Here is a 119,955-nt window from a genome sequence, read left to right on the forward strand (position 1 = left end):
GCACAGCCAGCGTTGGTCTTGTCACCAGTGTCACCCAGCTGCTAGGCAGGACAGGCAGGAGGAGATAGGGCAGAGGATGCTATGGGGACATCTGGTCTGCCTCAGTCCTGCTGCTTTCTGTTTGGGAGCATTGCAAGCGAGAAAGCCCAGAGGAAATGCACCGTCTGCATCCACCTGCAGCTGCATCAAAAAATCCTCTGCCCTTCTCTCCCTGAGCACAGGTCCCTACCAATGTGCATGGCATTTCCAGCAGCACCCAGCTCACCACTGCGGCTGTACTGGGGAGCTCCCATCACCATGGATTAGACCCACCTGTACCCCCCATGCAGCCAGCAGCCCCTTGGGAGGAGCTGGGCAATGCACCAGAATATGCACAGGGAGGGATCACTGTCAAGCTCCTGGCAGTGTGCTTTGACTGAAAATCCTTTGGACCCAGGTCCCTGGGGAGGAAGGGAATTCCCCTCTGCATCCTCTGTACGTGCCAGCGAGACAGCAGGAAAAGCAATGAGACCTGTGCCAGAGAGGCAGTATTTCCATGCTGGTTCTTCCCACGTCACCTGCTTCCCCAGGGCTAAAGCAGCCTGGAGATGGAGGGGTTCATTTTCTCTGGCTGGGGACTTACCGCAGCTCAGGACTCGCTTCTGTGGGACCTTCTCCTGGGGTGAGCCCAATAGGTCTGGTGCTGGGAACATGGACAAAGGATACGCTCAAGGACCCAGTTTTGCATTAGAAATGTCCATTGTGGCATGTCACAGCAGCAGCACCACTGCAGGGCAGGCAGCCGTTCAGCTCCTTTTGCATCTGGCAGGTCTGGCTTATTCCATCTTCTCTCAAAACGGGTTTTGGGGCCAGTCACTCTTGGACCGATCCCAAAGAAGTATCCACCACTCCCTGACATCCCCAGGGACGGGATCCAGAGTGGCTCCCCGGGAGTCATCAGCATTACGGGGACAGCCTTGCTCCATGCAGAAATTCTTCGGTCCGCTACGAGATGGAGACAGGGCGGAAGTAAGGTCTCGCCTACAGCACACCCCTTGCACACCTAAATGTCTTTTTAACATTTTCTTGGCACCTTCTCAAGGAGACTGGGTGATCAGGGTCTGAATACAGAACAGTTTGGTACTCAGGAGTCATGCAAGACCTTTTCAAGGGATGATTCAAACCAGTCTAATAAGAACTACCACAACTTTGAAAACCCTAGAATAGGGAGGGTTATTTCACTAGCCTGGCCCAGGTGTGGGAAGCTGTAATCCCAGCAGGATGCAGCAATCACATCAAATCCAGAGGAGAAAATACCCCGGGCTGAGCAGATCCACCTGCAGGAGCTCTGCCCATGGACAGGTGCTGCTCACCGTCCTCATCTCCCCTGCAGAGAAGCAGCAGTATTTCAGGCAGGAAAGAGAGTCAATACCTTTCTGGTCCCTACCATAAAATAAATATATACACATGTCTACAGAAAAATAAACCGTCCTCACACTGCTGAAGGTCAACAGATGCGTGAATACACTCTGTGCTTTTTTCTGTGGCATGATTTATATAAACTCAGCTCCTCACCTGGACCAAGGCACCCACCAGCCGCAGGGAGGGGTTGGTCAGGGCCAGAGCTGTCTCGCACCAGTTGATGCCCTCCAGTATTTTCTTCCTGAAGACACAGGGATGCCTTTTTCCTGCTCTGGAGTCTCACCATGAACACGCCTTGGCTTGCGTGGCCAGGGTGCACCAGGAGCAATCCCCAGTGCTCTCCCGCCCTCCCCAAAGGGGAATCGTGTGGCATCAGGTCCCGCTGTGCTGAGAGGGCATAAGGGGAGCCAGTCCTGGGCTGGCATGGTGGAGGCAGCTGCAGCTGACACCAGGAAGCCTTTGGAACAGCTGGGGTGGAAGCTGTCCCTTCTGCCTGGCTGCAGCACGTCACCCTGGTTGTGCACCACACCAGCTCCTTGTGTGGTGGGGATGGCAGGGGATGGGACTGTGGAAGAGGGATGCCAGAGCAGCCCTCTGCAATTTCTCTCCTTCCTGAAGCGCTGCCAAGCCTCGCAAGCTGCTTGTGGTGAAGCCCTTCGATCTGGCGCAGAAACAGCTCTGCGTGCCCCGTGACAGCCAAGAGGCAGCAGAGCTGTGCTGAGCCGCTCAGCTCCATCCTCCCCCTCATGCACCGGGAATCCTCACCAGGCTGCTCTCTGCTGCAGCCGCACAAGGTTGCGCACCCAGGAAGCCTGTCAGACGCTGGTAGGGCTTCCCTGAGCTAGGGAACCTGAAGGAAAGGAAGGCAAAAAAAGGCACTGGCAGCACCTTGTAGCTGGGGAAGATCCCTGCGTGCCAACAGTCCCTCATCCCCCTGCAGAAAGAGAGCAGAGGAGATGGGAACCTCATTCCTCTGCAGTAAAACACACTGCATGAAGGCATGCGAGAGCTGGGCAGTGGTGCAGGCAGTGGTGCAGGCAGTGGTGCAGGCAGCGGTGCGGGCAGCGGTGCCGGGGCCCCTCTCCAACACCCCAAGGTCTCAGCCCCAGCCCCACAGCCCCTCAGCCAGGCTGGTGTCTGTATTCAGCCAGGCAGCCGGGACGTTACCCAAATAACAGCCCTGGCAAAGCACTTGAAGTCTCACACAAAGCAGTTTGCAAAGGGGAAAGCCCCAGCAGGGAGCAAAACACATCCCATAGGCACCTGCCCTGCAACAGCCCCTGCTCGCATGCTGAAATGCAGCACAGACCCCACCTCACAGCCCACGCACCTGCTCTGGGCAAGCTCAGGGTCATAAACTCATCATCACTCCCAAATCCAACAGCACAGGCACCAGGGCACCTGCACACCACCTCCCAAATGGGTCTGCTCACTTGCAGAGAGACCCTGCCAGCTAAGCCCAGTGCCTCCCCATAGCACAGCACTGGGGAAGAAGAGAGTGGGCTATTTATGCTGTGGGGCAGCAAAACCACCAAGCTCCTGCCCCAGCTCCAGCTGCAGAGGGGAAGCTGGTTTCCCAGCTCCTTCGGGTCCCAGCAGCATCGCACGGGGGAATTCCTGCCCCTTCAGCCCTGTCTGTGCTAAGGCGCACGCAGATGCTCCTTTCCCTGACAACTATGTAGGTTAATAACATGCAATGTGATTGCAAGACACAGGGAGCCACAAAGCTATGTCAATATTTAGCTTTTACACATTTGGCTAATTAGAGAGCAACCTGTGATTCCTTCCGAAGGAGGCAGGGCTGCTTCGCCCCTCTCCCTCCCCTTCTGTATCTTCCTGGTTCAGATGGGATAAACGTCAGCTCATTATTTCTGGAATTCGCTGGTCGCAAACGGTCTGTCCCAAAATGCTATTCCCAGGCACTGGATGTCAGAAATCATTATACTAAATAAAGCTCCATGAATGATTCATGAAGCTGAGTTTCACATTAATCAGGGAGAGATAGGCAAAAGCAGCCCAGCATCGCAGACCGCTGTGTCGTGTTCTTGCACAGACAGGCAAACGGAGAGGTTTGGACCTTCAAGGCACAAACCAGAGGTACAGTGCAAATCAGAGAAACACCCCGGTCCCAACACGATCAGAGCCTGACCAAGCAGACACCAAAAGCAGGCAATGGGCTGTCGCCCAAATACCTTTCTGCTTCAGGAGCTTCTGCGCCTCAATCATGTTAATGAGCCCAGGGCAGACGGCTGCTGCTCCAAGCATCCTCCAAGATGCACGACTGCTTTTCACATTAGCCCTGGTCTCCAGCACAGGGCTGGGCCAGTGCTCAGGACTCACAGACTGACTCCCTGGCTCCATGCACTATGACCATTAAAAATAGAACAACATTTTTCTGAAATGTCATTGGGAGGATCCATCCAGGGCTCGGGCAAACGGGGCTTCTGTGTCCCAGCATAGGCTGCCCACCGACGGGTATTTTCTTGGGGTGCAAATGCTTCTTCCTCTGCTCCAAGACTTTGGAAAGAAGGTAGATGTGTTCTTTCTTAGTACCTGAAGCTACTTAAGAAGGCAAGCCCTGGACCCTGTAGATCAAAGAGTGAGGGATGCCGTCAACATGGCAATGCTGGTGGCAGGAGGCAGTGAAGCGTGGGATCCTGTGCGCATTTTGCAGGAGTGAACGCCTGTGCCTCTCCCAGCCAGCCAGCCAGTAAGCTCTCATCCTCGGGTCTGCCTCTGCGTCCCTGGCTGCTCCTCTGCTGCTTGTTCTAAGATTGCTGGTAAAAAACCCTAAAACTACAAATATATGGCAACGAGCAGCTAAGCCAGCTGTACGGCAGGAAAATTCCATAGCTGATGTTGTAAAATCTGGGCTCTGACATGAAGACAGCAGCGAATCTCCATGCAGCAGCACAGGAATATCTATCAGGAGGCCAAGGAGCCATCAGACACCCCTGCTCCCCCCATGGCGGCTCTGCAGCCTTCCTGGGGCCATCAGAGAGCCACCAACCCCAAACCACGGCAGGGCTGATCTGTCACCAAGAGCACCCACCTGTGGGGAGCGAGCGGGTCCCATGCCAGCCTGGTCCTCCAGATCCACGCCCTCCCCAAGGCTCCAGCATCTCACAGGGCGGATCGCCGACGCTGCAGCTCCATCAGCCCCTTGGTCTGAGGTGTCCTGCCCACGCAGGGATGATGTCTGTGGGAGGGAAAGGCAAAGATGGGATGAAGGAAGACAGAAAGTCCTCCAGCATCCTCCAGAGCCCTGAGACCCAAAGACCCTCTGCCACCAGAGCCCCTATCACCACCCCCCACATTGCCAATACCTCCCGCGGGGACCCCAAAAGACTGCATCCTTCCAGAGATGAGTGAGCTTCTCCCCCACAGCCCATGCCCCGTTAATCTTCAGCTGTAATTGCTTATGCTCTCACCCCTTGCCAGTGCAGAGGTAGCTGGAGGCAAGCCAGCAACAGGGACTGGGTGTTTGCTGAAAGCCTCAAACCACCCGGGCACTTCAACCTGCGAAATAACAAGAGTAGTGACAATTCACCACCAGTTTATACTTTTGCCTTGAAATTTCTGAATCTGTCATCATAGCTGGGCAGGGACTGAAGAGGCACAAGCCCATCTCCCGTTATCCCGACTCCCTTATTTAAGGGAGAGACTGATTTTCAACTTGTCTCCTTGTGCCACCACTAAGTACTAATTTATAAGGCAGTGCCATGTCCAGGGCAGCACAGGGGAAGGAGACAGATGTCCCTGTTCTATTCTACCTGGCCATGGGTGCACAGCGATCAAAAGCAAAATACAGGGCAAACGTCTGCACTGCCTGAGCCTGTGGAGAGCCAAAGACTCAGCTGTGCTCTTGGTTACTTGGATGGTTTGGCCTGCAGTATTGTAAGATTTAATTACAATGAAATTTGTGCTTCCATCTTTACCCATTTCTCTCCCGGTGGAGAAAGCAAGTGGTGAGCCTGCACTGCCTGCACAAGCTCGGGTATGATGATCAGTTGCTGTGGCTTTGTCTGTACTAGTAAATGAAATGTGCCCGGGCTGATTCTGGCATCAAATCCAGGTGGCAGAGAACAGACCAAGTCCTTGCTATGAAACCCTCCCCTAATACCATGCTACCTGCCCTTCTGGCAGCATCCCTGCCCTGCTGGCAGAATCCCTGCCCTGCTGGCAGAATCCTTGCCCACCGGTGGCTCCCAGCCCTGCTGGGACTGGTCTGGAGGGGGCTGCCTGGCCCATAGGAAGCCCTGGCCTGAGATGCTCCAACAGATTAACAAGGAACTTGCGAATGGCCTTTGGCTTTATTGAATTCGATTTTGGGGATGTGTTCCGGGCATTGTAGAGCATGGAAACAACCTGGGGCAGAGACAGAGCAGAGGGAGCGGATGCAGCACAGGGGAGGTTGCAAGTTGCTGTAAGATGGAGGCAACGTATGTCCTCGGGGCATGTGGAAGCCCTCCAAACAGTAAATCGTTGCTCCGGAGTGCCTGACCTTACACTGCAACCCTCCCTCTCCAGAGGCTCACCATCTATATGAAAAATAGCACCTGCTGCGTTAAGACTCTCCAAATTTTCTCATGTTTCTGGTTACAGCTTCTGAGCCCAACTGCAAGCCAAGGTCTCCAGCAAGTTCAGTGAATGTTCATTAATCTTTCCTTGCCTGGGCACCCCGTGGGCTCAGTAAAACTCCAAGCCAAACAAGTTTCAGGCTGTCAGAGCGATGGGCTGTAGCCAGGCAATACACCAAGAGCCTGTCCCCTGCTCACCGCAGACAGATGGCAACACAGTCACCTTACTGGGGGAGGCTGGATGCTGTGGGTGCATCGAAGGGCTCGAGAGTCTGAAGGAGGTTGGTTAAATAATTTCCAGCATGGAGCAGGCTGAGATCCCCCTGTCAGCAATACCTACAGACACCTTGGGGCTCTGGGGGGAAGATGGGGTTGTGGGGATGGGACTCCCAGAGCTGGTGGTCCCCACTCCCCTCCTCCTGCTCGGAGGATGCTCCCATGGCAGCTCGGCTTTCCCTCTCTGACACCCCCTGGGCTGGCTCTGGGGAGACACAAGGCTGCATGGGGACAGCTGATGGCACAGGAACGGAGACAGCTGATGGCATGGGAAGGAGAAGCCCAACCCCCCCCAGCCAGAGCAATCCCCTTCCAGAGCTTGTGGGAGGCCGGGGGTGACAAACACACCAGCAAGCGCAGAAACCACCAGCAAAAAAGAGCATTAAGGAAAGGCCAAACATCTCTGCCACTGGGAAACGCAAGAGCAGGCTTTTGCATCTGCCCCAATTTAGCTCTTTCGCTCTGGAAAGGACTATTCGTTAAATGCTTTGTGTTCGTGTCCCCAGCATTAAGCAGCCCCCGTTGGCAGCCAGCTCCACGGACCCCTCTGTGCTTGCAGGTGCTCTATCCCACCCTCCCAAGTGGCAGATACCCAGCAGCTCTGGCCTTTCACAACAGATGTCCAAGGGGCTGAAAAGTGCTTGAAGATTTTTCTTTTAATTAAAGGAGCTCTGCAGACATGCTATATTCATATGTATTTTCTCCCATTTTTTTTAATTTATTGCTACATCAGCTATTAAAGAAAAAAAAAAAAAGCAGAAAGAAGAAAGGAAGGGAGCTGCCACAAGCTGAGCGCCTTTTGGGATGAGTCACTGCAGTACTGAAATGGCTGCTGGCTTCAGACTCACCCTGCCTCTGCGATTTGCTTCCAGACTGCAGAAGAGACCACGGCAAGAGATGTCACCCCCCATCCCCGCCTGGAGAATTTGCCATGTGGTTATTGACATAGTGCCCGCCCCGGGCTTCTGTGGGAGGAGACCATCCTTCCCCATGAGAGGAGGATGGAGGGAGACATGAAAAGAAGAGATGGCAAGGCATTTCCAGCTGACCTGATTTTCTGCCTGTTCGTGTCTCCACTTCACTGCCAGTTAGTTCAGGAGTGGAGGTGGAGGCGCAGGGCTGGCCCATGTCCTGGGGAACTGCATCCTCCCACCATGGCTGCAAACCCAGCTGTACTGAGTAAGTGTCCTTGTACGTCAATTTACTGAGAAAGAACCTTAAAATGGGAATGTCCCTTTCCTGCCACTGCTTGCCAGTGTCAGTGTGAAGTCAGGCCAGCAATCTCTGGTGGGCTAATAGGAGAGTCAGGCCTTTTGCATCTGAGTTTGTGCAGCAAAGGGACAGTTCACCTCGGGTACCATTGATGCTGCAGCCAAGTCCCCTCTGAAGGATTTTGCGATGCCAGCACAAGCATAAATGGGGCATCTGCACCCTGGGAGGTGAACTTTGCTCTCCTGCAGCTGCTTCCAGCCAGGGCTTTGAGCTGCAGCAGAAGCCATGGAGGTGTCTCCCTTCCCTGTGTCCCCAGCCCCTTCCCAGGGTGACCCCTCCAGCCTAGGAACGTTACGGGCAGAGCCCCAGCTCTGAATCGCCTCCCACTCCCACTTCAGCTCCTCCACACAGCCCAGGGAACACTCACCAAACCTTCCAGTGCTGGAAGGGGTGGTTTGTGGGGGGGACAAGGCTCAGGTCTCTCCTGTGGCAGTGCATAAATGAGGCTCTGGTGCAGAGATGAAGTGCTGGACGGAGTGGGTGCCCTCGCAGTGTGATGTGCAGCATCTTCCTGGAAAAATGGCTGGCTGAGAAATATTTTCAGAAGGGAAAAGAAAATTCACCCTGATCACCGTATGTCAGTGACAAGCAGAGAAAACCCCATGCAGGAGCCAGCCCTTCTCCCACCCCGTAGGCTGCACCCCACTGGGGCTCAGCACCCGCTGCGAGCTGGGCTTGCAAGTGCCCAGAGCAGACAAAGCTGGGCGTGTTTATCTTGCAGCTTCCAGGGATGCTCAGCCATCCCTAATTGCCATAAAAATAAATGCTTTTCACTTCATATCACAGAACAGAGGAATTTCCCTCAGGTTTTTTTTTCTCCTCTTTTTTTTTTTTTCTTTTCTGAGGCCTCCCTCAAAGTCATCCCTCCCCCCTCCCTCCGCTGCCTCCTTCCCATCTAAACAAGCACACGGCACACGCAGTCTGACACACCACACACATGGAAACACACTGATGGCCCCGCAGCGGCGAGCGCTGCCTGGCACAGGGATGGGGCTGGCAGCACAGGCGGCCGCGGGAGGCAGGCGCGCAGGCAGGGGGAAGGATGCTTGCCACCAAAAAGAGCTCTCAGCCAGCCACATGCAAACCTGAAGGATGGTGAGCACCCGCAGGCTCCAGCCCCTTGGGCTGGAATCAGCAAGCTGAGGGATCCGGTGCAGAGGGTGGTGTGAAGTCTCGCCCTGTGCGAGCTGCCTGTCTGGCACAGCCACTCTGTGCCGGCTGCTGGAGCAATGAGGCATTGCTGTGCGGACATACAGCCCTTGCCGTCACCTCAGGAAGGTCTCCCATCCTTTTTTTCCTGTCTCTCTGCTCTGGCAGTTGACTTCTGGGGAAACTGGTGCACTTGCAGCAGTCCCAAGGCCACATGGGGGTGGCCCTGGGTGGCAGTGGCAGCTTGCTGACCTGAAACACAGTGTGTGTCGTGCCGGGGACTTTCTGCCTTCGCCCACCAACCAACAAGGCTTTAAAGAGACAGTGGGAAGCTCAACGAGCCAGGGCGGCTCTTCCCTGGGGGGGGCTGTCCTGGTGCCCTACACAGCCCTGGTCCCAAGGAGGAAGATGGAGCTGGATCACATGGAGGGAGACTGCAAGGGCAGAGCTGCATCACCTGGCTGGTGCAGGGCAGCATGGCTGCTGGGGCCCTGAACACCCACAGCACAGGACAGCACGCTGCACCCCACACAGCTCCAGGGGCTCAGCCCCCCAAGGGCAGCACTCACTGCTTGGGCAGCTTTGCAAAGACCTGGAGTAGGCAAGGGCTGGACGAAGCCCATACCCCACTGCAGCTCCCGACAGCCATCCCGCAGGCTCGCCCAGCTGCTACGGGCACTTCCAGCAGGTAAGGTGGGCAGGGTAGGGGCACCTACACCTGTCCCAGGGTTCCTGTCCCGCTGCCAGCCCCTGCTCGGCCCCCAAGGAAACCACCTGCCTTGCACTGGAGCTACACCGACCCGCCAGCCAGTTTTGTTAAAATCTGGTCTCCCGTGTTGTGGTCCCGGCAGGCTTGCCCGTGGGACTGGGCGGGCTCCCCCGGGCATCCCCAGCCCTCCCCAGCCCTCTCTCCTGCACAGAGCTCGGGGAACGCCCCAGGGTACCGGGCGGGGGGACGGACGCACCGCTGCGCTCCTGCCCCATCGCAGCCGCCGGAGACCGGCCTCGCCTCCCCGCTCCCACCCCGCGGCTGCGGGCGGACCGGAGGGCGGCACCCCGGGAGGGGCGGCGGGCGGGACCCCCCTCCGGCCCCGCGGAGCTTCTGCCGCCGCCGCCGGCCCCGCAGGGCTCCGCGGCTCCGCGCCGGGCGCGCACGCTGCGGCGGGGGCGGCGCCGAGGCAGGTGAGCGGCGGGGCCGGGCTCCGGCACCCGGGGTGCGGCGGGGACCCGGGGCACCGGCACCCAGGGCGCTGCGGGCACCGGCATCGCGGGGCGGGGACTCGGGCAGCGGCATCTCGGGGTGCTGCAGGCGCCGGCATCCCGGGGCACCGGCATCACGGGGCGCGGCGAGGACCGTGGGATCGGCAAACCAGAGAACAGCAGGGAACGGGGCGCCGGCATCCCGGGAAGCCAGGGTATCGGCATCCCCGGGCATTGCAGGGATCAGCACCCTGGGGCGCGGCAGGCACCAAGGGCACCGGCATCCCCGGGTGAGAGGTCAACAGGAGCAGCGGCATGCGGGGGTGAGCAGGGATGAGGGCAGCGGCACACCGGGACGAGCGGGGAAGCGAGGTACAGACATCCCGGGACGAGCAGGGAGCCGCCGTGCCAGCACTCGCATCCCGGGATGCTGTTGGGATCCGGGGCACAGGGATACTCCTCCCGGTCCCTCAGGAGGGGGGTGTAGGAGAAACCCTTTCCCCGAAGCCTTCCTCCTGCGGGGGCTGCATCTCCTCCTCTCCCCCAGGGTGCAGGGCAGGGCGCGGGGGTTCCCTCCGGAGAGCTGCGCAGCCACAGCGTGGGACCCTGGAGCAGAGGCTGGCACAGGGCAGGGCATTATCTGCAGCAGGCGCTGGGCTGCCCCCTCGTAGTAGAGACCCGAGCTATCGGTAATCACCCCCTCCTGCACCCCGAATTGAGCAGGGAGTCCCCCTGTCATCTGCATCCCCAGCCCCGGGCATTTCGGTGGCTCTCACCACACAACATCAGCTGATGCTCTGCCTGCAGGGAGCAGCCAGCAGTGGAATCCCCCCTCTATGCTCCCCCCCGCCCGCCTGGCAAACACCCTCCACCATCAAGGGAAGGGTTTGGTCCTGAGCATTGTCAGGCCGACGGGTACAGGTACGCTTACAGTGATGGGGACAGGGCTCTGCAGGGACACTTCTGGGTGACCAGAAAGCAGGTGTCTCCCCAGTCCTGCCCAAGCACATCACTGATGGGGACACCATCCTGCAGGAGCTGGAAGGTCACCCAGCCACATTCCCCCTGCCAGGTACCCGGCGGGGCGCCCCCAGCTCTACCCCAGCCCCATGGGCAAACCACACAGCATTTCCTCAGTGATTTGCAGCCACCACCCCTGTGCACCTGGGACGCGCAGGGTCGCAAGCCCAGGGTGACAGGGCATTTAGGACTGGGCTACAGGCAAAGGATGAAGGGTTTCCTCCTTCTCTGCGTGTTTCTAATGGCTCCTTTGAGACAAGCCACACGACTCCCTGTTGGGAAGCCTCACTGAGCTGTAAGTACAGGGCTTTTTATTTGGACTGTTAATCTAAATCCATTGTACCTGGTTGGAAAAGTCCCTGTGTGCAATACTCACTGCACTTGCTGCATCCTCACTTGAATGTCTATTAGCAGCTTCCTTCCCACTCCCCTGGGTCCCCTCCGCCAGTTCGAATAAACATACATAACTTCCATTTGAAAGCCTTTAAGCAAAAAATATGTTGTCAAGGGAAACTCTTCTAACATTTCTTACAGATATGCTTGATCTGGGTTTATATTTTTTACTGTCATAAATTCATATGTCAGAGATTTTTTTTCCCACAAGATACATATTCATTTGAATGCCCAACACCCAGCTCACACTGGGCTTGTGTAATTCTGATGATTGTCTCATTAAAATAGCTTGCAATATATTCCAAAATTTATCAAAAAGAGACTGGCTTTATCTGTTCTATTTTTCTGACCATTTATGGAAATTTTGGGTTAACTAAAGGAAAATTTTGCAAATTCATATTATTCCAGTCAGAGACATTTGTATTCTCTGTCCATTGCACTTTAAAACAAAAAGACACCCCACTCTCTGCAAGTAAGCTTCTGTTTCCCAGCAGATACCCTGGCAAACGTGAGACAGGCTCACGCTTTGATGAGCCAACAGGGGAGATCAGGCCAGGTCTTAGTTCAAACCTCACCTTTGTTCTAAAGCTGAGCTTAGCTAGTCGTGAAATGAGTAGGGAAAAGAGTTATAAAACTATTAATTGCTGCTTCAGATTCCTAGATGAAAGCTGTATGCGGGCGGAAATAATTGGCTCTATTCAGAAGCAAACATCAGAAAGGAGCATCTCAGACAGTTCACGACCCTTTCCTTGCTCTGCTTCCTGCACGGGAGGGATTCCCTGGGGTACAAAGTCTTGCAGGGTCCCCACACCCACTTTTCTCTTTTTTTTTTTTTTTTTGAGCTGGGAGAGTGGTGGGAGCTCCCTCCCCACTCTCAGGTTTTGGCACATCTTACCCAGAGCCACAGCCACGCGCTGGGGACAGTCCTGCGGAGCTGCAGCATCTCTTTGGGCTTGTCCCACCATCCCAGTAGCCACCTGCGCTGCCCTGTGCCCACCCCAACCCCAAAACCACCTCACCTTTGATTTTGGTGACACCTGGCCTGGCCTCCCAGAGCAGATGCTGCACAGGGAGGGTGCAGAGAGAGGCTGAGGATGAGGGTGGGATGAGCTGGATCCTGCAGACCCACCCCCATGGCCCCTGTGTGTGTGTTTGTAGCCTGAACGCATGAGCATCCTTCTGGAAGGAACCTGGATTAGTCATCCCCACCCCACAGATGGGCTGTGTGATGTCTTCCCTAGAAAAGCTAATCTATCACAGAAATTCCAATTTATCTCGGAAAAGGGGCGTTTACACTCCCTTTTCTCTCTTGCTTTTATCTTAAGCATTAAAAAAATGATCCTTTTTTTTTCCCCTCCCCTTTGGAAGGCAAGACAGTGAGTCCATTAAGCTCTGAGGCTCATCACAAGCCAGTTTTCTCCTCCAGACGTGGTGTAATGGGAAGCGCTGGCTCTGTGGTGCAAAGCCTGTGTCTTTAAGGAGCCCTGGCTGGGAGATGCAGTGGAGTTAGCAGATGCCTTTGCCAGGCTACTTCACACAAATCTGGCATTTGCTGCACCCACAGCCTTGCTCAGCTTAAAAACACCCCTCTGGGGTTTATTTCTAACCACCACTCTGGTACCAGTCCCCCTCCAGCTCTGCTCTGACCTCCAGATTTAGTTGCGAAAATGTTCCCCAGGTCCCTCCTGGTCCGACAAACCTTTTAACGCTGCGTTTCTCAGACATGGGAAGACACGCGGAGCTTTAGTGCTTGCCCCATAAACCCCAGGAGATGTCAGTGAGCAACACAGGGCTGGGCTGCAAAGGTGTCTGCAGGGGAACCGGGGTTCCCCAGGACAGGGGGGACCCGCCTCGTGTCACTGATCTGCCCTTGGCCCTCGGTGGCTGCTGTGGGACCGGACTGTCCCGTGCGGGGTCTGGTGGCACCTGCAGCCTTTTCCCTCGGCTCCTGCTGCTTGTCTGTGGCCTCTGTCCCTGGGTTACCTGAAAGTTCAAAAACTTCAGTGGGTGGCACAAGACAGAGAAGGTGAGAGATTTTTCTAATAACAGCTGGCTGGTGAAAACCAGGGAGGAAAGGCTCTGAGGTGGGAGACAGCCCAGCCTGGAGGTCACAGATTCCTCAGCGAGCGCTGCAGCAAAAGCATCAGCGGCTGCAGAAGTTGCGTCAGTACCAGCAATGACCCTGGAAGTGTGGGCAGAGCTCAGGAGCAAGTCACACCTGATAGTGGGATTTTTCCAAAGTAGCTGATGTATGGGGAAAAATACAATTCCTCAACCAATAGGACAAATCCAGTGTCCTTTCTGAGGACACCCAACACCCCGTGCCAGGAGTGGGGGGAACTGTGTGGCTGCTCAATGCACTCCCAGGTGTTTTGATGAATAAGATCTGTGGACAAGCCTGATTTCCAGGTGACACAGAAAGATCACAAACCTTTCTATTTGCCTTTTTATTCTAAGCTTCTGGTCAAGACGGGTTGAAGGCGTGGGAATGCTTGTATTTGTTAGACACTTTAACTGCTGCTCATTAGAAAATGGAATTTCTGCTGGATGGAAAAGCTCAGCTCCCTGAAACTTTTAAAATCTTGAAACACAATAGAAATCAAAACTTTGGTTTTTATTTCCCTACCAACACAAAGGTTTTTAACTCAGTCGTCAATAATTCTGAATCATGTTTTTCTTATGTTTCAATATATAAAAATAATCTTAATATTTTACATGACAGAACACACAAGAGGAAACAAAGCAGGCAGATTGTTTTGACACTTCTTTGACTGAAATTCTCCCTAAAACTGACACCTTTGTGAAAATACTTGGAGTTTGTCAAAACTGCCTTTGCAGATTGCACCATCTAAGCACTTTTTGACCAGGTTTAATTAGCAACATAGGTAGCCGGGCTATAAAGCTCTTGGGCAGAATCGCTGCATCTGTTTTGTCCACGGGGGAGGCTCTTCCCGGTGTAAATCCTCTCTTCAGTGACTAATTACCTGTTTGAACAAGGAAAGCCCCAGGGATGAGCTGCTGGAGGGGCAGTAAACTGCCTTCCTCATGTCATTCACGATCTGCAAAGGGAAAAACTTTAAGAGGTAAAAAAAAGATAAGGAAAAGTTTCACGTGGAAAAATCATCCGCTTTTTTTTTTTTTACCCCTTCCATACCAGCAAAGCCAAAAGCTGCTTCTTTCCCCTCCTCTCTCCCTGGTTCTTTCTCACTTTTCAAAATGCGAGCATCCCCCCTCCCGCCCCAGGGTCCTTCTGCCCCCGCCTCCTCACCCAGGAGCACCCGGATCCGGGGGGAGCCCCGTGTCCCCTCCAGCCCCGCTGTGTCTCGCCCGCAGGTGGAACCAGCTCCTGCTCTGCTGATCATGGTCAACAAGACCTTTAATTACTGGGGTCCCAGTTTTGAGGAGGACGTTATCAACATCAACGTGGGGGGTCTGAGAAGGCGGCTCAGTTCCAGCGCCCTCTCCAAGTTCCCCGACACCCGCCTGGGACGCCTGCTCTTCTGCGACTCGGAGGAGTCCATCCTCCAGCTCTGCGATGACTACGACGTGAGCGCCAGGGAGTTCTACTTCGACCGAAACCCCGGCTTCTTCCTCTATGTGCTTCACTTCTACCAGACGGGGAAGCTGCACGTCATGGAGGAGCTGTGCGTCTTCTCTTTCTGCCAGGAGATTGAGTACTGGGGCATCAACGAGTTCTTCCTGGACTCCTGCTGCAGCTACCGCTACCATGAGCGCAAACTGGAGAGCCGGCACCACAACTGGGATGAGGAGAGCGAGGTCAGCAGTGTGGACACATCCCCCGATGAGATCTCCGACATCAACCATGACCTGCTGCACTACAGCACGCTGCGCTGCGGCAACGTGCGCAAACGCCTCTGGCTCACCATGGAGAACCCCGGCTACTCCATCCCCAGCAAACTCTTCAGCTTCGTGTCCATCAGCGTGGTGCTGGTTTCCATAGCCACCATGTGCATCCACAGCATGCCCGAGTACCAAGAGGTAGATGAGAATGGCAACGTGCTCGACGAACCTGTCCTGCACAAGCTGGAGTATTTCTGCATCTCCTGGTTCACCTTCGAAGTGTCTTCCCGCCTGCTGCTCTCTCCCAACCCCAGGAAGTTCTTCAAGCACCCGCTGAACCTGATTGACATTGTCTCAGTGTTGCCCTTCTACTTCACCCTCTTGGTGGATGTGACCATGGGCAGTGACTCAGAGCTGGGCAACCTGGGCAAGGTCGTGCAGGTGTTTCGGCTCATGAGGATATTCCGGGTGCTGAAGCTGGCTCGGCACTCCACCGGACTGAGGTCGCTGGGGGCCACCTTGAAGGTAAACTGGTTCTCTGTCTCCATATCTACTCCTGTAGTCTCTGGGTGAGGAGGAGACCTCTGGTACAGCCAGGGGATGCAGAAATTCCCATTCCCAGTGAGCTATGTGCTCTGGGTGGTGTGTGGAGAGTGTCCTTGGGGTGGTGAGCTCGTTTGTTGGTTTGTGTGCCTGCCAAAGCAACCAAGTGTGAGGAGCACTACACAAGTCCTCTTTGTAAGGCAAATAGCAGTTCACCCCATTGCTTGCAGACTTTGCTTCATGCAGAGCTGGTTCTTCCAGGGATTCAGCCACCCCTTCCCCACCATGGTGTGCAAGCCCTGTTGCACAGTGTTGGAACAGACTCAGCCATGCACGGGTGGATGGTGATGTCCCACCAGAAGTGGTCAGTGCCCAGCAGGGCTGCAAGTGACCTGCTGAGCAGGGACCAGGCCAGCCAGCAGCTGCTGGGTATGGGAGCTTGGAGCTTGGAGCTGCTCCAGTCGGGGAGAAGCAGGAGCCTCCTAAGGACATGATGGCAGCTGGCCAAAGGTGACTCCAACCCTTGGTGTCTACCCATCTAGGCAGACATAGAGATCCCAGTCCAGCTGAGCTGACATTTGCATCCTCTATGACATGATGAGGTTGAGACTGGCACACGGTTAACCACAGGTGGCACAAAGCAGCAGTAGAAAAGCAAAGGGTTAACTGCAGGAACTGAGACAACCAGCCCAAGGCAGGGTCCCTGACCCCTGCAGAGCCCGAGTTACCAGCAGCCACCCCTCAGGGTGCTGGAAAAGCTCAGGGCAAGCAAGGTGTTCAGGCCTGGGGGAAGCTGGCCCCAGGACCTCATGGTCCTCCAGAGGATGAGGATGATGCAGAGACAGTGAAGGACCAGGGTTCAGGCATGCCAAGAGGTAGCACCCCTGCAGATTCGGTGAGAGGATGTCCTCATCCTCTGTGGCGTGCCCCAAGGCTGTGTCTCTCCTCCCCATCCCCAGCCTCCTTAGACAGACCAAGATCAGCTGTGACAAAAGCCAAAGCATGAAGCCATCAGGAAATCCTCACCAGCCTGGTGCTGTGGTCCAGAGCTCTGTCGCCGCAGCACGGCTGCGCAGCATGGACCAGCCATGGTGCCCCGCAAAGCTCAGCTCTCCCCCACTGTCCCTCCCTCCTCCGTCCCCCTGGTGCTGAGGGCCATGTGCCCAAATCTGGGGAGGGCGAAACTGTCCCCTCACCTCCTGCGCTTACACAGAAAATCCAGCCTGATGCATAAGCAAATTAAACTCAGCCTTTAATGGTCTCTGATTCTTGACAACCAGATCAAGAGAAATACTAAAGTGAATCCTTGAGCCTGCCAAGATGCAGAGTGACACACACTCCCCATGTCCCACCATGCACAGGGCTTGTGCTGGGCACAGGGAGGGGATCACCATGACAAACATCTCCTCTCCTCGTGGGACATCCTCTGGTCCCCACATTTAAACCAGAAGATTGTTTTTCAAGCACTGCTCATGAAATATCCCTGTATTTTTTTCCTCCTTCTAACAAAGGCTATGCCAAATGGCCAAAGAAAGCAATCTTCATAACAGAGTTTGAAATTCAACCAAAGGGATGCTTTCCTCCCACGCAGTGCCTGGCAGGGGCCAGAGCCGCAGCTCCTGATGCTGCTCCCTCTGAAGGGCCATCGCAAGGACGGAGCGGGCACAGCCACGGCTGGGGACACCCTGTTTGTCACTGCTGCAGCTGTGGCGAGGCCAGCAGGAGATGTCCTGGCATCGGCAGGACTCAGCTGCCAGGTTGGAGCCATCCCCATGGGTGAGCCCCGGAGAAAAGCAACCCCCAGTGTGGCTGGGGATGAGCAGCAGGAAAGGTCTTCTGCCAGCTTCTGCTGTGAAGCAGGACCAGCCCAGCACTAGTCCTGCAAAGCCCACAGAGCATCAGAAGAAGCGAGGGGGGAAAAACTCCTGGCATCCTCAAAGCCTGCTGAAAGCAGGGTCCAGGGAGGATCGTTTGAAATGAAGACACCTGAAGTGCTACCTGCACCATACTTACTGACACAGACTCACCTTGGAAGAGCAATTAGCAAGTGACAGACCCATGTAACACTGCTTGCAAAATTTAAATAAAGTTGTACACATGGGAAGGGCTCTCTGATCCCTTTCTGTGCTCCATTTCATCGTGAACAACATGTTGCAGCAAAGCAGGGACTGATGGGCTCATCTGCATGTTATTAAGCAGCAGACAAGATCTGGGGAGCCAGCAGCATCCCGGCTCCAGCCTCTGCTGAGCCGCCGATTCACTGAGTGATGCGCTGGAAAGTGCTGCTTCCCGGGGACTCCGGAGCCAGCTGTAAATGGGGATGAGCGAAGACACAAATCTGACGCAACCACTTGGCATTGTGATTTACTGGGCACATAAATTACAACGTCTTGTTAATCATAATTTACTTCCTATTGCAAGAGCATAAAGCAGCGGCAGAGGAGTAAAGGCTGTTAACAGCCAGGAAGTGGGAGCGATGGCTCTGGCAAGCCGAGTAATTGTTCCCCTGCCACAAAAGTGCTAGCAGAGGGATTTCTGCCTTTTGCGCATCATAAACCCTTAATGGTCTACAGATTGCTTGGGGCCTGATTCAGGGTCTTTTTAACTTGAGGAGAGGCTTCCCACACATCCCTGCCCTTCCTCCCCACCACGCACAACATCCCTTACCGTTATTGCAGCTCCCCGGGTGCGGGTTTGGTGCCTGTCCCCCACTGGCAGCCAATAGCTGTTAGGCACTGAGTAATTTAGGGATCTACAGGAGTGGCTGTCTGTCCCCTGAGGGGCCTAAATACACAAACAGGTTGGAAGAGCTGGGGCTGCACACCCCCAGACTGCGGATGCATCACCCTGCTGTGGTTACTGCAGGCCATCTCCGTGCTCCGTCCCCACGCTGGTATATCCAGACAGGCTCAAACTGGGCTCTTCCATTTCATTTGTCTTCTGCTGTACTGGAGGAAAGATGTGCATTCAGCAGAGGAAGGAGTCCATGGCTGTCCCAAGGGCAGATAGACCTCCTGCCAAGGCAGCAGCCCGAAGACAGGTGAGCAAACCACACATTTTGAGGATAGAAGGCTGCAAATAGGTGGCAGCTGGTGCCTGAGAATCAGCTGGGAGATTCCTGGAGCCTCCCTTGTGCCACAAGCCCTGAGCAGTAGGAGCTACCTGGCTTCCCCCTCACCCTCCAACACATCCCAGGGCCATAACTGATACTCTTTAAAAATGCATAAGGTTATTCATCTCTGCTGCTCCCCAGCTGGGACGTACAGATGTGCTGCTGAGCTCCAGCCAGGAGTGAGCCTTTCATGGCCAAGTGATGATACATCCTTGAAACGTGGTGGCTCTGAGCTGTTTGTCCTTCCCAAGGAGCTCCTTCGAGCTGCTATAGGGCATTTGCAGTCTGAGGCGACAGTGGAGGAGGAGATTATTTCCCCTCGGTATTACTGGCACTAGCTGAGCAGCTTTTGCCAGCAGTCTAAGCAAAGTCTTCTCACTCCCTGCCGTGAATCTACCTCCTTTATGTCTCATCTTGACCATGGAAGCTCTTTTCCCGTATCTTCTGCTGTTTGCTTTGCTCAAATGTTGTTTCATTTAGTCATTATGTGGTTTCCAGTTAAGCATTCTCTGGCTGTTAGGAGATGGGAAAAAACCCCAGGATCAGAGCTCTGCCTTCCTTTCCCCAAAAGATGAAGAACAAGGTGGCAGAGCAGTGGGCAGAAGCACTCAAGAAATTTGCTTGTGACAATCAAAAAGCGAGTAGACCAGCCGTGCTGGCAGGATGGCAGTGGCTTTGGCGGGTGCTTACCCTGGCCCTGCCAGAAAACAGGGGCTCTGCGGTCCCCCCATGTCCCCTGACCACCGCTCTGCTTTGCTTTCCAGCACAGCTACCGGGAGGTGGGGATCCTGCTGCTCTACCTGGCCGTGGGGGTCTCTGTCTTCTCCGGCGTGGCCTACACCGCCGAGAAGGAGGAAGACGTTGGCTTCGACACCATCCCGGCGTGCTGGTGGTGGGGCACGGTCAGCATGACCACTGTGGGCTACGGCGACGTGGTGCCCGTCACCGTGGCGGGCAAGCTGGCTGCCTCGGGCTGCATCCTGGGAGGCATCCTGGTCGTGGCGCTGCCCATCACCATCATCTTCAACAAGTTCTCCCACTTCTACCGCAAGCAGAAGGCGCTGGAGGCGGCCGTGAGGAACAGCGGGAAGAAAGACCCCGAGGACGTGGAAAGTATCTCCAGCCGCGACCGAGACTCAGAGGCTCTGAGCGAGACCTCCCTGGGCAGGGGCAGCCCCGACCGCCGCGGTCTGACCCCCAGCTCCCACCCCACACCCTGACCCCCCGCGCCGCAGCACCGGGGCACGCACGGGACCCACTTGCTCACTGCAAGCACGGCACGGCTGTTGCACCGGGACACAGTGGAGCAGCCAGGCTCTCCCCATCTCGCACTGTGCCTGGCATCCCCCCTGCCCCGCGGAGGACAGGAGGGGTTGGAGGAGATGCCCAGTGGGTATCGGCTGCTTCCAGCTCCGGGATGCAGCAGCTGGGTCCACCCGGACATGTCTCAACCCTCACTCAGTGACAGCCCTGCTCCCCCAAGGCTGCGGCGCTGGTCATACCCCTGCCAGAAAGGGAGTGAGAAAAAAAAAGAAATACAGGTGACCCCTGATCAGGCACTGCCCTGTGAAGGGGGGTTTTTCTCTGCCCGAGGTTTTGTGTTGTCGAGGGTGAGGCAGCCTCCTGTGCCAGATCGGCATCAACTCCCACCCCAGCCTTGTCCTACCCCCAGCTGGGAACAGCCTCGGCTCAGCAGCCCTGCTGGCCATGGGGGAAAGGGACCTGGAAATGAGTCTGTATGGGACGAGAGGTGGTGTCCAGCTCAAGGTGAGCCCCACTGTCCCCAGCCCCTGGGGTGGCATTGACTGGACCTCACCTTCCTTCCATCACAACCGGGGTTCAGCTGCTCCCCTGTGCTGCCATCGCTGGGAGCCCCCAGGGCTGGGGCTGTGCTGGGAGCCCGGCACGGCCGGGAGCACTGTCCGGGGACACCCGCCGGGGAGGATCAGGCAAAACGGACACTGTCCTCTGAGCCAGGAGCAGCCTGAGGGGATCGAGCTTGGGGAACCGAGGGCCACCCCCAGTGGGGTCTCCCCCGCAAGCCCTTCACTCCATGGGGCTCCCATGCCATGGGACATTTGTTTCAGAGGGGTGGCTGCTCCCTGTGGGTGCTGGCACCCAGACCCCGGGGCAGAGGGGAGGCAGAGCCTGCCAGGGGCTGTCAGGGAGCAGATGTGGGGGGATGCTCCTGGGCACAGAGAAGCCGCCTCTGCCATTGCCATACGCTCACGACTTCCACTGTGGAAGAGCTGCCAGGGAGCCCAGGGGCTGCAGCAGCCTGTGATGGGGTGGAGGAGGTGACCCAAGACAGCCGGGTCCGTACATGCCCGGTCCCCTCGCCACAGCCCCCAGCCTGGCTTCACTCTGCTGCCTCGTCTCTCCCTGCCATGGGGCCTGGCAGGGGCAGGAGGGGACACAGCGCCCTGGCGTCACCTCTGTCCCCACAGGGAGCCCAGCTCCCCGGGTGCCGTTGCACTCACCTTCCCTCTGCAGTGGGGAGCACCCCTATGGCCAGGGACAGCTAGAACATGGGGGACCTTGCACAGCTCCTCGTCACCACCACCTCTGAGCACCTCACAGCCGGGCAGGGCGGTCCGACCGAGAGCTGGGATCCCTTCCCATCCGGACCCCCCGCCTGGCTGAGCACATTCGGGGCTGCTCCCAGCACAGCGTTAATTCCCTACAGAGTTTTTCCTTGACCCACAGTTCTCTGTTTGGAAACGGTGCAGCTCCTTTGTGCACAGAGGAAAACACCCAGCAATGCCTGTGCACCCTGCAGTTACCTAATCGGCTCAAAAATGTGTTGATAGCTGCAGGATGGCCCCAGACACCTGGGTCGTGGCGTTTGCCACCAGTTGTCCTGGCGTTTGCCACCAGTTGTCCTGGCTGCCTTTGGGCACAGCAGTGGTTGCTGGTGCTGGCTCTGCCTGTACCCATCTGCTGATCGCGGGGAAGAAAAGACAAACCAACGCGAGCGCAGGTCCAGCCTTTCTGAACCCAGGGAACAGCGGTGTGGGATGGGAGAGTGCTCACGCTCCTGGCGTCACCAAGTCTTCCAGTATCGACGGTTTGCGGTCTCTGCGCTCATCCTTGCTGCCAGCTGGGACTGCTGGGCTGCACCGGCTGCCCCGGCCAGCTCCCGCTGCGCTGTTACTTGAATAACGGAAGGAGTTTCCCCTTCTCTCCATAAATATTCCAGTAGCAAAATGTATTAAAATGTGAAGACTAAATTACACATATTAATTAAAAAGCATTATGCAAATAATTATTAAAAGAGCATGTAAACTAATTTTCTATCTATGCATGGGATGCATACTGTATATTTTATTAAAGACCTAAGTGACCCGCTTTGGACGCTGGTTTTCTGTTCCGCAGCAGCTCGGAGGGCTGTGCTCCTGCAGCCACCAGCTGAGCCGGGCCAGGTCAGGGGGTCGGTGAGAGCCCCGGGGAGCAGGAGCAGCCCCCAATTAGCGGCTATTTCCCCTGACACCACCCTTGTTTTAAGAAACAAATTTTAACCCCAGGCTCATGGGTCACGTTTTGGACTAAAAGTAGAAAAGGCTCCATTTTAAAAGAAAATATAGCAGGTGTTTGTTGTTTAACTTGCTTAAACAACGTTTTAAGCACACCTTTACCGGCAGAAGGCTGCAGGATGTGTGTGCATGTTCCCTGTCGGCTTCCCAGCCGTTCTGCTCGTGGCTGTCAGCAAGGGCAGGGGAGCAGTGCCCGGGGCGGAGAGGGGACACTGCCCATTGCAGCTCTGGAGACCCCGGAGGAGCTGGTCCCTAACACCAACAGCTGTGTTCATCCCATTCATCCCTGTTACTTCCATTAGCTCCAAGTATTAAAGCCAGTATTAAAGCCCACCCAGACAAATTCAGGCTAGCTTGTGCAGGCCAGCAGCTGCTTAAATCCCGTCTCCTGGCATGGAGAACGTCCCCTCAGCTTTAGTGGCCGCAATCACATCCAGCTGCCTTCCTCGCTGCAAAGGCAAAACTCAAGACCAGCTTCCAGCACCCAGGCTACAAACTGCCCGTGATAGGGATTGTGCTCATTAGCAGATGAGAGCTAGCACTAATTAAGCTACACCACCACAAGCTGCCTCTGGCCAGCACCGCTTGTAGCCTTCAGAAAGTTCAGTAGCCTGTTGGGAGGTCTAAAAGAGCCCTAAGGACAGAAGCGCACAGGACCAGGCTGCCTCTGCACCTGCGGGGGGTTTTAAGCCCCTGAGCAGGGGCTGAGCACACAAGGAGCCACATCCTGAGCCAACCTCAGTGAGCCTGGCACCAGCTTTCTGTCCAGAGAGGAGGTGTCCCCCCCCAGCACATCCAGCTTGAAGCGGGTGGCTGCTCTTTGGGAACTGGCTCTCCTGCTTTTCAGAGGGTGTAGTTTGTGTTCTGATGCTGCCCGGGCTTTATCCTCCTATATCCTGAAGGCAGCACAAGAGGCTGAGCTCGTTCCGACACTGTAAGTGGCCTCTCTGATGCTCTGAAATGACCGAGGTGTCTCTGGGCTGCAGGGGGCTGGCTGGAGGGGGCAGGACGAACTGCTGCTCTCCCTGCACTGAGTGCGTTCCTCTGCTAGATGTGATAGGAGGGGAGGAATAAAAATAGAGTTTACTCTTTATTCCTTTGAGAATTTTCCATTAAAAAAATCCCCACATGCTGCTAATCTTTCTGAGGCAAAAGCTCCCCTAACGTGGGGTTAAAAGCGAGGCAGGACCCCCGTGAGCCCCTCTGCAAACAGCAGCTGCCCTCGGAGCGGGGCTGGTGTGCCCAAGCTCCAGGCTGGGGTTTGGGAAAGCCACGAAAGGCGTTTTCTTTTTTTAGCCTCCTGCTCTCTGTGAAGACACTGGGATTTGCCTGGCTATGAGTAACTGCACTGGGAAAATCCTCCCACTGCCGTGCAGGCGGCTCCGGCAGAGCTCGAGCTCTGCAGAGCCGGGAACCGGGTGCAGGAAGGTGCCCAGCACCAGCAGTGGGTGATCACAGCCCACGTTCACCTCAGCAAGACACTTCTGTGCAGCCATGGGTTGCAAGGACTGGTTTGACTTACTGTTTCTAAGGCAAGTAGGAAATTCTTGTACTTTTGCTAATCCCTAATCAGTTTTCCCAAGAGTGACTGCATTTTCATTGGGTACAGTGGGTAAATCAATTAAGCACTTTATCAGGCTATTTCTACAAAAGCTGCTCTCCACACTCACGAAATGATTGATGAAAGAGTGACTCTTGCCTCCAGGGAATGGTGATTAAGGAGTGACCTTATTAAGCTATTTCATGCAGCAGGGAATTAGAAAACTCTGCTCCACAAGGTAAACTCCATTACTTTTGTTTAAAACTTCCAAGTTCCAGAACCACAATGACCCTGAGCAGGGTCTGTGCACTGGGCTGGTTATTGGAAAACCAGGAGATTTTGCAGGGCTCGATGTGTGGGAAGGACAGACTCCTCGGGAGCAGCGTGCCTGAGATCTCTCCAGCTTGTTGGCTCCTACAGCCCAGCTGATCTTGGTTCAAGAAGTCACAAACCAGAGCTGACTGCTTGAGGAGGTACCTGTTAAATGAGCATGCCATGTAATTCCTGTATTTGCTGAACTATGTATGAAAACCAGTAAAGGCAAACAGTGCAGTATTTTTTTTTTATTATTTTTTTTTTAAACAAAATTAAAATACCTTGTCCTGGTAGTATGAAAGCCCTCAGGTCTGCAGATACTCATGGGTTTGCTTTAGCCTTTATCTGAACCATAGCTATTAACTTAGTTGTAAAAACCATATAAACTCAAGGCTTTAATTCAAAGCATTTGAGATAGCTAAATAAATAGCTTTGAAAGGGTGGAATTAAGTTAACCAAATATGCCTAGACAGGTCACACAACTTCAGGAGAAGAAAAACACAGGTCAGGTGTGCAAGGAAGCAAAGCACCAGCAGGGCACAGTCACAACCAGACGGGGAAAACCGCCCTGCGCCGTCATTTCAAGATCATCCCCTCTATGGTCAATGAGTGATAGTCCAGAGCTTGTGAACTTCTCGAGGTGAGGAAAGGCTGCCCCACAGCTCAGCCATCTGCTGATGGTGCAGAGCTATAGCTATGAGTATAGATATACATATATACTCTTTTACATATATATATATATATATATATATATATATATATATATATTCATTCTCTGCTGCTGCAACCACCCTGGATGGGATTCAGGGACTCTGGGCTCTCTCCACTTCCAGCACTGTATTGATTTTAACAGCAATAACATAGAGGGGAGCAGAACAGACTGTGCTTCGTAGATGGAATTGAATTGTTTTAAAGTTTTTTGAACAACTTGGCTGTCTTCCTGGACTCTTAAATTAAATGACAATTAAGTCACTTCCAGTCTGGAAAGAGCTGATGGGTGTTTCCTGGTTTGACTCTTTAAAATTTTGCCAGAGTGATCAACGCAACGAAAAATCATCAACTCTCAAGTCGGGGCTGTCAGCCAACACTCAAAGCATTTATCTAAGCACATGCTCAGGCTCTTCTGGCCTGTGGACAGGAGGAAATGGGACAAAATGAGGGTGTAGGGAAGAGGAGCTGGGCATAAAGGACACCGGCACAGCAACATCTGTATCTTGGTGCTGACCATCACTACAGGAGAAGAAAAACTGCTGGTGCTGCAGCTTCATGGGAACTTGGCTTTTCCCCCACGGCGGAGAAGAACCTGGCTGAACATCAGCCCCAGCTACCGCTCAGTTGTTGGTTTTGTTAAGTCAGATGCAATTCATATTTATGTGGCTGCAGCGCCGCTGCGCTGGGAACACGACTCTCCCTCCATGCTGGGCTCCACAATACCCCAGTAACACTGCTGAGAACACGCAAGAGCTCCAGGCTTTCCCAGTTACTAGAAATGCCTGCGGTGTCCTTCCCTTTGATTTCCACGCTCCTTCCAAACATTCAGAAGCTCAGATCTATTTTGTCTCTTCCGCGATTGCTAACCAAAGCTGACTCCTGAATGAATTCTGTCTCTGCCTCGGTTAGTCATCCCTTCAGGACAGATTTAGTAACTGCTCAGGGAAACCACGTAGAAGCCAACAGTTCACCCTTGGAAGGCAGCACCCACTCACTGTCAGCTTCAGCTTTTTGCAAGCTAGAAAGCTGAAAGTGCAGCAAGTCAGCCAGAATTAGGCGAGCGAGCCTCTAGCCTCACCTGTTGTGTAGGAAGGTGGATAAATCGATACATACCCAGTCCCAAGCCTGACTACAATCACTGCAGTGTGAAATACCAGAGCGAGATGTACAGCACAGTCACCCTCCCCATCTGCCAGAGCAGCCCGCAGGGCAAACGAACCTCCTGGGTGATTGCAGCCCCAGGAAGAGCTGCCAACGCTCCCTGGTGTGGGGAAACTGCCTGGAAACCGCCTGGGCTTCACCGCGTCCTCCTGAACCGCCTGGGCTTCACCGCGTCCTCCTGAACGGCCTCAGAGCACACGGAGCTGCCCCTGAGCTGCAGCAACTCTCCTCAAGCTGCAGAATTAGTAACATTTTAAGGGTAAAGAGCCACCTGTTCAAAAACGTATTTGACATGTTTACTGCTTGTGTTTATTAAAGCTTGCATGTTCCTCCAGAATTTTGCATAACGTTGTTTGACTACGGGCATGTCACGTTAAAACTTGTCCTGATAAGCAATAACACACCAGAGTATTTTAACGCATAAATTAGTCACGACACTGATGCTTTCATGTAAGGACAGTTTATTTGCCCCTTTGAACAAGTAAGGCAACATATTTGAGAAAGATCAAACAAAATCTCCTGTATCAAACTCAGAGGAATGCAATAAAAGTTACTATTTCATACATATACAAACTAATGACCCAATGCTATTATATACAAACAGCCAGATCTTACAAAATAGCATTTCAAGTCAGCACTTTATGCCAGTGTTGCTAATTTCTTTGTTACAAAAAAGTTAAAGCTACAAACTTCACATTTTTAAGTCTCACATTGACTGACGTCATCAGTATCTCTGAGTTTTAGCAGAACAGATAAGGGTTTGTCCAGAACACTTTCAGCAATGCAGATGGACTCGAGGAGCACACAAATGCAGCTTCACAATTAAGCAAGCTTTTTGCTTAAAAACTTGGTCAAACAGCTTTCCTCTATGGCACATGCCTTAGCCTCATGAAGGACTCTAAGAAGTGAGCGGGTACTGTGCTCCCAGAGACTCTACACAGGAACCAAAAATGGAATTATTTTCCCTAACACATTGAAAAATCAGTGAAGGAGAAAATAATTCCCCTGCGTTAGCGCTCCAAGTGCAAGAAACATAATCAAGTCTCAGCCATTGCAAGCATTTAAGAAATGTTCAAAGACAGTTAAGCCATTGGACCAGTTTTACTTATTTTGGTTCATTTGCTGTATTTTAAGACAATCACCTCAGCAGAGTATTTCAAGAGTGCTTACATTCAGTTACAGCAGTCACAGGTTGCATATTCTGTAAATAGACACCACCCTGTGGTGTTTCACCTAAAACTTGGGTTTTCTAATGCCCTCCGATCACTAGAAAGTCACCTACACAGTGCAGAGGTAAAACTACTCCCGGCAGGATCTGCTTGCTCCACAACACACAAGCAGTGCAGCGTTTGCCACGTCACAGCCGTGTCTGTCACACCACATGTCGGGCCAGATCTATCCCAGGGACTACTACAGGATCCAACACTTGACCATGGAACTCCCTCCTGAGTTGTGGGAGTTTTTTTGATGCAAAGGACGCTCACCAATATTGCTCATAATAAATGCACGTTTAGGGCAAAACGTATTGCACAGATTTCAGATGAGCCCCGATGTTCACACAACACTTCTCTAGACCTCATTAGAGCCCAGACTAAGGGATTTTAATCCATTAACAACAACGACAAAACTTTTAATTACTTGGTTTTCCTAATTCAAGACTTTCCCAACACGTGAGGCTATCAAATAGCTGGTTATCCCGGGATGTGCTCTGACTTCCGCACACTAATACACTGCCCGCTGCCTCCCTTTTCCCAGTGGGACAGCTGCTTTGCTGATGTCCCACATGCACTGGTATCGAACCGAGACAAACCGATGCAACCAGACCTGCAGAGGGGGTAGGGATGGCTTGGTTCCTTTCCCAGCAATGGAGTTTACCTGTTAAGAGCGGCCAAGGGTCAGCTCCAAGGGGAAATCAGAGCCTACGGAGGCGTGAAATGAACACTTCACCTCTCTACCAGCATTCGATTCAGGAGACGCTGCTATTTAGTTTAATCATGGAGGTGACGTACCAAGGCCTGTTTCAGTAGAACGACATGGAAACTGTTCCCTCTATCAGAGTAAAATAAAGACAAATCGGCAGAAACACATGCTCTATCCAAGCCTTTCATCATACGCTAGATACAACTAAAACTACATAACTCTGCCGTCACAGCCCGTAGGGCAGAGGCAACACTTGGTCTCTGCCCCGCAACTGGGCTCTTTGCTTCTTCTGTTTGACTCTCCACTCTACCGGTGTGAGCTCATTGCACCGTCCTCACAGCGATTGTACACGCTGGGGCATTTCCCTCGATTGAGCTATGCAGGGCAGGAATGGCAGGGGAATGTAAAGAAAGAACACAAGAGCATCCAGAGGAACTGGGAGAGACTGAATCTCTTCCAGTAGGACATCAGTAATTGTCTTCTCATCCATATCAACTCCGCCTTTGCTTCATCACCATAAACGCACATCTGTGTTAATTCATCAAAGCCTTCACTTTCAGTTCAACTTTTCTGATGTGCCAACCCTTGCAGAAATGTGAAGGATTGTGAAATTAAGTTTTATTCAAGCATTAAAGATCTGAAATGAAGCCTATAAAATATCTCACAAACTGTGGAGATTATTTTAAGTCCTTTCACATGCAGCAGAAGTACCTAATTCCTGAGAGAGGTTCACACAACTTCTACCCATTGAAATCCTGCTGCCTTTTCCCAGCACTCCATTGTCAGCAGGGTCTCCCTGAAGGACATTCCCAAACAGACGGACAAAGGGGAATCAGACCATTGATTGGCTTTTGGTTTTAAGTCAGTGTGGATTTTAAGTTACAGAATGTAATTTCTGATGGAGGCACAACATGCTTTATCTACTCGTATTCATTCACAAAGAACACAAAAAGAGGATAAAACTGAGGTTTTGAAGAAACCGCATTTGCTTAAAGCACACAGTGTAAGGCATGGGGCTTATTACAGGCTTTTTAAAAAATGAGATTTAAGTTTCTTTCAAAAGGCTGGAACGGTTTGTATATGTTCTTACCTGCTATCTTCAGTGACCTAAAACTCATCAGTACCTTAACAGTAGAAAGAAACAGTTACCAGCTTCCAATTGAGTCTGTGCATTCACAAAGAAAAACAAAACACATAAAAGATGCAGCCGTTAAATACCACAATCCATATTAATTTACAACAAAATGGGACTACTGAAAGTTCAGTTGAAAAGCGAGTAAGCCAGCTTTCACCAGTCTATTTCTACCTGTTCCTCTGATTTAAAAACAATTCCCCTAAAAACAGTAACAAAACTCCTTCGTAATAATGTTTTAAATATATGTCTAACATTAAAACATACCATCAGGATTTTCCACTTAATGGCATTCCTGAGTTCACAAAGGTGCTGTGGAAAAATAAATGAGCAGAAGTATTGCCCTCTATTTTGCTAGCATATTTCAATAGAAATCAATCTGTTTAGTAGTCATAAAAGCAAGGAGCTGATTGTTTGAAGATGGAAGAATATTCTGCTGGTGGCTCAGAAGTTCTGCTGCCGCCGCTTCTTGGCTTCGATGGCATCGAGGATCGGCTGTCGCTTGGACTGGTACTTCTGGCGGATTTCTTCAATCTCCTGCTCCATCATAGGGTCCAGAGCCGAGAGCCTCCTCTGCAGCTCGTCCACACTCCAAGTCTTTAGCTAGCAGGGAGATAAAGAACAGACATCGGCATCAGTACAGCCACCAGCCACATGTCTACAGGGATTTTGCTGCCCATCTGACAGTCACAAGGCGTCTTCTGGCAGGAGAAGGTGGAAACGTTCTGCTCAGGCTGCTGCTCTCAATGAGACCGGCGTGACGCACAGGACACCGGGCTGCTTGTGCTCATTTTACAGATATAGCACATGCTTTATTTAGTGACAGCATGAGTGTATAAATCAACCAGCAAAATGCTTCCTTTACTGAGTTGTTTTTCTAACACTTCATTTTGCAGGCTCAGGACTGAAATGCTGTATTGAGATGGAGCAGAAGTGAAGTTCTGTCTCCTGCCCCTTTCCTTGCAACTAAACTTCCATCTGCTCAGTGACAAAGGGAGATGGAAAGGAACAGGGAGAAAAAAAAAATCATTGACAAAAGTTACATTTAGGAAAAAAAAAAAAAAGTACAATCAGGCTGAACCTCAGTCATGGTGAGGAATTCAGACTCCTCTTAGTTGGAAATCCCAGCACACACACGACAGGTTGCTTTAGGTCAGCCTCACACTGATATAATATGCAAGTACAATTTGTATTTTACTGTACATGCGAAGATGTCAGACTAGTCTGGACAAGCCTCCCTTCACTGAATTCCCTGTCTGCCTGCCCTTTGTTTAATTGGTTCTCCGGTGTGTGCCAGTTTGCTGAGAACTGGCACAGAGAAGTTTTATTCTGTGATTGGAGATGCCAAGCGTGGCCTGGGACAGTCTAGGTTGTCCATTGCTACACTCTTAACATAATATTTTAACATTATAACTTAAGGAACATATAGGATTTTAGGATAACGTTAAAAAACATGGACACTTCAAAGGTTTACCTAAGCACTGGTCCTTTTCCCATCTGAGACCAAGTGACCCCCAGGAACACACCAGAGACACTTTTGCAGCCACCGCAGCAGGACAGGAATGGCTACTGGCACCGCCTGCTACGGATACTAAAAACATGCGAGTCAATTTTTAGACTTTCAAGCAATGTCATAACTGAGTGACTTATCTTTACGTCAGTTAGATGCGAGTGATGCTGCTGTCCTGGTTTAGCTGTTAATTAGTCAGATATCGTGGTTATTCTTCAAGCCACTTCTGAACCAAAACACACAGTGAAACGCTTGCTGCATGTTATAAGGCAACAACTGAATTACTGGCTGTTTAATGGCAGTTGTATAGTTTGCATCAGTCTTTAAAACGTATGTGAACAATAAAATAAGGAAATTGTGATCCTTCTTCCTGAGATGGAAACATACTAATTCCCAAACCACAAAGTCATCTGTTAGCCGATTTCTCACAAGGTCTTTTGAAATTCTTCAGCATAATCTGCAAAATAAGGTATTTCCTAGTTTCAGTTACCAGATCACCAATCCACTTTAATAATCCAAGCACAAGCGAAACAAAAGCTTTTTAGCAAGGGTATACAGTCTTTCTGCCTCTCCAATCAGCCAACTGTTCATTAAAAAGACAAAGCACTTCCTCCACAAAGATATACATTATTTACACACATTAATGCAACTTTACCAGACAGGAGTTTAAGTTGATGCATGGCACCGGTTGCCTTTTCACACTAGCTTATTATGGAGCAGGTAATTATTCAACATTCCTCTTCCTCACAGCCCAGCAAATTGAACAGTCAAAAATGCAAAAATGAAGAAAACATTAATTCAAGTACTGAACACATATACTGAGCAGCTATATAATCTCAAATGGCTGTCAGCTCCCAGAGAGTCCCCAGTGCAAGGCAAGAGTTTTGAAGAGATTTAAAACACCTCACTCAGACCTTAAGCCAACTATTAGGTGTCAGAAATGGGCCTGGGGCTGCAATCTTCCATGGGTGCCCTTGGAGCCTTCTCCATCATCCTCTCCAAGTGCTGGGTGCTGCCTACAGCCGGACACAAATTGCCAGAGTCGGAACCGAAGGGCAGAGCAGATTTGCGGCACTGTCGTCTCCAAAACCGAGAAGGTGGCAGTAAATGAAAATGCTGCGCTTTGGGTCTTCTTGAACACGATCTATCATCGCGGGACATCCTCCGTGGATACCAACACACACAAGGGGGACATAACGGCTTCGGCAGGTCCCAGGACTGTGTGTTTGTCAGGACAAATGGTGTGGAAGATGCTTGGAGTACAGATAAGTCTGGAGCGGGCAAAAGCCAACAGATAGATATTAATATGAACAACCCGGGAAGTGGTTACCTGCACGGATGCATGATGCAGAACACAGAACAAAGCGGCTACTTAAGGAGACTGATCACAGGTTAAACAGAACGAGGATGGTGGGAGAAAGACAAGTTGACACAGTGCAAAAGTCTTAAGAGGACAGAAACACATCCTGTGTGCAATGCTGTGTGCGGTGAGGATGAACTAACTACAGAGTGTTCATCTGGAATAACATCAGCATGGCTCTGAATGACAGGCTGTTCCTAAAAGAGGCTGAGAAACCAAAGGGCAAGTCTAGTAAAAGGTCCAGAACGTGACTGCTCAGCACAGATGAGCAGACAAGAGACTGACAGGCGCGCGATTACTAACGAGGGGAGGCGAGCTCCCACGCAGAGCCCTCTGCTCCCATGGGGCTTCAGGCCGGTGACAACACCGGCCCGGGGACCTGGGCTGGGTTATGACACAGCTTGTCCTTCCACTTGCACACACGTCTTTAAAGAAAAAAAAAAAAAGAGCTGTTTAAAATGTGATGGCCTCCATTTCACTTTGCTGTGTGGCCTTTCACTGTGAGCCAATGCCACAGACAGACTCTCTCTCAGAAATGAAGTTTTTAAACTTGAGCATATCTGTCTCCGCAGTGGTAGACTCCTGGGATACTGACACTATTTTCTTAGAAAAATGCCAGAAGCAAAATAAGAAGGACAAGGACAGAGCATCTCATGACAGACGTTTACTCAGGGTAAAGTCTCAGCGCTGAAAAGCCGCAATTAGAGCTGGTTTTAGGCACGGGCTCAGTCCCATTCCTCTCTTCACTGCTCAGCAGTTCAACTGTTTTAAGAGGTCTGAGTGTCTTTGTAAAAGCTGTCTATTTTTGTCCACAGTGATCAAATAGCCAAGACAAACTTTTAAAGGAAGGAATCTCATTTCAAAAGTAAAGACTGATATAAAATACTTGTTCTAAGGTGGGCCACTCTATCCACAAGGAGAGGTGTCAGCACAGCGAAACTGTTCAAGCAAGGCTGCATGTGCATAAAGCCGATTTTTAACCATTTGATTAACAGTTGTATTTTTACTTAAGGTTTTGAGGCTGACCTTAACTCTGTAAAAACACCCCACTGAAGACAGACGCCAGAGGTGCAAGTGTTCACCTGAAAGCCTCTCACCCACAGCCACACATGCTGTTCGCTCTTCCTCAGGCTGCAGAGACTGACAGCAACACTGTCTTGTACGATGCTGATGGTTTCTACTATATAATTCAGTAGGACACATCTAATTACGTTCTTCAGAAGGATATAACCTACAGCTTTCCATGCATATGCAGTAATGATGGACAAATCAGGAACAGATCATTTGATACACAATTTCTTCCTCAAGGAGAAGGTTTTTAAGCTATTCAGGACATCCCTTCGCCAGCATTTCAGGCCGACTTGCAGGTAACTGCTCCCCAAACAACTGCTGAGTTCCCATCCTTTCAAATCAGCCTTTTAAAAATAGGTGGGCAAAAAAATACCACTTACATTTGTTACAGTCAGGTAAAGTGTCACTGCAATGTGATATTCTACTGAATGTAAATGAATCTAAGCAGTAAAAGGAGAATAAATAAAGCATCTCTGCAAATATATTACACACTGCCACAGGTTTGATATTCAAAGACACCATGGTCTGAAATTTATACCTATGCAGTGCTGTCCTGAGCAAGAAGCAATCTAAAAATCTGCCACAGGATTTTCAAACAGACCGTTCCAGATTTATATTTCACACAAGACCTACTGTAAAACACAAAGCCTAGAGAATTAGCTCAGCCCCTTCCCAGTTCCCAAGAAAAACAAACAAAAAACCTAAACAGTGAAAACTCTTTGAATTACAAGCTGATGCCAATGATTTATCATGGTTCTCTGGGTACCCAGGCCTGGTTTTCCTATAGCAGGGTCTGTAGCTCAACCCGTTTGGGACCCACTACACTCAGGTCACGACTGACTTGGACCACTCTGCACTAGTGACATAAATACATGTCATCCAGTCATACCTGAGCCACCTCAGCTATCGTTCCTATGTGCTCCTCTACCAAAACCACTGCCATCAAAACCCTCTTGTTGCACGAATTATGAGCATCAAATAGAAACGAGCTGTTGCCCAGCAGCTTTCACACGTTTCTCCCCCAACAAAGACTTTTGGCAGAGCACTAACTCACCGGCTGCACAGGAATCAAAAAATACTGTCTCAGGGCAAGTGAAAAACATGTTCCTCCTGCGACTTTCTTTTTACTTGCTGACACTGGATGTGATCCCTAGATTTAGCACAAAGACTTTTCTTTGCATCTTTGCAACGTTTCATGCCATCTGGGCTTTGTTTTTAAATACTCTGTTAGAAGTCCTGAAGCTTGTGCTAAACCTGAACCCTTCCATCTCCAGGGAGGGGATGCAGTTCTTCTACCATCGTCTTTCAAACCTGCAGACAGATACTGACTTCTGGAACAAAAAAATAATATATATGACATTGGTGAGATGGGCTTACTTTCCCCACGGTATTTGAATAGTTTTGCAGAAGGAAGATATTTTCAAGTCTTGATACTATAGCGAATCCTATAAATAAAATTAGGAAGTTGTTTCTGGCTTCCTTAGCCCTCTAGTCATACCTCTCTGCCATAATTTCTGCGAGTTTGAACACTTGTCTTCCACATGCTCACACGGAGTATTTTCTGAATATCCTCCCACCTTTACCTCTGGCTTTTCAGAAAGGACATCCGGCTGCAGCGATCACTCTGCCTTTCACCCAAATATTCCAGGTGGCATTTACTGCTCAACACAACTTGATGGCAAACTTTTGAGTTTTAAATAGCCTTCAGAAAAACTGGCTTTAGCAATTAGCACTTCATAAGGGGCAGTGGGAGTTTGAAGACTAAAATACAGAAATAATAAAATTGCAGCTTCCCACGCTACATAGGGAAATAAATTCTTAGTGGAAAAGATATGAGCTAGATGGGAACTAAAGAAAAATCCAAATTAATTGTCTATTTAGCACAGTTTTTATTGTTATATCTTCCTTTTCTTTGCTTTTCACTGCAATCTAGCAGTTCTTGACTGCATGCCCAGTGATCCAAGCCCCCTAAAGAAACTCAAACCATCTTGAATCATAGTGACAGGGAACCAACTCATTTACCTGTGTGAATTTAGACAGTCAAAATCTAAACATGGCTCGAGAAAGGTTTTTATCCAAACCAAGTTATCCAAGCTATGCTAAACATTAAATGCCAATTAGAATTTGCTGCTAGAGATTATGAAAAATATTACCACTGTAATAGATAGCAACAGGCTACTACAGGTTTTGGAAAAACAAAACAAAAAAGGAAACAACCACCTGGGCATACAATTGTATGGAAGCACAGCTGAGCCCCTCACACTCGACACCACAAGTGGCTACGTAAGTACAAAAGAATTCCTACAAACCATCTATGAAGTGTTCAGATGTCCTTTGGGAAGGAAGGCTTGTCACGGAAGAGACTAATTAAACTATTACTTCACTTGACCCTGGCTATCAGCAACGCTATCAAGGTGCGTCCCTTCCCACAAAACCAAGGGCACACTTGTCCTTCCTCTCCAGGATCCTGCAGATCGGTTTGATGCGTATCCACCTCAACTCCTGAACTTTTCTTCTATCACCTCCTCAAGCAGAGTTTTATTTTTGGGAGACAATCACCCATTGGATGTCACTTGCTGCAACTATTTGCAGCAACCACCTCGGAGCGTAACTCAGGCTGCAGCGTGCGAGTGCAGGGCTGCTGCAGGAGACCTCGAGCTGGGGAGAGGTGTCACATCCAAAGGATTCACGAATGTGAGCTTCGACAAGCCTAAGAACGGAGATTGTTCTGGAATTAGCCTTCTGTAACTTGAAAGGCTGGTTAAACACGGTATCAATTGAATGCTCGTATCAAATACACTCTGAGGGAACAGATCGCTGAATAGTACTATGCACTTTTTTTTTAAGCCAGCAAAAAAAGCAGTGAATTTCTCTGGCCAAAATTAAATGTAGAAGGTGATTTCTCATGCTAAGCAGTGCTCCAGACTTTAGGTCTGAAAACGGTGATATAAATTGGTGTTGGAACAGATGCCATTTTTTTCCTCAGCATTTTTCCTGAAATGCTGGCTCAGTACCATTTGGCATGCTTTCAATCACTGATCTAAAAAATTAAGTGCCTTGTTCTCATTTATGTTTCTAGCATAAGGAGGCCTCGATGTAATGTATGAGCAGGCATTAACTATATATTCACTGTAAGCTGTCCAATGCAAGGGACACAAGAATCTAAGAACCTACAGGTACTTACCGCCTGCTTTTCATCCCAATTCTCAGGTCCCTGCAACTTCACAAATCTGTCAAGCCACCATTCTACACAGGGGCTACAGTAAATCAGAACAGACCTCAGTGCCTAAACAAACATTAATTATCCTTATTTTCCCCCCTTTTAGCATTAGCACGTCAGGGAAGTTTCTCGCTCTTATGAAAGCAGTGGATGAAATGTACTCTCTGTGGGATTTCATGCAAGATTAAAAATATAGATATTAATCTTTCAAAGGATTTGAAAAATAAGTCTCAGCAGCACAAGCTTTTGCTTTTAATGCATGTTAATTATTTAGGCAATGTGCTAGCAAAACATATCACAGGCTGCAGCATCCAGCACAAGTCAAAGGAGCACTGTGGCTGGAGCTTCCCAAAGAAGGTGAAGGGACCCGTGAGCAGTGCACATCTGGAGACGGCTGTTCCAGGCCACCTCATCGGGACAGCAGATGACTTCCCACAAAGAAATAACACTCAAGTTTCAACTAGATCATCATATGTTTTAGAGGCCAAGTCAGCTTTAGTCAGTGCAAGTCGAGCAGCTGAAACAGTTAAAGAGTACAGTCACAACATCACTTTTTGTGGAGGAAAGACAGACGCTAACACACACTCGGGATTTGATCCCTAGCTGAACGGGAAAAAAGTATTTAAGGAAGAGTTATATCAGAGGAGACCCAGGCCTTCGCAGATCCGCCGTCTGGGCTAGCACTACTTCATCTTCACAAATATGGAGTTTCGTAGCTACTGAAAGCAAAACATCTTACTGCTGCAATGCTAGTTAGTTATTTTCTAAGTAGCTCTGCTTATTTGACTAAAATAAAGGTGCATGATACCAGACCACTGTGTCCATCCTATTCCTACAGAACTCCTGAAAGGTGACGTGTGCCATTCCCCTTCCTGCCCTGCTCCCTGCCAGGCCACTTTTTGAAGATCACGTCTAAACTGGAAACTCCCCTCTGTCCTCTATCTGCAGGAAGGACCACTGCCAACACCTCTCTTCTCAGCTTAGCACCTTGCTAGCAGCTTAGCAAGGCTTCTCTCAAGCTGCCACACCATCACGGCCTGACAGGCTTCTCAAGAAGCCGCCGCTCCATCGGAGGTGCTGCAGCTCCCAGCAACGCGGCACTGATGGAGTCCCACCCACCAGCGGCCACTGAGCCAAAAAGCTGCCTATAGCATGATACAAGTAAAAAAAACCCAAGTGTCATCCACACAGGCTCCTGGCTAGGGGTCTGGAGCACGAGTGTGATGTGGCTGAGCGACCTGGGGGGATTCAGCCTGGAGAAGGCTCAAGGGAGACCTTCTTGCTCTCTGCAACTGCCTGAAAGGAGCCTGTAGCATGGAGGGTTTTGGTCTCTTCTCTCAAGGAACAAGTGGTAGGACAAGAGGAAACTGCCTCAAGTTGTGCCAGAGAAGGTTCAGATTGGATAGTAGGAAAAATTTCTTCCCGGAAAGGGTTGTGAAGCAGCGGAACAGGCTGCCCAGGGCAGTTCTGGAGTCACCATCCCTGGCGGGGTTTAAAAGACATGTAGATGAGGCTCTGAGGGACATGGTTTAGTGCTAGAGTTAGGTTATGGTTGGACTTGATGATCCCGAGGGTCTCTTCCAACCAAAATGATTCTATGATTCTGTGAAATGCTGTACCATGGATTCGAATCAAGCCCAGACTCCGGTCAGAGCAAACGCAAACTGCCCAGGGCCGGGCAGCCCGACCGGCACGTCCCAGCTCCAGGCTGACCCGCTGCCAGCCCTGCGCGGCTGCTGCGCCTTGGCCTGCCGACCCAAGAGCCCCGAAGCAGCCGAGAGCTCCTCGCTGGGAAGTTACTCACACACTTCCCCAGTCACACCTCGTTCCTCAGCTGACATTTGATTTTCTGACTCCAGGGGATCTAAAGGGTCTATGCGAGGGTGAAAGTCTGTGTGCGTGCGCGCACTAATTCCTGCTCCATGCTCAGGACTTGTCTGTTCCACAGCAAGAACTGCCGTAGTATTATTACTCAACTATCTCTTATTTCAGGCTATATTTACACCCATAACATTTGATCCTGCTGGCTCAGGACCTTCCTCGAGCACACTCTCAGTACCTAATTCCTGTGACTGCCACAGACATACGTACACATTTAGATACACAACTGCTCCTTCCCCAGCTAAGAGGCATCTTCGCTTTTGCACCCTCCCTGCAGTTTGGAAGTTTCTCTCCCATTTCTCCAAAGCCCATAAGAACCAGGGGGGAGCTTTGCTGTTTGTCAGAAAATTCCCAGTACAGACACCAGTTTCGGCGGATTGTAGCAAACATCCGGATCTCCCTGGCTGCTCTGGGTACCCAGACGTAACTCCGCAGCGATTACGCCAAGTGGTTACCCACAGAGCAGAGAAAATTGCACAGCTGTGGGAACACCATACCCGCATCAATAACGCTGGCATCTCCGAGCTGCTCTTAGTCAAGAATTGCGCTTTATTAATCCTTACTGTAATCCTTAAAAGGCTCAAGAAAGTTTAGGTGTTACGGCCAGCACAAGCATATAACCGCTGTGTACTGTTATTACCCTCAATATTGTACGGAAGTTACATTAAGGAAGAAAACCCATCCAAAGCTCTACTCATTGATGTGAGTGGTCAGGAAAAAAAGAAGGTTTTTTTAAAAAGAGCAATGCATTTTAATCTTCTGAGCTCCAAGATTAAATTTCCTGTTTTAGCCTTAATATCAATAACGTTATTCACTACCAAAATCATCCCAAGTACTGTACACACTTAATCTAAACGAAGGAAATGACAAACTGTCAGTGTTATTCTGCAGCACTGAATTTCAAGAAGTCCAAACCTTAAAATCCTTTAGGGACTTCGAAAGCGGCTGACTAATCCTGTAACCACAAAGACAAGTTATCTCACTGGGGTTTTTTTCACTAACTGAATTAGAAACCAAGCTAAAAGGTCAGCCTCCCAAAAAGGAGCATCACTTGCTTATAAAACACTTGCTTGCCAGAGATTTGATTAAGGAAAAAAACACAGCCGAGGGGTTTTTTTTTCCTTCTCTAAGTGATTATGCTTTAATTTTCTTAAGTAAGAGTACCAAAATACCTCTGCACGTGCTAAAATAAATCATGTCATTGGGCTTCGGAGATCTGGCTAGCTGCAGAAATCGACTGTAAAGTATACACCTGACTAATGTGGGCTTTTTTGTCTTTTTTTTTTTTTTTTTTAAGAAAAGCAATCTGTCAGAAAATGCTGTTTGCTTTATACCAAACTCTTTTTCCTAAGTGTTCACTAGTACTTGGGCATCTATTTATAATGATCCTGTGTGATGGCAAGTCACTAAACAAGGAGTTAAGCACCTAATTTCTGAATAATATTCATTTTGGAGTACATCGCTCTTTGTGTATGAGGCTACTTTTTCTTGAAGGTCAAAGCTTGGGGTTTGAAGCCGTCTGGTCGCTGAGGTTATGGCAATAAAAGCCGAAGCAAATCTCCCAGGACACCCCGGGCTCGGCCATGGCCAAGTGCAACCTCCAGCACCTTCTCTGTACGAGCACGACCTCGAAGGTGCCTCACACGTGATGAAACTGCCCCCTTCAAAATCTCCTGGTGAGTTATGCAGGGAGACACCCCGTAATTACACCCACCAAACAACACTGGCAATGCGCAACTGGAGGTTTTGCAGTAAAACTGCAGGTTTTATAGGAACACAAGAAGAGGGTGCACAAAGGCGAATGTGCCAGGTCCAGATGTCAGAGATGAGAGAACTTTCCTCCAGCACAGTCCATCATTTCTGGCACTTTTCTGGATGAGGCCCTGCCCATTGCAAAGTATTCACAGGGGCCTGATGGAGACTTTATCCTCAGGCTTCTCCCTTACAGTCCAGACTCCATCCTCCGAGGGACAATCCAGAGCAGCTATATTAGGCTCCTGATGCAAAGAGTCCCCAAAAGGAGCCCTTTGTGCTACAGATAAAAAAAAACCTGGACAAGCTTGTCTTTTTAAGCTACATTACCCTTTATAAACATTTGTACTGACAGCTGAGTTGCGATAAGATTTTAGAAGCATTTCAAATAGATCTTGTTTGAGCAGCAGTGTTCTTTCTTTAAGGGAGATGCTGTGCCAAGAACACACCCAGCCTTGAAAACGGATCTCAAGGCATAACAAGGCTCAAACAGGTTTTTCTAAAGAATTCAGTATGCTCTGAGATTTTTTCCAACGTCACCCATTCAATTATTAATTCCCCTTCCCTTTCTCCCAAAGCAGAAATGCACGTTGCAGCCTGACCTTAAACACAGAGCAGTAGTGAAACAAATCCCATGATCAAAATCCCTGGATGAAGTTCTGTTGGTTATTTAGTTCATCCACAAAACTTTCAGTCAATGTCTCAGCAGATTAAAAGCTACGGTAGGAAAGGGGCCTCCAAGATACTCCAGGATGTTGAATTTACAAGTTTGAAAACTCTCCTATAAAGTTGATTTCAGGTTACATTATTTCAGTCTCCATTAAGGGCTATGACCTAAGCCATTCAACACAAACAACAGCAACTCATTTTGCTTCCCACTCACCGCAAGTTGCATTTAAAAGCCTTATGTCACAGAAGGCCTGCTATATACAAAAATAAAGCAAAAAAAGAAATTTTGACAGCAAGTTGTGGCAGTAAGTGCTTTGCAATCAATGTCAGTATGCACCAAAGTGAAAGCAGGTGGTGAGCAACGACCCTGTTACCAAATGGGAGAAGAAATCTATTCTTTCCACAAGTGATATGAGTCAAGCCAATGAACTGACTTTTTCGATTTCAAATATTGCTAACAATTTTTTTACTGTGGTATCTTTGTTTGTTTGTTGTTTTTGTTGTAAAGGGAATTTAGAAAGGTTTATAAAACCTACATACATGGAGCTTTCTGTAAATCACATGGGTGGTTTGAAGCAGCCATGAATTCGATGAGGTTTGGTTCAGAGTGTCTTCTGCATGCAAATGTTACGAAGATTCGAGACCATTTAAAAACAATAAAAGAGACAAACAAGCTTTTCCTGGGCTTATTTTTAAAATGACTGTATGTTTGATTACAAGGTGACAAAATGAACCATTTTTCCTCAGTAAAGATGTCACAAGTTAAAAGCATTTGCTGGGAAGAACATACTAAATATGCTGAAAAGGTAATGCTTAAAAGAAACACAAACAATTAGCAGCACTTTAAACATTCTTGGCAGATGGCTGAAGGAACAAAAAAGAAAGGAAAACCATTTAAGGGACATCAATGTTATGAATCAAGGCAGGTGACATTTAAAACCAATGAATAAAACATCACAAAAACCTGTCTCTTTATAAATCATACTTCACAGTGCAAATTACAGCTAGGTACTACATTTTACTTCAAGATATTCCTCAATTAGCAGGAGATACAATGGGGGTATGATTTCAGGCTTGGAAAATAATAGTTGCCTATTCTGGACTATCTTCTACTGTCAGAAAAATATTCTTGCTATGAAAGTATGGGGTTTGTTCCCCACAAAAATATGGTCTTAATGCTGTCCCATTGAAAGAAAGCTTTATTTTCGATTCAGCACAGCACAAACAAGTTTACTTGTTTCCCAACCAGGAATCAGCCCTAGTTCCACAGGGCCTAGGCAGAGATATCTGTCAGCCATCCCAGACCCAGGTTTATCTCTCAAACTGATGAATGCCCTAGCAAATAAGTTCACTTTATGATCAAAGTAAGACTATTGGAAGAAATCAGTGCCAGAGAGGTAATTTTTATTCCAGCCAGCCCTGGCAAACAGGGGAGTTCATGATAGATGAAGGGAATAAACTTGTGGACAGAGAAATCCCTGAAGATTCACTCAAAGTGTTTGGTTTAGTCTTAGAAAAAATGTTATTGAAAAAAGCTCTACTTTAACCAAACTTTTTTTTCTTCTTCTTCTTCTATGCAGAACTCTACATATTCAAATGAATTTTTGGAACAATCAAACTTTTTTGTCACACAAGGGTCAGAGAAACTTGCTATCTTAGAAAAGAATGTATTGCGAGTTTCATAATAATTCAATAGGACTCTGAAGATTATTTGATTTTCAAGAAGTCCCATTTAAATTACCTGCAAATCTGCATACTCTACTAAAACTTTTTTGCTCCTGTCCAAGCAGATAGACTTTCCTGAGTGTTAGTAACCAGCTCGGATTATTCGCTTGAGTAATTTGGATGGGGAAAGGAGGAACAGAAAGATTAGTGTAGAGGCCGGTATCTGACACCTTTAACCAAGCTGCTTTAAAGACAGAAGTAAAAAGAAGATATAGCTCAGAGGATCACAGCAGAGTCAGGAAACACCATAAAACAATAAACTATGAAAGGTCAACCAACAGCAGCTTGCCCATATAAAGCAAGTACCTCTCTTCCAGCATCTGCCTTATCCACGTACCCTCACCATGACTTCTTCCTACTGCTAGAAAAGACCCAAAGACCAGTTCCAACAAAATGAGAGCCAATTATTCAGCCTGTCATCATTTTCAAAGCCTGCAACCGTACAGAAAATACTCTCAAGTTTTTAATCGATCGAACTCTTTGAAGGACAAAAGGTAGTAAAGCTATAAAGCATTAATATTGCACTGCTAATAAACACTATACAAATGAATGTACGGAGAAACCAAAGACATTGAACGTTCCAGGTACTGGTGGACAACAAGCTGTTCACAAGACAAATTACACTTTTAGAGGCAGAACACGATAAATTAGAGACTCTGGTCATTGAAAAGCAGAACGTGTTTACTGTTATTGATAAGCAATAAATCACCTGCCCGCTAACAGTTCCTCCCTATAAATCACTTCCAACGAAAGAAACTGCTGGTTCCAGCCCACAGCCATTCCTCACTACCTGAGCGGGGAGAAGAAACACCCTGTGCTGAGTGATGCCCATTTGTTACCATAGTCGTTGTACAGTGGCACAGGCGAAGCGGCACAGGGATGCGAGACATCGCACCGCGAGATACCGGCTGCAGCTTCTGCAGGCTGAGCGCTGCAAAAATCCACCGTGGCTGGATCCTCATCACCTGGACCACACACACCTCGGGTGCACGAGCAGAGTCCGATCGGAGACACGGTCAGGCTGGTGCCAACCACCAGGCTCAAAAATACAATGTGACCCTAATGAGATTTGACTTGCTTTGAAAGAGTTAAGCTTCCTATAAGCTTTTCAGTAAGAACTTCAAACTCCTGCTATCACACCAATACCCAGTTTGTCTCACTAGAAGGAAAAGGACTCACGTTCACGATTTCACTGCAAACCAACAGCCATTTGTCCACCTGGACAAGCTGAAGACATGATTAGACTAACACACTCTCCTTCTCTTGACGGGCTGGGAATGGTCAGCAGATATACAGGTGCTGGAATCAAAAAAGACCTGGAGCAAACAGCTACAACTCCTTGTGTAAAGCCTCTGGAAAGACTCGATGTCCTGCAGCACTCGTGCTCCAGTGCCTGTTAAAAGTTCAGGTCCTATTTGACTCCACATCCAAAAGAAGCTCCTAGGATAATTAATTAGCATAGATTCACTGAGATATCAAAAACTATGCATCAGATTTACAGCAAAACCAAAGCTTAATGCTACAGGTATTGAAACAACAGGACTTGCATCACGATGGCAAAATTCAAGATTGACGAGGGCTCTGCCACCACTCATTTTCCCCAGTGGAACCACACTCACGAAATAAAACTGAAAAGGTTTCAGTATTGTCATAGGTACCATAAGTCATGAATGGCTAGAACATGCTGATTTGCTAACAAAATAGGCTTTCAATAAAACAATTCATGATATAATATACAACATCCATGACTGGATGATCCACAAATACCTGATGCGATAGGTTTGGCAAGACAGAAAGCCTTTCAAGCAGGGGCAGAATTAAAAACACAAAAAAAGTTCTCTCACTTTAGCCACTAGTGATATTAGAATAATGACCTGCTCAGAGCAGTTAAAAGGCTTTTAAAATAGGTTTGTTGTGTCTAAGGGCAGGAAACACTGCACAATTAATTCTGCCATATGTTACAGTACCACTGAAAGATTAAAGTGAAAAAATGTATGACATTGTCTAAACAAATCTTCTAGCATTATTAATTTAAGTCTGTGCAACAGTATGTGACTCATGTTCACTGGCAAAATTAAATTCAAGTACAAAAATTCTGAGATCTGATTATGGCGATTAGGAATTCTACATACAATGCAGTCTGCCCATTAACAGCCTACCCCTGCAGCATTTTCCTATTACAGTTTGTTACTTTCTTCCTAACAGCAAGAATTTTTGCCCGTAATTAGTATTTTTCCCCCGTGTTAAATAAATCATCATGTTCTCGGAAACATTTTTCATAATCAAGCAGGGCCTAAATCTCCAGAGATCCTGGTTCAAACTCGAGTTGGGATAAACATTAACACCATCGGGCATTGACTAGTCGGTTAATAATAACCTCTAACTCAGAAATCCAAGGCTGGAAAGACACTGCTAGGTTTATGCCATCTCCAACCACAACCAGGACATAGACAGAGCATCACATCTGGGAGGAACCGAGTTTATCACCTTTTAGTAGAGATCTCAGGGTTTTTGGCTCTGCGGTGGATGGGGCTGACTCCTCTAACCCTTATCTAACGTGACATTGCCACTGTGATATAAATAGTGTCTTATCTGCCTGCTTCGGAGGAACAATGTTAGTCAAGAAAAGGTCAAATGGTTTTGCCACAAGGGAGAAGAGCAAAAATCTTTTGTAATTTAATATTGCCTTTTTTTTTCTGGAAGACAAGAGACTCCAAGTGCTGGTCACATAGGGAGAGGAATGCAGAAGAGAAGACAACGCATATTTATCTAGTCTGCAGTAGCATAAAGCAATAATATTTCAATCATTTCTTAAGGCTCAGGAGGAAACCGTATTCAGCAGCATCTCCCTGATCTCATCTTTACTCAGAATCCAGCAAACTCTACAGACAAAGTCTGCTCAAACCTGCCTACTTTGACAGGGCAGAAATAAGTTATAGCTGCAGGCAAGTATAGGACACATGTACTTGATATACCTACTAGTAAATGGATATTTTCTTATTCCACAATGCTTATTTCATGATGCTTTCAATTAATAAAGCATTAATAAACAAGACTTTTACCCACAGCTAGCTAAACTGATCCATTTTTAGTCAAATGGGAAAAAAAAAATCCCGTTTTAAGACTGAATACATTACACAACCTGAGGTTACTGCTACTAACCCTCAGATAAGCACTACAGAAATATCCATATGTATTTACTGAGGTTGCTTTCAAGCATTTTTCTTATCCTACAGAACAGAAAGTAGCTCTCTTACAAAATCTGCATGCAAGACAGGCTGGTATGTTCATATGCAGTTGAACCAGAGAAATACATAGAGCTGGGAAGCAAAATTGCTACACATTACTACGTGAAGGTGACCTAAAGCCCGCTTTATTGCCAGCTTTTATTGCGGGCTTTTATTGCTTCCAGCACACTGGTAATCTGTGCACGTGGCAATACTTCCATACTAATGGAAATCAGTAAACAAGGTCACGTGCGTGTCAAACAGTCGCTTTGCACATTCTAAAAATACTTGTGGGTCCTGTTTGCTAGGACAGCACCGACCTTTCCTTGTGTCATCCGCTGCGTGTGCCGCAGCCTCACGGTCTGCAGGGTGGAATAAATCCTACTCGGTGGAAAGAAGAGTAATTGCTAAAGTTATTATCAACCAAATTAGAAAGTAAAATAATTACAGCAAATTTCCCCTTGGGCCATCTTCTGCGGAGTACAAAAGACTTCTAAGATGCTCCAAACCACCCTGTCTTTCCTGGGAAATACCACACATCGAAAAATAATTGTTTATCGTTAAATGAAGCTACAGCATGTAAGGTGAATGAGATAAATGGAGCATCTGATTTGACTAGAATTGTGTGTTTGGCCCATACTCTGTGATACACAGGCTGACAATTCAGCTTGCAGGTTATTTTTGCAAAACACGCTTATGCAGCGGCTTTACGCCTTCAGGCTGAACATAATGTAGTACAAAGGGCTACAAGAGAGTGAATAAAGCAGGTCCCCTCAGCTAGCCATCCTTTTCAGTCTAAATAAGAAAATCTGAGATGCAGCAGCAAAGACAACAAAACACGTGTAAGAGCAGTAGTTTATACAAGCTGTACAAACAGAACGAAAGGCCCCAGTTATTATTCCAGCCTTTAAAACATCTCCTCGAGTCGTGACTAGCAGAGAGATTTCGCTTTCCATGCTGCTTTGTGAAGGTGAAATGACTCTTGCCAACCACTGAACAACCATGACAACCACGGGCAACACGAACAGACATCCATAAGGGCACGCAAGGCACCCACAGCAAGAAGTGCTGGCACTGAAGTAGAACTGAAAGAAAATGCAGCGGAGAAAACGGTGTTCAGCAGAACACCCATCTTCTGGCGTTTTGAAAGCAAACCAGAAATTTTCCATCCTCGGAAAAACAATTAAATCGTAACATTTATGAATAACAGATCTTTCTGTGGGTTTCTGAAAAGTTCCTGAAAATTCTGAGCATGTGAACTTTACTTACAAAGACTGAAATTGAGGATTTGAAAGAGAAATAAAGCCAAGCTGTATGTTTATATAACAAAACAAAATCCAGTGCCAAACTGTGAGTAAAACAAGGAAATTCAATGGTTCTAACACTACACATTCAGGATTTGCATTTCCCAACTGCCATATGGAACTCTGTTTTTTATTTTAAATGCATCATGGGGAAGCAAAGCAAGATTGCTTGTACCTTCATGTCCTCAGGCTTTTTTGTTCATCTGCTTGTTTTTAAACACGGAAAGTATACAGATAATGACAGGTTATGATTACTCAGAAATACCTAAAGAAAATGAGTTTTTCAAAATGTCTCATCCAAATGCATTAGCAATTAGAATCTCCTCAAGTTTCCATTAGTCTGTCAAAACAAGAAATAATCTTATAGCGGCTCTGACTAAAACTCTTAAAGATTGTCACATTGATTGAATTTCAAAGTATAGACTTACAAATTCGTAGTCTCCATCCTGTGGTACTTTCCAATCAGATGAATTTTTTGCCTGGCCAGACACATTCTTCCCAAAGCTATTGATTTGATTCTCCTTCTCCTTCTGCTCAAAATATTCAAGGAATGATGGTTTGGCTGGCTGCATCGTTTCATCCCTCCCTGGAAACATTAAAAATAAAATTTTAAAAAAGGTTGTTTTGAAAAAATATATTTTCTGTTATACGGCCTTACATCATAGCCAAAAGTGATTTTATTTTTTTAGCACACACTAAATCACATAGTACTGCTAAAGTACTGTTTTTCTCAGCAGCTTTTCACATATAAAACTGACTGTACAGTGAGAAAACTGGAGAAGGGAAGCTTTAAGCCCAGCACAGGAGTGATGACAATGCTGGAGGCCTTGGCCTCTGGACCTGCAACCCGTGCGGATCTGTCAGAGCTCCCGGCCAGGGAACCAAGCTCGTGCACTGAACACCAGAACTAAACTGCTACCAACTAGAGAGGTCGGGGTTTTTCATCCCAGCCAGGTTACACGCACTGCAAAACACACAAAGTTCCAAAATTAAACAGCGTTGTTTTACAAGCAGAACCCATCTTTATATTTATGAATGGAACAGGACAAAACTGAGGCTTTCAAAGACCACATCTACCATACAAATATCACATAACTTACCTTGAGTAGAAGTAGCCAAGTTCTACACTTTTTTGTGTAGAAAGGATTAGTTTGCAAAGCTTTTTTTTTCTTTTCATAAACAGTCAGTGAGTGAGTTTTCAAGTTAAGTACTCTAGTAGTTTGTAAGTTAATTCCCCTGAACACACTTTCTCTAGTGGATTACTCGAATAAGTCAGATTTATAGATTAACCATCCAATTCTAGACTGCAGTTAAGAAACTTCTGGTAATAAGAAATGGGCAAGGGTACAAAGAGAGACAGAGGAGTCAGAATAATCCCCTAAATATGAGTACATTGACTTTTTGAGAGCAGGTCTCATAAGCCTCCCGAGCACCATTCTCAGTAACAAAGAGCTCACCCCATACTGATGGGAGAAGGATAGATATAGCCAAAGGCAGAAAGCTTTAGCACAACTAGATTTGCATTAATCTCGTCTTTTGAATTATTCTTTAGAACCAGCATCAGTTAAATGAAAAGGAAGAACACTGCTGATCTGTTAAGAGCAACAAGCTAGAAAAAGTACATTCTCACAGGGTGCCCAGGTATGTTGGGTAGTTGGTGAGATCAGGGATACAAACACTCATCCCTTCCTCCTTCATCCATCGCGCCACCCAAATAAATCCCTGCTAATGTAATTTAAGTACCACTACATACAAATAAATCTGGCAGCCCATTCAGCAAACAGGTTTCCACCATGGAAGGCACTTAAAGAACACTCGCAGCTCAATGCCATTGTGCTGCTCTTTATGATAAAATGCTTCACAAAAACCTGTGAGCGTAATGGAAGTAAGCGTTCTAACAATACCTAGTGAGGCAGTTTTGTTCTGATAAAATACGGTTCTCTAGACACTGAAGTAGCTTAAACACGTTTTGAGGCAATGCAGAAACCATCATTCTCAGAAAGCAGGATTAGCACTAGAGTTAACAGAAAAATGGCATCAGAACAGCCTAATTCTGGACTGTGGAAATCAGTTCACTGTTGAATGCCATACATTTGAAATAAATATAATCTGTCAGGCAGGCAATCAACCAAAAGTTTAGAGCTTCAGACAAGCGCACAGGGGATGGAGCCATCCTTTGAGGGGTTTGTGGGGTCTGTGTCACGCAGAGACTCACCTACATGGGTCTGCACAGCAGCCAGGCTATCACAGGACAGTCCTCACTAAGGACATTCCACAGTGCTTTCCTCTTGAAAATATATTAGCTGCTCTGGTCACCCATTAAGATTTAATCACCAGATATTAATTGTGCACATAAAACTGCCATCCAGTGATCCAGAACTTCCCTGGCAGACTCTGCCTGATCCTCAGACAAGTGTATGAATTCCTTGGTCAGCTCTTTGTCTATAGACATGTTAAATGCAGAACAAATTTCTGCAAAGTATGAGAAATCTTGGCAGGATATTTTGGTTGTGATATTGAGAGAAGTGTGGTTCTAGGCAGCCTGAAATGTCACGATGCGTTTTGAAAAAGCGCTGCATCGTTCTGCCTCTCCAGGGGCAGCTAAAAGCTCCAGCACGAACTCAAGTGTTTATACTTTTGCACTATGACAACTGGAGCAAAGACAAATTATTCCACCCCTGGCAGCGGCTCCCTTTTTCTTAAAAAACAAACCCAAAAACCTCTCATCGTACAGAATTAGATCAAGAAAGACACCTTCAGACAGGCTCCATGAAGGTCAGTCAGGAAACACGTCTGCAAAGTGGAGAACAGACTTGCTGTTGGGAATAATTACTGAAATACAATAGCAATCCAATTACTGCTAAGCGATAAAACATTTATTTAGAATGAAGTAAATACAGCCCTTGTATTCTGCTGCAGTCCTGCCTGTTTGAAGCAGGAGGTAAGTTGTGATGGTCAATCCTGGCAATGTTTAACACCAACAAATTTTCTAGAAATAGAGGAATTCCTAACTACCTAGGCTAACCTATACACAGCTTGCTGACAGCCAGCCTAGGTCTCAGTAATTCAGACTTCCTAGGGAAAAAAAAAAAAGAAAATCTAAATCAAGCTTGTACTGTATGGTTTGGAAACAATCATTTGCAGCAGAGAATTTGAAAGCAAGCGTTTCACTCCAGTGACATTGGCTTATTCAGTTCTTTTCTATTTACTTATTTTTTAAAAAAAGACTGTTTGCTCATACCAGAGCTTAATTCAGAGTGTCACTTCAAGCAATCATGCTCATTTCCCCTCCAGTTGTATTTTACTAAGAACTGCAATGTTTGTAAGCAACCAGTTACACCTACAGGACAACCACCTATTGTAGCAACACTGAATTATCAAATGGCATATCCAAACCAAAGGGTTTTTTTAATAAAACTTCTGTTTTCATGCAGAAATGAAATGAAGAAGGAAGCACATGAAGTGGTGGTGGTAGCTGATAATCCTGAAGAGGATTTGCTCTCCCCTGCAAAAGGATGAGAGGAACGGTCTGAACTGTAGCAAGGGCAACTTGGCTGAAGAGAAGGAAGAAAGTTTTCACAACAGGGATGGTTGTGCAAAGGAGCAGGGCTGGAGTGACCGTGCAAGGCCCTGAGCAATGGGCTCTGACCTTGCACTTGGTCCCAGCCACCCCACAGGGACCAGCCCAGCCCTCCTGCCCAGCAAACCCGGCTCTGTGCAGCTCCGGCCCCTCACACCGCTCACCCTGCCCTCACCTCGGCCTTGCAAACGCACACAACCCTTAGTCACCAATTTTAGTACATTTTAGTACATTTTTAGTTAATGTGTTTGAGGTTTTGTTTGCTTGTTTGTTTTTGGTTTTTAACTGATTAAAATAAAGATTGCTAACCAACAAACAAAGAATGGAAAAAAGATCATGGAATCACAGAATCATTTTGGTTGGAAGAGACACTTAAGATCATCTACTCCAACCATAACCTAACTCCAGCACTAAACCATGTCCCTAAGAACCTCATCTATGCATCTTTGAAACCCCTCCAGGGATGACGACTCCACCGCTTCTCTGGACAGCCTGTTCCAATGCCTGACAACCTTTTCCATGAAGAAATTTTTCCCAATATCCAATCTGAACCTCCTCTGGTGCAACTTGAGGCCATTTCCTCTCATCCTATCACTTGCTACTCGAGAGAAGAGACCAACACTCTCCATGCTACAACCTCCTCAGATAATATAAAAGGAAAAACATCTGGAATAAGATATCTAAGATGTCTGAAATTTTGGTTGCTGCTGTGATCTCAGGAGGGGCACGTATGCACCAAGACAGACGGAAACACTCCTGGAGACGGAAAGACATTACACCAAATCAATTATAATCAATTATCATCCCAGTACAACTGGATTTCTTTTTGCCAATCTTGGCATTTAACAACAGTGTCATCTTCCCAAAGATGACCTGTTACTAATGCAACATAAGAATCACACTCCCTTATCGTTCAGATTTTGATAACAGGCAGCTGAAGACAAAAATCGATCACTGCTATTTGCAGAAGCAGATGCTGCTGAAAGATGACACTGCACTAAACGTGTCTGTGCCAAAAAGCACTTAACTTCCCAGTTTTATAGGGTTAGACTAAAATATGAACAGTTGACAGAAAGTGAGATCACAAGCATGGCACAGAAGAGCCTTCTACGAGAAGGTCACCCTGTGGTGACAAGAAAGGCTTTGCCATGCATTTATTTTGGAACCTAAGGAGTTGCTCATGAGGATGAGCCACGAGAGCTCCCTGGAGACATTAACGGTCTACCATTTAGATATGCAGTCATCTTTTTAGGAGCTGTATTAATTACACAAATGGAACATGAGAGCTGTGCTGGAGCCGGTCCAGCTGACTGCAGGTTTGGGCTGGCTGTGTGGAGCTGGGGCGCGGGGACGGGAGCAGAAACCCCCGTGGAAAACGCATCAGTGCTGCCTGGTGTAAAGTCATGTTTAGCAAAGTGTATGAACATCAGTATTGTTGTGTGTGAGAACAGAAAAAGATGTGAAAGTGGAAGGTTCAAAGGTAGAGAATGCCATGAATTGTGAAAAACAACATCCCCTTAGATTTTGATTTTTAAAGGAGTTTACTACCTCTGCGTTACCCTTTCAGCGCTGGAAAGCAAAGTCCAACTGTACATGGTACCATGCAAGCTGGGCCAGTCCTGACCCAAAGCACAAACAGCCCAGATAAACCAAAAGATGACAAAAAGATACAGGGAAGACACTGCAAGAAGCCAGTGACGCAATATCAGCAACAGCCCATGGCCTCCGCACGCTGGATCCTCTGTGAGGCTACAGCGAGGGCAAGTTTTAAGGAAAAACTAAAACAATGTGCTCCCTCCCAAAAAACGTCACCTGTCTGAATACTTGAGAGAATGGAAGAAGTCAGTCTTAGTGGCTGACTGCAGCATACAGTCCTCCTGACATCAAGCAAAAGATGACAAGGTGTGGAGAGCCCTCAAGACATTTGTATTTCCATATGATGCTGCAGAGAAAGTAGAACGATGAAGAAACAGCACAGTCAAGCAAACCAGCAAGAGATGTACTTTTTTTTTTCCCCAGCAGTAAAGAATATCCATGAACCCAAGATCATTCAATATCATTTAGTCCCAGAAATCAAAGCACTCATTTTGTTGATTTTGGCAAATTAGCTCTCACAATGGAAAATTTTCAGAAGCTCATGAGCTTCAAAGGATGCCTTCAAAAGGAAAGTGGGGTTTACAAATTCCTTCTGTCTATGTGAACAAGCTTGCTAAGTAATGAAACTAAAATCTTTGCTTTTCTCTAAAATTATTCTTCTCTACACAAACGTGACAGCAGAAGAATCCTTGTTTTGTTATCCTTCCCTCTTGAAAGAGATTGCTATTACCTACCTAGGGTGAATATTCTAGAGTCACAAAGCTTGTCATGAGAGAGAGCAAGGTAACCTCAAGAACACATTTTGTGTGCTCTTTACTCAAGTCAGTTAAAACAGTTAAAATTTACAATACCTATTCTTGAAGCCATGGTGAGAGATTTCGTCCCTTAAATCACAAAAAACTGTAGCTAGAGTTGTGGCTGGGAACAGTCAGGACATCATGCTACAAATTAATCTACAAAGAAGGTAATGTGAATCGACAGCAATGAAGTGATCAATTACTGCATTAGCAATATCAAACTAAAATGTGATACTTGGTACACATACACGTATTTGTCAAGTTTTCAGGAGGCTGCAACCTTCACAAAGACAACTGGCCTCAGCTCTGGGGAGTGCTTGTGTTTACGAGGATGAGGTGTCAGCAGCAACAAGACCAAAAATTGTTAAGTTGACTTGTGCTAGGAAAGCATCACAAACACCCTGCACAAAGTTCAGGAAGGTGCATCCCTGTGAGCAGGAGCTCAGAACAGCTCTGCAGAGATAAGCAAAGAGCACTCAGGTGAACTCTGAAGAAAGCGGAGCTCTTGCTGCCTTAGACGTAACACCAGAAAGGATCCCCTGGGACAAGCAGCACGGCCTCCCCTGTCATATACAGGATTATACAGCCACTTTCACACAGGGATCAAAACCTATCGTAAAGCAATTGCTTTGCTTCACCCTTGCTGTTCTCCTGGAGTTATAAACCCTCCCACTTCCAGTCTGAAGTTCGTGGGTAGCCAGTGTACATGCACTTGCTCTTCAGCACTAAAACCATTACCCCCTACAGTGTTCACCTTCCCTCCTTGCCCTTTTAAATTTTTTTTTAAAGACTTTTAATATCCAATGTCATCTTTCATTTGGGTGGTCTACATAAGCACAAATCTTTCTCTGACTTCTCAGTAACAGGCTCAGTCCCCAGCAGCCTCAGCAAGCTTCTGTCTGCTTTAGATTGAATTATGTCACTTTAAGGCTTAAAACGCACAAGTATGAAGGATGCACAAAACAGCGCCTGATGATGATGTGCAAGCAACACTTCATTAATATTAAATTTCAAATGGAATTGCAGTTTTATTTGCTTCAGGCTATTTCTTAGAGATCTCAGATTAACTTTAGCAGCTGGACAGCATAATTTGTACAGCACGAACAGGACCGAGTCACTTTATGCAGCAGAGCAGAGATGCCAATTTATTCAACCAAAGCAAAAAGTGCTCCATCATTAATGATTTCACCCCATGGCAACACAAGCTGAGATTTCCTCACATTAAAAGCAGACCACATAACACTTTATTGAAGCTGATGAGGACAAGCCTTTCCATAATCATGGCCTATCTTAAACTAAATCAAAGCAGAACATACCTGACAGGTTCTGCTATTCAGAAGGAGCTCCTAGATGACCATAAAAATCAACATTAGGTATCCTAACTAATCTCTTTTAATGAATAAAAGACACCAAAGTGATTGAAGGAAAAGAGTACCAACGCTCATCCAATATGTAATTGAGGATTCTTTCTGAAAGAGGAGGAAATCCTCACAGTAATGAAAACCGTTTAGGACCTGATTACCTCATTCTGGATCTCTTTTAGATAAAACTCAGAAGAAATTATAAATATATAGCAGCTTTCTTCCTCCATCACAAATTTTCAATAAATAACTTACAGAAAACAACATGGCAATGAACACTAATGAATACTTTTTTTTTCTTCCTGAAGCTTGAAAATCTGCTGGTAAAAGTAAATATAGTTTTAAACTTCTGCAATTAAGAGTTTATAGAGTTCTCCTCATTCCTGCTCAGGAGGAAAGCTTTCTCCAGGGTTTATTTTGATCTGGTAGGAAGTGAGGTTATTCTTAGAAGAAACAGGCAAGTTACAGTTTGCCTGTATGTGCAAATATATGCATGTGTATGGGACAGAGACATAATTACAAAGTGATTTACTACTACTCTCTCTCGTGTCTGAGTCTCCTGAAACATATTGCCCCCTGTATGAGTCTATCAGTCCTGCTTCCCCTCTTCCCCAAGACAATGCTTCTGCCCAGAAAAAAAAAGAAAATTTCTCTACTTTCTATCCCCCACCGCCACAAATGCAGGGGTGCTTAATAGTAAAGTGACAGAAACAGCAAAAATAGCCGTGTTAAAACACATACATCTCTTTCTCCAGTGTCAGTGTCTCTGAAAATACAAATTTTATTCACTTTGTCTTAGCGTTAAAGCTTCATCAAATATTCAGGACAACCAAAGGTCAACAGGCATCCGGCTTAGGACCCCAGACTTCACTGTTCTTCATGCTCTGGTCTGCACAGCAGCACTATTTCAATTGCTGACAGGAGTCCAGTACCGCTATTCAAACAGAAGAAACAAAACCCACAGCAAAAACCCCACAACAAAATGACAGCGTATACAACTCCTCCTGTCGCTCAAAAACACTGTCTGCATGGACACCCAACTTGACATTCTTAAACAAAATGTGCTGGCCACTGTTTATGTCAAGTTTGCCAGCAAGGTTGCTATTAAGAGAGAAGTTGAAGAGTAACACAGCTGGAAGACTTATCTGTGAAGATTTGCATTCTCCACACCTCAAGAGCAGCAGTAAAATGCTGCTGACAGTTCGAGAAGAATTTAATCATTGCAGGTGTTTATATAAACAGTGTGTCATTTAAATGCATAACACGAGGAGTGTTTTATGGTCCAATTATGCCTAAATGGACCAATTCATTTTAAACACAAAACTGTACCACTGGACATTAATAACACTGAGTTGTGGGAAGCCGCTGTGAAGAGCTATTGTCTATGGAGAAAACCAGCCAATATCTCTGACATACACGTGATGTAGATCCGGACAAAATGTGGAGCTCTCTCTATGGTACCTGCATCAGCTGTTTGGATAACACGCATCTGCACGTTTTTGGACGATTACTGGTATTACACCACCTACAGCTACCTCAGCTACAGCCCAGCAATACTTTATTCAATTGTAATATTAATGCAATCAAACAAACCATCTGCCACCCGTATTCACTCTGCTGTTCACGTTACAGCTTTTACAGTTACTGCTTTACATGAAAAATTACAGGTTAATTAGCGGAGACAAAAAGTTTCCCAAGTCTTGGCAGTAACACTTCTCTGGTTTAGGTTTAAGTGTCACCCACTGGGTGTCTCACAAAGCCACCAAGACTAATAAGCTTATTCTGAATCATTTTTCTAATAGGAAATTGCCAAGTTTGCATCTCAGCTCCTTTAATTTGCTAATGAAACCAAATCTCCCCTCAAAAGGAGAAATATCTTCTTAAAAGAACACAATCGTGCTTAGCAGCGCAGGCACGGTAAAAGCACAACAAAACCCAAACCACCCCTAACTTTATAAGAATTGAGCCTAGAATTTTTTATTTTAAACATTCATAAACTATTAAGAATTTTTACCTACACATGACACTATCAAGGTAGAGGCAACAGCGTTATTAGAGCTTCTGGTCCATCTCTGCACCAGACGCTGCTGAATGGTGCCCCAAAAACCCCACACCCCCAATCCTTCCACCCTCGCCAAACCCCCGTTCATCTCAACCCAGACAGCCCAACTCACACCACTCTTGGCCATTCTGCGTTCTCCACTGTCCTTTTATTTGCTGCTTAAACAAGCAAGAGGCGCTTTAACATAGAAAATAGGACAGATTACAGTACTAGACAAACTAGATCCTATTTCACTTGGATCTGACCGTATTGCAGAGTCCAAGGAAGGCAACATGTTTATCTGCTTTATTGTAAAATTACATTCCACTCTTTAAATCCAAGATACAAATTCATGCCAAACTTCCACTATCTAAAGACCTACAGCAAATGCTGCACAAAAAAAGTGTAAAAATGCTGCACTATTTGCTAACGCCTCATAGAAAAATTTTAAAAACCACATTATTTCAGACATATTCACAGTTCAAAAGCTACCCCAGCTCTCAAGCACAATGGAAATGTCTGTTATAACAAATGATTGTTCATCTACAGTTCTTCAGTTTCTTCCACAGTTTTCCTGGAATAGTTTAACTGCAATCCATAAGTAATCTGTTAGCAATGGATTTATAAGTAAAATGTGTCGCGGCACAATTTAGTACCTGTGGTTTTGGGCAATCACTTGAGTGCTTTCAAAATGCGTAACAGAATGTCATAGTGACATTTTTAATGCTGCCTGAATATATATATTATATTCAGTATATTATTACTGAATATATATTGAGTGCCTAGAAAAATGCCAAGCAAACGAAACAATTTAAGGAAACAGAATTACAGCTCAAATGACTACAAAGTAAAACTTCCCCTACAATGTAAAATACTGGAATTTAAGAACGCTTTTCTTCTGAGCTGGAAAAGCCATTGATTTATGCAAGAAGCGTTTTCAAGGCTATTGGAAGTTGTTTACTAGAGATATCAAAGACAATCCTGTCTAAAGTGTCATATTTCAATGTCCTATAAACAACTTTTACATTAAAAATAAATAACCAAACCAAAAACTGGTGAAGAGATGGATTTATTTTCCTAAATTAGGAGGAACACAAGCTCAGAAGCCTGCAGTTAAAAAGCCCAAGACACCCAGGAAGGCTAAATTCTCCTACTAATGCCATACAAGAAAAAAAAAATCGGAACTTTTTTATTGACTTAAAACAGCTTTTATTGTGACTCATAACACAAGCTGCCAAATGAAATATAGACTTCTTTAAAAATATGAATCAATAAAGCTTCTTCAAACTCAGCGGTTTCAATCAAGATTATTACATTTATATTTGAGATTACAAAAAGAACTTGCTCCAGAGAGTTCTACAGCAGGCTGATGAGCTTTATAGTTAAAATCAATTTAACTGAATGTTAGGAAAACAAGAATATGGAAATGGTAAACTGAAAAATGGAGCTATAGGCAACTCACAGGAAAGGCAAGTTGCTCAAAGATGCTGACTCGTATTGCGTCTGAGAAACAAACACAGAACTGCTCTGTGCGGCTGCAAGAATGTCAGCATTGTGCTACTGGGGAAAAAGAATAAGGTGTTAAAAAAAAAAAGTTAAGTTTTAGCCTGGTACAATCATTTTCATCAGATTTCTTGGCATTAAAGTTATTAAAATGCAGCGTAACATGCAGCAGAGCGAGCACTGGGGGCAGCTGGGTGGTACTGGATGCTGCTGTATGGAACCCCTCAATGTGAAAGCAATTCCAGCCTCAAGCAGCACTCGCACCCAGGATCTCCAAACGTTTCCTCAGGGCTGCGGAGCTGCTCGGGCACTCCCAATGCACACTCAGCTTTGAACACTGTCACACGGCCGCGGTTGAAGAACAGAGTGTTTTTAAGAAGTCTGAAGTCTAAGGGGGCTTAAAATAAAAACTCGACTTTCTAGCCACAGAGATCTAGAGGTCTTGGAGCTTGTTCTGGAGCTCCCTCTTGAGGTTACATACTACACTATGTTAAAGACATCGCAATATCCTCATAACTTATTCTATTCAAAAAACAGTATGTCCTTGCAAAAGAGATATTATCAAAGGCATCTCCTCAAGCCTCTGTACATTACTTCACAGAGAGCATTAGATGCTTTTGAGTTACAAGTGCTGCAATGTTTAAAAGATGGTGAGCAGATAAGCACATGTTAAACACAGGAAGATAAACTGAAGAGAGTCGTTACTTACACACCTTTGGTAGCCAGAGCATCACAGACAGCAGAACCGCTGTTACTGTGAATCATGAAATGGAACAGTACACAGGAATGATGAGAAACTAACGGTGTTGCCTATTCGTAAAGCAATGGCAACTTCACCTGGTTTATTTAAGCTGTTAACATATCCCACTCTGGGCGACCTTTTAAGCTACTCAAAGCATCCACTGTCTTACCCCATTGTCTTTGTTGCCAAAAGCCACTACCTGGGCTGACACCTCTGGTTTTTAGTGTCCTGAATCCATTTGGAAAACTCCTTAAAAAGGTTTTGCTGAAATGTCGCTCTGGTCTGTTAGAAGAAAACAGTATCTTCCCACAAGCTCTGCAGAGTGCCACATGGAAAAAAAACTTGCAACACAGAAATTCCTCAGAAGGATTTTTCCAGACTCCTGTTGAGAATTTTTTTTACTTCTCCCGCAATAGCTGAAGGTAAAAATTCAGATGGCCAAGGAAGGCTTTGGAAGTAGCGCAAGAGCCAAAAGCACAAGCCTTGCCTAGGACAGTCACACTTCACTAATGCTGAGGCCCCAGCTCAGCACTTTCCTCAGTCCCTGAACAAACACCTGCACTGTCCAAGTGAGTCACCTGTGACTGCCCAATCCATGGAATGGACTTCTGTGAGAACACACAATTGAGAAAAGATTATTTTCTTCTGGCCGGATTTTTCCAAGGAGGCTCTCCCTGCCGTCTCTTTAATCAAAAGAACTTTTTAAACTCTTTTCCAGGTCGAGCTGTGAGGTCTTCCACAGACTATCACGAATCAAAGTCACATCATCTTAAACCTTACATCCTATGGCAAGGCTTGTAGTTTTAGCAAGCTTTTCTATTTTAGGGCAGAACAGATTTCAACTTGAACGCCTCAGAAAAGCTACACACAGTTTAGTCAGTTGTCCTTACCAATTAAAAGTAACACTAAAGAAACACACAAGTCTAGAGAGATGCTAGCTCCTCTCACTGCATGCCTTCATGTTTTTGAAATGTGCACAATATTTGTCATTTCATAAATTAAGCCCTTAATTTAATGCCTCAGTTCTGAAACAGAATGCCAGGTTATAGTCAGATCACTTTCTAAAGCAACACAAATATTTTTATTTACCCTGTGCTAGAGCCTCCATCTAATATTCCATGAAAAAGACAAAACAGACAAAAAAGAAACAATTAAAAAAACCCCATACTAGCTAGAATCAGATCTTATTTGATCAGCACAGAAGCTCGTGGAAATTGTGCACAACTCACCACCTGTCCTAAGTGCAACACCGAAAAGAATGGCTTGAAACTTGCACCTAGAGAGGGTCTGTCTACTGCCAGAAAGCGTTGACCTAAAAGTTTTAGCTCCCTACAACAAAAAGACATCACAATAAGATACCAAAAATATCAAAGCAGGCTGGGAATACATATCATAGACCACATTAGGTGCAAAGTAATATTGTGAAGTTCAAGATGTTTACTTACTTTTCATGGTGCCCTCCTCCTCTTCCTCTTCTGTGTTGATGACCATTGTACCCAACTGGGATTCCAAGGTGCCATCGTGTTCTATCATCGTGTTGGCTCCATCACTCATCGTGTTGACAGCTCTTATGGTACCAGTTTCATCTCCACTCGCCCTCACCATGGTGCCTGAATCGGTTTCATCTTCTTCCTGTACAAGGATGCCGTAAATACATTTTACTGATGGTGGTGAAGTCATGTGAGGAATGTCTGTATTCAAGGACACTGGCAAGCCTTACTAATTCAGAGATTTTTTTTACAAATACACATAGAAGTGACATTTTGGTTTTACACACTTAGTTCTCTCCCTGTCATCTCCAAACAGGTAAGGAAAAGTCTCCATAACTTTTCTGCCAACATGATAAATAAGAGAATAGATAAATAATAAGAAGAAGCTTCTCAATGCAAGTCGTATCTTGTTTCTGACCTAGTGACCTGTCTGTTAGAGTACATTACAACACTCAGTCATTAGCGTTTCTACTAATGTTGCCAGTTTTAAGAGCTGAGCCAAGGCCCCTATCTCAAGTGGTGCAGTTCACTAAGGAGTCGTCAATTATTAGAAGGCAATGGCTCTAAATCTGGAGTGCGTGTGGCACTGAAGAGGAATGATCACCCTGGTTTTTAAGAATCCGTCTTTAACGTGTAGTTAGTTTTACTTGCTATAAACTTCAGAAGCAATGAAGAAAAATAAGCTGAATTTACAAATCTTTAAAAAGGAATTAAATTATTGAAGCCCAGTCATTTTTTCAGATAAAAATTCTATCTTTCCATTTGTTAATGGGTACTAATATTATAGACGTTAGAATTAGTGCTGTCAAGACTCAAGAGACTGGCTTGAGGAAAACACAAGCTCCTGTAACAAATTCTGGTAGGACAACTCCCTGGCAGGTGGTTATGTTAGCCAGAGGTAGTAGTTTCATTAAGTGGTGTGTGTGGTTCACTAAGTATATATTGTCACTAGGATTTAATGAAGAACAAGGTCAAAATATCCACAACCTGTTTAGATTCTTGGAAATGTGGACCAGGTAACCAGCTACAACAGAAGTAACTTCCTAGGTTATATTAATATCCGCTCTGTCAAGGTTGTCTATATAATTTACTTCCCAACCTCAAAAACAACAGCAAGAGGAGGAGAAAACCACATGAGATGTTCATGGAGGAAAAGTAATTTTCTGTGGAGATGAGTGGGTGAGAGGAAGTAATAAATTTGTTATCTACACATCATTTAACAAAGGACTACAGCAGAAACTTCCACGGCGCTTGGGGACACTTTTCTCTAGGAGACACGGACTAGTGAAGCTTCAGGAAAACACACACTGACAGAGACTGCTCAGCTCCACTACAGAGACACCATCTCTCAGCAACATGACTCCAGATCACTCAGAAATTAAGGAGAGATGGTAAGGACAACACTCTTAGACTCAATGTCATGGCAACATGACCAGTAAAGTTACTTCCACACTGAATAAACAGGTGGTCCTAAACTGGAAAACCAGACCACCAAAGGCTTCAGCACAGACACTGTGGACCATGCTACTCATGTCTAACCTCTGAATGGGACTGGCACACAAAGCCTTTTGTTGCCCATTTCATTTATTCAGCTTGAAGCAGGCAGAGGCTCATAAAACAGTTTTCAACATGCTTTCCATATTCACATGCTGTAAGCACCGAAACAAGGAGCCCGAGCTTAAATTCACAGCAACACCCTGAACACTTGTCATGCCCTCACCTCAGGTTTCTGTCGGTTGCTCTTGTGTAGTAGAAAGTTTCTATAAGGGGGGTTCTAAAGCACAACAATAGTAAAACAACATAACATACTTATATCATAGTGCATCAGAGATTATATTATTATTTTATACTAGAAGAGCAGTCTAAGACCTGAATCTACAATGAAAAATTCTCATTACTGCATAAATAATGTAATTCAACTGGGAAAATGTATCAAGGCTTTTGCATACACTACTTCATAGACCTATTCAATTACAGGTCTCTAGCTGCACTCTGAGCTAAACTGTAAGTCATACATGCTGGGTATCACACTCAAATATAAAGATTGAGCAGAGACTAAGCATCAGGTTAAGCAAAGCAGAAAACTCGAGAATTAAGTTTAATCCATGGACAATTGGACAAAATATTTAAAAAACAAAACCCAAAGCAGCTAAGCCTTATGAAAGGAACAAGAGTCTGGACTTTGTACACTCTTACTATTAAATACTCACTGAATTTTCTTCATCATCTTGATCTAGTTCACGCTGTTGTGCCTCTTGACGTTTCAGCTTGATGTCCATTGCTTCATTAATCAAGTCTCGCAGAATTGACACTCCTTTGGCACTTTTAACAAATGGATGCTGAGAAGTATTTTAAAAACAAATAAGCACTATGTCCAAACCAAGACATAACAGTAAACCACTGTTACTATGCCTTATTTCCAATCAAAATTAAGGTTTAGCTCAATACCTAAATAAATACCTCACTAAAACAAAAATCCAATACTTCTGTTTGGCATTAGAGGGAGACATCGCACCCTTCAAGAAAGTACAAAAAACCTCTAAAAGCCAAACAAAAAAAAACCAACCCAGAGAATCCAAAGGTAGGAAGCTCATGTTAGACTCGTTCTTAGAGAAGAACTGAAAAGTTGAAGTTGAGTGCAAGATTTTTTAAATCAGATATTAAAAAGTAAAATGTGCAGTGAGGAGGAGCACCAAGAAATGAAAGTATCATCTCAGACAAGCAGCACCGCCTACCATACTGCCTCTCTAGAGCTTACGTTCTTGTAAGAAAAGGCGGACCTGCAGAAGCTGTGTGGCAGTGGCACGCTGCTCCGGGCTCTTCACGAGACACTGTTTTACGAAGTCCGTGAAATTGTCTGACCAGAGCTCTGGTTTCCGGAATGTTGGAGGTGGGTTGGTAGGAATCATGAAAATTGCCTGAAAACACAAGAATATTCCAGATTTCTAAACAACGTTTAAAGCTTTCCAACAGTACAACATAAATACGCAAAAATATACACTGGTACTAAAGAATAATAGACATTTCAAGTTCACTGCTTCTGAAGAATTTATGCCAATATTATACACAAATTTGTTCAGAGGAATCAAGTAGCAAGAAACAAGACTTTCCTCACTAGGTGCTTACACCTCTGCCTGAGTCATTATATGCCCCAAATGGTGTGAACTGGCCATTTTTAAGTCTTACAAATTTGTCTTTGATTTAAAAAAAAAAAAAAAATTGCTTTGGATAATACAGCTGAAAATAAGTTTATTGACACCCAACACAGGCAGCTGCAGCTATGTCTTAACAGAAGATGATTGCAATTTCCCTTCCCATTCAGATTCTCCTTCTCAAAGACTTGTTTTTAGTTTAATCAACACTACAAAGAACTGACAGAAAACAAATAATTTACTCCAAATGTTGATGTGTTATTCAGCCAGCTATAATAGCAAAACCTTTCCAAACAGCAATACATTCTAAAAGGCCACAGTCCTTACCCTCATAGGATGAATATCTGCATACGGTGGTTTGCCTTCAGCCATTTCTATTGCAGTGATTCCCAGCGACCAGATGTCTGCCACACAATTATACCCAATTTCTTGAATCACTTCTGGAGCCATCCAAAATGGGGTCCCTATAACTGTGTTCCGCTTTGCCATGGTGTCCTGAGAAGAACAGCAGGACAAAGAGCCAGACAATGGTAATTTTATTAGCCACAAACATTCATTAATGAATCATCACCCTAATTATCTTCCACTTGCACGTACGCACATTATTAGACTCAGCAGGACTGGGATACAGAGGGCTGCAAAAAAGGATTGAAATGTGCTTACAGAGGTTACAAATACCCTGAATAAAACAGCAAGTGCAGTTGCAAACCATTACTTTGGTATAAGAGCTTCCACAGAGGAAGCTCTGCTCTAATGTGTTGCTGTTTTAGTATCTCATTACATTGACGCAAAGTGTTAAAAACCAGTTTAGAACAATTTCTCAAAGTCTCCACAAGTACGTCATACTCACATACAAGTTGAAAAGGTAAACTGAGGTGTACACAACCATCTTGGTTTTACTTACTGTAAGTTGTCCTGCCACTCCAAAATCTGCAAGTTTAGCATGTCCCTCTGTATTTAGCAATATATTTCCAGCTTTGATGTCCCTGTGTATTTTCCTCATAAAATGCAGGTACTCCAGTCCTTTCAGTGTTGATTGCACTATTGTAGCAATTTCTTCCTCTGTGAGCTTAAGAAAAAAAAGAGTTAGTGGCAACCTATCAGTTGCTGAGATGTAACACTATTGTGTTTCAGTCTGTTTTACTGAGATTCAATAATTACCCATTTAATTGCCTTCACTAAAGTTGCCATATTAATGGGAAATTAGTTAGCGACTTACAGCATCATGCAGTAGAATTAGATTATAAACAGCACACACATACCGTATTTCACATACCATAACCCTTTCTCAACTAGTAATTCTTATCTTGCAAGACATATTATTATTTTACTTAGTGTTTCTTTTTTATTTCGAAGGTATTTGCCAAATAAGCCAGAGTAGAGTCTGTTATTATTATTATTATTATTATAAGAGATAATATTATTATTATTTTTCAGAAAGCCAAACCAAAAATCTGCTTCACTGATTACATTATCCAGATAATCAGAACTTGATCAATGTAATCAGTTTCCTCATTTTTCAGAGGAACTAAGGACCTGCATCTCAAGTTATGGCCAATGGTTGTGTCAGACATTGAACATCACGAGAATTACGCCCAAACTGTTCAGTTTTCTTGAACCACGGGACACCCATATTTCCCACTCATACATTCAAAGGAGAAAGGACGTACAGTTTTATTTCGTAATCGAATAATATCAGACACAGATCCAGCGCCGCAGTATTCCATGACTATCCACAGGTCTGTGTTCTTAAAATAGCTGCCGTAATATTTCACCACATGAGGACTATGAAATGTGAGAAAAGAAGAAAATAGTGAGTCAAAGACCAGTAACCAGCATACCTGAATAAGCAAAGTGCACTGCAGAGCCCCTAAGTAAGTTTTAGGAATTCGGAGCTGAAGTGCCACTGAAACCGTGATCAAAAGCATTCCAAAACAGACTGAACTGCCACAGGGCTATGCACCCACAGGAGTGCTTATCTGACCTGCCAGCTGGTCAGTTCAGGGAGCTAAACTGCCTGAAAATAAATCCTACAGAAATGAGGAGCGATCAGCCTTTGATTTGGTTTAGCTCCCTGAACTGGAACGCAACAAGGTCAGTGCTATGGCCAGCAAGAAGGCAGGACAAGGGAATGAGAAACACACCCCGGCAGTAAAGCTGCTGCAGAGCATTTGCAACCATATGGAAACATCAAATAAGGTCCAAAGTTTGCTAGAAAAGAGCTACCGTATTTGGTAAGAGGACTGTTTCCCCACTACCACAGGCACCTACTTGTTTCTATAATTTAGTCCAGGATGTATTTTAGGAATCCAGTACAACCTAAGACTGTCTCTCACAGTCAGTTATCTGGCTGCCCAAAACGCAAACCACCCAGAAAAGCATATCAATCTGAATAACCATCTCTCCTCTGGAAAAGGAAAAGCAGAAAACGATCAGAAGGACTGTTCCTGATTTTGTGGGAATGGAGGTAAGAGACAAAAGTGCAGTTGATCTATTCTCTGCTGAGTATTTTCTAACAAAAAACTATAAAACTAGAAAACCAAAGTCAGTGTCTTTCTGCTTGCACAGCAAATGTGATGCTCCAGTGATTCATTCCCTCTGCTGTTCATAACCGTAAGGTCTCGTTTTAGGCCTTACAATGTTAATATTAAATTTATTTTAAGAGACACTAGTAATGGTTTCCAAGTTACACAGTAAGATTTTTCACAAACAAATTATTTTAAAGCTACATTTTGTTGTCTGCCACCAGTCACCTTCATCTAAAGTTAGTGAAAGTGAAATGCAATAGAGTGACTGGGACTATAGTTTTATATTGCTAATGTAATTTATTTTAAATGGTTTTCCATGCCTAAAGTGCATCAAAATAGTGCTTCTTAAGGCTAAATTCATAATGCTAGGAGAAATTGGTATATTTTAAACTTTCAGCCTAGGACACAGTTTAAGAGGAGGTCTTCTGCACCCATGAGCTCTTCATTAGCCAAGTCATTACAACATCTTTTCCCAAAAGAAACACGCAAAGGCAACCCAGAGAGCCAACCATCAGCCCGCAGAGCTGCCAGCAGGTTATTCTGGGGATGCTCGGATCAGCAGACAACTTGTACTGCACTACAACCTGCACAGGCAGGAACTGGGGAAGGACAATTCTGCCACCCAAGCAGATGACAGCACGGAGATTATACACATGCAAGAGCAGCCATGCATTGGTGGCTCCCATCCGCATGCCCCTTAAAAACAAACCAAAAACCCTCTCCTAACAGTTTTCTACAGCCATACCAAAACTTGTTTAGAAACCATTAACCTTTTGGACACAGGAACTGCTGTTGGAGAACACCATCGAGTTACCACTGCTCAACAAGCGATGGCACATCAGGAAAACTGCAGTAACTGCTCAGACACTTGGCTCTTTGCTGGCAGCGAGTGCGAGGTCATTCGACTTGGCTTAATGCTCTCTTGGTGCAAGCCACTTTTTTGTTGTCTTACCTTTGCCTGGATTAACACTACCCAAATGGTCAGTTAACATGACTCGGTTGATACGAGTAACTCGATCATACCAGTCCAGCCTTCTAAAAAATATTTAAGGCAACATCATGGCTTTTATTTGATTAAATGCTAGATCGTAAACAACACTTTTCTTTGCATACTGATAATGGGTTTTGCAGTATACACTTACCTGTCACATTGCTGCATTATAGATATTTCCTTTATAATCTCTTGCAGGTCAGATTCCACAGGAACTTGTTTAATTGCAACGACTTGACCCGTTTCTTTATGAATGGCTTTGAACACACTGCCATAGGAACTGTGAAACAAAATATTAAACACTGAATACAATAACATCTTAGAAATACAAATGTTATGGTTTTGCTTCTTGCAAGTACAGACATCAGGTAAAAAATTAGCTATCCTCCCACTAAAAATATTTTGTATTGTAATGTAAATAATCAGTCCACTAGCTCCTAGACACTATAATAATATAAATAAGCCACAGCACACTGAGACAGTCAGAAAGGAGCCAAACATTGTTACACTGCTCACAGCTCTGCAAGGGCGTTTTACACAAATCCAGCAAGTACAACACTCTCCTTTTCCAGCATACAGTACCAGCTGAGCATCAGTAAGAACTACGGCTCTGGACAGAGAGGTTCAATTGTTCTTGGCAGGTATTGCCTGTCTTATTTCCAGATTCTTTACTCACATCAGCCACAGAGATTTACAACTCATTTTTTTCAAATGAACTGTTCAGGGCAGCAAACGTCACTCACCGAGTGCTCCCACACTGCTCTGCCTTACCAAGTGGCACAATGCAGCACAAGTTCATTTCCACCACGTGGATCTTCCACAGGAGGTACCAGGGATGAACAACAAAACCTCCTGAGTTCCCACAGAGCCCCATCAGCTCCAGACTGGCATTTTTCAACAATGTTTTAGCTTCCTACTGCTGAACAGTAAGCTGTTCCGATTAAGATAACTTATTCTAGGCAAAAAAAAAAAAAAAATCTTTATTCTATAACTAACCACACACAGTCACTATGTTAGTGCACGCCTTTGCAGTAATAGGACCATGACAAAAGTGAAAAATCAGAGACCACTGAACATGTATCCATTACATGGATTTGTTCTTAGAGAAATGGACATTTGGCACAATGCAATAGAACACATACCCTTCTCCAAGCTTCTCCAATACATCAAATACTTCTTCAGGTTGTTTGGTTAAACTGTCTTCATCTAATTTCTTCAGCTGCCTGTATATGCAAGAACAGAGAAATTATTACATTTAATTTTACGGCACTTTAGGCTTTGCTGACACAGAAGAATCAACAGCACCACGTAAACACACACAAGGCTTAGAATGAAGTAAATTGATTACAAGCTAAGTTTATCTCACCTGACCACCAGATTGAGTATTATTATTCAGTATTATTATTATATATTTCTAGCACCCAATAGCAAAAGAGGACTGGGAATTACACAGAACAGAATTTGATCAGGCACACAAATCTATAGTTCCTCTTGGTGGAAATGCATCTCAGGACCTATACGCTGGTGGTCAAATCCCAACACAGCACTGCAGAGTCTCGCAGCTACTGCACATATCTGCCCAAGTTCAATATCTTGAATAGAAGGATACGGACTAAGGCCATGCAAAAGGGAACATCATCTTCCCTGGTGCCTTAGAATATGTGTGGAATACATTTGTGGGGAGGAAGGAGGCAATGCTGATCTCACTTCTGTGCTTTTAACATCAGAAGTTCAGATCTTGTCTTTGTGGGCCTGTACATACATACATACATACAAACAATTTTCAATTCTAACAGGAAAAAAAAAAGAAGAAAGAAAACTGATATCTCTTTAAGGATCTTAACCCTGCTTGGTCCATCCCTCTTAAATGCATTGCTGGTAAGCGTCAGCTGAAATACCTCCTGGGGAAAAAAACATGCAATGTACCGGGACTCCTTTTTCAGCTCCCCTCACCGCCAGTACAATTTCAGGGAGATTCTGTACACAAGGCAACAACAAGATCAACCACATTTGTTTCCATCCTCCTCTGTCACGCTGGAGAGCATTTCGCCAAGAAACCTCTTGAAACAGCCAAGGACTGCATCAAAAAAAAGTTCTGAAAACAAAGTGTTTTATTGTCGGATGAACAGTATGCAACAGCTCCAAACAAGTGCTCTTTTATTTTCGCATGAACTAAAAAAAACCAATCTGAAACAAAAACAAAACCACAAAAAATGCACAAACAAACAAAAAAAACCCCCACACACCAAAAAAACCCCAACCTCCAAGCTCCCGAACCAGCTCGTGCTAGTTTTTGAAACGCAGAAACTTCTTAGGCTTGGAGTTTTCAAAACTTACTGGTCTCACAGCGAGCAGGGCTTGAAACGAAACGAGCATGGTCACCTGCAACTGCAAATTCACACTGAAAGCTCTTACTGCTGCTATTAAAGATCACAACTCGAGCCACAGGAATGCTAATTTTGGTACTAAATACATTTTTTTCCTCAATTTCTTCAGAAACAGGGTGAGAAACCGCTCATTGATCCCTGGCTATTATGTTTAGGTACAAAAGCCATATAGGAGGAGCAGCTCACGCATGGAGTACATACAATGGCTTCCTGAAGTAAAGGAAACATTATAAAGAAGCAGAGTCAGGAAGTGGTGAAATACTGAAAGTCGTCACTGGCTTCCCTGCAAAGATAAGCACTAACCCACAGAATGTTTCTTGTCCTTGTGAAAATGGGGAGGGAGGAGGTGTTGGAAGAGAAGGGGAAAAAAATACATATGTATCGGTGACTACACAAGCTGCCATTTCCAAGGAACCCAAAATGGGCAATGCAAGAGGCAGATCCTTCTTGCTGAAGTTAAAATGAGGCCTAAATTCTATTAAAAAAGGGGTTTTCACATAATCAAACGCAGTAACCAGACAACAACTGCGCTTACATCAAACTACCTCATTTCTGCTGCAGTCCAGGGCTGCAATTACTGTGCACCGTCCAGCTCACTCAGCGCACTCGCTGCTGTCAAAGACAGACTGCTTTTTTATGGTGTGTTTATACAGCACAGACAGAACAGCAACACAAAACAAGTTGTTACTCAGATCTAACCTGAATCACCTTCCAGTTAAATACTAGCAAAACCGATTAGAGAATAAAACCAGACTTTTTAAAATAGAAAATACATTGCTGTTTAACAAAATAAAAGAGTGTGTCACAGAGGAGCAGAGCCGGCAACCTCCCCGGGACACAGCTGCAAAGCACCGACAGCATTTTGACAGCCCGACCCTTCATCCAAACCGCTGCCGACCCCGAACCGCTCCCCCCACTCGGGGTCACCCCAACACCCCCCGGCGAGCCGGGCCGGCCCCTCACCGGCGTGTCCGGGCCCAGCGCGGGGCTGGGCACGGCACCGGGGGCTGACGAACCGGCACCGAACTCATCCCAAGAGAGACGGGCGCAAATGTCAGGTTCCTGGGGCTCTGTCATTGCACCGGAGCGGGTCAGCACAGCCCCCGGTACAGCCACATCCACCGGCGTGAGCTCCGGTACTTCAGTTCAAGCCACTTTCCCAGCACCGGAGCTCGATGCTGTCACCGCACGGACCCACCGGCGCTGCCCGGTTGGTCTCGCCGAGGGCCCCGCGGCCCCGCTGCTCCTCCAGCCGCCGCCTGCGACGTGCGCCGGGCCGGGAGCTCAGTCCCGCCGGCTGCCTCGCTCCCGCCGACACCCCTCGGGCCCGGGACGCGCCTGTGACAGGAAAGACGCGGCCCGCACAGGGGCCGGCCAAGTCGCAGCAGCCCCGGTCCCCGCGGGGATACCCCCGCTCTACTTACCGGCGCGGGTTCCGCAGCTGCACCGTCTCCATGGCGCTGCGGGGCGGCGGTCGCTCAGCCGGCCGGTCCCTCACTCCTCCATCGCCGCCCGCCGCGCCGCCGCTTCCGCTCCGCCGCCGGAAGCCCGCGAGGAGCGCCCGCCCCCGCCCTGCCGGCCGAGGGGTGTGGTCTGTGCAGGCCCCGCCCCCAGCGGCAGAGGCGTGGCCTCCCCGGCCCGGCGCGATGGCGGCGTCGCCCGGTGCGCTGCGTCGGGCCGGCAACGAGGAGTTCCGCCGCGGGCAGTACGGGCCGGCCGCCGCGCTCTACACCCGCGCCCTGGAGCTGCTGGAGGCCGCAGGTACCGCGCGTCCCGGGCCGGGCGGGGAGGTGGGGGGCAGGCGGAGCGGAGCCGAACCCCGCTGCCGTTTGTGTCCCGGCACAGGGGAAGCCGCCGCCGAGGAGCGGAGCGTGCTGCTCGCCAACCGCGCCGCCTGCCACCTCAAGGACGGCGCCTGCGGCCTGTGCGTGACCGACTGCAGCAGGTGAGTGGCGGCGGGGCCGGGGGCAGCGGGGGTGATGGGGCCCGAGGGCACCGGGCCCTGGGGGCGGCGGGGCCGGGGGGGCTCGTTCGCTCGGCTCCCGCACCGAGAGGGAGGCGAGGCCGGGCCGGTGGCAGCCCCGGAGCGACGCCAGCCTGGCCGTGCCCGAGCCCGATCCTCCGCGGCCCCCCGGGCTCACCTCGTCCCCGGCGGCTCTGTCCCCTCCATCCAGCGCCCTGGAGCTGGTCCCGTTCGGGATCAAGCCCCTTCTCAGGCGGGCCGCGGCCTACGAGGCCCTGGAGAGGTACCAGCTGGCCTATGTGGACTACAAGACAGCGCTGCAGGTGGACTGCTCCATCCCGGCCGCGCACGACGGCGTCAACAGGTAAGGAACGCCCGCTGTGCTCCGGGGTGACACCGGGAGGGTTGGGGACACAGCAGCTTGATTTGGCGCTCCTGCGAGCCTTGCTGGGTTTCTGCAGCCAGGTCGGGAGTGAGCTGGGTCCTGAGCGCACGGGTAAAGCGATTGAGGACTCTTGATGCTTTGCACAAGGTGCAGGCTTGGCCGCACTGTCTGCCCTTCAAGATGCTGGCTGAGGGCTGGGAATGAATTTCCTGGGACAGTTTGTGCTTTGCTTGGTCTCTGTTTTAAAACAAATAACTACAGGCTCCAGCTCCCTGTGCTGACTGGGCTTACAGGCTGCCATAGCGCTTTCCTCTTCCTGGAGCTGTCTGCTTCACTTCACCGCTTCCCAAGGCTGAGGACTGACACGCACACCTCTTGCTCGACTGAGCAATGACAGCTCCAGCCCTCATCCTCTGGTATTTTTAGCCCTGCTGACACGAAGAAGCTCCTTTCATTAATGTCGTGTCTGTAGAAGGAGCTTAGTTTAGATGCATGTGAAGGGGTTAGTGGAGAGGTGCTGTTCTCAATACATGAGCTGGGTTACAAAGTGACTGTGCAGGCTCCTGCATGGCCAACAGATGGTGTGACCACCAGCCCTCTCTTCCAGGATGACTAAAGCTCTGCTGGAGAAGGATGGTGTGAACTGGCGCCAGAAGCTCCCGCCAATCCCCACGGTCCCTGTTTCTTACCAGACAAGGTGGAGCGTTCCTTCTGCTGGAGCCCCTGGGGCAAACGCTCTTCCTGCAGCTGCACAGCGGGCAGGATCAGGTGAGAACGTGCCCTTGAGCTGGGTACAGAGCCCTGCAGCGCACAGGGGTGATGAACAAGGCAGCTGCCAGGCCTGCTTGGCCTGTCTGCAGCTGAGGCCTGGAGAACCCTGAGCCTGGTTCTGCCACAGCCTCTTTGGCTGGTTCTGGATCCTTTGATGTCTCTGTGTCTCATCTCTGGTATGGGGATATTTGCTTTTTGAGAGGCTGCGCTGATCTTATCAGTTTTATAGCGTTCTGTATGCTTTCTCACTGTTTCCAGACCAGGCTGCTGCTGGCACCGAGAGGGCTCAAACTCTGAAGGCAGAAGGAAATGAACTTGTAAAGAAAGGAAACCATAAAAAAGCAGTTGAGAAGTACACTGAGAGTTTAAAGCTCAACCAGGAATGTGCAACTTACACCAACAGGTACTGCTCAGCTCTTTGCCCAAGTACTTCTTGGCCCTTTATAAAAGCCACTGTGGTGCTTCCAGCAGAGCTGTCTAATGTTTGCTCCAAGTGGTCTTCCCCGTAGCTTGTATAATGTTCTCTGATCGGATACTGCGAAAAACCCTTGGAGACACTCAGCCTAGGGCTGCTAAGGGATTTCTCCCTTTAATACTTGCCTGCCAGGACTCTGTTAAGTAGTGTAAAGACTCCTAAGGCCACTGCAGGAAGCAGAGCATAGTCTGGACTGGTATAGATAGGAACCTGCATCCTTGAAGTGCAGGTTCTTAGCTTTAGAGTGGCTTACTCTAAAAATCCTCTTTTCTTCTTTTTTTTTTCAGACTAAAAAACCGTTTCCTTTTTTCCTTCCTTTTAACTGAAACAAACTTGAGCTCAAGAAGTAAGATTACATCACATATGAGGCTCAAGACTGTTTTGGAGTCCAGCTTTGTGCTGCGCAGAGCTTGGCTGAGATCTGTTGTGTGTGTTGCAGCAGCAGAAGCTGCTTTTAGCTGACGATCTCTAACCTTGTAATTGCATTGCAGAGCTCTCTGTTACCTGACTCTGAAGCAATACAAAGAAGCCGTACAGGACTGCACAGAAGCTCTGAGGTTAGATCCTAAAAACGTTAAGGCGCTCTACAGGCGTGCTCAAGCACTTAAAGAACTGAAGGTAAGTCAGGAGTTTTTGAATGGTTTTAAGCTAGGATTAGGTGCCTGTTCATGCTTGATCAGGGCAAGAAATGCCATTTAGAGCTCGTTTCTGTGCTAGACAACATCTGCCATCAGGTAGCCGAGACCTGTGTGGACTGAGAGGGGATTTTCTTTCACATCACTATTTGCTGGTTGGATCTTGTGAGTTTCTGAGCACCAGGTCCTGTTTCTGGAGATGCTGGAAGCAGCTACATGTTGCACTGAGCTTTTTGTGTCTGGTGAGAGATTCTCTAGGCAGTATTGGAAGGCTTATTGCATTGCTGCTGGACTCAGAACCCTCTTGAGTGATGAAATTGTCTTCTCAGCCCCAGTTTAAGCATATTTTAGAACAGCTACATTAATGCCAGTGCTTAAGCAATTATACAGAGGGAGGCACAGGCTCAGTTGTGTTACAAGGTAGTAATTCTGCAGTAAGAGCCTTAGACTGCATTTTCAATGTACTAACACTTAAAAAATATTCTCCTTCTAGGATTACAAATCAAGTATTGCTGATATCAAGAGCTTGTTGAAAACTGAACCAAAGAACACAGCTGCACTGAGATTACTGCAAGAACTGAACAGAGCCTAGGGTAACCAAGCAACAAGGAAAGCTTTGTTTTCCACTGCAGAAGAAAGCATTTTCCCTTCTGATGTTGTTACAGGGACCAACCTTAATGCAGGATTGGTATTGAAATCTATCATTTACTGCTGCTGAGATGTAACAGGTTCTGTGCCAGCACAATGAATGTTAAGACACAGAATCTGTATCAAACTCTATTATCTGGCTCTAAGATCATTCAGAGTTTTAATGCCTCTCCCTGTGAGGCATATAGGTTACCTTCCCTGACTGAAGTCAACTTGGCTGTAACTATTGGCCTCAGGGACTCTTTCCACATTGGCTAGGATGCATGTGGGGTGGTTCTTCTCTTTCTGAAGAGCTACAAACAGATTTTTTTTTTTCCCCTTATCAGGTGACAGTTTTGCTGCATTTGTGCTGCTATTACTGAAATAAGGTTGCTGCAGGAACTGCTGCAGTTTTCCTGGCACCACATACCATTGTGGTAACACAGGCACAGTTACTTGCACAGGGCTGAGCTTGTTTCATCTCCCACTTGATGCCTGCTGGCCCTCAGCTGAGTTTCTGCTGCTTAGTGTGGCTGGGCAGATGTTTGCAGTAGCAGCTTTTTTCTTTTATTTTTTAATTAGTCTGCACATTTAAGAAAACAGCAGCAATTAAAGCCTGCCTTGTTACACTGTGCACTACTTCTTTCAGATTCTGGGTGCTTGAGAACTTTACAATTGTCTTTTGTGGGGTTTTTCTGGTTTTGTGTTTTTGTTTTTTTTAAAAACGACTTTAGCTCCTCTGTGCCTTTTGGAGCAGTTGCTATAGGATGTTACAAGGAGCAGGATATGCAGTAACATCCCAGCTGAGGTCTGGCTTACTACTTCAATGCATGTTTATACTTATCCGGTATGATGGCACTGACTTAAAACGGTGGATAAAGAGATATTTGGATTTATTCTATGAACCATTAAAGCCATGTTTATTTTCACTTCAGAGCTGTGGTTTTTATGTGATGGATGGTACAGGGGAACTGGAACGCTTTAACCACTTTACGATCCCTCCCTTTTTGCCCAAGGACTTCAGCCACTGCTGGCCAAGGCGTTGCTTTGTCAGATGGTGACAGTGCATCAGGGTTTCTCACCACTGTTCACACTGTGCATGGGTAGAGTGCTTTAACTGGTGAGTTAAGATGCTGGAAAACGCTAGACCTGCACCAACTTACAACTCCCTGTCTCTCCACGATCCTCGCCCGAGCTCCCAGCAGACACGGGTGATGGATGTCAGGGTGGGGAAGCGCAGGCCAGCAGTACACAGATAAGCAGGGGAAGGTCACAGAATACAGGAGGAAGGCTCATTTCACTTAATGAAGAGCTGTCCTTTTAACAGCCCTGTTGTTATCTAAAGCAGCAGATACCTGCCCTGTTCAACTATTCATGACAACACCTCTCAGCAGCAGCAGCATTCACCTCTCAGCAACAGCAACACATTTTTGTACCTTACCTCTGAGACTTTCCCCAGCAATATCACCAGGTAGACGGAGATGAAGCACAGGAACAAAACACACTGCTTCAAGCCTAGGGTCACTTCTGCTCCTGTCTCCTCCTCTGCTCCATCAACCGTGCTGCTGGAGAGCGTGTCAGCAGCACCTCTTCCAAAAGGCACAGCAGCTACTCCAGACAGGAGACTCCAGATTCACATTTGCATTGCTGCTCCTCCCTCGATTCCCTAAAGGCTCAGACTTCCCCAAAGGGGATAAGCCAGGGAACTGAAAACTTTCCAATATCCTCTAATAAACATGGGAATCCAAGCCCCAACTTCACCTTTTCTGATAAACATTTGAAAGACTCTGGTCCTTGTTCCTGTCCTTTTTTAAGCTATTTGGTGTCCCTGTGCTCCTGCATTCCCTCCAGCTTTGCAGCTGTCCTCTCAAGCCAAGCCCTCTGGCATCAGAGGTGGCGTCACAGGTGCATCTGAACTGGCCTGTTACACCTGCAAGAAAAGTTGCAGACAAGCTGGCCAACAGCAGAATGAAGTTCACCTGTACAGTTCCATTCCATCTTGTATGCATTCCACTTCTGCAAATATACATCTTTCCTCTAGAGACAACGCATAAAAGCTTCCAGCCAGTTATACTTTGGGAGAAATAACAAATTAAATGAAGGTCCTGTATATTAGTTAGGCTGAAGTCACAGCATTGACAGAGTCAAGGAAGCATTTGACACAGTCTCCCACAGCATCTTCGCAGCTAAACTGAGGAAGTGTGGTGTAGACAATCGGATAGCGAGGTGGACTGTGAACTGGCTGAAGGAAAGAAGCCACAGAGTCGTGGTCAATGGGGCAGAGTCCAGTTGAAGGCCTGTATCTAGTGGCGTGCCTCAAGGGTCAGTACTGGGGCCAGTGTTGTTCAATATATTCATCGATGACTTGGATGAGGGAATTGAGTGTACTATCAGCAAGTTTGCTGATGACACCAAACTGGGAGGAGTGGCTGACACGCCAGAGGGCTGTGCTGCCATCCAGAGACCTGGACAGGCTGGAGAGCTGGGCAGGGAAAAATGTAGTGAAATATAACAAGGGAAAGTGCAGAGTCTTACATCTGGGCAGGAACAACCCCAGGTTCCAGTATAGGTTGGGGAATGACCTGTTGGAGAGCAGCGTAGGGGAAAGGGACCTGGGGGTCCTGGTGGACAGCAGGATGACCATGAGCCAGCACTGGGCCCTTGTGGCCAGGAAGGCCAATGGGACCTCGGGGGGGATTAGAAGGGGGTGGTTAGTAGGTCGAGAGAGGTTCTCCTGCCCCTCTACTCTGCCCTGGTGAGACCTCATCTGGAATATTGCGTCCAGTTCTGGGCCCCTCAGTTCAAGAAGGACAGGGAACTGCTGGAGAGAGTCCAGCGCAGGGCCACAAAGATGATGAAGGGAGTGGAGCATCTCCCTTATGAGGAAAGGCTGAGGGAGCTGGGTCTCTTTAGCTTGGAGAAGAGGAGACTGAGGGGTGACCTCATCAATGTTTATAAATATATAAAGGGTGGGTGTCACGAGGATGGAGCCAGGCTCTTCTCGGTGACAACCAACAGTAAGACAAGGGGTAATGGGTTCAAACTGGAACACAAGAGGTTCCACTTAAATTTGAGAAGAAACTTCTTCTCAGTGAGGGTGACAGACACTGGAACAGGCTGCCCAGGGAGGTTGTGGAGTCTCCTTCTCTGGAGACATTCAAAACCCGCCTGGACGCCTTCCTGTGTAACCTAACCTAGGTGTTCCTGCTCTGGCAGGGGGATTGGACTGGATGAGCTTTCGAGGTCCCTTCCAATCCCCAACATTCTGTGATTCTGTGATGTCCTCTATAAGCATCTCACTGAGAAGGAGATACTTCAGTAGTGCACAGGTCAGGCAGCCACTATGAGGAAAATAAATATTTAAGGATGTTTGAGGAAGAATTGTCAAAAAAAAAAAAAAACAACCACAAAACAAAAAACAACACACCACACACATCAAGAAAAAGGGATGATGAAAAGCCCCAGGGAAGAGTCTCAGCTAAGCAGACACCACACAGGAGCAAACGTGTGGTTCTATTAAAATGCTGGAAGGAAAACAAGAGGAAGGAGGGATGACTCTGCAGTGAGCTGAAGCGAGAGTATGACCCAGCACAGCAGGAAGATGGAGAGAGCAGCTCCAGCACCCGGGCTGGACAGAAAGAGGGCAGGTGGTGCTGGCGGAGGTGTGCTCCTGCCAGCAGGAGTGGTCAGCAAGGTCAAGCACCAAGGAGCCCCTAGGGACAGAAATTCCTAAGTAGGAAGAACAGAGCGTTAAGGCCAGGATAACAACAAAAACATGGTCTGGGAGAGGCCTAGAGAGCAGAACAGAGTAATAATGCATCCAAGCTATTCCATTCACAATGCAGTTCTGAATGTTTTCAGGCCCATTAGCAGCTCCTTGGAGTCACTGGTGAGGAACATACATTGGAGAAGCAGCTTTTGATTTACAGCTACTCCACAGTACCTCAAAAGCTGGGTCTTGTGCACCACAGATACACACACAGTGTGGTGACCAGCAGAAGACACTCAGTGTACCAGGTCTCTTGCAAAAGGAGAATCACAGGAAGATGATGCTTTTTAAAAGGAAGTTCAAAACATCTAGCTAGAAAGGATAAAATCCAGATAGATGGTATGAAATGTGCTTAAAGCCATCCTCCTAGAAAGTCAGAAAGGATCAAGAGAGCCTGTTGGTTAGCAATTTGTTCATTTAGTCCTGTATGTCCCTTACCATCAGCTCTCAGGACAGCTGCCCCATCAGCAGCACAAGCTTCAAACACTGATGGCAGCAGCCTGACCTAAATCCATTCCTCCACCTGCATGAAACAGATTAAAAACATTTGCTGTCTTTCTACAAAGGGAATTAATCCATGCTGTGGGGGTGGAAGCTTCAGTACTTTATTAGTGTCAGCTACAGGAAAAAAATAAAACTACAGAACCCAATAAATTCACTAAAAATGATGATTCATCAGCACTAGGCATTTCCTGGGCAACTGAACCAGGCTGGGTTCCACACTACATTTCACAAGAGGCTTTCAGTAGCAAGAAGAGAATTAACATGGGGATTTTTTTTTACAGGTGCAGGAGGAAGCAATTCTGCAAGTTTCACAATACACACAAAAAATAGGATGGGGCGTTGAAGACAAGCCAGGGTCGCTGTACGGGCACGGTTCCAAAAGCACGGTGATGTTGCTGCTGCTGTTCTTCAAAGGCAACTTTCTTGGGACTCGCACTCAGTCCTGAAGTCTACAAAAAAAACCCCAAAAGAACCCACATATGCAAGTTTCAATGGCTAAAGGAATAGTTTCATCCAAACACACCATTTCCCTGCAGTCACAAGCCAAGAAAATATCTTCAGAGGAGTACACATGAGTCTGAATTGCTTGTTAATGGGTCTGTCCAAACCCAGCAGCAGAGTCAGCTCTCCTGGTCACCCCACACAGGACCCCCAACACCCTATAGGGTATTTACTGACAAGGTTCTGCAAAAAACACTGGGAAATCCCAGGAAGGATTGTACCAGTCTCCACTAGACCTACAGGAAAAAAAAAGTCATTTCCCATCTTCCTTCCTGGTTGCACAGTCAATGCCCTTGTGAACACTTAAAAACCACACAGAACCACATCTCTGCAGTACGGGAGTCTGGAAAATGGAGGATGTGATGTAAGAAGTGGAATATTACAGTCAAAGATACTTCGATTGCTCATCAAGCCATACTTGGTCTGGACAATGAAACCCAATCCCCAGTTTGAGAGTCAGAAACCAGAAACCCTGAGCACACCAGCCACACACCAACGCCTGCACCAGCTCCTTGCACCTACCCGGGTCACTGCAGGAACGCCACGGAGCTGTTCTTGTGCGACGTCTTGGTGACCTGGTGTGCTTGGAGAACAGCCACCGCCTCCTCCATCTTACAACAGAGAGCACAAGGTGGGGAGAAGGCGAGTTGCTCCCATGGAGGAGTGCACTGCACCAGAAATGCAATATCCCAGGTCCCGCTCTGGCTTCTGCACATACTCACTTCCAAGAGGTAAAGGACTTAAGTAATAATAATTATAAAATCCAAGTCTGCTGCTTCTGCAGGAGACTGATCAGCCTGAAGATCTTCCCTGTCTTTTCCCTAGGGAAATGCTGGGGCATGTCTCCTTTTCTATAGGAGTCAGAACTTGCCAGAGAGAAATCAGACTCCTCTGGAGGTGGAGCTGCCTGACACCACCCAGCAAAGCCCAGGCTCTTCAAAAACATCAGTGAAATGGTGAAAGTGAGTCCTGTCTCCAAGGACCAACAAGGAGATGCAGTCAATTCACTGCAACTGTTTTAATGGGAACCAAAACTAAATATTCACCAGGACTGAGGAAACTGAAGAAATGCTGCAGAGAGGCAGCATTTACTGGCTTCTATTCTCAGGAAAAAGCATCTCCCTGTGTCCTTCTGGGGAGCAACACCCACCCTGCTTCCCCCCCTCTCAATTTCCAGCCACCTCCAAACCACCCTCAGAGCTCAGCCAGTGCTTTTGTGGAGCTGCTCTGAGCTGCTCCTTTTGCTGAAGGTGAGCAGGTGTTCAGGCACTGGGTGCCATGCCATCAACCCAACACCCTTTCTGCTCATTTTTCACTTAAAAAAAAAAAGAAAAAAGCAGCTACTTGTTCTTCCCATAGCTATCAACATCCTTAACCCAGCTTCTGGGCCACGATCACCTCTCCTGGCAGCAGCAGGCAGTCAGCCCTTTGGGATACGACGTGTTTGGACACCGAGTGCCTCCTACCTTGGAGCGCAGGGAGTCGGGGGACTCCAGGAGCAGGAGCAGCTCCGAGTTGTCAATCTCCAGCAGCATCCCAGTGATCTTGCCGGCCAGCGAGGGATGCATCGCGTGGATCAGAGGGTAGAGGCGCTCACCTGCTCCAGATACCGCGGAGGACATCACCACTGTGCAAGACCTCCAGCATTTTCAAACCCAATGCAAACCCTCCTGACCTCCCAGCTCTGTCCTTTCAACCGAAGAAAGATACAAGGGAGGTGGTGGGGGGGAGAAAAAACAACCAACCAACCAAATACCCAGACACACAAAAAACCTGTTCACAAGCAAACTTACTCCAGCATGTCACAGCAAGTATTTGCAGGCAAAACACTCCCAGTCCCACTGCAGCAACTCCACACAACTTGGAGAATTAGCCCTACCTATGGGGCACACTTACCAGGAAGGAAAGCTATACAAGGAAACAGGTGTGGAGGAGGAAAGCCACCTTTGGCTGGGGACAATGCTAATTGTCCTCTTCCTGCCATCCCATCCTCCAGCACACAGATTGTTTCACTGCCAGATTCCCCACCACAGCTTTGCCAGGCTGCCCTGTGCACATCTCTCCCTGTTCCCTCCCCAGATGACTCTGCTCCAGCCTCTCTTGGGCAGGGCTGACCCCAGCTGCTGCGGCCACCCGGCTGCTCATCACTGGTGATACAGGGCGGCTCAGAGCTCCAGGGAATTGCAGAGGTTGTGGTGCAGCCCGGGTGTGATGGAGCTGTGCCCAACCTGCAGAGCCTGGCCAGACACTGACTGCCAGGCAGCTCATACAGACAGGGAGTAGTTTTGGTGCCTCCATACCCTTCCAACACAGCCCAGTTTGTTGTTGTTCGTTTTTTGGGTTTGGTTTTTTTGTTTGTTTGGGTTTTTGTTTTTTTGTGGGTTTTTTTGGTTTTGTTTTTTTTTAAAGCAGCATAACATCAGAGCAATCCTACAAATGCTTACAGCTTATCCTAGCAGCTAAGTTTTCCCTGGTGCATGCAAGTCCACATTCTCTCATATGCAGGCACAACCCCACAGCTGGACCTACTCCAGCAAAGCCGCCGTGACACCCACCTATCATTTGCTTCTGCTCCTGAGGAGGGGCTGCTGCAAGCATGGATGCTGTCAGCGGCTCCTGCCCCTGCACATGCACAGCAGGTTCTCCCACCTGGAGAGAGAAAACAAACACACACACAACACAGAGAAGAGCAGCAATCGGAAGCGCTGGAAGCAATGCACAAGCTACCTGGCTTGCTGGAACTACGCTGGTCCCCAAACCCAGTGGGACATTTCACCCCTTCAGGCTGCCGCTGCAGACTCTGGCATTGCCTGCTTGTATCCAAATGCTGGTTGCCAGGAAAGCCAGAGCCAGGCATCACAGTTGGGTGGCTACTGGATCCGTAGCCCCAGTTACCCCAGCAGCCCCTGGGAAAGTTCCCCATATGATAAATAGAGCCACGGGGCTGGCCAGGTTCAGCAGACACGGTATCCCAGAGCAGGACTGGGCTGATGCACGCTGTGGTGGCCGTGCCCAAGCCCAGAGGTCACAGAGCAGGTACCTGCGGGGCCACCATGGGTGGCATGTGCCCCATCGGCTGGACGTTCCTGACGGACGAGGAGTACTTGTACTGCGGGGTGCCCCGCGGCAGGGTGGGCGAGGAGGGCACCCGGGCGCTGACCGTCTGTGTCCCGATGTTGGCTGCAACGGGGATGGGAACATTTCTACGAAGAAGCTTGTTAAATGCATGTCTGCATGGGGGAGGCTGAAGCTGCAAGGGCAGTCTGCTCAGCCAGAGAGCCCAAAAAGTCACCCCGTGGGCTCAAAACAGCCCCCAGGTCAAAGGCAGCTTCCCCAGGACAGGCAGGGCACTGCTATCCTGCCTGTGGGACTGGGGTGGGCTGATTTTCTGCAGAGAGCAGGAGGGCCAGCAAAGGCACCTACACCTCGTTGTCTCTCCTCCAGAAATGCCCATCTGCATCAGCAGCCAGAGGACGGGCACAGCACCGAGGAGGGGGCTGCAGGAGCAAGTGCCCTTGGCTCACCCTATCTCTCTTCCTGCAAGGAGGTGAGGGCAGAGGAACAAGAGGACAAGGACACATGTAGAGGAAAAAAACCCAAAGACAGCCCTCCCGGTCCCCCTGCTCTTTTCAGTGATAAGACGCTCAACACCACAGACCACCTTGGGCTAAATCGCATGAAGCCATGATGGTTGGAGGTAGATGCTACCCCACCATACAGTCCCATGTGTTTGGGGACCTCAGACCTTCACTCGCTCCAGCTTCCACCCTGGGTTACTTCTGCCTCTCCTCAAAGCACCCTCCTCCTCCTCGCTGACACAGAAGGCAGAGGAGTGGTGGGACAGACAGGGTTAAAGCACTCAGGGTGAGGAGTGCTCTGGGCAGGGTGCACAGGGCAGCATCTTGGTCACCACCCCACCAGCCCTGCAGAGCACAGCCATGTCATGCTGGCAAGTGGAGGGGACATCCTGGGACGCAGGGATGGCCCCAGCACAGCCAGGCCCTGGGGGTGCCAGCAAGGTCTGGTTCTCGGGCCTCAGCTCTAAACACTTCCAATGTAAGAGTGTTTTACTGGAGGCTTGGCCGTGGCAGCTGTTCAGCCAGAGGCTGAAGAAACTTCTGTGAACCTCTGCTTCTGCCCAAGAAGTCCTTTCCCAGCCTCCACCTCAGTCTGAGTGCTAAGCCTAGGGTGCCGTGGCTGCATGATCATCATCTTTAATGAACATATTTGAGGAGCAGCAGCAGCCAACCAGACCAACCTGCATATCAGAGACCTGTCCCATTACCTGAAAGACCACAACCTTCCCCAAAAGCTACACACTTATTTGCTACAGACACTGCTCCAGCCCCATCACATCCAAGGGCACCATCCAGACTCCTCCACGAGTGATCTCACAAACCGATCTGTCTCCAGAGGCAGACCCGAGCTTGCAGCAAGCACCCTCACCCACGCACGGGGATGTCCGAGGCGGGTCCTCCCCCCACTCACCCACTCTCTGGGCCTGGGGGGGCACGCGGGGCACTTGCGTGGAGGCCTGTCTCATGGTGCTGATGTTGGTGAGCAGGCGCCGGGGCGGCACGGCAGCCCTCAGGATGGGGGTAGCTGCAGGATACGTTGCTGTAGAGATGGAGCAGGATTAATAGAGCTTCTTGGTAGCAAAGGCATGGAAGGAGAAATGAGGGAAGTGACTGTGACCGGGGAAAGCTCAGGAGCATCTCGCCTCAGGGTCAACCCCAACGTCTCATCCTCTGGTGCCCATCACTGTGACCCTCGCACCAAACCCCCACATGCTTCTCCAGACAACATCCCCCTGTGGTTACACACTTTGTGCTGCTTTTATACACCCGCAGTTCCCAACCAAGCCCAGCTCACACCGAGAGCCCCGGGGAGAGACAGGCTGACTCACGGGGAGGCCGGGAGGGCTGCGCACTCCAGCGAGTGGCAGGACGGACTGGGACAACTGGGCTGGGGCTGTAGAAGGTAGCTCTGGTTTGTGGCTGGGAAAGGAGAACATGTTATCCAAGGTGACTCAGGAGCTGAGCCAGATCTAACCTGGAGCATCCCGGTGGCTGCCACACGCAGGCAGACAAGCCAAAACCACGCTCTGCGGTGTGCCAGAGCACTTCAGTGATTGACCTCCAGTTCTGCTGCCCATGTGTCCTCCAGCAGCTACACTTATCTCCTCCCCATGAGCTTTTGCACCTCTGTAACCCTTCTCCCTCCCCTCATTTCATCAGCAGACTCATTCTCCATGCTCACACCCTTCCACCAAACTCCTCCTTGGTTCCCTCCTCTGAGGAGCAGTTGGTACCCCGCTTCCCAAAAATAAGACGGGGTCTTCTATTAATTTTTGCTCCAAAAGATGCTTACTTTTTTACATGTATAGCTGCACAGACACTAAATTGACTTTTTAAATGAACTGTAACCAGGGCTTATTTTTGGAGTAGGGCTTATATTTCAAGCATCCTCAAAAATCCTGAAAAATCACACTAGGGCTTATTTTTAGAGTAGGTCTTATTTTGGGGGAAACAGGGTACCTACTAAATCCCCAGCCCATTGCCTAGAGCACCTGCACTCCACCAGGGCTTTGGCAAGCCCTGCAACTTACGCAGAAGCCCGGCGCTGCTCCCACCAATTCCATATCACCCTGTGCCAGGTCTGCACAACCAGAGTTCTGCTCCTCAGCCCGACTGCCACCCCCGTCCTCCAGCCCAGGGCAGATTTGTGTCCCCGTGCAAGGCTGCCATTCAGAAATGGGTTCTCACCTGGGGGATGGGGGGTAGAAAGTACCCCGGTGGGGGCTGGAAGGAGCCCAGGAGAGGGCCAGGCAGAGCCCTCATGGTAGCTAATCTCTGCATGTACTGGTTGGTGAGGATTGCTTTCCGCTCCTCTTTCCTTTGAGCGAGCGCGACGTAGAGAGGCTTGGTGCTGACGATCCGCCCGTTCATTTCAGTCACGGCCTTGGTAGCCTCTTCTGGGGAGGAAAAACATACAAACCCAAACCCTTTGCTGTGGCCACCCTCTGTCATCACCTAAAATTGGATTAGAACAAGACAGCTAAGTCCACGGATCTTTGCAGCACCCAAAGCACCGCGCAGCACGGGGTGTACAGGACCTGCCAGCCATGGGGACCCCATTGCAGCCCCCACACCCGGGGGGGAAAGACGGATGGGGTTGCACCCATGGGGCTCCAAGGTGAGGTTTATCTGGGGAAGGGGAGAATTTGCTTGGGCAAAACCAGTAGGTTTGGGAAATAAAGCCCAAGATCTGCAGCCCATGATCTCCCAGGGGTCTGTGTCCACCCCGCTCCAGGGCCCACAGACCAGCAATGCTCTGGTGCTTAACATCACAGGAGCCAGCAAGAGCTGGGGACCAGGAGGACACCACGTCCTGCCTGAGGACCACGCAGCATCTGTCCCCAGCAGCTGGCAGGTTACAGGTATCTGACCTTAAAGCCAGACCATCCCTCTGCACATGTACACGTGGCCCTCAAGAGAAGATTGACACCGGTCTTGGTGGCAAGACTGAGACTTCTATGGTTTTCCAAGAGGCAAAACGCCAGCCTGCCAGCCAGGCAAACCCCAGAGTCAGGTGGTTTCTGGGTCATTTTCATTTGTATCAGTGTCACATAGGTCCCAAAGCACAAAGTAGCTGTGCAATATTCAGAATTATGTGGCTTTAATGTCCCATACTCTGAATCTCACTGGGGCTATGGTAACTCGGTAAAGCTACCAAATATTTGCTGAATAAGAAGCTCCTCAGGACAGTGTGGAGTTCAAGTGGCGTGTCCCTCACACTTGGCTGGAGACACAAGCCATCAGCAGGGAACTGTAACTCCACAGGATGATAATCCTGGTCCATCTCCAAGGGCTGAGCGCACCGGCTCACTGACCCCGGGAGCCCCAGCGACAGCCCCAGTCCCTCACCTTGGCGCTGGTGATGGTGCCGTAGGGAGAGAACTCCTTCCTCAGCCTCTCATCATCTATCCCATCATCCAAGTTCTTCACATACAGGTTGACCCCCTGCAAACGGGCAAAAAAAAAAAAAAAAAGCAGCTTGGGCTCCTGAATTTTACAGCAGCTTTTCCAGCCAGCTGTGTGTTTCCTCAGCAGCTCTGCCGGAGGGTGGCATGTCCCACAGACACGTCCTTCGCAGGACCGGTGACAGGAGCCGGGACCACATGTGTGCTCCACTCGTAGGCAAGACACCCTGAGTAAAGAAGGTGCCCAGATCTTTGCTATGAAGTTGCTCCAAGATCTCAGGAAGCTGCCTCATTTCCAGACTAATATTTTAATTTCTGGAAAAGAGCAGACCCATTTGTTCACCTGCCAAGATCACCCTGGGCTTAGATCTCCCTCCTCTTTCCTGATACTGTTTTCCAGAACATTACCAGGCAGCAACTGGACCCTTGTGTGTGTCTTTTTTAACTGTAGAAGGGACCCAGCACACTGATCTGCTCCGGAGAGCCCTGTGCTGTCTCCAAACCGAGGATGTCCCCGGATGCCCAGGGCGTGTCCCTGGTGCAGACCTGCAGGGATGCAGGGACAGAGCATCCTGCTCTCCCCTTACCTGGTACCTGCTCACTCGCTCCTGCTTGATCTGCTCAAATTTCCTCTTCAGCTCGCTCTGGCGCTCCAGCCGCTTCTGGGCCCGGCCCACATACACCATCCGCCCGTTGATCTCCTTCCCGTTCATGTCGGCCACCGCCTGCCAGCGGAGGGAAGGGCTCTGAGCACAGCAGGACGCTGACGGCCACAGCCCCATTCTTCACCCACCACCCCAGCCCAGCCCCACCAGTGCCAGCACAAAGCTGGTGAGGTTCCCCACCGAGGAGAGGTGGGAACATCAGCAGGGGACAAGCCCGGGGCTGAGCTAGCAGCCGAGCAGCAAGGAGCCTCTTGCCTTCTGGGCTTCTTCGTGCTTCTCAAAGTTGACGAATCCAAAGCCTTTTGAGCGGCCAGTGCTGTCCATCATGACTTTGACACTTAGAGTTTTTCCTGAAAGAGGAAATTATCTGTCTGAAGAAGGGTGCCCACAGCCCAGCAAGGAGAGCAAGCAGCTGTGGCAGCACCAGAGAGCCAAGCAGGGGGACAGACAGTGGGATCCTCACTGCGGGGCAGGAACAGGAGGCTGTGTGTGTTGGTGAGGACAACCCCTCCCACCCTGGATGCTGCTCTTATTGCTCTTGGCTTTTTGGTTTCTCCAGCCAGTGCAACGAGTTTCTTTGGCCAGAAGTTCTCATCTGCATTGGGTTCATAGGAAGGGTATTCACAAATTACCTGAGCTAACACTGGCCAGGCATGGACAGTACGGTCCATAGGTTGTCACAATACTAAACTCTGTCACAAGAGGCATCCTCCATTAAAATTGAAAAGGCTTTTTTGTTTTAAATTCAGACTCAGCATCTCTTATTCCCAGGGCTCCTATAACCAGACAACATGCTGGTTTCCAGACAATTTCAAAAACTAACAAAACAAAACCCCCACTTTTGTTACCCAAGAAAGTGAAAAAAAAACCCCAACGTTTTTCCAGGAGATGACCTAGAAGTTATCTCCCATCATTGCGAGAAAGCACATGTAACGTCCTGACGATTTAAGCCATTGTAGTCATTCACTGACATGGTGTTTAAGCAAGTCCGATCCCATCGAGAGAAGGGGTCGGTATTTCAGTCAAGCACTCTCCCCAGCTTTCTTTGCAGTTGCCCCAACACCAGTTTATCAGACATGATGATATTTTGCTTCAGCAGCTGTACTCACCAAACTTGGAGAAGATTTCCCGCAGTCTGTCGTCATCCATGTCATCCCCAAAGTTTTTGATGTAGACGTTGGTGAACTCCATCGCCTTCGCCCCAAACTCTGCCTCGCGCTCTTTGCGGGATTTGAAGTGACCAACAAACCTGCAGGAAGCAAGGAGAGGGACATGGAACCCTCCGTGTTCTCTGCAGAGGAAAGATGGACACAGGCACATCTGTCTCGATACAGGCCAAGAGAGACCCCAACATTTCAGGTTGTGCTTTGCTCACCCATAAACCCACCCGGTGTTTCATATCCAGCAGCTTCATCCTGGTGTTCCCCTGCCTAGACCCCACTTGGCACTACTGAAATGGAAACAGTGGTAACATAGGGCACAGCCCCACAATGGGGATATCACCCCAGGAGACCCCAAAAGATGTCACCAAGTGCCAGCTCTCCTCCTCCAAAGTATCCCCAACCTCCCCAGGCAGCTGCTTTCCTCTGTGGAGACGGATGCGGAGAATAAGGTGATGCAATGTGAGCAGGGAGCTGAAGAACAACAAAAACCTCTTCCTGCCTAGATTATCTGATGCTGGCAGCAGAGACCAAGGACCAGCCCTGCTCTGTGGGCACTCTTTACACTGCCTCAGCAATAAAACACAGCCCAGGGCTGGACTCCCTCCCCACCGTCAGGAACAGCTCCAAACCACTATCACACTTCCACCAGCACTGACCACGAGTGACTCACTGCCCCGGAGAGCACAGAGGGGACGGACGGGAAGCGAGGGAAGAGCTGCAGGAGGTGGGAGCCCGAGCAGGGCAGGCGGTTCCCCCGGAGCACGCACCAAGGCAAGGGAGAGCCAAGCGCAGAGAAGAGGAGATGCTCTCCTCCTCTCCTCCACTTACACCTTCCGGTCATTGAGCAACATCCCATTCATGGTCTCGATGGCCCGAGTCGCTGCCTCGTGAGTCTCAAAGTGAACAAAGCCATAGCCACGGGATCCATTTTCATCACAAACCACCTACAAACGCAGAGCAAAGAGGATGGGGGAGGAAAAAAAAGAAAAGAGACAGACACTGGTTTTCTCTCTGCTTGCACATAAGTAAGTTGCAGGAAACCCCATCCTTGCTTTCCAGGGGTATTTACCCTCCCTGACATCCCACTGCCACAACAGCTGAGCTGCACCGGGATGCTGGCAGCAGGTCAAGGAGCCAGGCGAGAGCTCTGCCCAGGGCCAGGTGTCCTGCTGGGGCCGAGGTGGTTGCCCTCCAGCACCCGGTGCTTTATACGATGCCCTAGAGCTCATGGCGTACTGAGAGCCAAGTGCCATTGATGCCCTGAGCTCGGACAGGACAACACACAATGTCTCTGTGCAGGGACTGGGAAGAAGGGGGGCAGGGGGAAAGCCCCATTCCCAAGGGAAACACGGCAGGGCCTTTTGGCTTCAAAGTAGGTGGGGATTTAGAGGAAACTTTGTAGGAAGCAGAACGAGAAAGTGAATTTCAGCTGGCTGGAGCACACTGCCAAGAACACTGGGCAGCTCTGCAGCAAGCCCTTTCCTCCAGGGCCCGTGGGCACCTGTACCTTGCACGACAGGATGTTTCCGAAGGCAGAGAATGTGTCATACAGGGCTTTGTTATCAATGGAGTCATCCAGGTTCTTGATAAAGACGTTTCCCACCCCTGACTTTCGGAGCCCGGGGTCCCGCTGGGACCACATGATGCGGATGGGACGGCCTTTGATCACTTCAAAGTTCATGGTGTCCAGGGCTCGCTCAGCTGGCAAAGAAGCAGGAAGAGGGGGAGAGAGGAGGGTAACACAGATCCCCTTCACATCCTACAGCAGCTGAGACGGGTACAGGAATTAGGGGTGCTGTTGGGCAGGGGCTCATTAATCTAATTGAGACTGGGAGCTCTGCCTCCCAGGGCAGTAGGGCCAGGCAGGGGCTGCTCTCCTTCCTTCCAGCCACACCATTCCTTCCTTCTTTCTTGTTTGTTGGTTTCCCCGTCCCGCCCTCCCTCCAAAGCATGTCTGACTCCCACAAGATCATTCATTTCACTGCAAGCTCCAGTTTGGCAGATACCCAACTCATATACTCAGTAAGGATTTTGGTCTCCAGGGCAACTAACCCGACATCTTCCCATCACCGCTGCCTTGCTCCAGCACAAAACATCTGTTGGGTACCACACCGTGCAGCGCTGTATCACAGCAATGCTGCCAGGAGAGGGGTCTCGCTTCACGCTGTGAGGCATTGGGCAGCTGGCTGCCCCGGGGAAGGGAAGAAGGGATTTTGGTGCCCTTCTCCATCAGCTCATGGATCTTGCAAGTCACCTTTCTAAGCCCAAAACCCAGCTGCTGCATCCTCTCCCAGTCTCTAAGAAGAGATGGGAGTGGGATGGTTCACCATCTGGTTGGGATTAGTTACAACCAAAACCCAACAGCAGCAGAACGTGGCCAAATCACAACATCTGAGGCATCCGCTCAGGCAACAGCTCTCCTCTTGTCCACCACCTGCTCTTCCTTCTCCTGTACACCCCAAGCCCCCATTGCAAGGCAGCTCCTCCAGGCTGCGTTACAGAGACCTTACCATCCACAGGCTGCTGGAAGTTAATGTAGGCATAGCCCAGAGATCGGCGTGTGGCAACGTCCCGGCAGACTCGGATGGACATGATGGGCCCAGCAGGCGAGAACTTCTCATAGAGCATGGCTTCAGTCACGTCCGGGTGGAGGTCCCCCACATAGAGAGAGGCTAATGGGTAGCCAGGGCCGCTGGCGTTCATGGTCGACCAGAAAGCTCAGCTGCAGAGCAAGACAGACCTGAGGCTGCAGAGAGAGAGTTTCAGATCACACACAGCAGCCATGGCCCCACAGTGAGGCTGGCTGCACTGCAAGTGCAAACCGTGCCCTTCCCACCAGCAATGCTGGAACTGGAAATGCCCCAAGAGTGCTGCAGTTCCCAGATTGTATTCAAGGACATTTCAATGTTGGTGCAAAAGCTGAGCTGGGGTGATCTGCACATGTTAGAGTCCCCACAAACCTGGGGAGCAGCCAGAGGGACACAACACACTGCATGCACTGATTTGTTCCTTTCAATGCTCAAGAACCAAGAGAAACAAAATGGAGTTTCATTCTTCCAGAAGGTAAACAGCCCTTCTCCACCAGAGACTTCCATTTTAATTCCTCCTTAACAGCTCCCTCCAACCACCTGCTCAGCCAGAGCAAACCCGAGGAGTCCAGGTTCGCTGTGACACACGGCCCTGCCAGGGAAACTGCTTCTTGCAGCCCGTGCTGCTGCAGCCAGGACTCCCAGCAACCGTCTCCATCTCTAATAAGGCAAATACAGATTTTTAGCCAGCCCTGCCCAGAGAAACAAGTCTCAGCTTGCTGACGAGGCCCCCAAAGCAGGAAAAGCAACACTCAATCTCCCACTGTTTTCACTTGGGTATAAAGTTATGTGAAAGATATCAGCTTGAGACCCCGGAGGTACTGACTGGGACAAGAGAGATGCAGGTCCTGCCCTAAAAGCTTATAAAGCCCATTTTGGGGCTCTTACATTAAAGCTCAAAAGACCCGAGACATTTGTTAAGATACCCTATGGATGCCCATAGTAAATACACACACAGAGGAGAGGTGCATCAAGCAATCCCTCAGCCAAAGGCAAGTCACCACGGAGGGCAGAGCACAGAAGAGCTGTGCACCAGCTCTGCGAAACAGCCCTACCCCTCATGCACCCAAGATGGGCTTCCCAGCAACCTCACGGCAATACTGGCAGCAAATAAATACAGCAGAGAGAGCAAACCCGGCATTTCTGTGCAGCTGGTGGGGTGGAGAGGGAGGAAAGGAGACGGAGGGGACTAGGCAGAGCCCCGGTCCGGTCCGGGGCGAGGCGGGGAGCCAGCAGAGAGGCTGCACAGCCCCATCCCCGTCGGCTGCTGAGCATCCCTGGAGCTCCAGCGCCCGGCGAAAGGGCTGTGCCGCCCCCATGCCACCCACACGCCGGAGCAGCGACCTGCTGGCCCTGCCTGGGAGAACCCCCCGCCCCGGGAGAAGCCGCCCCCGCCGGCCCGGAGCCGGGTGGCGGCCCCGCACTCACGCCGAGCGCTCGGGCGGGCTCGGCTCGCAGCGCAGCACCGGCTGCCGCCCCCGACCGCCTCTTCCCGCCGCGGCACCGGGGGCGGGACCGGCCCCTCCGCCCCCCGCCAGCTGCGGCCCGCCCCGGCCCGGCCCCGCCCCGAGCGGCATCGCCCGCGGGCTCCCCGGTAGCCCCCGGCAGCCCCCAGCCCCGCGGGGTTTACGGGTTTCGGCAGAAAGCCGGTAGTTGCATCTCCTGATTGTTGCAAACGGCGAGGCGGGGGCGCGGCTGCCCGCCCTCCTCCTGGCTTTCCGAATAACAGGGGCTGCCGTTGTCCTTGAACTCTGATAGCACTTGCCAAGGCTGCATGTTCCACCCACACATTTTAAGGAAATCACCTGCAAATTCTGGTGGATAACTCCCCGAAGGTAAGAAATCCAGGCTGGGTACCACAGCTCGGTACCAACCCCTTGTCCTGTGACACACACTCCCAAACTCCACAGCAGGATCCCCGACACCCCACAGAGACCCGCGGGATACAGAACCTGGTCTCTGCCGTCACCTTTTGTCTGGATGACACCTGAGTGTTGTAAGGTCACCTTCAACCCCAGAGATCACACCCCAGCTGTGCTGGACATCATGGTACATGTATGAGAGATGATTTGTCATTAACGACTTGCCATGCAGCTGGAACGCGGGATGGAGCAGCAGAGGAGCCCGGGACAGCGGGCAGGGCAGTTCCACCAGCAGCTCCCTCAGCACCACTGGTGTCGTGGGGCTGTGCTGGGCCCATCACCAGCACCTCCGTGCTTCAGCCAGACTCGCTCCTCACAGCCACGCTGCCGTGCTCTAATGTGGGGAAGCTACCGCCGCAGGACAAGCGTCTTGTGTTGACTTCAACTGAACAGGGCTGCTGGATTTCATGAAAAAGGGCGATTCCTGCTGCCATGGAGTCCTTGAACACTGCTCAGGAGATACACCAGCCTGCTCTAGGCAGCACACACCATGCAGCACCCACGTGTTAAAACTAATCCAAGCATGGTTGCTCAGCTCCACCCCATCCCCTTCTCTCAGAAGGCTCAGCTGCAGCACAGACCAGGAGAAAATTCGCCACCCCAAAAGCCTTCTGGTGCTTTCCCACACTGAACTGCCTCACCCTGGGGTCAGATGAGCATCAGTGCAAGGAATGAGAAGCTGCAGCAGCACCGATTAGATCAGTTTAAACATGTAGAGTACACCCAGACTCCTACAGTGGCAGGGCAAGCTGGAGCGCCCATTCCCAAAATGATGTAATTACTCGAAAAATTAAGATATTCCCTCAACTCATTGTTGCTGCAGACCAGTCTCTCAGGCTCATAATTTCCCGTAAAAGAGATGGTAAGGATGGCAGATGTCACCTGAAAGAACTGAGGCAGGACAGGTGCTCTATAAACAGGAGCAGCTACCAGGACCCAGGATTTTTTCCTTCTTGAACCTGACAATGTCACCAATGTGAGGCAGATTGGGAGTTAGTGTACAAAATAAAATAATTTAAGAGCAAGTATGCCTAGAAAGGCTGGAGAAAATGGCAAAGTGGCAATGATTAGATACATAGAGGGACCACTATTTAAAGCTGCAGCACAGGATGGATCAGGGGTTGACCAGCAGCTAGATTTTGGTGTAAAGCCTTTGCAGCGGTCGATCAATAGAAGCTGAGTGACATTACCCACCAAACACCCTTCTGTATGGTCTCACTGCGAGAGAGGGGCTCTGGGAGCAGGAGGAATGCTCACTTTGCCCCCAACAAACCTCCCCAGTGCTTTTATGCTGACTGGTATCAGCTAGCCTGAGTATTGCTGCCCATCTCTTCAAGCATTTTATTTCCAGAAAATAGGCGTGCATTTTCACTCTCAGTAGTTCCTTTGCACACCAGCAGCTGAGAAGAGTTACCTGTAGTACATACAGGTTACATAGGTGACTGGGGGTGCAAAACACAGTGGACAGAGGAGCAGCTGAAGAGCTGACCCTGCAGCCACGGGTGTGAGGAAAAACCTTTAAATGTAACCAACAGACTTTTCCTATGTACAGTGTGTTCAACCACACAATCTGCAATGACTCACAGCAAGTTAAACAGAGTTGCATCTCTTTCAAGTCCTGCAATGACAACATAAGCGTGACCTCAACAAAAATGAAGAGAAACTGTTTTCTACTACAAATTTGGGAGGGCGTGGGGGGGAAAAATATCTCTGCAAAGGAATGAGTAATTTAGCATTAGTAACATTTGGAAATAATGAATCAACTCATACAATCCAAGATTTGTGCATTTAATAAAAGTGGTAATTTTACTACCACAAGTTTTTTTGTCACTAGTACGGCAAAGATAACAGACACAAACAACTGATAAAATTTTTTTTTATTATTCACTTTTGAATTCTTTTACACTTTCCTGATTATTTTGTGTAAGGTGAAACTAGAACTGTTTAAAAGACATACACAAATCTAGTACATCAATAACCAGGTATTTCTTTTTGCTATACTATTCTCACAACCACGTGTGTGCTAGGCAATATAACCGTCACAGAAGCAAACTTTAGGCAGAATACTGGTCAGTAAAAACAAAGCGAAGAGCTACCAGATATACAGACAGGCTCGGTTCCACATTCACTACTGCATTTATCAAGCGCCAAGTATTAACTGCACAATTTGTTCAGCTAGTAGAGGGGAGTTTTAAAATCAGTGCATGAAATTCTCTTCAGCAGACAGATGGACAGACAAACAGATGGATCCTATACCTAAGTGGAATGTGAAGGCAGGGGGATGATACCGCGAGACTGATAGGTGACTATTCCTAATCTTTTCCACTGCATTATTCACGCAACTCTTATTAGGTTTTATTTAATGGGACATGTTTGAAACATAACTAGGTGAGGGCGTTTGGAGCTCAAATATTACAAGCACTACAAATGTGTAGGTCTGCATTCCAGTACAATAAAGGGGAAATCCTGAATATTTGAGCCAGATCCTGGTACTACCAAGAAGAGCTGAAGACTGCAACAGCACCAGCAGCTCTCAAACATCCAACAAGGAAACCTGTCCTCAAGCAGACTCGGGTCTGCCCACCATCCCGACATCACCCATCATCAAGGAAAGGGCGACACGTACGTTGGAATCCAAAATTGTTTTAATGGAGTTCAAACAGGCAAGAGGGTCAAGGGTGAACTGAGTCCAATGGGATAAAAATTTCTATAAAGTGAACTTAAAGATGGCTCAGTGGATTTACTTAAGAAGTTTTCAGGATAAATTCAAAATGGTAATACCATGGAGATTTCGATTCAGCTAGGATCAAAGTAATGCAAAAGTGGCAGATCACTTCATGGTATCATCCAAACTAATAAGGCCATTCAAAAAATTGAATCTTCTCCTATTGCAAGTCCATGGTAGTGAACCAAGAATTCTCACTACTGAAGAATATCTAAGGTATAATTAGGTACGTTATTGCTGTGGGAAGGGGCCTAGTCATGCATGGTGTATGAGCATGAAAGCACTTCTAGAAGTGAAATCCCAGTTATCTGCCAGTGTAAAGAATTTGGAAATCAAGCTGCTAACTCTGCCATTACCCTCCTCCCCCAAACAAACCCCATCCCCAGAAAGACAGGATTGACAAAGTGAGCTTTTGACTGAAAGCGGTGCCTCAGACTTGGTTATAAACATCTGCAGTGTGCCTGGAAAACTAATTCATAGCAGTGTTACTAACTGGAATGCCATACATCAGATTGTTTTCCTTCCATGCCCCAGTGTGACAATAGAATCTCTATAACTTTCTGTACAACTTTACAAGAGAATTGTACTTCGACTATTTTGGTGCCAAATTAAGCTCGCCAGAGTTACATAATTGATGTCTACTTTTCTACCAATAAGAGTTTTGTAAAGTCAATTGCAATCACAAAACCCATTATCACAGTGTTCAGTTAAAAATATAAACACGGTAATCATAACTGTAAATGTTCATAATAGGAAAGTTCGGAATGCCATTATAATAACCGACCTCCGCTTTAAGTACACAAAACACCAACCAACCGTTTTTACCCCACAGACAGTTTTTGCTACGTTGAGGTTGTGAAAGTCGATGTACTATTCTTTTTGCTTGTCGCACAAAGGGATATATGTGTAGGATAAAGGGTGACATTGAACATATAGTGAAGCGTGACAGCCATTAGTTCTCTCCCTCCCCAGCGTCCCCTTCATCTCCCTGGTTTTCCGACGTCCATAGCTGTAAGAAAACACAAACACATGCTTATACTGAAGTACGCAGTTAGTGACAATTGCCAGGAAAGGGAAGACAGCACAGTTAGCAGTAGCTGTGCATTTTTCTCAGCTAAGAGCAATAATACAGAACTGAACTTAACAGTAAAGCTAAAGAATAATGAACTAGAAAACTGGCAAAGGATTACTAGTAAAAACCCAGCAAAAGTTTGCAAGCTCGACACAAAGACAAGGGGCTGTTGAGAACTGACAAACTGGACTTTCAGTTACAAAAAAGCTTGTTACAGTGGTAACAAGTGCTTTCTGGTGTAAACAAGCAAGTCTAACTGGTCTGGTTACAAAAAGCACTGCAGCTAAGATAGGCAGCTAATGCCTCAAGAGAGGCTTTTAACAGCACACAACTACCCAAGTCTTCAGATGTGGAGTCTTAGTGGAGTCCAGCAGCCCGAAGCAGCAACAGCGCAGCAGCTCGCCCCGCAGTACTTACAGTGAGGTTGTCCCTAAGCAGCTGCATGATGAGGGTACTGTCTTTGTACGACTCTTCATTCAGTGTGTCCAGCTCTGCTATCGCTTCATCAAATGCCTAAAAATATGCAAGACAGCACTGTCACACTGCTCTCTGAATTCACTTCTGCTTACACAGAGCTTACAAATTTGCCACGTGACTACTCAAATTCTGTGACGAAAGCTTCCAGTATTTTTCTTTTCCACCAAGAGAAGAAGTGTAAAGTGAGCACTAGACAACCAGTGGAAAACAGAGGTCCTCAGGGGGTTCCAGATGAAAGCCCAGAACGACTTTACTACTGTGGCAATACCAAGCACTGAAGAGGCAAACACGCTCTCCGTCACGCTGAAGAATGATTCACACAGCTTGAAGTCAGGCTTAACAACAACATAAGTAACACTTTCATTAAAAATGAAGGCCTCACTGGTCTAAATTGGCAATAAAAGACAAAGGTACCATTAAATAGATATATGTATTACACATGAGTAAGTAGGAAAGAAAATGGAAGACGGGTTTTTTGATGGTGGGGTGGAAGGTCTTGGATTTCTTTTCAAAACAGCACAGGACATCAGGTATGTTCCACTAGAGATTAATAAAGCTGCTCTTCCTACCACTCTCTTACACATGAAAGCCCAGGCTGCAAGTCCAAGAGCCGTGAGTAAGTGCTATTTCTTCATCTGGGTTTCAAACAGATGGAAGCGTATTAACTGAAAAAGCAGGAACAGCAGCTTTGCACAACAAAACATTACTTGTTACACAGTATTACTGAAGTGCATATTAAGAACGCAAAGGTTCAGCTAATGCCATATAATTCAAGCTACTATCAGATAATGTTCATAGATGCCAAAAGCTCCATTTAGAAGGCTCTAATTATATTTTAAGGAGAAGGTTAAGACAAAAATGACTGTTTGGCAGAACCCACCACAAAAGCTCTTCTTGGTGGCTGGAGAGAGAAGCGCACACACACGCAGATACACAAGGACATTTAGGGCTATGACTGTATGCACAAAGATGGCACTTCGTGTATTTGCTAAGTGCTCAAATTCAAGTAAATATTTCACTTTAGAAGTGCTAAATTAATCCAAGTGCTTTCAAATTTCACACAAGCTCATTCTAAGAGAATTACATGGCCATAAGAAGAGGCGCTTTGTCTTGCCATTCACTCAATCAACTGCAGTAGCAAATTAACTTTATTTAAAGCCAAGCTAAGTTAACTAATTTAGCTGAAAATACACGAAGGTGATAATAGTTTAAAGATGAGAGCATTTTTAAAGAATTTTATATGAAAAAGCATAATTATCTACAAAGTCTTACTGCAACCATGTAACTATCTTCTTAGCCTTGACAAAAATTGGTAATGCCCAGAGTCTGCTTACCGTCTTTGCCAGGTTACAGGCTTTCTCAGGAGAATTTAGTATCTCATAGTAGAAGACAGAGAAATTTAGAGCCAAACCAAGTCGAATGGGGTGTGTTGGCTGCATCTCTTTCTTGCTAATTTCAAACGCCTCCTGGTAAGCTTGCTGAGAGTTTGCTACTGTTGCTGCAAGAAGTAATTGCAATCATATTAATGCACAGGACATCACTGTACTTCACGGGGGAAGATATTATATTCTTGGTCTGGACTATTGTGCCACCAGAAATCAATAAAATTATATATGCACAGACGCTTCTTTCAATGTTTTTAGACGTAAAGTCCTACCACTGGCTGACCTATTAAGGTAGAAATATCTGGTCAGATAAAGCTTTGATATACAGAAATTAAGTTCAATATTTTAAGAGACTTAAAATGGAATTTACTCAAAATAAATTCCAACCAATCTGAATGCACACAAGCTCTAAGTCAAAGTGTACTGTGATTAAACACTCACTTCCAGCCCAGCTGAAGAGTAGTAGTTCTGAGTAATAAATCCAGACAAAACCATATGGGAAAGAAGAGGTATATAAACTACCTGTTTAAACTGAAGGAACCATTTAGCAGGTAGGTCATGAACTTTATATTTCAGTTTGGGGTTTCAGAGGAAAGATGACAGTCTCTTCCTGGCTCATGGGTAACAATAAGCTCCAGAATGGTGTCAAACCAAGTTTGCAAGATACGGACGACATCAGACACTCACCAGGAATTCCGGCACAGTTCAGCGTTGCGTTAACATTTCCATTTCAGGATTAATTGGCTTAGGACCCAGTAACCCAATATCCCATATTTGCATGCAGAAAGCTTGCAAATGGTGAAGACTTGCAAGCTAAACTCGTAGTTTAAACAAGAGATGATGGGAACAAAGCATTTTCCATGAGAAAAAAACACATTCTCCAGGAAAAGGATTTTATACTGCCAAATATGCTTGAAAATCAGTTACTGAGGTCAGGGGCTGCAAGCGGAATTCAAATGGTTTGATGAACGTCTGTGTCAATCACTTCTATTAATGTCAGTGAAGTCCTTTGCTAAAAGTGACTGGCACTGCACGCATCTTCAATACTACAGAGGAGTAGCAAAAAGAAAGATATACTTCATGTTAGGGGAAAAAAACCACAAGTATTTTTTATACTTGATTCTGCTCGGCCCCCAGCAGAATGAGAGATTTCATCTCTACTTACTTTGCTTATTGTCCCCAGATGCCACCTCTGAGAGGTATCTGTAGTAATCGCCTTTCATTTTCAAATAGAAGACCTTGCTTTCTGGCTGCGTGGCATTGACAATAAGGTACTTATCCAGGAGTTCCTGAGAAAGGAAACATCACCTTTTTTTTTTTCCGAGTCATAAAAATTATGTCTGAAACAGAGCATTCATCACAATGGTAAACACGAACTGTTAAAACATTAGCAATGACTGACGTATACTCATGTGTTAATCACTTTGCCTACTGTCATCTAAACTTGGAAAAAAGAGAAACTACTTTTATCCTAATCCCTGGAAAGCAGAAAACTTGCTGAGTTGAGGCTATCCACAGTTCACTCCTGCAGAACCCAATGGCCGTCAGGGCCTAAGGCTGCAAAAATTTTCCTTAAAATACACCGATTCAAACCTATGTCCATAACCAAGCTAACGCAAACCAGCAGCCTGACATTAGCACAAGTTTGGTCACTTTTGGGGCCACAAACTTGAATTACACACAGAGCAGTGAAATTATCCACAACAAACTGACTCTATCTGCAACTCTAGCTGAAAAGCTGCAGCCCATGTGCATTCAGAGAGCAACGCAAAGGCTGAGAGTACCGATAGCAACTGCTCTTGACAGATTTTTAGCAAAATGAACAGCAATAAAAAGAATCCCTCTTGTCTAAGCGAACAAAATAGTGAAACTGGTTTGGAGGAAGAAGTACACACCTTCTTCATAAAAAAACCCACAACACACTAAACAAGCCTCAGGACATCCGTGTTCATGAATGAAAGAATTCAAATGGTAGGATTTTTAGCAGGACTCACATTGGTGTCCCAGATTGAAACTCGTTTTCATGGTGACCCCTGGCCAGCAGCTACGGGTCTTCGACATTGCCCTGTTTGCTTTTTTCTTATTAACAAAAAAAAAAAAAAAGCTCTTTTTATAACAAATTCCCCAGGGAACAAACTAGATGACTTAGGAGCTAGAATTGTACCCAAGTATGTGGCCGTGCAAAATCATTCCCCTGCTAAGGTGCTGCAGTGTCTACAGCACTAGTAAGATTCCTTAAGCCTCACTGAAAAACACTGCAGCACTAACTACTGTTATTTTTGCTGTTGGATTATTACCAGAACATCATTGCAGATATCCTGCAATTCAGCCTCAATTTTCTCACGATATTCTCTTCCCATCTGCTGTTTCTTCTCATTCCTCTCTGTTTTCTGTTCAATGCTGGAAATGACACGCCAGGACGAGCGACGGGCACCAACCACGTTCTTGTAGGCAACGGAGAGTAGGTTCCTTTCTTCGTTGGACAGTTCGTGTCCCTGCTCAGTGACAGCCTTCATGGCAGCAGCCATGTCATCGTAACGCTCAGCCTGTTCAGCCAGTTTGGCTTTCTGTACCAATTCGCTTTTGTCCATGGCTCTCCTGTAATTAGTGGGGAGTAAAAACAAAGAAAAATGTCTCTTGATTGTCTGCACGATGGAAGTTAATGCTGAAGGGTGAAGCAGAACTCATAGTCAGTAGTAACTGGGAAATCTATCAACTCTAATAAAGTAATATGAAGGATTTATTTTAAAAATTTTATATGGCCTTTTGTCAGATATGTATAATTTCTATGTGTAAATGATTAATCATAACCCTGAAGATATGTAAGCATTATTCTTCAAAATGCAGCAAAATTCATACTGGCATTAAGCACAGCACATCTGTATGTTCCCTATGTAAATCTCTCCCCTTTCCTATACTGGCCACAGCTCAGCTTGGGAGACACTGCACATTCTAACCCAGACACCACCAGTTTTGGTTGGTTTTGGGTATTTTGTTTGTTTGTTTCCCCTCATTATTATACAACAGCAACTACTGAGCATTGAAGCACTGGACAGCTCCTGACACTGAAGACTTTTTGCACACTACAGGAGATGTTTCTGTGGGTTCAAATAAACCATACCTAGTAAAGCTGTAGTTATTGGCAACTATGGAAAGTACATTTAAAACTGGTGGGGTTTTTCTTGTTTGTTTGGGTTTTTTTATACATGCATCAACATATGTATAACGGACAATTCTGCACAGCTAGTGTGGCTGCAGCCTCTGGTTTTCAAAACCTTTTAAGTAACATTGATATTCACAAAAACCAAATGGGACGTGGCCCACGTGATGGTCACTACTGCAAAACTAATTGCCTACATGGAAACAACTTGTTTATAATTTCTGATAACGCAGTTTAGTAACTGAAGCCAAGAAAAACACATCACATGACCACAAGGCCCCTGAAGAGCTTAAGCAATGAAAAATGAAGTTAGTAAGGAATGTGTCAGTGAGGCAGCTCGAGTATTGCTTACTTCTACAAGACAATGCTAAGATACAGGTAACTCAGCCATTGAGCTACCAACCTTATACTCAACCACCTATGGCCAGGTTCACAAGAGAATTTAAACAAGTTTCTTTGCCTTTATCAAAGTAAGTGGCCTTCTTGTCAGCACTGAGCAATAATGTTCCTCTCCTACTCCCTAAATCCCAGTCAGGACTCTCACTGTCCAGATGAGAAGTTTTTAGGCTGAGACCTAACAGTCTAAAAACACCTTCTAAAAGAACAATATAAAGCAAACAAGAACAACAAGTTTACTTCTGTTCATTAGACAAGCATCTACAGCCCTATTATAAAGCACCAACAGGCTGAAAGCGATTGCTGCAGCCTTTTCCCTGGCTTCTGCTTTAAAGACCCCAGTCTGACAGGCTCCTGATGAAGAACATTCCGCACACACGGCTCAGTTTGTATTTCAACTATCACCCACCACACTATTACCCAGGGAAACCAGGCCCCTGTACTGAATCCTCAACCAGGGCACCAAGATGCAGACCCAAATTCCCAACATGTGTATGAGCACTTCCAGAGTTTCTTACTGAAAGGATGGAATCCTAGCTACAGAATTATTTTGAGATTAGCATATTCCATCCCTCCAGCTGAAGATACTCCACTTTAGCAAAACAACAACAACTCCACACCCAAGATACCGCATCAAACATTGTTATTTCACAGGAACACTCTTGAAGTAAACCCAGCAACCACATGTCCTACCTGCTATGGATCTGCCAGTCACACTCACTCCTGCTTGTGTTTGATCCCTTGTAGATCTAGCCTAACGCATCCATCCATGTAAGGCACCCAGTGAGGATTTGTAATGCTAAAACCAGCCTCCTGGAAAGAGACTTCTTGCAGACTTGTGAGTAAAGGTGAGCTGCAGTTCAGTCCCATTTCAAATACTGCGTTTAAACCAGTGGATTCTGGCACCTATTAAAAGGTGAGACACAGGCTTCAGATCGAAGCCTTCCACCAGACAGACTGACTGCAGGTAGCAGCGGGACACATTCTTGCAAGGTCTGATTAATTTGGCTCCATCTTCCCCAAGAGGCTTTTACCATGGGGATATGCTATATTATAACTGGCTCCTGCAGCGTTAAGAAAAGGATAGCTCCTGAGGATGGAAGGGAAAAATGGAGCTTATGATATGTATTTTTTCTCCCTACTCTGAAGTGTATCATAATATCAATGCATAACAAGCCTAAGGAAATCAGACTGTTTATCACTGAGAACCCATTCCGCTTTTCACTGTTGAGTCTATCAAACCTTGTAAACCATTCCTTTAACTCAGCACTAAATTCAGACTATGTACTTAACGCAGGAAGTAATTTGTGAGTGGCATTTCTTTGCTCACTCACTAAAATCTGAACATCAGCAAAGGACACCAAAGAATGCTTTTACATTACAAGAGCCAACTTTAAGTAACAGGACATTTAAGCAAAGCAGTTTCAGAGCCGTTCTAGTTTCCTCACAGCCTGCACAGCTTCTAGAAGCATTTCTATTGCAACTGTCTTATCTTCTCCTCTTCTTCTTATGGAATGTGATTATTATGTAGAAAAAGCCTGCTTGTTGAAGTCCAGAGGCAAGAAGCTTCAAGAGAGTTTACATTTTGCCATTGAAAGGTCAGTTTTATCTTTGATCTGCAATTTGCCAATAGTAGTCTAATTTGTAGACAAGTCATCCATGCAGAATTCTGTTTATAAACAATATAGGGTTTAGTTTAGAAATCGTGCAGTTTGTTTTATGAAGCTCACTGACATATTTATCTTTAGATGCAAGTCAGTCCATGGTAGTCAATGGGTTCATATAAGGACACATGAAGGAAATCACAGACGGAACTGCAAGGGCATAAAGACCTAGTGGATAAGAGAGATCCAAAAACCAGTTTAACATATCAATTATACAGGTGAAATACCAGCACAAACCATTAGAAAGTTGTTTCTCATCAAACAACCTTCCTCAGTAATGTAACTAATTTATGCACATCTTAAGTTCAAATGGATTACTGAAGATGGGGTTTCTCGGAATTTCACTGGCTTAGTTTTGACATAAAAATTCAGTACACAGGGGCTTGAGTTGTTTAATTCATCTTAATACCTGTACTGTTGTTAGGTTTGCTATGAAACACAAAGTATTATTCAATAACATGGATTTAAAAGAACTTAAATACAGTAAGGAAATCATTGCCCACACCAAAATATCTGTCATCAACAGTAAGCCTGCCATTACTTTGTTCACAGGGTGCTGCATACGGGAACATTTAAAATCCTTATTCAATCCTCCATTGCTTACCTTGTTAGAAGCTTGGAGAGAGCTCTGCAGAGCTATGCTGGCTTGAGCTCCAAAAGAGGGAAGTGTTTGCCAGAAGGAAAAAAGATACAAGGAAAGGAGTGATGTTTGAAAAGGCAAAGAAGCAACTCTCAAGTTATAACTGGTCCCTCTCACAGAGGAGATGAAAGCCACACTCTGCCAAGGATCAGTGTGCCACAGTCTGAAACGAGCAAAGCCTACAGCTAGAAATACTCCTAAGCCACACACAGAAGCTATCTAACAAAGGTTACCTGCAGCTAGGAGCAAAACACACACAAGTGGTGAGCAGGAGGCCAACAGGAATGATCTATTCTAGCACTAGTGACGGCACAGCCACGTTGGCAAGGGGGACAGAAGGAAGGTGGAAAAAGGAGCGGAGACATGCAGATCACAGCCACGCAGGAGTCCTGAAAGTTGCCCGTTCTATGCAGAAGATTCTCATATTAGATGCGTTAATACATTTCAAATTCTTAAGACTCTGTCTTCTTAAGAATCTGTCAAACCACAACTTAGTAGCCCTCCAAAATAAGTAGCTGTATGCTATTTACAATAAGGAACACCAACCACTAGCCAGCAGTTGCAGCCAATTAGACCAGCTGCCAGAAATTTGAATCATCCTGAATCTCATTCCAAATATGTTTTTGTTATTATTATATTTTATCTCTCTCCCATACAGATTAAGTTCTTTCAAGCTCTCTTACAAACACAGAACATCATGTATACAGGTCCTAGAAGTTACAAGTGCTCACTTCCCACCACCAGAAAATCTTTACACCTGCGTAGACAAGACTCGGAAACATATTACAAAGCAGCAAAGGTTGAGAATCAAAGGTCAGAGGCTGTAAAACATGTTAGTTTCTAACTGCCTTGCTGCTTTTAGTGGAAGATGCAGAAAGAAAGGAATGGATGGACACATGGAACTGGAGGTTTATATCTCAGTAACAGCTGAGGAGTAAAACACACAGACAGTGTTCTTCAGAAAACTGCAGGAGCTTGAGGAGAATTACATCTTACTGCTCAGCAGTTACTATATCTGCTTCATAGCTTTTATTGTTTCCAATCTCGATGAGCTGTTTAGGACAAAGCCCAAACAGATCAGAAGTAACTCTGTTTGAAGACTGCAGAAATCAAATAAACACTGACACTGAAAAAGACTTATATAACATATTGAACTGACAAGACAATACTAATAAGCCTACGTTGGCCTGGAGTCTGCTGGTTTCGATGACCTGTTCTTCTCATGCTAATTAAGTAATTGATTTCTGTGTACTGCTTTTCTCTTTATACCAAGCACTAGAATCTATCAGACAAATGCTTCCACTCTCTAACAAAATTGGTGAGAAAGCAGTGTGGTTACTGGTTTGACACACTGGTCCCTAAAGAGTTGAGATGTAGGTTAACAGACCTACACATTTCCCCATGAGAAACGGATGTAAAACCAGATTTGGTGAAATGGGATGCAATCATAGTTCAATCTTCCAACAACACGTGAACATACCTTATTTGATTTCCGGATGGGCAATTCATTCCGAAATTAACCATTCACATGAGGTAAGTAGTATTTCAAATCACAGTTCTATAATTACAGAGAGTAGGAGCTTTGGAGATACTATTTCTAAAAAAAATGGAAAACCCTTCTCCATAGTTCAGGCACACACGATGCTGATGGCATTCACTGTCAAGGACACATCGCTCCCAACAGATATTCTTTATAGGAAAGGAGTCAACTCTCTTTAAATGGAGTGCAAAGAACATTCCTTGCTTTGTTGCAGTATTACATCAGTTGTGTTTCTCTATTTCGGCTCCCTCAAAGGCTGCCACATATTGTTAAATAACTGATTAGAAAATGAACATGTCTGGTAAGACCTGAACAGCAAAATCTTCCGCAACTGACAAGAGCCTGGCTATAACAACAAGTTCAGTAAAATATACTGCAAACATAATGAGGGGGAAAAGGAAAATTACTTCATAGTTGTGATATTCTTGCTGACCTTGTGCAGCACATAACTTCAGCCTCCTCTGCATCTACTGATTAACCATACACCCCGGCCTTCAGCTCAAATCTTTATGCAAATGTTCAGATAAAATTAACGTTTTATAAAGCCATGCCTAAAACTGCTCTGGCCACCTCCTGCCCTCGTTACTTGTTGCTTCCTAAAACTGACGAATACAATTTTTTGAATACAATGACATTCACTGGTTTTCAGTCTCCATAGACAATTAGGAAATTTCTATGACAAGTACCAACAGCGTGTAGGGATATTGATATTGTACAGACTGCTTAAATTTCATAACAGTGGCCTCATTCTTAACATCATTTAAACAAGGGAGCGCAGGCTAAAAAGGACAGCACCGCCACATTCCTACAGCACTTCATGCCGGCCAGCTGCAGGTGGAGACAAGCGCGCGGTTCCAATGTACGATATACTTACATGACAACACCTTTTCGTTCCAGCAAGAAGAATTGGTTTTGGCTGGAGTCCAGGTGGAAATAGTGAGCTATCCCAAAAAATCTTCCCCCAGGCATAAGGTTCATGCCAAACAAATGTATTCATATCGCAGGTAAATCGCTTTTGTTAATAATAAACTAAGAAGATTTATTATTACCGGGTGGGGCAAAAAGTGGAGCCATATAAAAGATACACTATAATGCCTCGTCTTACTAGGATACCAGAGGGATTTGAGTACTAATTTTTTACCTCATTAGTCAAATCATTATTTACTTAACTCCTCCTCATCTGAGTTTATTCACATGCAGCACAAAAAGCTGCATACTGGCAAAGGCCTGCTTAGAAAAAAAAGGCTCAACATCAAAATAGCAGAGATCAGAACATGCGGTACTGAATAATGAGGTTGAGAAAACTGCACTAGGCCCATCTGTGCAATGAGTCTATCGCTTTACCAGTACCAATATACAAAATATTATACAAAGTATATTTTTGCAGTCCTTTAATATGAAGAGTGAAAAAGGCACTAGCGTTCTTACTTGTTTTCTTTTCTAGTCTCGTTTATATCTCATTATTATCTGAAAATAAAACCATGCTTTTCTTTTAATAAAGAAGTATTAACATTTCTGACTGAGGCATCCTGTAGCAGTGAACGTGTGAAGACACAAATATCCCTACTGACACCGAAGTTACAAAGCCTTACGAATGTTCCCAAACTCTCTGATATTTTTATGTAGGAATTTAGCTTTTACAGTGTTGCGCGATGTGCTTTTTGTTTTCCTGCCACTAGAGAAGTTATTTTAACTATTAATAAGGAATTTAGCTGAACCAATTTATATTACAATCTGTACATTAGATGCACTTTTGCTCCCATACACTGACACAGTGACTGTATGCCACTGACATTTGACCACAACAATTAGTATCTGATTATACATACCTCAAATGAAACCTATAGCTGTTAGTTTGGGGTTACTGCCCAGCCTTTTTGTAGACTGGGGCTGGCTTAAAACCACCTTATCTCCCTCTGGAGTCCTCTATAAATGCATCTCTATTCCCAAATCAACACAAAAAGTGGAAAACACTAAAATAATATTGTTTCCTTCTAAAGCATTTACAACATTTCTGTGATCACTTTCGTTCCTACATGAGCAGGCTCATACCAACCGGCGCAGAAACAACACCTCCCCACTCACGCTGACAGGGCCCAGGATCTCGGCCGGGCACAGGGTCCCTGCTTTGGAGAAGCGGCGAGGGCACTCCACCCCGCCCCGGGTGGGGAACGCAGCAGCCCTGGGGCAGGGGAGGGTGTGAGCAATACTGACCCCGGGGTGTGGGGGGAATCGCCGCCTTCCAGCCCGGGCCGCCTGGCCGCCGCTGGCCACTCGGTACAGGTGTGCGCGGCCTCGCCCTCCCCGCAGCAAGTGAGTCACCCGGGGCGGGGCAGGGCCGGGCGCTCGGGGGGGAGGAGGCGGCACCGCCCGCCCGGGCTCCGCGGCGGCGGCCGCAGGAGGGTCACCCCGTTACTCGGAGAGGGGAGAGGGGAGCCAGGACCCGCCGCCGCCTGCTGCGGCCTTCCCGCCCCTCCCCGCCGCGGGGCTGCGCCGGCCCAGCCGTGGGGGAAGAGCGGGCCCGGCCGGCGGGGAGGCGGGGGGCAGGCCCGGGAGGCCTCCCCCGCACGCTCCCGTGGGGCCGCAGCGGCCCAAGCCCAGCAGCGGGGGAAGGGGAGGGAGCCCGGGCGGGGCCGGCGGGGAGCGGCCCGGGACCCTCACCTGGCGGGGGCGGCGGCACCGCGGCCTGGATCCCGGCGGGCGAGGCGACTCGGAGCGCGGCGGCCGCTCGGCGCACGCACGCACGCACACACACCCTGCGGCGCTGCGGCCCCGCTTCCGGCGCCGCCGACACGCCCCTTCCGGCGCCGGGAGGGGGCACGCCACCGCCCCTCCCACCTCCCCATTGGGCCAGCGGGCGCAGCCGGCTCGCGGTTTCTATGGCGACGAGGGGGGCCGCGCCCCTTCCGCGCTCCGGCCCGCCCGCCATGGCGGAGCCGGGCACCGCGGCCTGCGCCCCTGTACCCATCCCCTGGGGCGGGCCCGGCTCCGTCGCCCGTGGCCGGGCGGAGGGAGCGCGGCGAGGCGGCGGGGAGGGAGCCTGAGGGGGCCGAGCAGCTGGCGGCCCCCGCCCGCTGCGTGGACCCACCCCGGGCTCCGGAGGAGGCAGGGCCTGGCTGTTCTGTCACACCCTGGCACCCTTCAGGCTCTTTGTCTTGTTGGAGGCCCTTTCGCACACGTAGGGCACTCCATGGTGTGTCTTTGGTCAACGCTAATCGCCATAAAGGAGTGGGGGGGGCTGGTCTGGCTGAGGAGTGCAGCAAGTTCTTGAGCAACAAGAAGACAGCATCTTATTGATTGAGCGTCTTTCTTATGAGGAAAAGCTGAGAGAGCTGGGTCTGTTCAGCCTGGAGAAGAGAAGCTGAGAGAGGGTCTTATTTATGCTGATCAATATCTCCAGGGTGGGTGTCAATAGGATGGGCCAGACTCTTTTCAGTGGTGCCCGATGACAGGACAAGGAGCAACGGGCACAGACTGACACACAGGAGGTTCCATCTGAACACAAGGAGAAACTTCTTTGCTGTGAGGTGCCGGAGCTTGGACCAGGCTGCCCAGGTAGGCTGTGGAGTCTCCTCCTCTGGAGACATTCAAACCCACCTGGACACCACCCTGTGTGATCTGCTCTAGTGACCCTGCTCGAGCAGGTGGGTTGGACTAGAAGGTCTCCAGAGGTCCTTCCCAACCCAAACCATCCCGTGATTCTGGTTTTCTTGCCATTTCTCTGGCTGAGCCCCATGATAAGGGACATCTCCACAGTGGGTGCCACTCTGTACACCATCATATACAGGTTCACAGATGCTTTGATTTGCAAATAACCTTTTAAATGCTGTTTTAATAGTGGCTCCTCACTGCAATTTAAATTGCATGTTTTCACTGAAAAGATCATTATTGGCTAGGTAAGATTTATGCAACTGCAATAAACTACATTTACTAGAGATATGGAAAGAGCATTTTTGGGGCATGAGGAAGAGTCTCGGTTGGTCTCCAAGAAGGAACTGGAGGAAAAGAGTTCAATTTTGTAACACATGTAATCTTTTTGGACAAGAAGTGACTGAACACACAACCCTCTGCTCCCAAGTCTCTAGTTTAGAGCAGCACCACAGCATTATTATTGGGGCTGAAAGGCAGTCTGGTCAGTTACAGAATCCTGGAGCCAAATTTTCGCTGATGCTTTCAGATACCATCCTGGTCCTGTCAAAGTCACTGTCAGATCCCTTTTCAGTGATGGAAGGACTTCATTAGTTTCCTGCTTAGTCTCAGTCCAAAGGTTAATTACTTCGGAAAGTCAGGAGAATTACTTGGCACCCGCGAGTTGTCTTAAGCTACAAACACTGATTCAGCTAGATCAGTTATTGTCATCTAATTTTTTGCTTTTCTAGGCAAAACTTGTTTTTTCCCCAGATCTTCTCCGTAGCCCCTATTTTTGAGGTTTCCGTCTGGGCTGTTCCCAGTGTTCTTGCTGAGACCTTGGGAGTGCTGATACTCGGCAGAGTTAACTTGTATTCAACACTCCTTTCATGTATATCCCCATATAATACTCAGTTTGTAGAAGTGTCCAGGCTTTATCTCAGGGACAGACTCAATGGACGACTAAACAAGCTCAGCACCAGCCTGCCCAGCTGTCTGGTAGAAAACACGCTGTTCTCCCGGCTTTTCCCAAAGAGACACATTTTGGGTAAAGAAGCATGAAGAAGTACAAGCGGTATTTGGCTTGAGCAGCTGGTGAGTGTTAACCCTGTGCAGGGCAGAACGGCTGCAAGGAAGGAACTCACAGGATTCTGCTCCAAAAAAAGGAGACAGCCCATGGCTGCGATGGAGTCACCTCGTTAGAGATGCGGTTCATTAGAGCTGTCAAGACTTATCTGGCTACATAATAGGCTTCACCACAAGAAGAAGCCCCTCTGCAGACAGCTGAGGTGTGCAAGGACAATTTCTTCCTGTCATTTGCAATTTCTTTCGCTACAGAGAGAGGATTTCGGTCTTCAAAATGCCTCTCTAACATTACGTTTACTTCACATCAATCGTAGTTCAAAGAAGTGGGACAACCTCGCTGTCAGAGGTGGTCTGTTGCCGGAGGATGCTGGTCTGCTCCCTGTGCCAGCAGCAGCTCTGAAGTTGTCCCCAGCAGATGGCACAAGTGATTGAGCTGCTTCCACCGCTGCTCTCCACAGCGAGGACCTGCCCTCAGGTGTCCGACTTCTTGCACAAAAAATAGCGAACCTGAGATTTGTAGCAAAATATTGTATTTAGGTTGCTCAGCTTTCGCTCAGAAATAAAATCCTGATGTGTTGCTCAATTTTTGTTATTTTTTTCTGTCATTTTTTTTGAAAGCACGAGGACTCAGACGATGTGGGTACCAGAAGCGAACAGCTGATGGCACTGCATGATCACTGTCCCTGCATCTGATGTCTCCCTGGCTGCCCAGCAGCCTTTCTCTGAATGAAAAGGAAAGGTGTTAACCCTTCCATGCTGTAGAAAAAACACTCACAAAATGTAATCATTACCTGCCAAGTGTATTTTATTTCTTGATCCTTCTGTTATGCGCATATTTTCTCTGTCCTCCATGTATGAGAGAGTACAACCTGGAGGATTCAGTTGTTCTAGAGCTGTGTCTCGGAGATCACTAAATAAAGTATGAGGTGATGGATCCCAAATGGAATTTGCGCGGTGGTTCATGACAGCTGTCACTGCTGCCCAATGGAACTGGTGGCTGGAGGTCCCTATAGTAAGAATTGGTATATTAACAATTTTGTCATTTTTTGGTGCTGCTTTGAACTGCACGTGGTGGAGATAAGAAAGAGGCTTGTAAGGAAGCAACATGGAACACAAAAAGGGAAAACAATCAGTATTTTTTTAATTAATATTTCTGCAATAAGATATTAAAAAGCCCGAAGGGAAGCATTTCTACATTTCATGTCTGTTCTGTATTTTCTCTGTACATAAACTGCATATGACATTACAGACAGCTGTGATGAAGTTAAAACTAGATTTAGGTTAGAATTAAATTTACAACCAAACTGGGATCAGGGATAAACATCTTGCATAGGACAGAATTAATATTAGCATTGTTAACTTTAATTAAAGCAGCGTGCAAAGCAAAGAGCAGCAGGTTTTCCTCATGGTCCCTGCCAGCTAAATGCTAGACTACATAATACTTTGTTTGGGCATCTTTCAGTTCTTCCTTCTGCCCAAGGAATGCAAGTGGTTTAGTACAGCTTTTCTATTAAATGCAATTTGGACCGAAGTCAAATGGCTATTTTAATTTGAAGGTGTTTAAAGGTCTGAAGGTGGCTTTAGAGAACACAGTTAAGAGCATAATTGCAAAGCAACAAAGCAACACATAAGAAGTAACTGTGGGAGCAGGAAAATATAAATGACCTAAATAGTATAAACTAGTATGATGGGAAATATGGGTAGAACAAATGTCTTGGATGGGACAGGAATTCCGCTCCAGGAATGCGATTTTGGCAGTAGTGTCCCAAACAGGGAATGCTGTTTCTGGGGAAATGCACTGAACTCTGGGTCATGAATTAAACTCAGGTAATTTATGTTTGGCTCGTAAATAGTGGCAGTGCAAAAAAACCAAGCACAAATGGAACAGAATATACTGCTGTAAATTTTGTAGCCGTTGAGACTTGTAGAGCTGTCATGTACATCTGACGCCAGGTAAAGCCTAAAATACAATTCAAGCCAAGGAACACATAGCAAGCCCTGCACAGCTGCCAACTCCACGATCCAAAGGAAATCCAGCTTCAAAGCAGCACGCTAAGAGAGGTTTGAAGAGGGAACTTCCCAAATGCCGATCTTTATTTATTAGCTGTTCTGACAAGCCCTAAAGACAGGCAAATGTCTTGATCTTTTGAAATTGCATGGCAAACGTTCATTTTATAGGAAACTCTGATCTTTAGGAAATACCAATGCCATTCCATTTCCCAATTTCTCATTCTTTTTTTCTCTTGGTATTTAATACCAGTCTGCTGGGCAGAGCTTCCAAGCTGGTGTCAGTTCCAAGGCTTGGCTGCCTGGGGCTCGCAGAGCTCCAGCTTCCTCACAATCAGCTCTCTTCCAGGTGCCCTGGAAGTGTGATTGCTGCTCGAAAAGCAGCTATGGAAGAAATATACCTCCGTGTTGTAATCAGCATTAGGTCTGTTAAAATTTTGATCATGTTTCACTCCCCAGGTCATTCTGGACCTCTTCATGGGGAGATGCAGCCACAGGAGAAAGCTCCGTTGGGCAGAAGAATGGATCCCTTTGGGATTTGATGAGATCAGTTTTGACAAGCCTGGGCCCCTTTTGGCAAATATGGGAGAAACCTCTCTCTAATCCCTTCTTTGGTATAAAGCATAGGGGAGCCTGGCATGATGTTTTCTCTGAACATCTCTGGGGAAAAGCAGCATCTTTCATGGCAATATGTATCTGTTTCAGGCCATACTTCAAAGTCCAGACTGAGTTTTTGGTGTTTGCTTTGCTGTTTTTAAACAGGAACCATGTAAAGGCCTAAAAGTCTGAAGCTTGAAGAACTACACAAGCTGCCTAGAGCTGTGAAGGGTTTCTTTATAATTAGAATAACTGCATGAAACATATAGTCTTCATCCTGTGCAAACCCTGACTTTCAAAATAGAATTTACAGCGTAGGGTGAAGTTTTATCTGCTCCTAAATAGGACAACAATTTCCTCCCTTCCTTCCTTCCTTCCTTCCTTCCTTCCTTCCTTCCTTCCTTCCTTCCTTCCTTCCTTCCTTCCTTCCTTCCTTCCTTCCTTCCTTCCTTCCTCCCTTCCTTCCTTCCTTCTTCCATTTCTGCCTCAGATCTCAAATTCTGGTGTGCAATGAATCAGTCGCAGAAGAGGAGTTGACCTTTCTTCAGCCTGCCTGTGCAAATGACTCTCAAAAACTTAATTTTTCTCAGAGAAGTCAGGGTGAGAGCTCTGAAGTAGCACGTCTCCAACTGGAATATCTGTTATTTCTTCTGCTTTGTTGTTCGAGGTGTCTTTTTCTTAATAAGCACCTGCCACTAGACGATTAATAGCTTAACAGTCCACAGCTTCCAAGGAAATGCCTACCAGCAGTCAGAGCTGGAAAATAATTCAAAGGATGGCATACGTCTGATAAAAGGATTAATAAATCACAGCACCAAGAGCTGTGAGTTCAGTTTTGTCTGACACTGGCACTAAGGATTATTTTGTATATTCAGTGCTCTTTTTGCTTTTTCTCCCAAGAAGTTCCATGTGCAGCTCTGGGATAGGCTTTCTAGAGCTTTCCCAAACAAACTGAACTAGATTTCTTCCTCATTTATATTTAAACTCTGGTTCCTTCAGCAGACTCTTATATTTGAGGTATACCGACTGGACTGGTAAACACAGAGGATATGGATTGACACCTTCTCTTACTTCCATAAGGGCAAAAGTAGAATATTTTTTCAGAATAAAAGTGTGAACAATTCCAACCTAGCTCTGCTATTCCACTTTTCTTGGAATTGTTCCGTCTGTTTCTCTGAAAATGAAAGTCTGTTTTTACTCCTGCCACCTGCTATTTCCGTATGAAAACGCTGTTTTCTTATAATGAACGTACCATTTCTCCCAAGGGCAAACTAAGGACATTTCATCACACTGATCTTCCTGAAATTTCAGTAACCAAATTCAATATGTTACTAGATTTGATCTACTTTTTTCACAAAGCTGTAAAGCCTTTCAGGGAAATCTCAGGTTCTGTCTGTGGGTATTTACAAAACAAAATGTCATCTCCCTGCTGAACTGTAAGACAGTCTGATCTGGCAAAACATGAAAGAGAATCCAAAACCAAGATTCAGTTTATCTTTGAAGTTTATCTAGTGACAAGCATTTGGAAACCAGGGTATGATTTCCAAGGACAGGCACAAGTGAAGAACGCTGTGACCAAAAATCTTCTTCATAGCAACATCTTGACGCAAGTGGATAGTTGAGGTGGCCTGAGGCTTGTCTTCTGCACAAGCCAGCTTTTTGCAGATTCGCTTGTGCTTTTGAAGAAACAATTTAAACTGCCCTTTGATTCCAAGAAAAAAGTCACTGAGGCTGATCACGGGCCTCTCAAGTTTCCTCTGCAGGATTCCCAGGCGACAATCGGGGAAAACTAACCCTCTTCTTAACATTTGCATAGATGAAAACAGGCCAGCCAGGAGTTTCATGTGCAGTCAGTTTGGTGTTGTGGGGCTGGATGCACTCGCAGGAGATGCCCAGCTGGATGCCTGAAGGCTTCAGGATGGGGCAGCGCTGGTGGATCTGCTGGGTGTCTTCTGCTGGGCTTCCAGCAGTACCTCAGGTCACCTTTTGGGAGCAGTGCAGACACAATCCTGAAATTAGAAAATATTGCCGCAGTTACATAGCTCCTTTCAGCGCTGCACCATTTCTCCTGGTAGCCTGGCAGTCCCCATGGTTGAGATATACTTGTTCCTCTGCCCAGGGTTAATAGATGTCACCAGGGATTGAAAGGGAAAGGCCACGCTGTTGCTGCATTGAAGGCTGAGCAGAAGACATAGCTGAATTATTGCTCAAATTCCCAGAAAGCCACCAATTGTCACCAGATCTCTGGCCAGGATGCTACAGCTGGTCTGAGACTTTCCATGTTCAGAAAAACACACCAGGAGTGTTGCTGCTTTTTTGACTCCTTTAGATTCTTGCCAAAAGTAAACCTGCAGGAATAAGGACAGGGGCCCATAACAGCCTGAGGCTCTCTTGAAAATCTCATCTGAGGCTTCCCTATTCGTATTAAAGATCTGCCTGGTTCTACGGAACATCTTTATTGCAGACCTGATTCATTTATCACATACTCAGAGATCAGCCAAAGGCCAGGACAGTATATGGAAACGTGTTAATGCATTTACCCTTGGATTGCCAAAACATTATCTAATTATCTATGTTAATGCCAGCTGCCTTGGAACAAAAAAGCCCTTAATAAAGAAGCAACTCTGCTAACGAAATGATGAAATGAAAACAGCAGAAGATGGCTCCCCAAGCTGGGTGAGTTCGAGATGCAAAGGGATAACAAAACCATCATAAACGCACACCTAAACGGTTTGCAAACATAAATGTATCAAGGGATGAAGTCATCTGTAGTTGCAGCTCCAGGAACTGAGATAGAGCGTGTCTTTTTGTTTTAAATCAGTTTTCTGCCAGATTTCTTGCAGGAAGCATTGCAAAATTGCCATGAGCCCTGGATCTGCAAATGCTACCAGACCCTTGATGTCCCAGAGCTGCGCTCAAACCTGCAGCCCGTCAGGCAAGCTCAGCAGTGCAGGAGAGAAAATCCTTGAGCAAACTGATACCGGAGGAAAACTGAGATGAGCTTTTGAGCCCATCTGCCCTTCTTTAGGCCTTGTAGTCTTAGCGTTATTGTAGCTGTGATGGTGGGAGGAAATAAGGAATCTGGACAGATGGATGTGAAGAAGGGCTTCTCCGTCCAAAAGCTGGTCTTGCTTTATTTATTATTACCTTAGACTGAGATACAGCAACCCTGCTACCATGACAGGAAAGCAAAGTGAGATAGGAAAGCCGACATTTCAGCATTTATAAGCTCCTCAGAGTAACAACACGGAAGAGCAGATGAAAGAAGTATTTCTGCTTTGTCAAACTAGTGTAACCATGTGAGCTGTGTGTGGTGGATCATATAAAGATGCAAGGGCAAGTTGCCTTTCCTGTTCCTCATTTGTGGTTTAGTGGCTTTGCTCAGCAAGCTGCAATGATGCAGGTTTCTGTACACACATACACTGATCTGTGCCCACTGTTAATTGCTTCGCCAGAATGTTCAGAAGGTTTAGTGATCCTGCACACAACCCAGGAGAAAGTTGTGAACAGCTCACTAAGAGGAAAGAAACAGAAAATGGCTCAAGCATAGCTCATGGTCCTTCCCACAAAAGTGTTTCGGAAACAAGAACCTTTCCAGCACCCACAGGGCCTCCCTTGGCCCACGCTTAACCTCCTCTACATCTTGCATTCTTGGCTGAGACCACACCTCTGCTGTATGAAGCCTTCTGCTATGCTGGAGTATTGTATTAGGGCTCCTATGTTTCTGTTCTCCACTTTTCCCTGCAGATGGGCTGTGCTGCTGCGTGGTACATCTGATACAACCCAAATAAAATGGCTTTGCTGGCCATGCACGGGGCATCAGCACTGCGGGAGCATGGCAGGTCTGTCCTTTTTGGAGTCTGCCAGATGAGGCTGCACAAGTACCTTGACATTGCTCTGAATGTATCCCTAACACACGGTTGGGAATTTGGGATGCTCAGAAACCCTGCAAAAAAAGCCTCAAAACCCTGCTGCTCTGTGTCCTACTCGAGGTACACTCCTACACACAAACACTGATTTTTTTTCTGATTATTAGGGGAGCCAAGAAGGCTGTGGTCCTGTGACATACCCAAATCTGCCTCTTTCCTGGATCTTCTGGGCTCGCTTGCCACACGGTTGCTATTTCTTCTCTGTCAGAGCAGTAATTCAATAACACATACCAGGAACCAGCCAACATGTCCAATAAGGGAACAGAAGCAATTTAATGTGATTCATGATCAGTCACAACTAAGCAACAAAGCTAATTTTTTGGCATTCATTCCCGGGAATAAGGATTCAAGAAAAAAAAAACATATTCTTGATTAGATTCGAAGAACTCTGCAACCTACTCACAGACAGAAAGGAAGGCAAATGAATCCAGGACATCATTTTTTGTAAGCCACCCACTGCACTGCTGGATGAGGAGGGAGAAAGGGTCGTGTCTTGGCACCCTGTGCTTCCACTTGCCTCCTCGAAACCATTCCTGCCAGAAGGTAAAAAAGATTTCAGGAGACAAGACTGGATGTGATAGTATAAGGTTCTTGAAGTACTTTCATCTCTTGCTTCCTTCCTTTTTAATACATCAGCTACTAAGCAGGGTGAGATAGCAATGGGTGTCTGAAGGGGTTTTGGAGGCAGGAGGGTTGCACAGGGGCATCTGCTCTCCATTCTGGTGCAGACTGAGTGGTGTCATTTGTCCTCGGCAGGTCCTGAGGATGAATGAGATAGGACTAATGAGAACATCAGGAAGAAACCATCTATTAGTGCTTCCCTTGGTAGGAGAATTCATCATGTCCTTCTCCTGTTCCTTCTACCTTACTTACAACTCAGTGGCACTGAGTGACATTTTTTAGCTTAGTCATTTTCTCAAGCCTGTGAGATCAATCACTGCCCAGTGAGGGAAATGAGCTCAGCAACATTTATAACAGTGTGGGGTCTCATGAAATCTTAATTTAATGACCTTTGAGTAAGAATAGAGACAAATCTACACCACGGGGAGGGGACCATATCCTGTCCTGCCTGAGAAATGGAGTCAGTCAAGTCCTGTCATTGGCATCTCTGACTGTTCTGAGCCTGTCCTGCAAACGGGCCCAGGCCTCAAATGTTCCTCTCCTTTAGTCCCATGAAAGCGCACAGAGAGCTCATTTCTGCAGCCAAAGCTCCAGACGGAGGGATAAAGCCTTTTCCCTGGTGCAGGCAGTGCTGGCGAAGGGGCTGGCACTGCTGCCAGGCGTTTGGCTGGATGCTGTGATCCCGTCTGAAAGCAGGCAGGGCGAGGAGCGCGACAGGCTGCAGTCCCGTGCTTCTGCAGCTTCCCTGTGACCACAGGAGCCACAACACGGGACCTGTTGCAACATTAGCAAACCATGTTCGTCTGACAAAACTGGGATTTTGCACCTCGGTCTTGGGGAAGACTGAGGCAGGAAGGCAGCCAAGCCTCCACCTATGCATGATGCGACAGCCTCCCCCGAGTGCCTAGGAACCTCCCGTGGGCACGTATAGCCCTGCGGTTAATGGCATTAACACAGGCAATAATTGTAATAGATGAGGACAGTGTCCTGGAAAACAGACTGCAAAAGCCCCACAACTGCAAGTTTTCACCGCAGCTGCGTGGATGTTACGAGCAGAAGGCAGCAAGACAAAGCAGTGCGGGTTCTTGAGCAGGTGAGCTCAGACTGCCCAGGCTGTTATGCTCTTCAGAGGACTGGTGTTACTCTCCTTTGTAATACATTTCTTTGATACTTCTTTATATGCCCACCTCTTCTTTATCTGGCCATACCTCTGTGGTGTTCTCTGCACGTACATCTAAACAATGGAAGAAATCAGAAGAAATACCGAAGAAGCTGTGATGCCACCATTCCCATGACCACAACTATTTGTCATATCTACGACCAGCTGTGGCTTGCTTGTGCTGGGTTTTATCCAAAAACACAGGAATAAGATATTCCTCACTAAAGGGAACACTCAGTGCAGTTTAGGGCGTGATGCAGTAGATGGGGGTGGTCCAGACTGGCAGGGACCATCACTCCCAGTTTGGTTGTGCGGCTTTTGGCGTGGTGGCAGATTCCTCCGGTCCTGGGCAGAAGGCAGCCCCATGGACCACCAAGCCTCTCGCCTGCAAGGAAGCCAAGATAAAGCGTTTGACGGCGGCTCTGCCCGGTGACAGGGAGAGGAGTGCTCCTCAGAAGTGGGGAGCTGGCTTTGCCAGAAAGCAGAGCTCCTGGGTGGTGGGACGTGGCTGTCAGGAAGCCTGGCCAAATGTCTCCCAGAGCTTGTGACGTGGCGCTGCCTCGCCATCGCACGCACACCATCTGCCACCAGCCGTCCCCAGGCACAGCCTGAACGCGGACCTGCTCTGCAAAGCAAGGCTGCAAATTAGCTCAATGAGAAGGAGGCCGGTAACGAATGCCGCCCCATGCAGAGGTACCGAGCACGGTCTGTGAAATGTGGCAGGCGATTGGCGCAGCATCCTGCAAGCGCTGGGCCCTGAGCATCTCCTCCATGGGGCAAAACGGCTTCATCTTCTGTGGCTTGCTCACTGCCAAAGGTTTGAAGAAACACCCAAAACAGGAGGAGGCAGCTGGGGCTGTGCTCTGGCTCACAGTTGCATGATTAACTCCGTCCTGTGATGGAGCACGTGCATGTGGGACCCCTTGCATCTCGAGTGGGTTTGCAGCACGACCCTCCTGTCCATCAAACTGCTGACTCTTCTGCCCACTGTGCTCATCTCCTGTGGCCCCAACAGCCTTGGATGCCCCACAAGATGTGGCAGGACTGTGTCTGCCTTCCATCCACAACATCGCCAAGAAATACACACTGGTTCCTTCCACGGTTGCACAAGAAAATTTGGAACTGGTGTCTATTTTCTATACGGCAAGTCTCCCACCTGTGGCCTGTTGTCTTCTTTACTGCCCAGTACAATCCCCCTCGAGCTAGGGGAACTTTCCTTTTTAAGGGGAAACAGTTATTGATGAACACTAAGGATGTCACAGATTTTGCTCTCCCCCACCCTCTCCCTTCCCTCTCCCAATTTTCTTGCTGTTGGAGACAGCCATCTGCTCTGCCTGCCTCGAGGCTCAGCCCTTGGGATAATAATATCTCCAAGCAGTCCTGAGCCCTGGGAGGCCATGAGGCAGCAGAGTCTGCAAGCACCAGGATGAGGAAGCCTCTTGGGAACTGAGTGAGAAAATAGCAGACCCAGCCTCATTGTCCTCTTGGAGCACTCCTATCGCTTGGGAAGCTGAGACTGGTGAGGGCGAGAAGCTGCTCTGGGTTACCGCAACTGCACATGGAGCAAACCTGCACCAGGCATCTCTCTGGATTGCCAGGCTGCTTGGCACCTGTCTGCCACCCAGCTCAAACGCAGAGACTGCAAAAAAAGAATGCAAATCTTCTGAAATGCTTACTGGTGAGTTCCTTCCTGGGAAGGAAAACACGGCTTTATCATGCAGCTCTTACTCTTTAGTGTTTTACAGTAATCAGCTGCAGCCCAATAGCCCCAGGACAACTTCAGCAAAGCCCGGAGCCATGCTGCAGTCTGCAGAAAATGGACAGAAGGAGCTGCCAGCTGTAGGATTGTCCCTTGCCCAACCGTCTGCAAAGTGGACTCAAGTGCAGCTGCGTGGGGCTGATAACATACTGCATTGCTTTGTGTGCACACCACCAAGCAGAAGGCATGGAGCCCCAGGACTCTACTTAGCAAGA

At 47.4% G+C, this 119,955-nt stretch overlaps 5 protein-coding genes across 8 annotated transcripts; 2 read left to right on the forward strand and 3 right to left on the reverse strand.

Moving 5' to 3' along the window:
- The first annotated feature begins 10,714 nt into the window (after positions 1-10,714).
- KCNS1 (potassium voltage-gated channel modifier subfamily S member 1) lies at positions 10,715-19,967 on the forward strand. 3 transcript variants are annotated; one of them, XM_065645738.1, is made up of 4 exons: positions 11,028-11,197; positions 11,843-11,847; positions 14,635-15,617; positions 19,512-19,967. In XM_065645738.1, exons 3-4 carry the CDS (start codon positions 14,652-14,654, stop codon positions 19,965-19,967), a joined length of 1,422 nt encoding a protein of 473 aa, XP_065501810.1. In that variant the 5' UTR covers positions 11,028-11,197; positions 11,843-11,847; positions 14,635-14,651. The 3 variants fall into 3 exon arrangements, with proteins under 3 accessions (XP_065501809.1, XP_065501810.1, XP_065501811.1); XM_065645737.1 differs by lacking the exons at positions 11,028-11,197; positions 11,843-11,847 and adding an exon at positions 10,715-10,810 and having other exon boundaries at positions 14,625-15,617; XM_065645739.1 differs by lacking the exons at positions 11,028-11,197; positions 11,843-11,847 and having other exon boundaries at positions 14,501-15,617.
- Positions 19,968-26,498: 6,531 nt separating this feature from the next.
- On the reverse strand, positions 26,499-70,473 carry STK4 (serine/threonine kinase 4). Of its 2 annotated transcripts, XM_065645377.1 has the most exons (12): positions 70,371-70,473; positions 67,702-67,782; positions 66,711-66,839; positions 64,711-64,825; positions 63,945-64,109; positions 63,368-63,535; positions 62,669-62,806; positions 62,099-62,227; positions 61,609-61,662; positions 59,844-60,030; positions 47,207-47,364; positions 26,499-29,662 (listed from the first exon to the last, which is right to left on the reverse strand). In XM_065645377.1, exons 1-12 carry the CDS (start codon positions 70,400-70,402, stop codon positions 29,504-29,506), a joined length of 1,515 nt encoding a protein of 504 aa, XP_065501449.1. In that variant the 5' UTR covers positions 70,403-70,473; the 3' UTR covers positions 26,499-29,503. The 2 variants fall into 2 exon arrangements, with proteins under 2 accessions (XP_065501449.1, XP_065501450.1); XM_065645378.1 differs by lacking the exon at positions 61,609-61,662.
- Positions 70,474-70,580: 107 nt separating this feature from the next.
- On the forward strand, positions 70,581-74,713 carry TOMM34 (translocase of outer mitochondrial membrane 34). Its single transcript, XM_065645780.1, has 7 exons — positions 70,581-70,707; positions 70,792-70,891; positions 71,121-71,273; positions 71,902-72,062; positions 72,324-72,468; positions 73,032-73,158; positions 73,669-74,713. Exons 1-7 carry the CDS (start codon positions 70,593-70,595, stop codon positions 73,765-73,767), a joined length of 900 nt encoding a protein of 299 aa, XP_065501852.1. The 5' UTR covers positions 70,581-70,592; the 3' UTR covers positions 73,768-74,713.
- Positions 74,714-78,210: 3,497 nt separating this feature from the next.
- Positions 78,211-90,089, reverse strand: PABPC1L (poly(A) binding protein cytoplasmic 1 like). The gene is made up of 15 exons (XM_065645704.1): positions 89,897-90,089; positions 88,894-89,087; positions 88,215-88,330; positions 87,333-87,472; positions 86,479-86,573; positions 86,146-86,283; positions 85,503-85,598; positions 84,342-84,608; positions 83,483-83,573; positions 83,065-83,193; positions 81,617-81,756; positions 81,132-81,225; positions 80,043-80,173; positions 79,099-79,187; positions 78,211-78,524 (listed from the first exon to the last, which is right to left on the reverse strand). The coding sequence occupies exons 1-14, from the start codon at positions 90,087-90,089 to the stop codon at positions 79,104-79,106; spliced, it is 1,908 nt and encodes a 635-aa protein (XP_065501776.1). The 3' UTR covers positions 78,211-78,524; positions 79,099-79,103.
- Positions 90,090-93,756: 3,667 nt separating this feature from the next.
- YWHAB (tyrosine 3-monooxygenase/tryptophan 5-monooxygenase activation protein beta) lies at positions 93,757-107,729 on the reverse strand. The gene is made up of 6 exons (XM_065645859.1): positions 107,617-107,729; positions 99,853-100,153; positions 98,721-98,844; positions 97,505-97,668; positions 96,111-96,206; positions 93,757-95,630 (listed from the first exon to the last, which is right to left on the reverse strand). The coding sequence occupies exons 2-6, from the start codon at positions 100,144-100,146 to the stop codon at positions 95,574-95,576; spliced, it is 735 nt and encodes a 244-aa protein (XP_065501931.1). The 5' UTR covers positions 100,147-100,153; positions 107,617-107,729; the 3' UTR covers positions 93,757-95,573.
- Positions 107,730-119,955: the final 12,226 nt, after the last annotated feature.

This window comes from Caloenas nicobarica, chromosome 15 (assembly GCF_036013445.1).
Source record: "Caloenas nicobarica isolate bCalNic1 chromosome 15, bCalNic1.hap1, whole genome shotgun sequence".
Taxonomy (NCBI): Eukaryota; Metazoa; Chordata; class Aves; order Columbiformes; family Columbidae; genus Caloenas; species Caloenas nicobarica.

Bases quoted from the DNA above. Each gene is read 5' to 3' on its own strand.
- KCNS1 (XM_065645739.1), top strand. From the start codon at position 14,508: ATGCGAGCATCCCCCCTCCCGCCCCAGGGTCCTTCTGCCCCCGCCTCC. The intron at 15,618-19,511 runs GTAAACTGGTTC...TTTGCTTTCCAG, and splicing joins CGCTGGGGGCCACCTTGAAG to CACAGCTACCGGGAGGTGGG.
- STK4 (XM_065645377.1), bottom strand. From the start codon at position 70,402: ATGGAGACGGTGCAGCTGCGGAACCCGCGCCG. The intron at 67,783-70,370 runs GTAAGTAGAGCG...TTGCATATACAG, and splicing joins CAGCTGCGGAACCCGCGCCG to GCAGCTGAAGAAATTAGATG. The intron at 47,365-59,843 runs GTAAGTAAACAT...TAATGTTTCCAG, and splicing joins GGAGGAGGGCACCATGAAAA to GGAGGGATGAAACGATGCAG.
- TOMM34 (XM_065645780.1), top strand. From the start codon at position 70,593: ATGGCGGCGTCGCCCGGTGCGCTGCGTCGGGCCGGCAACGAGGAGTTC. The intron at 72,063-72,323 runs GTGAGAACGTGC...CACTGTTTCCAG, and splicing joins TGCACAGCGGGCAGGATCAG to ACCAGGCTGCTGCTGGCACC. The intron at 72,469-73,031 runs GTACTGCTCAGC...ATTGCATTGCAG, and splicing joins TGTGCAACTTACACCAACAG to AGCTCTCTGTTACCTGACTC.
- PABPC1L (XM_065645704.1), bottom strand. From the start codon at position 90,089: ATGAACGCCAGCGGCCCTGGCTACCCATTAGCCTCTCTCTATGTGGGG. The intron at 86,574-87,332 runs GTGAGTACAGCT...TTCCTCTTTCAG, and splicing joins GGAAATCTTCTCCAAGTTTG to GAAAAACTCTAAGTGTCAAA. The intron at 83,574-84,341 runs GTGAGAACCCAT...CTCCTTTCCCAG, and splicing joins TTCTACCCCCCATCCCCCAG to CCACAAACCAGAGCTACCTT.
- YWHAB (XM_065645859.1), bottom strand. From the start codon at position 100,146: ATGGACAAAAGCGAATTGGTACAGAAAGCCAAACTGGCTGAACAGGCT. The intron at 96,207-97,504 runs GTAAGCAGACTC...GCATATTTTTAG, and splicing joins CCTGTAACCTGGCAAAGACG to GCATTTGATGAAGCGATAGC. The intron at 95,631-96,110 runs GTAAGTACTGCG...GTTTTCTTACAG, and splicing joins TGCTTAGGGACAACCTCACT to CTATGGACGTCGGAAAACCA.